We start from the raw sequence: 144,179 nt of genomic DNA, 5'->3' as shown, positions 1-144,179 counted from the left end.
TGGGATATTCAGATCTTGGAGGCCAGGTGAGGCTTCTGGTGTCAAGACAGTAGAAATGCAACTCATTCTAGGGAACACTGGATTCCAGACACTTATCTGCACTTGAAGCATGGATTAAGTGAAATATATATGTATATATATATATAAAAACTAGGGGGAATAGTCTGCTAGACCTATTACTTGTGAACAAACTGCCTGGGGATATGAAGGTTGAGGGCAGCTTTAGATGTGATGACCACAAGATAGTATGGATTAAAATTATGAAAGAAGTGAGGAAAGCAAATGGCAAAGTTTGAAACCTGGAATTCTGGAGAACGAATTTCAGCTTGTTCAGGGATCTGCTTGTCAGGATCCCATGGGAAACTGCCCTGGAAATCAAAGAGTCCTGGTACAAGCAATTGATCTTCAAGAACAGCCTCCTCAGAACACAGAAGTGAACCATTCCAAATCACCGAAAGTTAAAGAAATGTGGTACAAGAGCTGTATGGATGGATGAAGAGGATGTTCTTGACTGACCTCAAACACAAAGGAGAAGCATATAAAAGGTAGAAACAGTACCAGGACTACCTGGATGGAATATATAGACATTGCCCAAGTCTGCAGGGAGGGAATTAGGGAATTAGCCAAAGCTCAGCTGGTGTTGCAATAGCACAGGATGTGAAGGGCAACAAAAAGGGCTTCAGTAAGTGTGTTGGCAGCAAAAAGGAAGCCTAAGGGAAATGTGGACCAAATATTCTATGTGTCAGGGAACACAGAGACAAAAGGTATAGAGATGGATGACTTATTCAGTGCCTTTTCTGCCTTTTGTTTCATTTTGTTTTGTTTTACTGGTAAGACAACTTCAATCCTGAGGCTAATAGCAAAATCTGTGGGAGTGAAGCCATAGCCACAGCAGAGAATGAATGAGCACTTAAGCTAACTGGACATACACAAGTCCATGGGAACAGATGGGATGCATCCAAGGGTGCTAAGGCAGCTAGCCATGCCACTGTGAGTCTGCTGACCATCCACTTTGACATATTTTGGTGATAGAGATGGTCCCTGATGGATAGAAGAAAATGGCAAATGTCACACTCGTCTTCAAGATGGTTGAGAGAGATGGTCCAGGGAACTACAGGCCAAACAGTCTAACCTCAGTTTCCTGGAAGATTTCCTCCTGGAAACCATTTCTGAGCTCATGAAGAGCAAGAAGGTGATCAGATGGAGGCAGCATGAATTTGTGAAAAAGGAAACTGTCCCTGATCAACCTGATTGACTTCCAAGGTAAGGTGACTGGCTCTGTGTACAAGGGAAGAGTAGTGAATATTGTTTATCTTCACTTTAGCAAAGCTTTTCCCAAGGTCTTTGATATTTTCCTAACAACTAAAATGGTGAGATATGGACAGGATAAGCAAATGATAAGGTGGATGGAAAATTGGCTGAACTGCCAGGCTAAACGAGTTGTGATCGGCAGTACAAAGTCCAACAGGTAGCTGGTTGCTAGTGGCAGTCCCCCTCAGGGACTGATTCTGGAGCTAATGCTGTTTGATGTCTTCATTGTTAATGATCTGGACCATGGGAGAGAGTGCACTCTCAGCAAATTTATGGAAGCTACCTGCCTGCAGGGGAACAGTTGATATGCCAGAGGGCTGTTATTCACAGGGGCCAGGACAAGTTAGAGGAATGGGATGCCAGGAGCCTCACCAAGCTCAGCAATGGCAAATGTGAAGTCCTTTGCTGGGCATGGAAGAACCCCTTGCAACTGCACAAGCTGGAGGTCAACTGACTAAAGAGCAGCTTTGTAGAAAGGGATCTGGGGTCCTTGTGGACCCAGTAGGCATGAGCCAGCAGCTGGGGCAAACATGGCCAACCACATCCTGGATTATGGTATCAAGATATATAACCAGCAGGTCCACAAAAGTAACAATTCCCCTCTATTTGGCACTTGTGAGACTGCTTCTGGAATACTGTTTTTTGGAAAGACATCAACATGCTGGTGTGGATGCAGCAAGGTGTCACCAAGATCACACAGGCTGGAGCACAACTCTATGGGAAGGGTGTGGTAGGGAGGAATATAGAGAAGAGATCCAGGCTTTTCTAGGAAGTATATAGTGATAAGAGAAGAGCCAAGTGTGAGAGCACAAGGTGTAACACTGGAAATTCTGCAGGAAAATATTTTCACCATGAGGGCAGTCAAATACTGGAACAGGTTTTTGGTAGATTTGGAGCCTACATCCTTTGAGATATACAAAACCTGACTGAGCAACCTGCTTTAGTTAGAAGTACTAGGAATGTGAAGTTGGACTGGGTGGCCTCCTGAGATCATTTCCAACTTGTCCATCGGAGGGATGAGAGAGAGAACAGCTGATGGCAACAGCTTGCCACTGCAGATCTGCTAGAACCCTGTGCCCTCAACGAGCTCAAGAGTCAAAGGTGAGGCATCTCCACATTTCATTGTCAAAAGATGAGAGCTGAGTTTAGAGTTTGAAGACAGCATCTTTCAGCGTAGAACCCTGAAATCTGGCTGAATCTCTTTTTGAGTCTGGCTCTTAATACTGAACTATGAAAAGCATGACTCTATATTCAAAGAGTTCATGCTTCTCTACTGAAGAAAAGACCTAAGAGGATGATTAATCAGGGTTAGGGTTAGTTTGAGAGACATTCTCCTTTCTGTTGTCCTCAGATGAGACCGGAGATAGTAGAAAGTGGCAGATGGGTTGGAGTAGCCCTGTTGTTTTCAGGACTGTAAACTGCTGTTTTCCTTTGTGGGTTTCTTATCTGCTTAATAGTTAATGCATACTTGTCTGTTGATAGCTAGTGTGCACGACTGCAGGTGGCACCTATTTGGAGTTAGATCATAGTTGCCCTCTAACTGGTGTTAATTCATATGTTCCAAACACTCTGCTTAACTTCAGCATTAGCAAAACTATATGAGAATGTGGTGTTGCTGCACTCACAATGCTCTGCAGGGCTGTATATGGAGCTGTGCATTACAAGAATAGTATAAAATGAAATGCTGACTTTTATCAGTCAGCTTGTTATTATCTTGCTGTTAAAAAGTATGCACATTCTAAGCAGTGCTCGGAAAAAATGTCAGCTACCTCCTTACGATTGTGATCAAATTCCATTAATTTTATAAGAAACAGTATGAACCTATTTCATGTCCCATAAAAAATTTAATGTACATGATACATATTTTAGTGGAATATATGACTTTTCTTTCTCCTGGTGTAATCATTGACAATTTTGCAAAGTAGATATGGATCTCTGATTTGGCAGCAGCTTCCACAGGTATAGGTAACAGGACAAATATAAGGGAGTAGATAATTACAACCCTTATCTTAAAGAAAAATGTCCAGCATATTTTTAACCTTTGATATCTAGAAAACATTACTTGGATTTTGCCTTAAATCTAGCATTCCATCATTAGTTTGATAAAAAATAGGCTCTGTTTATGTGACAAAATAGTTAGAATATGAACCATTTTTTCCTTTCCTCAGTAGTGTTAACAAATCCACACACAGACTTATATTTGATTAGAAATATTGGGAAGGGGAAAATGGGATTTGCCAAATGGGAAAAGAAGAAAATATTTGTCAGCTTTCAACACTTAGATTAAATTATATCATGCTCTGTAAGAAAAAAAAATATGTGGCTGCTCAGTTTTGTTTTAGAAGAGGGTCTATGATCCGAAAAAAGCATAACAGTTTCAGCATATCTATTAAAAGCGTCACTCATGCTGGTTACAAGAACGTTTGTACAAAAGAAGCTGTAACTAATGAGTCTTTTTTCCCTTAGTTAAGAAAATATTTTCTTTTAAAATATCTTAGAAAATTCAAGATCTGCACGTTTTATAAAGCTGTAGTTTAACACCTATGGTACAATCTGAAAACTGACAAACACATATTCTTCCTAATATGCCAGGACTTTGATTACATAGAAATTGGTTCATGGTGAATATACATAAATATTATGAATGATATATATGCATATATATGGTATGTGTATGCATGGTATAAAACATTAAATTATAACATTATTGGAAAAATATAGCACTATACTGGAGATTTTTAATAATAGTAATAATAATAATTCCTTCCTACCTTTTCTTTCTTTCTTTTTTTTTGGGGGGTACATTGTCTCAGTATAATTTCTGCCATTGTGATGTTTCTGTAGGATCATCAATAGTTCCTCTAAAATGAGAACTGGAAGATAGTCTATATTAGCTACTGGTTTACTTGATCATGTCCAGGAATATCCCTAGCCTTCAGTCAAACTCATTGAATTTCTCTCCTGTTTTAGACTGTGTAGAGGCAGCTGATAGGCCTGGAGTCATAGTCAATGGGGATCTAGTCAAGACAGTCAATATTGTCCAGAAAGTGTCAACTCATTTTAAAGCAAGCATCTACTTTTAGTCAGATGAATCACTCTGTAGACTCCACGGATGTAGATATATCAAGCTGGATGAGATGGATCCCACCCTTACATTCCCTAGATGTTTCTGCTCATTTGTTTCACAGTGAACTGAAACACTTAACAAAGAAGTTGGCATTGCAGTTTGCATTGCAGTTGCAATTGTGCCTACTACGGGCTCAGCCTTACTGAGATAGCTGTAAGTCACCAACTGAGCACTGCCAGCTGCATACGTGAGCTCTCCTGTATACAACTCTTCATGTTCCATACACGAGCCTTTTGTGCTTTCAGCATTTAAATGAAACACATTCCTTTGGTATTTTTACTAAAAAGTGACTTTAATAAAAGGCATATTTACACTTCAGAAAGCTTGCTTTTTTAACTAGCTCCAGAACTTTTAAATGAAATTGGCCAACTGGTTATAAAACAAAGAAATAAACAAAAAGCAACCAGACTAGATAGATGTCCAGTTACTTAGGAAACATTTAGGTCTGAGCGACTCATCCAGCTATGCCATATTGGTTCCATAGGGTTTTGGTGCTTCCTGACACCTTCCAGAAGGCATTGCTTCCAAATGTTGTAAGAAGCCTACCACATATATATCATATACAAATTCTGATTCAACGTCATTATATAATGCATGCTAAATTCTGTCTACGATGTGAATTTGCTTACTGTCTTGTGAGAGGAGAAACAGCCTAATCTTATTGTTCTGGGCCTCCTACCACTATGCCCCTTCTAAAGAAGAGAGAAAAACATTGAACAATTGGGTTGATGCTATGAATATGCTTTAGATAAGACAGAGGAAATATAAGTCTGATGGATCAATGATCTTAGAAAAGGGTGAAGCAACACTGAACACACAGATGGGGTAGCCCTTAAAGGCTTTACCTTGCACATTGGAGAAGTGCCATGAGCATGCAGAGGCAGTATGAGCAGGTAACCTCTACTGACTATTGTTTGCTTTGCATGAATAGAGGAAGAAATCAGCAACAAGATGAAATTTAAGGAATTGGTATTCCGTAGTTCTTTGTTATTTATGTTTGAAGTAGCATGACGTGGATGGGAACTTTTCATTCCTCCTGAGATCTTGCAAGTGTCAGGTCATGGTAGGAATGCTTCCACCCCCACTTACTCCAAGAGTGAAGTCCTCGAGACTAGTTATTTCTTCCTCTGATCCATATCCCTCTGCATACTTCTGGATGTCCCGTGCCTGAAGGAAGTCACAGCCCCACGTGAAGTGCCGAGGCTTCCTCAGCAGTGTGGGAGGCAGGAGTGGGAGTGCATTTCATGGAAACCTCTGATCATGAAGCTGCCTGAGCAAGCTAGTGGGGAATGGCTGCATTCCAGGGGAGTTTCCTAATTGCTGTGCCACTGGGGCATGCGGGGGAGCATATCCCAGCTAGTGCCAAAACCTCTTGACTCTATCTGCCTTTGCCAAAGCACTGGGTGAGTGGTTGTGCTTGAGGAATGATTCGTCCCCGCAGGTGAGGCAGGGAGGGAACTTCCTGTTGTGGGGATCTCATTTAGGCTTAAGGGGTGAGCTATAACGTTTCAAGCTATGTCAAATAATAAGGCTAGCATTCCTTGCCTTATGGCAAAATTTCAGGCTCACCAAGACATAAGTAATCTAGTGCCAATAGGTCTCTCGACTGGTGAACCTCTGCAGTGCCTTTTAAAATGCAAGAACTGGTGCCAAATAACAAATATGTGTGGTATCTCAGCATTGTGCCCAGAATAACAGGCAGTTTTTATGCTTGCAGGGATATTTTTTTCCACTGTGTGAATTCAATAATCTGGTTTTGCACCTGTGACAAGCTGATGTGCTGCTTGCCTCTTCCCTGTCCATTAGCTAATTACAATTTGAAAAATGTTGTTGTACAGTGTCCTTAACTTGGGTTTTATAATAAGTAAACATTGCATCCTGTTTACACTATGACATTCACTAAAACACAAATATTGATGATTTGTCCCACATTTTGTTGGGTTGTATTACAGACACACAATATATTTGAAGATAATTTCATTAAAACAATTTGTTACCATGATTTAAGCAAGGCTGCAGAGGTTCTTTGTCCACAATTTTGTCTACTTTAGGAATTTGTCCCATCCCCAGAAATAGATTTGAAAGCTAGAAAAAATGACATGGAAGTTGAGTTGCATCTTCTTTGCTGACTATCTGTCTACATCCTTAAGGAATTAATTTTATGAAGACAGCAGCTTGCTTACACCAAGTAAATAATTTTATGGGGAAAACTCTCATATACATAGGAAAAAAAGGCATGCCAAGTGCCAGTGTTTAAAAAGTAAAGTCAAATTCCAGTAGCAGAAGAGTGATCAATTTTAAATTGTGACTACCAGTAATATATCCATCTTCAAATCGGGATGTCAGACAAAATTTATCACAGGTATTACTGAAAGAGATCCTATGGTATTTGTTGGCTGTGAGACCAAAATAGATAACCTAGCAGTTTCTTCTATCTCTAAAAACTTTGACTGCACATCCAACAAAGAGCTACTAAAAGGAGAAAATTCTCACAGCAAACTAGGTTTTCTTTGCTGTGCAGTATGTGGCTACAGTCTGCTAGCTGGACCTGATGGAATAACTAACAACAGTAGGCTACTATCAAAACATTATAAGCTTCAGTTTTGGTGAGACATGCATTTTCTGAGAGCTGATAAATCTTGGGGTTGAGATGCCTTTTCTACCCTTCTCCACCAGCTGTATATTCATCTGCCTCGTCCTTCTCAACTTTTGCCAGTCTGCTCTAATCCCTGTCTGTGGATCCTATTCCAGTTCTCCTCAAGTAGTCAATCCCAATTTAATTTTTCAGGTTATTCATTTGGGCCCTAATTTCTCTCACCTTTTTTTTTTTTTTTGGTAAATCCTTGCCTAGGAGCTGAGGAATCTTCTTTACAATCACTTCCATTTCCTCCAGTAACATTCCAGTCCTTATCTCTATTCTTACCTTGCCAAACCAAGCTGATTTCCTCTTTGCTCCTTATCCTATCTCCTTCTTCCTGCTCCAACCTCCAGCCTGTCTTAGCAGCCTTGTTCAGGTCTTACCGCAGCTGACTTGTCAGGTCAGTCACTATTTGCTCCATAGAGCATCTCTTCATGATATTTTATGCCATTTTGTCTCCTTTCCTATATCCGTCACTCTTTTCCTCTGTCCTTCACTGATCACATTACGTACTGTTACTTTTAGTATCTAATTCAGCTATGAAAGAAGGAAGGAGAGGCCATACCAAGTACCCAGTGTTGGATAATTGATAGTAGGAGTAGCCTCCAAAGTTTCTGTATAATGGCTAGAAAAAATGTAAATTCCTTCAAAGAGGTGACTCAAACAAGAAAGACAGCTGCTTGAAGTAGACAGTGTGAGCGCCCCTTAATATTAAAGTTTTCAGAGTAACTATAAGCAAATATGGCACTTCCTCAGTAGACAGAGGCAGCTTCTTAAGGGTAGTTAAGAAGTTTTGTGGTATTATTTCTGAGATCTTCAGTATTCAGCTTAATCTGAAATACCAGGCAAATGCATCTACAAATAGTGATTGTATAAAATGTTGTCTGCTAGAGAATTTTTTCAATTTTATGCAAATCTAAATACCAGTACCCTCTTATTTATTTATGACTGAAATCTTAGAGTCACGATTATAACTCTTCGCAGTGGAATTGATATCGTCATTGGTGACACAAGCAGTAGTCCTCTAGGAATGAATAAATAGACTGGCCTTGTGTCTCGCATAATGAATATGCTAAGTAATTCTTGAGTGACTCCACCTAAGTATGATGGAATTTAGTTCTCGAATCACTGTAAGAACTAAATAAATGTCAGTGTGTGGAATGTCGGGATCCAGCTCTCAAAACCATGTTTTCTCCTGGGAAAAGAGTAGAGTAGTTAAATAAAGGAGTACAGAAAAGAAGAAAGGGAGTAGACATGTTTTCACTTGCATGTCTCATTTAAAGCTTTAATATGTTTTAATTAAGTGGGAGATCTAAAATCAATATAGCAAGGTAGTATGTAATACGGTGTTGTTTGCATAGCTCACAACTAGTGAGGAAACTATTTATCCTGGTCTCTTAAAGAAGTAAGGCTTGTGAAATCATGCTGTTCACCCATCTGTATTAGCCCACTCCCCCCAAAAAACATTTGGGCAGTTTCAAACATGCATCACAAGTAGAGGTCTCATGTATACTAAGTTTCTAGAGGTTGTGTAGAACAGCCAGGGAGGTGGGCTTATGCTGGGAGCTTTTTTATCAGAGAACAGAATAGACTGTAAAATCACAGCCTAGCCCTGAATCTGCTGTTAAAAAACTGTACCAGCTCTGCTTGGCCCAGTCAGTGTCTCCTCCTGCTTCTTCCTACCCATCTACTCCAGCTGTCACTTGGAGGCTCTTACCTGGGAAACTTCCCTGCTCTTGTTTTCATGTGTTTGTGTATATGCTTTTCTAGTCAGATAAATCCCACCAAGGGAATGGCTTCATATGAGTTTCTCTGTTACTGGACACCATAAAATCCATGTGAATACTATGACCAAAAAGAACCTGAATCAGAGTTTGTGCCTTCCAAGATGTTCAGTCAACCAGGCTTAAGACACAAATCCAAAGGAAAACAAGTTTCTTTAGATTGATTTTCACTGAACTGTGTTTTAATTAATCTAACTTGCAACTTTTGTTTCCAGCAGGACAATTACTATGCACTAGAATGACAGCTTTGGTATCCTTCCCCTGGGAGATGATCAGCTTCATTATTTAAACAATCAGATGAAATCTGGGGCTAGCAAATCTTAATTTTATACTGAATTAGAATACCATGTTCAGTTTTAGACACCACACTAAGAAAGAAGTGAACCAGCTGGAGACAGACCAGAGGACAGTGACAAGAAAGATCAGATGTGTAGAAATTATAACCTAAAAGAAAAAAATGAATAAATTAGGTTAGTTTAGTCTGACACAGAAAAGAGAAAGTGAAGATATTATAACACAAGAGGTTGCTCCAAGGAGGAAGAGAACAATCTATTTCCCTTGCCTATGTTTTATAGAACAAGAAGTAATAGGCTGAAATTACAGCAAGAAAGATTTATTTTAGAAATTACAGAAAACTTTAATGGTGAAGATAGGGAATAGATTGCTTGGCAAGCTTTTGGAGTTTCCATCTCCATTGGAGATCTGTAAGATCAGAGTACTTGAATAACCACTTCCTGCAGGAAAGAGGATGGATTAGGTGTCTTGTAGAGGTCCCTCCTAGCTCTACTGTGTATTTTACTCTAGTAGTAAACTGTAGTTTACAAGATAGGCTTCCTGTATTCCTCTTATGCTGTCTCATCATTGTCTTCAAGCAGTGATAAAATCCTTCTGTAGAAAAGAGAGTAAACAATGCTATTACTCCTGTGATCTTGTAATGAAAAATGGAAATACGTCTTGGAATAAAGTACTTTTTGATATACCTTCATTTAGATAATTGCGCAGAAATACTTGGAAAGTTGGCTGTAATAGAGGAAAAACATATAATGTGATAAAATTCATTTGTTTAAAATTACTTTTTCAGCACCTGTTACTGTTGTACTGAATGATATCACTGTAGATCACTCATGTGGGAACCTCAGAAATCAATTGAATGAAATTGCCCTAATTGCATTCGGAATACTAAATATAGTTTTAGATTTTTATATTATCATTCCTTCTGTTTCAAAGATTTCATTTAACTGGAAATATTAGAAGTAGCACTTTACTTCTCAAAAATTATATGTATCACATGAAATCCATAAAAAAAAAAAAAAAAAAAAAAAGAACGTGTACACATTTCAGAGAGAACTTTAAAAATCCATATTACAGTCTTTTTGCCTGAATCCTCCAGAATCAAATGGTTGTGCTGTGGAGGCTGACTCCACACTTATAAATCAGTGTTCTCAAACACATGCTCCTGACACTGGGCTTTGAATCTGTTTAATTCTGGACAATTTTTTTTTTTTCCAGTTTGCATTATAACTTGAATTCAGTTTGTTTGCGTTTCTCTCACATCACTGGGGCATAGCACTTTTCCTGCAGGATGTCACAGAAATTTGACTCAACTCTTCTATTTTTTGAATATTAGAATTTAAATAGGTTAGTCCATTCAGCTGTGGAAAGTCTTCTTTGGGCAAAACCAGGAACAAACAAACTGGTTTAAATTCAGCACAGCAATATCCACCTCAAGGCACCTTTGCCAGCTGCCTGCATCCTCTTTCCCTGTTAGCTGCTGAGGCCTCAGGAGGGCTTGCTCCCCAAGGATGGCACCGTCAGCAGCCCCAGTTGAGCACTGAGCTGCACCTGGTGCCGCAGAGCCATGCTGGGCCGGGCCCTGGGGCCCAGGCTCCTAGGAAGCACTGTCCTTCCCCTGGTTTCTCTGATGGAGACCCTGGGAGACCACTGGCCCTACAGGCTCCAGATTTATGGCATGTGGCCTGAAGGTGCCTGCCGGGATGCCTCACTAAACACAAGGCTTACTTCAAACCTCCGTTCTCCCTTTCACTTCCTCATCGGTGTATGGGCATGCAATGGGACCAGATATGTAGCATGGATATATGTATATGATGTGTAATCCTCTTCCGCTGTTAAAGTAGCTGTGGGGCCTTCTCAGTAGGTAAGGCTTAGAAACATTGCCTGGAGCATAGGAAGGGACAGATGGGAGACTTTGGTTCAATGCTACCCCAAATCAAGGAAAGATGCAGTTAGAGAACAGGTATCTTACCCGACATGTCCTGCTTGTTGGGAAAGGTGGTTCAGCTGGGGCTAAAGGCAAACTAAACAGGGGACAGAAACATTGTTTGAAAGTACCACATGTCTAAACACTGGACTTGAAATCCTATGCTCTTGTGGGCATACAGGTCCCATAGATGTCAGCACATTAAAAGGTTATCTGAAGTTAACTGTAAATAAGACTGGTCAGCTATTGCAAGCAGTCTGGCCTCCGTAATAAGAAGCTCTGTCCACTAAATTTGTTAGCAAAATGCTCCAGCCTCTCAAACCCATGTCACTTCTACTGCCTGAGGTTGATTACTTAAAGCAAGCTCACTAGCACCTTGCCACTGGTATTTCTCAAACCACAACCTGCAGCAAGTTCTCTATAACATGTTAAAACACTAAGAATTTAACAAGACAGGAGTTCCTGCATGTCCATAAAATAGCGTGAACAGCGGCTCTGCATACTGGGAATCCGCGCCATTTAGCAGCTTGTTGACGGACTTAAATTCCATGTGGATCTAGCTCTTAAGAAAGTATGTTCACATGAAAGACACATGAAAATGACAACAAGGTTAATAAACAGTCGAGTGTTTAACTGAGAAGCTCAAAATGAAATAGTTGTAAGAAGGAAGAGTCCTGACATTTCTGTGGCATTTTTAAAACCAGCACCTCTGTTCTGAGCATTCATATTCTCTAACGGAGATCAGGCACATATTCAAAATGGTTTTACAGGTACATTTCCTTACATTGAATAGACACAATGGATTTTAAACAGTTTCATAGCAACGGATGGTTCATGATGGCCATTAACCTAGATAAGTGAGTATCAGTTTGGTGCATCCTTAATGGTCCATAATGGTCTGTGGGTAAAAAACTCTTTCTCTTCATCTGTTCCTAAGAGTGTGTTGTTTTTTTTTTTCAAGATTTTGTTTTGCAAAGCAGGTTCATGTGAATTTTTGCATTCAGGGGAAAAAAAAAAAAAAAAGTGAAAAACAAGGGCTTTATGGTAAAAGCGTTTACCACAAAAGAGATTTATGTTTCTCTGGAACATAGCACCCATAAGCATATTCTCTCAGGTAATCAAAACTTTTTTTTTAAAAAAAGTTGAATGTATACCTTGATGCCAGCTAAAAACGCGTCCTTAAATAATGAAGATTTTTATCAGACTCTTCCTATACCTGTTGAAACCGATTAGCCGGATTTCAGAGGGACAGCCTGATGTTTGGTTTCTCGTACACAGTTCCTTCGTGCTGCTGGGACATACTGTATCACTTCTGCAAGGAGAGCTCCCTGCCCATGAAGTACTGCTACTGCCAGGGCAGAGGAGGAGAGCACTGCGGCACCCAATGGATGGAGCAGGTGCCAAGCCCCGGGAAGGGCAGGGCCCAAGCACTCAGGGAAGCTGGGATGGAAGGATTAGTGCCGGGGTGCTGTTGCCTCAGCCGCGGGCCGTGCGGCGCCAGAACGGCTGTGCCGGCAGAGACTCCTAGCGGAGGTGCGGCACTAGCTGCTGGAGGAAAACAATAAATCTTGGACGGAGTTACACCACTTCTCCTAGTGACACAAGTTTGGCAAAAGTACCTCACCCACCCAGCTCACGGAGACAAAAGCAGCAGAGTGGTTGTGTCAGCACAGTATGGGTGCTGGGGCTCGACATTTTCCCTGCCACACACGTGTGCCTCACACGACACAGGCGTGTAGGAAGAGCCTTGCGGCGCATGCGTGGGCTTAAGTCCATCCCCCAGGCCCTCCTGGGGTTTACTAAGCAGTAGCATAACCCTGTGTTTTGAAAATACCGCTTTACTACACTGCGGAGTGCTGCACGGTATCTTGGTCTGTTTGCATGTGGGGCATATTGGCACGAACATTAATGAGACTGACAAAAATATGAGGCAAGTTTCTAAGAAAATTGGAACAAATGGCTTAATTCTCCACACTTAAAGACTTTAAATTTTAATCAAGTCTTGAGTCTGAGACAAATAACTTTGAGTGGACGTTTAAAATGACTAAAATTTAAAGCTAAACTCATATATCTAATGTGCGTTATCACTGATGTATTTGCATAGCAGCAATTCCTGGAAGTACGTACATTAAAATGACAGATTTCAAAAGCCAGCACAGGCCTTGCCCAAAGCTCAGGATCAGGGTTCGCTGTGTGTTTTGGCCCAGCTGTGCCTGGGCTGATAATCCTGCACTGGTGGAAACCCAAAGACCTGTGTGCAAACTGCTGTATAGCACCCCTGACGAACGGCAGTGTTTGCTATGTTTACAATGATGGGGCACTGCAATGCCAGTTCCAGCTTTACTAAATGCACAGGACAGGAAAAAGGCTATTCTATTTTCTGTTAGGTACTTGACATACGATCTTTACAGAAAAAAAAAATGGAAGAGGTGGTTTGAACTCCAGTCTGTTAGTCCTCTTGTCTGCTGACGCAAGGCCTCCTGACCTCAGGAGTTATTCGTGACTTCGAAAATACTGTAAAGTCTGTGGATTTCAAAATTTTCTTCCTTTGGGGTTTCTTTTCCACACAGCTCCTATAAGTGTGAGGGACTTTGCATTAGCCTAAATAGATCACTTCTGGGCAGTGGAACTGATGAACCCTGGATCCTTTCAGATAGCTCGCACCACACATAAGCTCCTTCTCACACAGGGTTGTTCTCACCAGTATTTCACATATCTTCTCACATACACGTTTATCTGCTTGCCTGGGAAAGAAACGGGTTTGGAGCTACATGTATGTCATCTGTGGGGACAAGTTTCGGGTGCCGACTGTCCAGCTGCCGCCAAAAGGAGTGAAAGGTTGAATCATAGGTAATTCACTGTGTGTGCAGCAGTATTTGGCCAGGGTAATTCTTTCTTTTCTCTCTACTACTTACCAGTCACTACTGATCCCTGCTAACCACACACCAGGTGCTGGTAACAGCCATCATGTACGTGAGAGTGAGTGGGGCTGTTGGGAAGCTGCCTGCACCAGACATTTTGTTGGCTGTTGTTAGATAACGAGGGGCTGTCTTGGCCCAGCAAAAGGTATTTGCATTTGTTAATTGGAGAAATGGCAATAAAACCTTGTAAACATTAATTTCTTGGATTTGCATATCTACAGAGGATCAGGAGAATGCTTCCTTGATAAACAATAAGAAACTTCTAATAATACATTTTTGAATTTATGCAGTTTTGACTACCATCTTAATAACCTTAGTGAAGTCATCATAATTCTAAAAAGGATATTATAGCATATTTGCAAGTTTACTGTGACCTTCAGACATGACTAATATAGAACTATAAGTTAAACCGTTTGAGTTTTGGTGTGCTTAAGAAATAATTCTTCAGACCTTTTCTCAACATTTGCTTCCTGTGGGTCCACTTGTCCTGCAAGGGGAAAGATTCTGTGTCTGTAACAGAGATAAGAAACCTCTAGCAATGTCTTGCTTTGGGTGATATTTTTGGTATGACCAGTCAACTGTGAGACTAGCGAAGGTAGCAAGTGTCCATCAAACTTCATCCAATCTCAGCTGATGCTGGTGGTCAAAAGTCTTTAGTATCTCCAACAGCTTCACTGTTTCTCTAGATTTGGTTGAAATTGTCCAACAGGTTGAAAAATTGCCAGGAAAAGCGGAGTAATAGTTGAGTGAATTGATAGTGAGACGGCATAAGCCTCATTTCCTTAGGACATTATACAACAAAATGAAGAGCCTGCTGGATGTGGGCATCTTCAGTAGTTAGCAGTATAGCTGTTTTGTTTCAGTTGTTAATGTTACTGCCAGTTTGTGGAGAAAATTTTCAGTTTGCTTAACAGAAAAATACTAATCAGTCTTCATCAAGTGTGGCTTTTTGTTTAGTAAACATATAAAAGTTAAGCCAAATATATTCTACCTCATGTTGGCTGCAGTTAGCATTTCTGATCAGAACATCCAGTTCTTTCTTCTCTCTTTCCTTTTAAAATTATGTTTTTATTTCAACGGTACTTTCTACCAGCAGGCAAAGCTGCTGTTACACTCTACCCAGCTGTGAAATCAATATGATTTTCATTACAAAGATAACAGAAACTCTCTTAGAAAGACTGTGAATTGCCAAAGGTCAAATAACAGTCAGTGGCAGAGCTTAGAATTTAGATGTCCTAATTAAAAAATCTCGTGGTATAAATATATTAATGAAATGCACCCTGAGAAATGTTTGCATTTAAGATGGCAACACTTTTACACTATTACATTGTTTCTTTAATTACTGTAATGCATGTAAGTCACATCAAAATGTTGTAATTCTTTCTCCCCTATATGACCATTTCTTATAAAATAGGTGCTCAGTTCCTGATTCTTTTTTTTTTTTTTTTTTAATTCACAATTATTTCAGCATGATCGGGTTAGAAAGTGTAACAGTCACAGAACAGAGAACGTATCTAGTAAGATTTCTGTCATATCGGACTCTAAAAATTACGCATAAACCGAATGAATGAGTACATCAGTTATTTCTGATATATAACTTCATTAAAAACAAGAGGAAGTGCACAGTCAAACTGAAAGCAGCACTTGAATCTTTCAGCCAGAGCTGCCACTCCTACTTAAATTAAAATCAGCCCTTTAAAACAAACGTTATTACTCTTCTGAAGATTGTCTGTGATCTTTTTCTTATTAAACCTTAATTTTTCCAGCAGTATGTTACCTCTCCATTATGATCAATGAAAATGCCAAGAAATCAATTATTTTGCTACTTGTATTTGTTTGGTACCTTCTTGTCTCTTTTCTCTCTCTCTCTCCCTCTTTCTCTCTCTCAATTCTGTCTTTTCCACTCCATATGTTAAAACAGTAAAATCAGATTGCCAAATACCATGGATTTTAATAGAAAAAGTTCTCCACCTTACAGCTGAAGGGTTTTTATGTTATTGTGCTCCCTCTGCTGGATAGTACCTATTAATTTTTTATTCCCTGAGCTGTACTAATATCTGTGTTGTATAAACAAAGCAATCATGCTGTCTTAATGAAAGAGGTATAAAAAGCGGGAATGCCTCACTTTGGTCTCGGATGACATGGAAGGTGACAGTTGTAGGCTAGGAAAAATCCAGCTATCTGGCAGCTAAGAGCAATTGAAACGCCTCCGTGGATATTTGAAGAACAGTTATTTACTATCTCTTGAACAAAAACAGATGGACACTAAATAACCTTCTTTCATTTGTATAACTTAGAGAGGATGATGTTGATTCTCATGCTCTGGTAAGTACAACAGTGTCCTCAGATGTCCGCGTGATGTTATTAGAGTCTCAGTAGTGTGGTTCTCATAACTCGTTTCATCCTTTGCTGAACCTCACAAAGTCACTGCTGGGCCGCATTTGCTCAGTGAATAAGCAAGCATACTTACACTCTCAATGCAAGGCAGGCAACAGCTTGCTCCTTTCCCTTGCTGCTGCAGTGACCCAAAGAGGAGGAAGAGCAATGCTCCAGATTTGTTTCTAGAAGTGATTTTGGTGTTTGCTGCCTTTGACCTTACACAGTTTTTTGGGCTTATTCTCCTGCTCATCTCCCTCCCACTGCTTTCACATGGTGTGCCTGGCTTCCTTCTGCTCTCCTGCCCACCTGGGGGACCTGCCTGGTCCTCCCCATGGCCTGGAGCTGCCTGGCCCTGTGCAGCCCCTCGGCTCCCCTCCCACGGGACACTGCTGCCTGGTCCTGCAGCCTCCCTGCTCCTCTCTGCCATTGTATGAGAAGGGGATGGAAACCAAACATCCACTTCAGAGCTGCCTCTCTGAGCTGCTCCAGAGCTTGTGCCTCAGTTTTGCCAGGAAAGTTGGATACTGTTTGGTACCTTGGTAGTTTCCTTGCAATTTAATTCAATATTATAAATGTCTTGCATACTACTGACATTGAACTGGGAGTGATTTTCATCTTAGCTTGGCTGCACTTACAGATCTATGCGCCAGTTGTTCAATATAGATCAGAGTGATAACGTATTCCGGAAAACAAATAGAAAATTATGAATTGTTGGGGGGAATTTTTTAGTTTATAAAAATGGTAAGCATTTGACTACTGGTTTAACCAGGAGACTCATTTTTGGAAAAACATTATAGAAAAAAATCTAGTTAAGATTTTTTTTTCTACACTCAGTTTTATATTTTGATTTCTAGATTTATAAAATAAAATTCAAAGTCTTTCATGGTCCCAAGCAATCCTACAGTGAAATAATCTGCATAGTTATCTTCTCTATGGATATCTTTAATAAATAAAAACTACTTTTATGTGCATGTACACTTTCTTTTCCAAAGAAGTTGTTTTAAACCCCTTCTTAAACAAACAAAAAAACAAACTAAACCAAACCAAACTAAACCAAACCAACAACGACAAGAAAAAAAATGTCATAAGAATAAATATCCAGTTCCTAAAACCTTCAGTTCCTCTTGTTTGGATGAAAAGCCAATGTTTAACACATTTTGATTTTGCTAAAAACAATAAAAGCATGTGCTGTTGCCCAAGTGCTCTACTTTAATTTAGAGGGGCCTAAATGAAGTGTAGTCACCCTTTGCAGGGCAGTTGGCCAGGGATGCTCCCTCCCCGTCGAGGTGAGCCAGGGCACTGGCAGCGTTGCCGATGGAGTGGCTGGGAAGGACTTCCACAGAAGGGGCCCTCTGTCGAGGGGCTTTGAGATTCAGACTGAAAACCAATCAGCTTGGATGCCGGGTCTGTTGAGTTATAGCCACTGAAATGCTCACCAGTGCCTGTCTCAGCAGCAGTGCACACCATATGCTTCGGGAACGTTCCCCAGCAGAATATTATCCTCACAGCACTCCAGCAAGCTCGTTAGTGCTCCCGTTACTCTGTTCAGTGGGACCAACCTGAAGGCCCCTGTTGTTGGTGAAGTTGTCTTTAGGATGTTTTGAACCACACCTTGGATTGCGTGATTTAAGTTACACCAGTGGAATTATTTTCTCAAGCCATAAATGTTAGTTTATTTGCTGGTTTCATTATTCCCAGCTACCCATTTTCCTTCATCTTATGAAGAGTAGTGATGTGGAATGGAAAAAGGAATAGAAGGGTTTGAAATGCTGCTATTTTTCTCAATTTTTTTCCAGATCAGGACAGGACTAAACTTGTGTAGGCATTCTGTATAATGCTAGTTCAAAAGCAACACTAGTATGTGTTGATCACGTATTTTCTCCAAGTGTGTGATCAGTTCATGGGAAAGACTGTGGAGATTTTAAAGCTGATGTGGATAAAGAAAGCACCAGATTTAGCTATAGTATTTTACAGTTTATTGCAGTCATTCTTTATTTCTTTCTGGTCACAGAACAAATTTAATAGAAAAAAAATAGTCACTTGCAAAAAACTTATTATATTTAAGAGAAGAAGAATTGGGCTTTGCCATAAAGAAACCCTCCTCAGATCCCAGTGTTTTACCAGACAGTATTTCTTTATATGCTGGAAATTTCTCTTTTCACTCCCATTCATTCTAACAGCAGATTTTAATTTTTCTTTTGGAAAAAAATAAAAAAGAATGGGATGTGTGGGGAGCGAGGAAGAATGAAACTACAAACTAAACAGACAAAAGATACTTTTTCAAATGAGCGTATTTCTTGTAGTGGGAGGGAAACTTAGACCAAACAAGAAGAAACGGCTGGAGAGGATCTGCTCTGGATTCCACTGATGTGGTAACAGCTGTTATTACAGTATCTGGCTTTTTGAATTAAATATTGATAGAAATAAATGAATAAAAGATTGGGTAAACTGCAATGTGTGTTCTGCCTTCCTAAGGCTTTCCTTCAGCATCTAGAGTCCCAGAATCAACACCCTTTTATACAATTAATAGTATTAAATACTGACATCAGCTGACAGGAAATAAGAAAGTTCCTATGGCAACTAAAAATAGGCACAGGAGGAAAAATGTATCAAATGCTGTCAGCAGACAGCATGAAAGGCGAATGTATGTAGATAACAGAACAAAAGGATACGCAGAAATCTGACTTGTAAACACATGCATCTTGATAGCTGTTGCTGCTAGTATTTTGGTTGTTGTCTCTTTCCCCTCAAGCAGGAATGTTCTACCTGGGTTAGGGCATCTGCTTATCAGTACCTCAAACTATCATGCAGAGAAAAGCTCCTGATTTATGGCCTGTGAAACACCGGGGCAAGAACCCCATCTCCAGGAGTGCCAGAGTGTCCCCGCATGCTCTTCAGAAAACCTTCGAGTGCTTCAAGTCTCCTGGACATCTGCCACTTTCTCTCAAGGCTACTCTTTGGTCAAGATGTTTGAGAAAAGTGTTTTTATTATTATTATTATTATTATTATTATTATTATTTATTTAATAGAAGCAGAAGTACAAAATGTCTGGAAGAAATGAAGTGCAATTTCTGGAAGAAGCAGAGCTGTACACATCATGTAGACATAGCTGCACATGGAACTGTATCCTTTTAAAGTTATGCTGAGTGTGAGGAGGTGCAGCTGATAAAATCCCTGGTGGAGAGGGAACATGAGTGCACAGCTGCATGGCCGAGGCTACAGCTGGGCCACGTGTGAGCTCCTCCTTTCATCTCCATGGGAGAACAAACTTTGGAGACAATTTAACTCTTGAACTTCCTGGATTATCTGCTCTTCCTATCTACCTGATTTACCTCTGCCTTTACGCCTCTCATAAAAACCAAAACCAAGAGGTCCCCAGAGCTGTGCAGGGCAGAGGGAGCTGCAACGTTTCCCCTTTGCTCTCTGTGCCCTCGAGTGTTGTTTGCCCCTGCAGGCCCTTCCAGGCTCTCTGCTCTGATACATCTGGGCCATAAGGTACCTCAACTGACACAAAATAATTTATCTGGGAGAAGACATTGCTATTTTCATGGTAAACTTCTTTTACTGAGCAACGCCACATCTCCATGTGGGGCCAGACCCCCCAGTGTGAGGATGAACCTGCTCTCCATGCCTCTGCCAGCTCAGGAAACGCGGCTCTGAGCAGGAGAACATCCAGCCCTGCAAACAGCGAAGGCAGGACATCTCTCCCCTGTCAACTCTGTCCTGGTAAGTGGTAAAAGACATTTATTAATGTCAAGTATGACATTATGAGGTGATGTGGGACAACATCGAAGCAGGACCAAAAGCAAGGGCTGGGAGAAATGTGGTCAGACTGCCCTGGTGCCAGTAGAGACCTTTATCTTTACTAGGACTTTTATGTTTTCTGATTTTTCGTGTGTCAGTGCTGAGTACTGTGCTGAGTCAGTACCCAGCTGGAATTCACTGCTCCGGTTGTAAAAGAGCGCTCCTTTGTTCCAAGGACGACTTTGTTTTCAGCCATAGGTCTGTGCGACCGAGAGGAGCTCCCAGGGCCAGAGCCCACTCCTCAGCTGCAGTGGGCAACTGCATCGTATAATCACTTCCATGCATTCATTTGGAGGTGTATCTGTATTTTCACCCTTCCCACCGCTGTTGTGCCATGCTCATATGATACGGTGTCGCGGATGTAACCCATCATTACGTGACTCATGCCGCAAGTCAATGCATGCAACCACAGGCACGCAGAGGGTGAGGAGATATCAGGCACTGATACTGCTATAGCTTACTCTGCAGCTTGGCTACATACTGGCTGTTGTGAACAATAAATACCCTGCCCACTGTGGAATATACCTGCACTGCTTGCAAGTAGCCACACGCGCAACTCCAAATAAATTTAGGGACTGATCATGAGGTAGTCCACAGCAAAGCATCATAAACTGGGTGATGCTCTCAGGCAAAGGGAACCACTTGCTCAAACTGGCTGACGGGAACAAGCACAAACATGTTATGTTTTGGTCTGATAATCAGAAGTTAGCTGTCTTCCAACTGAGTAAAGGTGTGTATACACATAGGTGCTCCAGCAATCAGCGTTGTTCTGAAATCACCTAAACCAGGATGCCACTGCAAAGTGAAATGGCACATGATGTTCCACAGAGGTTCAGGGGATGGCAGCTGGCCCTGTCCTCCCCTCCCTTCATGAGCTGAAGGAACGTATTGACCACTTCCCCAGCGCTGCTGTGGGGCTGGGTAATCGCAGTGGTTACGATGATTGGATTGCAGTGCGGTTTTTCCTACTCTGCTCGTGAAATGGTGCAGCTCGATCCACCTTTTATCCCTGGCAGATGGTAGATTTGCAGCCTGTATGAATGGGTGCAGAAGGATAAATACACTTTTTTTTTTTTTTTCTCCACAGCTAGGATATATTCTTCACTTTGTGTGAACTAGCAGGGCAGTAAACTAGGCAGCGGGTCTGATGTGATCAGCTAATTTGTACAAGCCAGACTTACCATTTAATTTATCCTCTCATATTCAATAACCTCCTTTGATAACCGAGTTGAAAAAAACAACAATCAATGACAAGCAAACAGAGCATCACTGACCTTGTAATTTTTGTTCCTATGGTGAACAGATATTTTTGATTTGCTATGAATCTTAAGACAAATATAAAGAAAAAAACAGAATGAACTAAATAAATGCTTTGAATGTTTGTACTAAACAAACTTTAAAAAAGATGCTGAGATAAAAAAGTTTAAGATTTTTTAAAATAACATTTAAAAGTAGAAAATGTTGATATATCTCTTAAAAATGAGTTTACTTATAACACAGAATGAACTAAGGCACTGTACATAACACATGCAAGACCTGTACCAATGCCTGCTTTCAGTGGCTCAGGCCATGACTGCTGAAAAGCTGACTGTTCAAAATGTCAGGTTTTAAGGAAAATTTGAAAATATATATATCTACAAAGCACAAAAAGCAGTTTTCATTTGAAAATGTGCTTCAACCAATGCATACGCTTAAAAGAATTTCAAAAGTCTTGCTTGCAGAAGGGATAAACAAAACATCATTCTTTTCTCCTTTGTCACCTTTTGCTCTAATAAAGTCCAGCTCCGTTGAAGCTGGTAGACTTTTTGACAAAACTATTTTGTTTACCTGCTCTGATGCAAAAATTCTCTCTCTACATCAGCACTGACTGTTGCAGCATGTGCAGCTCACTCGAGTTAGCCAATCCAGCGTATCCTACTAAGAACTTTGTTATAACAGGTTTCCTTTTTAGTGCATCACTTCAGGATTATGATCAACAATTCTGCCTCGTTAATAAATATTTCAATGAATGTGTACAGAATAAGGTTACATTAGTTGTTTGTGGGTAGTATCCTTAGAATAAAGTACTTCACAGCGATTTTGTAAGCACTCAGAACACTTCTGGAAGTGTTCTTAAGAAACACTTATTAAAAACTTAAGAAGCAAAACAAAATTGGACAGTGTACAACATGTCAGTCTCTTTCTGAATGGGAAGTTTCTCAGAAATGGAAAGAAATTCTGAAATCAGTGGGTCAAATGTTCTGCTGGCATAGCTGTACTCTTCTGTTGGAAATAACTTTTCTCATTAGAACCAAATGCAAAATTTCACATGAAGCTGTTTCTCAGCTAATTTAGAGCAGATTCTTTCATGTGCTTCTTCCTAAGGGATGCAAAACATTCTCGTCTTCTACTGAAATGAAAGATGAAGTTGTTTTGTACCTTGCAGGATTGGCCCACCAGTACTTCAAGGCTGATTACACATTCCTGGGACCTGAGGCAGAGCACCAGTGCAGTCTACTCAATGACTAGCTAAATAAATAAGGATTAAATAATCTTAATAAATATAGCAGTCTCCTTGGAAGCCCATTGCACATGACTGACCTGAAAATTATAAGAAATATTTATAGTATTTGTAAATTAAAAATATCAGTTCATTGCAACTTCAAAATTGAGAGCACATTTCTTTTCACTCTGAGTACATATTTTTGTTCCTTGTTCAGTACATTTCTATTTCTTCAGTAAGTGTAATTTGAAAGAGGAAGTGAAATATATGACTGATGCATTAAGATCAATCATGATAGCAAATTTAATATCCAAAAGGTTCTTCAGATATTCTGTGAAAAAAATTTCTAAGTGATATAAAAATGTAGAATGATGGTTAGTACTCATTTGCTATATTACAGTCAGGAATACACAGCATTTTCATTTTCCTCAAGATTATAAATGGCTTTTAACTTTACTGGCAAGTCCAAATTATACCACAGCTTTTGTGATAACCAGGTTATCCTGCACATGAAGCCTCAGACACATGTGGCAGGGGGGTGTATGACATACATAAGTCACTGTCCAGAGCCCAGTGCAGTGCATAAATATCACCTGCACAGCACAGAGCATATTTTTAATTTTATGCTAATGTATAATATGGAAATTTTTTTAAAAACAGTGACCAGGACTGTTTGAAATCTTCTTATTGTAAGTCACAGGATTAATTTGTTAAGTGTGGGTTCCAAATCCCCATTCCAAGCTGAGGCTCTTCAAGCACAGGCATGCAGGGGTGCTTCGTGCCTGGGAACCTCCTAATTACAAAGGCCACAAGACAGAGGTGAAGCTGCCAGAAGCCTCCTTTTTGTTGAGGGCCATGTTGGTGAGGTGGATGAAATCCTTCTGCACTTTGAGCTTAAGGGTGCTGGTTTGCTGAGTGAGAGGCACGAAGTGGAGGAGAGGAGCGAGGAAGCCTTCAGCAGGGCAGGCTGGTTGGTCTCTCAGATGGGACGGGTGCCTTGGGCCACCCTGCACTGCTCCACAAAAACAGACCCAGGGGCTGCCCATGTCCTCTTGGCCCTGTCTCTCTTCTTGGTGCCCCTGATCTCCAGCCTGTTACCCTGACCCTCCGATTTACCAGGCTGGAGAATACAAGGTGACTGCCTAGAGTAAAGGTTTAGCCTGACTTTTTCTTTTTCTTTTTCTTATTTCATTTTTTTTTTTGTTTTTGTTTTTTGTTTTCCAATTGTCAGCCTGTGTTCATGGAACACATGCTGTGAGAGAGGGCTGCTTTGAGAAGTTGTATCAAAGAGGGATTTTTACCGTTTGTCATTGGATTCAATTTCAGTGCTAAATCACATCAGCTGCAGAAAGATGTCAGGAAAAAAATGGAAAATGTGTCACTGCTGTCATCCCAAGTTTTGTTTACATTTCTTTACATTAAAGCTCTCATTTCTGTAGGAGTTCTGAGGTTGATCTTGTTCTTGTCTCTTCTAGGTTTCAGGGATATATTGTTAGGTACTAAATCAAGTCTTGGTGTTGCCAATATTACATTTACATGCTGCAAAATCATATGGTCTGAATGATGCTCCCAGGAAAGCATATCAACATTTAAAGCTGTAAGTTTATAATTTTTAGTTTAGCCATCCTGCATTTTTTTGTTATTATTATTTGCATGTGTTAACATCATGTATTAAAAGAAACATTAAGAAGACGCAAAGCTTTGGAAGTCAAACAGTAAAACATAATTCTGGTGTTTTCTGGCTTTAATCTGTGAGATTTTAACTTGCTTCCTTTGGGTTTGTGCTTTATAATCAGTCTTTAATTAAGAGAACACATACTATGTTTTTGTCCTTGCTGATGGACCTCTTCTGCTGAAACTCTTTTAAGTAAGACACCTGGCATGAAAACATGCTTCATGTAGATGGCCCATTAATGAGCTCAGTATTTGATTTTATCCTTGTGTTCATTGAGTGTCCAATGCCTTATTAATTTCACATTGTGCAAACTTGCTCCAATGCAGTATTATTTGTTTCCTTATGACCATCTCTTTTATGGTCATCATTAGAGTATCCAGCTGTTTCACAAGCAGTAATGAACTTACTGTCAAACTACTTTGCCTCAATGAAGAGTATTATTAGTATGATTTTGCAGATAATAAGCTGAAGTAGAGGACTATAAATAATGACTTTAACTACAAAAATTGGACACTGAGTAAGAAAACAAGAGACAACTATTCACCAGACTCTGGGGTACTTTGTTTTTCTGTGCAGCGCAACCCTCACTGATGTCAGGTGTGAGGATGAAGTGCTCCTGCAGGACAAATGCAGGGTCTTGATTCAAGAACCCAGAAAATGAAGAAAGCATAAGTGATGCTAATCCGTGAAGCTTTAAGTGCCTTGCCCCACGCAGCCTCACGCAACAGCTCTGTGAGTTAGTGGCAGATTTCAGGTCTCCAGGGCAGCATTCGGCTGTCTTAACTATGAAATCAATTTTTATTTCCCTGCAGTTCGTTTTCTCGAGCATTATGTGCATTCCACCTAGAGTTAGGTAGGAAATTGCTTTCCAGTTCCTGAACATTTTCAGGATTTTGGTACCAGCCCAGCCCCACAATGGGACACTTGCTGAAACCCTTAAAGGATGTTCTGGGAGAACCAGGGCTGCTCAGCAGAGCTTGGGGAGGAGGCACAGGGTTGTTGGGCTTCTGGAGCTCAACTTCTCATCTACCGCTGTCTTTGACAACCTGCTTTCACTCTGTCTGGCCTGCTGGAGCATCTCTGTTTTGTGTGAATAAGACATTAAGGCATTCCCTGTGTTCAGGTCTGTCTTGTGCCCCTGCCATTGGGCAATGAGAAATGCTCATCAAAGTGGTGCTGCCATGTGGTTTCCTCCTGTAAAGGAGACTGATGCCTCCCTCCCCGCTTTTCTGCCATGGGGAGGGGGCAGATCCACGCAGCCTCAGCCTCAGTTTTATGTCCAGCTCCAGAGCCAGAGCATCTGGGACCAGTAGTTCTAGGGAAAGTCTTGTTTTATCCTCCTTTATCCTGGGGTCAGGAATAAAATCAGCTTAGCATGGACAGAATCCTTGGAAATGCTGTTTATCAGCTGCTGTTAAGCATATGCAATCAGATTTTTTTTTTCAATTATTTGTAACTTGGCTACATTTGAGCATTATACCCCACCACAGACATAGATGCACAACAAAAGGCTTATCCATCACACACAGATTATTCAGTGCCAAATTTCACTTCCTTGCCTCAAGTCAACATAGTGCCAGAAATTATTGACAAAACTGTTGTAGTAATCACTGGTAAATAGTATGATTGGCAAATAATATATTTTCTGCTGACTTTATTATTGGAAACAAGTGGACAATTTATGCTGACACTCTTTTGGAAACCAGACATGAAAAATTTCAGCCCCAACAGTTAAATTTTGGAAGAGTTATGAACGATTGAAATGAAGGGTTTGTAAAGGGAAGAGTTTGGCAGCATTCATGGAAAAGAGCCTTGGCCATTTGATTCATAATTGCTTTTCTCAAATTGTTAGCTGCAAATCACCTCTTCCTCTCAGTCTCTTGCAAGAATCACCATTCTTGGTGTAACACCCATTTTTTGAAAAGAAACACGGGGGTAAAAAGTTTGAGTAGCTCTAGTCTATGGTACTGGTATGAAGACAACACTGCTAAAAACACATACCGAAGCACGTGATGAAAAAATAAAAATAAATTTATTTTGTAAGCTTGTTATTCTGATAGGATTTTCAAAAAAAAAGTCAAAGAGCCTAGTGTTTGGAAGTGTTTCTTCATCTTCAGGAAAAGAATACTTGGTAGAATTGCAGGAACTCTTTTACCAGCATGGGGTTAAAATGTACGTATTTTTACATCTTTGGGGATTGTCAGTCATTTTGTACCTGTTTATTTCACAGTCAGATTCCAATTACAACCTGCTGCTAGGAAACCTGGCAACAGAAGTTGGAAAATACAGCACGGAAGGCATTATTACATACCAGGGTATCATCAGAAGAGTTGGCGAGTCTTTGGGAGGGGGCAGGGGAGAGCAGCACAAACAGGACATTTTTCATTTCGCTTTCTAGGCATGACCCAGTGAACTTCTCGTGACTGCAAAGATTACGCCTGTGCATTGCAGAAAGCAGATTTGCACTCTGAGCACATTCATGCCTGGACTGTGGGTGTCACGGTGAAATAATAATAAAAAAAAAGGCAGATTGTTATGATAATAAAAAATTGATTGGACGTGACCAAACTAGAAGGGCCAGCACCCTGAGGCAAGTTTTACCGAGTTGCAACCCCCAAATTAGATAATAACAAGGTTCTTGTGATAGGATAACAACAAAGTAACTTGCATATTAAAATAAAATCTCATTATTCCCCTTTCTCTTTCTTTGTTTTTAAGCCTTTTAGAGGTCTTTGCACTGTATTTCAGTCATCTTTAGGAATTCAAACAGCTTTTTTAGCCCAAAGGAACAACTTTTAAGATATCTATTTTTCGTAGCAAGACCACATCCACTCTGCACAGAAACGTATTACCTGGGATTTATAATGTGATACTGTTTCTCTGAGTCATCATAACGAACCCACATTAGTTTAGTATCACTTATGCCCCAAAACATTATCTAAATGATGTTTGGTAGCTTGTCTGTCTGAACGCTGAAATCTTATAAACGCTAGCTGCTGCTCCAATTTAGAATTGTCATGTCCTTTATTGCTTAAGGTAATAATAGTGGCTGTTAGAGGACTGTTGCTATTGTGGCTATATCTGTAAGTACATTATTGGGGTCTGCTGTGTAATGTCATATACTCAGGACAACATGTATATACTGGATATACTACAGATTTGTGGATATTATCACACGTGGTTAAAAGATTTTTCCATGCTTGAGGTACGACACAGAAACATCAGATTTAGTGTTTATGTTTACCAACAAAAAAAGAGCCATTCTTTTTGCTTTAAATTTGAAGTTTTAGTTTAAAATTAATACATTTGTCTTTGAAAATACTATTTAAATTCATGGCAATAACAGCCTGTTCTAAGGCCTAAATTTTCTCTGATTATGTAAGTAAATAAAAATGTGCCACAAAAATGAACTTTCCTCAGATGTTAGTGAATTCAGAAGTGCTTTTTTATTCAATATGAAACGTATCTCCTGCATCACTATGATCAACCTGAGTTAAATCATTTTGCTCTAATATTATGTATTATGTTGTGTAAATCCTTACAATGGAGAACAATTCTTCTTTTGTTTATTATTATCATTACATAGATTTTTTGGTTCCTGCTATATGAAAGAAGTTTTCCTGAATTACTTTCAGTTGAGTTTTTAGCTGTGGGATGCAAACAGAATATTTTCTTCATTTGCATTACTTTATCTGAAAAAAAGTTGAAAATGTTTCTGTCTTCTGGCTTACAAACACACCTCCAAATGGACAAGAAAAACTGCATCTGATTCTGAAAAGTTAATGAATATCTGGATGTGTTTACAAAGACCTTCTTGCACATATAGATGTAGATAAGTGCTTTTCAGAAGTGCCTCAGCATCCTACTCACACTGATTTCAGTGGAGGCAAAACAGCCAGCCTGCTGCACCCTTTCCGAAACCCCAGAAGGTAATGAACTGTTTTGTTAGGCACCAAACACCTTTGGAAATCAAGCCCATGAAGACCAGAAACAATCTGTCAGTTCACTAACTAGAATCGATATGTCTTTTGTATAATAAATTAATTTTAAATTCAAAGCATAATTTAAAAACTCATGGGTTTGTGTGTGTGTAAATAGCAGATAAAAGGTCACTGATGTTACCTGCAGAAACTATTTTAACAAGTTCTTTTTGTGCATTCTTAAAATTTTAGTCCTAACTTTCACCTGAGCTCTGCTTGTAAAAAATTAAAGACAACAATTATCACAAAAAATATGCCTGTCACTATTATGCACCATAAATATACACATGAATACACAGCCAGCCCAGAGGAGGCTGCAGTGGGGAAGGGTTTCTCCAGACCTGCACAGCATCCCCCTTTGTCTGGGTGAGGTTTGGGAAGGTATACTGGGGGTAACGCTGGGATCTGCTGGCAGTGGAAGCACCACCAACATGCTGATGGTGATCTGCAGTGATACTTGTCACTTATCTTACCCGCAAAGAGCCTAAAAGGCTGGAGAAGGGTGGCAGGCCTTGAGAGAAGGGCAGAGCTTATGGCACATGCTACGATGCGATCTTTGGGACCACCAGGTATTTTGTAACCAAGTCTGCTCTTTTAGCACGTCCCGTAAACACCCAAGGAACCTGGCTGGTGTGGGACTGGAGAGGCTGGGATGTGCTGGGGGCCCAGGCCCAGGTCCTGCAGGGTGGGAGGAAAACCAGCAGTGGGAGTGGTGAGAAGCCTTGTGGGGACCTTGTGCGACCTGGGAAGAGAGGGAGCTGATTGCACAACACAGGAACTGCACCGAGCGCTGCAGGACTGACAGACACTGGAGACACTGACCTCAAGAGCCTTTTGGTTCCCCAAATGTATCTCTAATTTCATCTTTTATCCTGCACCATTTTTTTAAATGACCACAGTGGAAGGGACTCTGCATTCTGCATGAAAACCCGAAATACTGTGAAGAATTGACCTCTGCACCAGGCCATGCCCTGCTTTCACTCAGTGACTTTTAACCAGCCTTTCCCACACTTCTTTATCAACTCTGCTACATTTTGGAGAATAAAAAGATGACTTGCTTCCCTGGCATAGCAGAGACTGTTTTCCCCATACACAAAAATATTTCCATGAATGTATCATGATTTGTACACACACAGTCTGTAGTATATACAAGCATGTTGAATATCAGGCCAAATTTCAATTTTTAGCTTTAAGAGGGACTTTTTGGGTGTGTGTGGGAGAATCACATGGGATTTTTTTTAGTAATTTATTCCTAATGACATCTTTTGGGGGGCACAGAAAGGCAAGTCAGTTTGGTAAAAATCAAGAGATGTTTACTATTTATACAAACACTCCCCGCTTATTGCTCATAAGGAGCAATTTCAGAAGACAAATCACCATTCTATAAGTCAGTTACAGACAGACAACTCACTGGACTCCTTCCAAGATACACTGAGACATGCACCAAAATATCAGAGCGTAATTACTTTCATTATGTATTCCAATTAATCTGAAAACAACTGAGAGAGTAAAGATCTCATCCTGCTAATTTTTACTGACATAAAACCCAATATTATTTTTAGAATTGGTTGTCCTCTGTTTACCTGATTAAGCTATGGGCTAATCAGACACTGCTTTTCTGGAAATAGATCTGGAATATGGTAATTTGCCATCTTCCATAATTTGCTTTATTTACTCCAAATACAAGTGCATATTTTAATTCATGGCAATATTTTAAGCTTATGTCTGTTTTAGAAAGAATGACCTAACTAAAAAAAAATCCTCAACCAGAAGACCACTTTTTTATTGTCTATCCAAAAGGCACAGTCTCTTGTGTGAACCCCAAGTATCTGCCCACCTCAGGGGTTCCTGCCCCGAGGCCTGCCTGGGGCAAGCGAGATGCCCTGTGGGACCAGGACTCTTTGCCCTCCAGGCAGCTCAGTGGATGCAGGCTTCCATGGAGGTTGGGCACAGGGCACAGGCTCCTGGCAGCCCTGAGCTTGTTGCTTGGTTCCTCCCGGACAAGAAATGCCTGCACAGAAAAGACCCCTGGAGGCAAGGAAGTTTTGCTGTGGTGGGCAGCTTGCAGCAGACCCCAGGCCTCTCCTGTGAAGAGAGAAAGGATGTTGCTTGTGCCTACTCCTAATCCCGCTGCTCCCCAAACAATTAATTATGTTTGTAATCCTCTCTTCTCTACCAGTCTAAGTTTTCACCTCCTTCCTCCCTCCTGCCCGTCTCTCTTTGGCACCGTGCTCTGTTCAGGGTGTAATTACTCAGCTGCACTTTGTGTTCCCTAGTTTGAAGCCACTAGTTTTTGTTTTGTCATTTTCTGGTAATGCGAATAATCCTCTTCTTTTGGAGGTATTTATGTTCTGTGATCTTGTCTCCCCTGAGCCTTCTCTTTGGCAGACTGTAGGAACTGAGTTTGTTCTGTCTAACCTAACTCACTGGATACCTTTTAGTATTGTTTTCTCTGTGCATGGTTTCTGTTCCTTCACCACTCTTCCAAGCTGCGGCGAGCAAAGTGGATCCAAACGGAGGTCCCTGTGTGCTTACCCATATAGCACACCCTATCGCCCATGTCACCTTTACAAAACAACAGCACACAATCAGTCCTTCCTCCTGAAGTTTTTCTCCAACTCTTAACATGAAGAAAAGTATCAAGAAAATAGGATATCCATTAACCTATCAGCAATCTGTCAATCTAAAATCTGTGCTCCATCTAAAGCCAATAAGGCTATGATTCATCATGCAATGCCACACTGAGACCTGATTACAGAGCTGAGTTTGGGCTCAGCCTTATCTAAACTGTGCTGGCTGAAGACATTGATTTTAATCGAGTTATTCATGGCTTACATTGACTAATTTAAAGCCTTTGTCTTTCATACGTAAATGTATTCTTGCAAATCTAAGGTAGATGGGAAGTCTCGTGATTAGCTGCTGGTTACAGGAGGAAACACCCAGAAGTGTTTCAGCTCCCTCATGGGCTGGATCCTTCCCATCAAGGGACTGTGTAATACTTTGCAGGACGACTTAATTGAAGAAGGTGAGTGGTGATCAGAAAATTTACAGCAGTTTCTGATGTACTGTCAACCAGCATTAATGCCTCAGCTGTTTTTTCCTCTAGCATTTTGCCTATGATATTTATTTTTAGACCCTGATGGCTTAATCCGTGCTGGGTGGGCTGAGGACTCCGTGTACCTGGAGCTCATGTCGGGCTACACCTGCAGGCTGTGAGAGCCCGGTGGCACTGAAAGCCACTCTGCCCCGTGCATTAGCTGCTTTTACTGCAAGTTATCCATTAAAGGCAGATATCTCGAATCATTCAACATTTTAAATCCATCCCTCTTGGTCTGACACATCTAATATTTGCTGATCATATCTCCAAAATAAATACATAATGAATAGATACCATGCAGAAAAAACAAAACAAACAAACAAAAAAACCCACCTCACATTGTTTAGTGAGTATCTATTTCTGGAAAAATAAAAGAAAATTTAAAGCAATTCATTTCTCTAGAATCATTGTTTGTCTCAGGATATTTTCAGTGCAACACCTTCTCATTTTGCTTTAATACAGCAAGTCATAATTGCACCCCTTGGGTACATCTTGGCTGTTACCTAAAATGCATCTAAAGCTGTTTTCATATTATTATGAAAAACTGTTTGAAATGAGAGGATACAAGCACTCTAATACCAGGAGCACACAATAAGCCATCAGCAAACCTCCTCTATCATTTAAAAAAAGCTACTTGGTGCTGAGATTATTAAATACCGAATACAATTGGATTGGTGTCCAAAATACCGTAGCTCCATTTTACTGCTTTGAAAACAAAGGAGAAAATAACAAGTTTCATGCATTCAGAAATCTCATGCAGCACAGATCATAACTCTGGTCTTGACTTGGCAGTACGCAGAAGGCCTACCCTGTGCCACAGAAAAGAAATCCTTAAGGAGTTTTCCAGAAAGTTGCTGGCACTAATAATGCTTTATGGCTTCAGTGGAAGTTCTCCCTAAGAAAGTTACTTTCTCCTGACATCAAGGAAGACCAAAGCTAATAATAAAGTTAAAATTGTGTTTTGCTTTCTAGCACAAATGACTCTACTTTCGGTAAACTTCTCCACACAAGGCAAGCAGCATGGATCTTGCCTAGTACTTGGATGAGAGACATGCCAGGAATCCCACAGGGCAGAGTAGGTGTAGTACAAGAGGTTGTGGCTACACTTGGCAAGCAGGAAGCCACGGGATACAAATAAACTGGAAAACGCCATTTGGCTGTAACACAGGACCTCGGGGGACAGGTGGGGAAAAGGAGAAGGGCGCACACCAGGTAAATTCATGTTTCTAAAGCGATCATCCTCCGAGTCTGGATCTCATTTGAGAAACCCACACCGCAGTTCAGGCTGTCCACCAGCACCCCGTGGGCTCTGCACAGTCACAGTTCTGCACAGGGATGTGTTCAGCATGAGGAAGATGCTTTAATGTGTAGTCAGCAATAATCCTTTTCAGTCTCTCTCTTCTGAAATTATAGATATTTTTAACTGAACAGAGGTGCAATATTCTTTATATGCTAGCCTAAATAAATTCAGACTTACTATGGAGAAATGTACGGTAGCTTTTCCTTATGTAGAAGACCTCCATGGATTCCAAGACAATGGCATTAATTTCCACAGCAGTGATCTTTTAATTTTAAGACAACATTAATTTATTTAAACATCTTGCAATAATCTCCCTTCCTGTCCTCCTTCGGGCCCAAGTTTGCAGTTAAATGTATGTGTCGACGTGACATTTGTTAATGATTTTTCCATGATCCTTCACTTTGAATAGAGCTTACTGTTAAGATCTCTGCACTGCCTGGCTGTACCTCTTAATCCTTGGCTTTCTGGTGTCCAGGAGACCCATTTCCCACCTGGCACCTTGGAGAAGTGCAGAACCATGAGGTTCATGAGGCTGTTGGGCTGCAGTGGAGGGGAGGATGGTGCTCATAGCTCTGCAGACCACATCTCCATGCTGTCTTGAGACAGAATAAGTTTGTGCTGTGCATGGAAGAGGGGGACAGGGATCCTTGAGCTTTGGCTTTGCCTGGGCAGACGTCCATGCAGAAGGTGGCAGGGCAGAGATGTTGCTTGAGATGTGGAAGACATAGGCTGCATTTTCCCTATAGAAATGAGCCTGGGGCTTGCACGCTGCCAGGCAGCTGGGTGCAGGGCCTGCAGGGAGAAAGCAGCTCAGCTTCTTACAGCCAGCTTGTGCTGCTCCTATGCAAGAAAATGGAAACTTGCATGTAGCTGAGGTCAGCCTTTAACAGGTTGCTCAGTGCAACAGGAAAACATCATTAGCAGTGTCCCCAGTCACAAATCTCAAGAATTTGAAAACAAAGCTAGCATCCCGCATCCATGATGCAACAACCCATTATCTGCCTGCCCAACAATTACATGTTTTAGAAACTAATCCCACGCACACAGCTCTAAGAGTGTGAAAGAAATGAACCAGGTACAGTATGAAATGTGTGCTACACAGCCTTCTGAGATATGGAGAAATGCAAAGGGACAATACATTTTTGTATTCTTTGAATTCCAGTTCTTAAAAGCTGTCTGAGCAAAATACCTACTGTTAGCTGCCCTATAAAGAAGAATGGGAAATGGGCAGCTGAAACAAATGAAAGGATCAATAGTCAGAAAGCTAATTGCTCTTATTTCTATAGAATTCAAAAAAGATAAAATTGCCTGAGCAATATGACAGAAGAAGCAATTAACTCTGTGAATAACATAAGGCTTACATGTTTCCCTGCTTGAGAAAAACTTGTGTAGGGAAGTTGACACAGTAAGCTCATGTACGTGTTTCTTTCCAGGCTGAGGTCTGAAAGATGGTATGCAGCTCTTGAGCCTGAGCAGAGACAGGACTCACCCAGACAAGCATCCTTCCCCTGCTGTCCCTAAAAGCCTCCTGGAAAGGGACTTTAAGGTGCACAGTGCCTGACTGTATGTTGTAACTCTCCCCACAGGACTGGAGAAGCCAAGGAGTGTGAATGGGGTGTCTGAGAGGTAGAAGGCTCGTGATGCTGAGTGCTGGCCCTGCAGCCTGAATTGCTGTGTCTCTGCCCTGTCTTACAAAAGCAGAGGACAGTGCCTCCTCCTGCCTTGGCAGCAGCCTCTGGTAACAGGGGACACTGCTGTAACTGGAGGAGCAGGGGAACTTGATATTGGCAGTGCTGCATAGTAGGGCTTCAAGTTTAATGGCTCAGAAGTTAGGACAGTTAGAGTAATCATCATTCAGACAAAAGCATGCAGCAAAATGTATTGCCTTGAGAAACTAAAGTAATTAATCCAAAATCACCAGGATAGAAGAAGTAATGAAATCTGAAGGAAAAGAAGTTGTGGCACCTTTATCACAGCATCATACGCTCATGATGATTTAATTATTATGAGTTAAATCATAATAGTTTATGATTTGGGCTGGAAGGGACCTCAGGGTTTGAGTATAAGGAAGAAGACCACTTAAAGATGCTCTTGTCTGGAACACCATCTGGTACCTTAGGACACAGCTTCAGCAGTCATTGATTTGGGGCTGGCAGGGCTGCAAACTGCACCTAAATCGTAGTGCTGAATGGTCCTGGTAATCTCATCCTTTCCGAACCCTTTTATTTTCCTTTAGAGTTCATTTATAACTTTGGTAATGATAAAGTACACAAATAAAATGTGCTATGTGGGAAAAAAACTTCTTTTTTTTTTTTGTTTGTTTGTTTTAAACGTAGAGTCTAGGCTGTCCCCTTGCTCCTGTGCAACTGGACACAAGGGAAACAACGCACAGTGATTCCCCATTCACCCTCTTTCCAGCATTTGCAGACCTCACAGGCCTCCATCAAAGCAGCTGTCAAGCATTTTCTTTCCTGGTGAACTTCCATTGTGATATGTTTCATGTGTCCATCTGTCTCTTATCCCCTCCCCATGTGTCTCTCCCACAAACACCAGTTTGGAAGTGTTTACAAAACAGTCCACAGATCTCCTGGCAGACTCTTAAGCAAAACACAGTCCCTAGCCAAAGTCTGTGTTTTGGAAACTGAGCTTCTTTGGTAAGTATAGCTTCATTTTTATTTGATTATCTCCAGTTGCTAAATGTGGTTAGCCAGCATTTTACAACAGCTATATTTCATCAGATGGAAAGAAAGGAGGGATTCTGATGCGGTGTTTGGAAATGGGAGTGGGAGAAATGTCAGGAATGGCCTTCACCACGAACTTTTAAGTTTTATGATTTTATGAATGCAAAAGGCTCCCCGCATCTCATGTCAAGGCGAATGCCCTGTGGAGGTTGTCCCTGTCACTGGAGAACTCAGGCAGGAGGCTTGGGAGGAGGAATTGGAGATTGTGAGCGAGAGGCAGGATGAGGATGCTGGAGTGAAGCATGCCGTGCACCCAACTCCTCTCACAACTCTGCTCTGACATGTGAGGCTTTGTGATTTAATAAGTGGCACAGCACCTCCTTCCCATTTTTTTTTCCTTATGGAGCTAGTCAGGCTGCAGTTTACCCTTTTGTTAGTCAACCAGGTCCACTAATAATTTCAATCCTCATGGGACATCTTACTTTGGGAATACCTTTTCTGGTCATTCAGTTAAGAGTCATGCCTGTTGTCCTTCTGAAACAAACTCCTTCCCCTACCTCTCTCCCTCCCTCCCATAAGCACAAAACACACCAACCAAAGACACTATTCTAAATATAGCTGGGATGGAAAAATGTCTTTTATTTTCTTTGTAATGGCCAACAGTGGTGATCAAGATTAAAAGAGAAAACAAAACAAGGCTATTGATTTTTTTCCTTGGTGAAGCTTGGTTTTAGTTTAGGCTTTGGAAGATCTAGAGAAGTTTCTTCATGTTTATCATATTTGATCTCTAATTACCTTTCTTCTCATTTTTGAATGTCAGAAGTCTTGGCTGCCAGACATGCATTTGTACTTTGTAGAGAGAAGGAACCAACAGAGAACTTACAACTTCTGAATTTCCAGTTAAAAAAAAAAAATCATGTATTGTTTAACCTTTCTTTTAAGAAATTTAGTAAAGTAAATCAACACTCATGCCTCATGCTTTTGCTTCCATGAGTAAAACATTTTATTTTCTACCAGCTCAGCTGCTACAGCACACCGTGCAGTTGGACAGTTCTTTTTCTAACTATTTTCACATCACAGTAACAGGAGTAGCCCAGAGGTAATTATTGAAGTTGATGGGCATTTCCTCTGGCAGTAGTGTTCATATTCTGAAGACTGTTCACTTTAGTTTAAGTATTTAGCACACTTGTTTTAGTTTTGTTTAGTATCATTATGCAGTGCTAGGCCTTTTCTTCTTATCTGCACAGAGTTCTTTGCTAATAGCTGCAAACCTTAATCGTATAAAGTTAAAAGGAGAAAAACGTAAAGCATTAGTTTTGCCAGAGCAGATAACGTACAGGAGATAATAACAGCATTTACCTATGACTTTCTACAGCATAATCTCTTACAGAGCATACTGAAAATATGCAGACATGCAATCTGTGCAAGGTTTGTGTGGGTGCTCTGGACAATATTTCTGACTCCATCCTCAGCTGATTTAAGTTGGCATTAGTGCATAGGCTACACTTTTAAATAGTCTCAGTTCTGTGCACTGGACTTGTGTTTATCTCAAATTTAAACAAAGATGGCCAAAGATCACAAGCTCTCCTAACCAAGAGTCCATTTATTCCTATGTGAGTGATAGAAATGTGAAAGCTGGTTAAAACAGTTATGCAGCCAGATGTTTTTCACTGGGCAAGCTGAAAATCCTGGCTCAGAAAGGCTTCCAGAATATGTTAGGTCTTTTTGATACTCCATAAAAAGAGTTAAGATGGTATAGAAAAGATCCAGAATTTTCCAGGACAAAAATATTTTTCCCTATTTATTCCAGGGAGCTCTATGGAAAAAAAATAGATATAAAACATTTTATTTTTGAAACATTTTATTTTTGAAACACTAAATTACAAACTTAGCAGTGAAATACATTTTAGAGAAGTATTTAAAATGTGCTTTCCATAGACAGTATTTCAGATGATGATACTTTATTTCAGAACTTATCAGTATGGAGTTACAACTCCTATGTATCATCAGCAAGATGTACTCTTACTCCTTAATATGATTCTATTTTAATACAATTTTAATATTAAAATATTCTATTTTAATATAACGAACGCTTGTAGGAATACCATGTGTATTTTTTTTTAAATGTCTTTATAGTGTCTTTTTCCCATATTTTATAAAATTAGGTCTTCAGTTAAATTCTGTTTCAGAACCCTACAGATACCCTTTTTTTTTTTTTCTCATTTATGATTAAAAAATCGATGGTTTCTGTTTTCAAAATTTTTATTTTAGAGATAAATTGAATTTGCATATCTCAGCTTATAATACATCTTCATCTCTAACTTTATAAATCATTAATTAGAAGTAAATAATGTACACATTTCTTTTATACATTATTTAATTCCACTTCCTTTATACTATCCAAATCACACAAACTAAGTTGTTGGTTTTTTGTTTTTGTTTTGTTTTTTTTTCAAGATATACATACCATTTTTTTTCATCATTTTGTTTAGTTTCAGTCAGCAAGTAACTATTACAGATTTTATTGCTTTACCCCCGTGCTTTTTTGTGAGTGTATTTTCCTGTCAGAAACACACAGATATTTTTCCATGTGCAGCTGTCGATGGACCTCTACCTCTGGAGAAATCAGAAAAGTCGTGATGTTCTCCTTCATCGTCTATCTTGGTGGGCATACTTTATTTTTATAGGACTGGCAGGAAATGTGGGCATAATTTAATAGGAAACATTCAGTTTAGGACTTAGACTTTCAGTTGGACCTTGGAAAGAGTTTGAGGAAACTACAGTACTTCATCAAAGTGCTTGAAGATCTTATTTCCTAAAGCATGAGGAAAAAAAAAATCAATGTTTTATTAAATAAGCTGTTAATCACAAAGGTTTAGATCATCCAGCATGAGTTTTTCAACAAGAGAGAGCAAACAAGAAGTTGCAGAGGCCTTGTGCTGTGCATCCCGAGGAGGGTCTGGGCAGGCTCCCACCAGCATGACTCAGGTTTTGGTGCCAGCAGTGGCACGGTGGGATCCAGGGGGGCGTGGGGCTGTCCCACCACTGCTGCCCCTGCCCTGAGCACAAGCACTGCTGCATGGGAGAGGCCTGTAAGGAAAATTGAGTTTGTGCCTCTTTCCAACAAAAAGTTGACCTCTGCGTTTCTCCAGACTCTGTAAAGCTTGCGGTTTAAATGCTCTGTTTAACTCCAAATCAGTGCAAGCCTGTTGATTATTGAATTGGCTCTTATTTTATTTTATTTTATATTTTATTTTATATTTTATTTTATTTTATTTTATTTATTTATTTATTTTCAGGCAGGACAGAAGATAATTTCATACATTTCTAAGGGGTTGCAACTCCTGGAAACAGATCTACTCTCCTTCCTGCATGGATCTGTTGTATACCCACTGTGAAGGACATGGATGAAGATTTCTATTTCTTTTTTCATTTGTCTTCTGTTATTTTTCATAGTCTTATCTCTAGGTTTGGAAGTTGTCCAAGACTGAAACTGCTAATTCACAATTTTTGTTGCACGTTATTGGATTTGCAGTTTTGGCAGTTCTTAAGAATCAATCTTCAATCAGCAGCTTAGATGTTTTTCCAAATGCCTATATGCAGACTTTTTAAAATATTATATATTTATATAACGTGTGTTATGTATCAAATATAAAGACATACAGATCAGTTTTTGCAGGATTTTTCTGAGGTACCTTGCTGAGGTCCCTGACCAATCTGACAGATCCACCTGATCTTCAGTGTGTCCTACCCTCTGCCACTTTCTCTGTTTCATTGTGCCTTATTGGGACCCTGTTAAACTTTGTCCATTAAATGGAAACTTGGCAGATCACCCACCAGCCTTGTGCTAGACAGAGGCAGCTCTGAATAATCTACCTAAAGCAAGGGAACGTCTTCCCTGTGATTCACAGATGACAACATAGCAAATATGCCATCTTGCTACTTAGACAATATGCTGCTAGAGGATTAAGAAAGGTTTAAGTAACCACACATTTATTTGACTTATCTTCCATTATTCAGAGGGGTTCTACTAGCTTTATGTGTCTCTGAATCCCTTACTCTCCACAGCCTCTCTTGGCAGTCCCCTGCCTCCCCAGCTGCTTGTAGCATGGCGTGTGCCGACACTTCTTTTTGCAGTTTGTTTGTTCTTTCATCTATACCTTCCCCTAAAGGGCTACCCTTGCAGATCTTCCTTCTACTGTTCCCGTCCCACACGGCCCCTGGGAGCTGACGGTAGCACGGTACAGCACAGCATCTCCCTCCTTTCTCTGCCTTAAGTTCAGACTGATGCTCTTGTCAACATGCCTGTGACAACAAGCCAGTTCTGAGACTTTTTCTTCCTTCCATTTATATCAGTAGAATTACAACAAAGAGTGAGTAAGCATGCCCTGTTGCTTGTCTCCACACCACCCATGATTTTACTGACCCTGGATGTCTCTTTCCCACACAAGGAGCCCTGCTGGTTTAACTTTTCCCCATTCAGAAGGTATTCCAACCTTTGGACCATTCCTCTTGCCTTTCTCCTCCACCTGTACCATTTCTACCACAGTTTTTGAAATGATGGGACCCAAACTGTCCCCAGTGAGACATGGTATATACACACCATCTACACAGAGCCACCATTTAATTTCTGGTTTGTTTTTACTCCTTTTCTAGTACCTTGACAATGCCATGTGTCTTTCTGACCATCGTTAACAGTGAACTGAGAGAGCTTTCCATGTAGACCTATCAACAGTGACTCCTAACTCTCTTTTCTAAACGGTAATAGCCAATTTAAAATCCATTAAATTATATATGTCTAGTTAAGGTTGTTTCCCTCCATGTTCTTTGCTTTATATTTATTGACATTGAATTTTGCCTGCTATTTTACTGCCTACATACTCAGAGTGGGTTCATCAGGCTAAATGGAGATGAATGGCATCTGAGCCAGTAACTTCGTGCTCTCTTTATAGTCAGTGAGAGACAGAGACATTCCTAAGGTTGTGATTCCTCAAATTCTAATATATATATATGTATCTAACAGATCAGAGGAGTCAAGCCTTAAAAGTGCCTGTTTCTCTCCACTGAGTTTGAAAGGAGCCTCAGGTGACTCTCAGCTTCTCTAACAGCTATGTTGTAGATGTCCATGGTTAGGTAAGATCAATCCTCTGTGTTATATTGCAAGCTGTTTCTGCGACACTCAGCAGTCAGCTTTAGTTTATATTGGCCTAAACTATTTTGTATCATCAACAAACTCTGCTTTGCTGCTATTCACTTTTCTCAGGTGATTTATTGGTAAATGGAGCACACAGCTTTGTAGATGCTGGTGGGACTCCCCTGGAAATCTCCCTGTATTTTCTCTTTTTATGACCCTTTATTTCTACCCTTTCTTTTTGACTCACTATGAGATCTTTATTTATTCATCGTCTTGGGATGGGCCTTGTCAAAACCTTTTTGGAAACACAAGTATGCTGTATCGCCAGCACCACCACAACCTGTGCTCTCACTGACTCCTTCAAAGGAGCTCAATGGATTTATGAGGTAAGATTTTCTCCCCACAGAAGCCACAGTATTTTTTTCTTTAGTTCTGTAATTTTTTTTTCTTTTACTGTCTTTTAGTTCTATTCTTCATCATAAATTTCCCAGGCTAGTGTTCCCAAGTTGCAGTTACAGGTCTGTAGATTTCTGGACCTTTTCTGATTTTCCTCTCCAAAGCAGGGATCACTTTTGCCTCCTTTTAATCCCTCTTAAGTGGTAGCTTGTGCACTGCAGTTAGCAGGTCTTTTACAACCCTGGGGAAATACAGTATGGTCCTGCTGATTCATTACTACTTATTTTACTGGTCTGTCCTAAGTCTTCCTCTACTAAATTTGAGTCACTCCTATTTCTTTTTTCACCAGGAAAGCCCACGCTATGGGAATCTCCCCGAGATGCTCTTTAGTGGTTAGAGTCCACTTAGCTTTTCTCTTTCTGAAAACCCCACGGGCCTTATTGATTAGCCAGCAGGCAGCTGGCTTCCAGTGGCTTTGGGAAAGGTTTGACGGCTTCTTTTGATTCCTTCAGCCAGCTGCCTCTCAAAACATTTTTCTGACCTGTCTCCTCACGGTTTTACTTTTTTCTTACCAGAACTTACTCTCTGCAGGTCTCCCAGCGATTTATCCTGTATGTTGTTTATATCGATCAAATATTTATCTTTCTTTTTGTGTCATAAAAGAACAATATTCTGTTCACAGTGGATTAGAGTAAGTGAACCCATGACCTAGGTTCAGCACACAGAAAGAGAATAATTTCCATGAGTCGGAAATAGTTGAATATAGGCAGTAGTACAGGTATTTGTGCTCTGGCAGCCTTGCTTTCTATGTCATTTTTAGACTGTTCTCTGCTCTGTTACAAAAATAAAAAATAAAAAAATAAAAAAAACACCTTCCATTTTTAAATTAATTGAGTTAATACTGTTCTCTCAAGAGAGGAACTTCCTCAGAAGAAGGTCAATAACATAATTAGCAAAACATAATTAAGAAAGTGCTGCTGAAGAATCAAGTTACTGGCCAGATGCTTCCCTCAGTACCACTGGTGGGACTGGGGGGCTATGGGTGAGGTGGGTGCGCTGTTAACCCCAAAAGCCAAAATCTGCCCCTAGTGGGCACAATGCTGGGGGGTGAGAGGAAGGGTTTGTCCATCCATTTGGTATGTGGAAAAGAGAGAATTTGGCCAAAAAAAAGCTCTCAGGGTTGAATTACTCACATTTGAAATTCAACACATCCTACATTTGTTTTTTTAAGCATTTGATCTTTTGCAACTTTGTGTGACAAGTGTGCACAAAAGGCATAATTTATGTTCTTTCCTTCAAAAGTTAATTTTTCATTATATATTCATTTGTAATATTCAATGTTTTCAATTTGTACTTTGATATTTATTGGCAGATATGAGCCTGTCTGAAGCCTGAAATAACATATAGCCTACTAATTCAGTGTACACTCTCAATTATTATTATTATTATTATTATTATTTAATCTTAATGAAGGCTCTTATCTCTGGGAGGTTTTTATAGAGGGAATCACAGCTAATTTGGAATAATAGCCATTTTTGAAAGTTTAGATCTCTGTCTGTGACAGTTCGTAAGGAGAAAAATCAACAGTTATCAAGTGAATTATTGGTGAAGATTTGTTGTCTTTGCTCTATTAAGTACCACAGGAGCAAAAGAATTGCCATATTTTATCAGACCACTAGACTAATGAGTCCATTACCATTTCATGCACAGTGGCTGGTACACCATATGTTTCAAAGAAAGGTTCTACAAAACCTGTGAAAAATATTATGTAGTAACCCACCCACAGGAGCAGTTCTTAACTTCAGGCAGCTGATGCCTGATTTATACCCTCAATCACAGCACCGAAAACCCCAAGTGGTTTCACGTCTTCTCCAAGAATGACCTTTGAGTACCTAACAGACTGCAGACCAGCATCTGGGTTCCACCTGCACATTGTATTTTTAGTTTTGGTCTTGTTTTTTAAAGAAGAGCTAATGGCATTTCAGGTATTTACTTGGTAGCTTAGAAAAAAGACATTTGTATTTATCTCTGTAACAAGTACTGGAAAGGCAGTGAAAAGGGAATTTCCCCACACTGTTCTGTAGGGGCAGTTTAGCTGTGGCATTAACAGAGGGAATGAAGTCCATTTTACCTCTTCATTTTGGCTTCTCAGATTTCAGCCCTTATTCCATGAGCACAATAGTGTTTAATAACACAACTACCTTCTTGCTGTTACTAACTAGATTAAGACCAACAAGTAATTTTACAGACAGGAATGTCATCTGCTATTGCTAAGTGCTATTATCTTTCAGCCACTACCATCAAAATTGTTTCCATTAACAAGTTAAAGTCTTCAGGGATTTTTAATTGCCTGTGACCCTTTTTCCTCACATGGTTCAGTTTTCACTTGGGTATTTAATACCAGTATGACTGTAAACTCTAATAATTTGGTCTTGCAGAACACATCTTTAAGTGTTTGAAAGCTCTAAGCAAGGTTTTCCTGATGTTCACTAACATGTGATTCCAGATTTTATTTAGTGGCCCATGGTTATTTCTGTAAATACATTTTTGGGCATGGATTAAATTCATTTGGCAACACTACTTAAGCATGTATGACTGATGGACCATTACAAGTCTTTGGCTATGGAGAAGGTTAATCAGACAAATGTTCTCATTAACCTGAATCTGATTCTTCTCTGCATTATTGAAAGCCAGATCATTTTCACTATGAAATTAAGGAATAATTATCCTATTACGAAAAATGTTTATATATATGTTAAGTATGTGTGTGGAGTTTCTATGAGAGCTTTACAAAATAAATAATCTATTGCGCAAAAGCATTTTATATTGCTCTGCAAACAGAAAAATACACTACATGTAAATGAACAGAATACTGTTCATTTCCAGTGCACAAATACATGAAAATGCTTTTCAGAAGCTTCTTTTTAGTTGATGGCCTTGATGGCTCTTCTCATTTTCTATAATTTTTCTGTTTTCCAAGTTCTTGTATTGTTTATCTTTTCCCCTTTTTATTTTTTTTTCCTGTCCATTTTAAAAAATTCAATGTTTTATGTTGATGTTTCATTTTCCTTGGGCAGTTTCCTTGTTTAAAATAAATGATTTTCCATTCCTTTGGGTGGTGGTGTTCATATTTTCTCTTGCCTCTACCCAGTCTTTCACCAAACCGTAATCTTATAGGTGGTACCCTCTTGTCTCCTAATAATCTGTTTATGTTTTTAGAACAGATCTGCTCATTGTAGGCTATGTCTCTCAAATCACCAGGTAAAATACTATTCATTTATTTTATTTGGCAAACACATTATGCCAATATTCCATAGTGAGTACTATGTAGATAGCAGGCCAACTCATTTCTTAAGTCACTCAAAAATGACACAGTTATTCATATAATTTTGAATTATTCATTACAGCGGACTACATGCATGCCTCCATTGACATGTATGGGAGAGATCAAGACTAAATGAGTCCAGGGTATTCTCTTTATTTGCAATCACTGGACTTTCCAGTAAGATTCATGTTGTAGAGAGAGATGGAAAAAGTAGTAACAAATTATCTGGAGAAACTGTGAGAGCACCACCCAGTTATAGTCTGTTGGCCACAACAAGATCTAAGTTAAACCTGCCTTGAGAGGGGAAGACAGTGGAGACAAGGCTCTCACAGACCCAGATGATGCCCTCATGGCTCCTGAGAAGGAAGGAAAGCAAGAAGGTAGAATCAGCAACCTCCTGGGGCTGGGAAGAGGCTTTCATCCCCAGCCCCTCAGTGCCAGCTAGGTGAGAGGGTTCCCCATTCCTTCCGGTGGCTTTCCTACATCCCATCCAGAGGCATGTGGGTGTATCCATGTATTCAACGGGAAGCCCAGATACATACCCAGGTCTGGGTATTTCAGCAGGCGCCAAGATCTTGGGTTCATCCTGTGTAACAGTCAGCCAGAAACTGTTCTCTGGAGTTCTCCACTGACTTCAGAGGAGCATAGCAAGATTACATTCCTGGCTCAGGTTCTTAAAGTTAGTGGGATGGAGCTGGCTACAAGTGCTAAAAGTTCAGAATTGCAACACTCAGTGTTGCAACATCTAAAGCCTTTTGTGGCCTGATCTGCTGGGGAAATCCTGGTTAGGTAAACGCAGTGGTGTTTTACAATTGACTCTAATGGCCCTGGAAGTCATTTAAAGAATTCTGTACAAAAGCAAATGCTGCTACTCTAGAAGCAGGTATTAACTGGCTTTGCTCGGATAATATTGAGAGATCAAAGCCATTCCTCCTAGGTCTTGTTGTAATGAAAGATAGGTTTTAACCATTCTTTAAAAGCAGTGAATCTTTTCAATTCTCTTTCTCCTAAAAGCTCTTTCTATCAGATGTATTTCGACAGAGTTAAAACCATGTCCCTGTTTTCTTACTAAATGCTCCTATTTATATGTTAAAAAACCTGGCAGGTTTGCAGGTACTGAAAAAAAAATCTCAAGGGGACAGCATTATTGAAATGGAATGGGATTTAAAGTGAGAATTCACGAATATCCCTTTCGCTGGACATGACTGCAAACCTTGCAGAGATCTGTGGCATGCTCCTATTCATCCCAGTCCAGCTGGGGACGCGCAGGTTGTGTCTGCACAGCGCTTTGCTCTCTGCTGCACTGGAGAAGGAGGGCAGAACTCAAAGCAGTGGCCATGAGCCCAGCCCAGCTCGATGGCGGGGAAGGTGAGGCTGCTCCAGCATGAACAATGCAGGTAGAGGGGGCCAGGGAAGACTGTGACTGTGACTGGAGAGCAGGATGTCTGCAGGGGTTCCTAAAACCTGGCCCTGTTCCATGAAACTGGACGACTCTCAGCCTTTTGGCTTGGTTCTTGATGAAGAAACTCAAGATAGTGGAAACCTCTCTGAGCTCAGCACTAACACACATATCACTAGCCATCTGCTTTGCCTTTTGCTGGTTACTTCGCTATTAATGTTGACTCTGCAGGTGTCTTCAGAATGCAAATCACTCCATTGCACCATGTAACCCTAACACAAAAGCAGTTACAGCCACTGCCAAGTTGAAAGCATCTGCCTGAGGGAAGACCTTGCAGGCCCAGGGTATGAAAGTATAGGTGTGAGATAGACCAGCAAGGAGTTATTCCAACACACCCTGGCTACATAGCTTGGTTCAGTTCACTTCACCTGATTGTGCCTCCATCCTACTCTGTTTGCACAGTGCCCTTAAACTGGTGGATGAAAGGGGTCCCTGGAGCTGAGCAGAAGTGGGAAGAGCCACTGTCAGCTGTCCTGGGTTCAGATTGAGCACAGCAAGGACTATGGGGTGGTAGGAAGGATGGCACCACCCAAGATACTGGTCTAAATTTGTCTCTCTGGTTGAAAGTCACTAGGGCCCAAGAACATACACAAAGATAACTCGTTGTTATACTTAATGGGAGGTTGGCTGTATTGCACTGGGGTTCCTTTATATTACTGAGTAGCTGGACAAAGCAGAGCCTTGCCACACCAAGGTACGTCAGCTAAAAGCCTGGAAATACTTCTGTTAGAGATGGAGGGACCACAGCTGCTTGATTCAGAAAGCAGATGAAAAAGTAAACGCATGAATAGAGTCTATATGGGGTGGAAGAGGCACAAAATAATAAATGTTACAGAAAATCAAGGTCTCTTATTTATTCTTCCACATAATGCCAAAGCGAGACAATATTAAATGGAAGTGAAAAGCAGCACATCCTGAGTAGTGCATTATTAATTTATGGTATTGATTAATGCATCAAAATGAAGGATTAAGTAAAAGTAAAAGCAAGGAAATGTGTTTGTATGGAGAATGAGAAGATCTAAACTGTTTTAGACAACACTGTGTGACACAAGCCATGGGAATAAAAGGCATGCCCCTAATTAATTTGTAGTAGGTTTCTTGTCCCTTCATTTTGGCAGTGATCTGAACAAGAGCATGAGATGGCCGGATCATTTCTCTGGTCAGGCGTTGCAATTCTGTAAGGACAGGTTTAGGCATGATTTTGCTAAAATGCTCGGTCCAGCTCATGTGTATCCACATTTCCAGCTAAAATATATTTGACAAAACTTCAGCTGCATGCAGTATGGACAACCTGTTGTCAGTAACTATTGTTTTTCACAGCCTGAGCAATACTAAGGAAACTGAACTTGGCTGGAAACTGAACTGAAGAGGAGTACATTCATTCCTGAGGTGACTCCACTGACCTCACTAGAGCTGCTCCAGAGTTCAGCCTAGCCTTGACCTGTTTTTCTGCAGTTCGCAAGTTGTGCGGCTGGAGAACTGCTTCTGCTGTTCCATCCATCTTTGTTCAAAGTAATAACATGAGAATTAAAACGGGTTCAGGGAAGGGTGACAAACATGACTGGAGCAGAGGAAAGCTCTCATATCAAGGAAGATTGATAAGGTTGGAGTTGTTTCCCTTAGGAATGAGACAAATAAAAATGAGACATAGAAAAAGAGACAAAATAATAAATAGTCTAGAAGGACTCATCCACACACCCCTCGTGATCTGCTAAAGGACCTTTGGAGGTCCATGGCAATCTAATCAAATTAAGGCCCTGCTACCTGCCTCTCCCCTCTGTCTGGCTGCACAGTTGGGCTCTCTGCCTTGCGTCTCTTTTACCTGTTGGGGTACAAAAACTGGAAAGCAGGATTAAAAGGAAGGTAGCGCAGCAGCAGCTGTTGTCCACATTTCCTACCTAGGAAGACAGGGATAGTCACATCAAGTGGAGAATCACATATTCCAAGCCAGAGGAAAGGGAGATGCTTAATGCAGGGGAGCTTATTATGTCTAATGGGTTGGGATGGACAGCGTGGGATGCACTGGTACTTGCCCTGGGCTCTGTTGAACTGAGGTGCAGTCAAAAACCTAACATGATGATCCTGAACATCTTTTCCAACCTAGATGGTTCTATGATAAAGACAAACAAAGAAACAAACAAAAAAACAGGAACAGCCATCTGCTAGGATGGTGACCTGAACTGTCTGACTGCAGCTGGAACAAATGATGCTTGGGTGCTACTTTTAGATGCTTTTTCCTTTCCTTCTTTTCTTTTCTTTTCTTTTCTTTTCTTTTCTTTTCTTTTCTTTTCTTTTCTTTTCTTTTCTTTTCTTTTCTTTTCTTTTCTTTTCTTTTCTTTTCTTTTCTTCTTTTCTTTTTTCTTTTCTTTTCTTTTCTTTTCTTTTCTTTTCTTTTCTTTTCTTTTCTTTTCTTTTCTTTTCTTTTCTTTTCTTTTCTTTTCTTCTTTTCTTTTCTTTTCTTTTCTTTTCTTTTCCTCTTTTCTTTTCTTTTCTTTTCCTTTCTTTTTCTCTTTTCTTCTTTTCTTCTCTTTTCTTTTCTTTTCTTTTCTTTTCTTTTCTTTTCTTTTCTTTTCTTTTCTTTTCTTTTCTTTTCTTTTCTTTTCTTTTCTTTTCTTTTCTTTTTTCTTTTCTTTTCTTTTCTTTTCTTTTCTTTTCTTTTCTTTTCTTTTCTTTTCTTTTCTTTTCTTTTCTTTTCTTTTTTCTTTTCCTTTCCTTTCCTTTCCTTTCCTTTCCTTTCCTTTCCTTTCCTTTCCTTTCCTTTCCTTTCCTTTCCTTTCCTTTCCTTTCCTTTCCTTTCCTTTCCTTTCCTTTCCTTTCTTTTCCTTTCTTTTCCTTTCTTTTCCTTTCTTTTTCTCTTTTCTTCTTTTCTTTTCTTTTCTTTTCTTTTCTTTTCTTTTCTTTTCTTTTCTTTTCTTTTCTTTTCTCTTCTCTTCTCTTCTCTTCTCTTCTCTTCTCTTCTCTTCTCTTCTCTTCTCTTCCTTTTCTTCTCTTTTCCTTTTCTTCTCTTTTCCTTTCTTTCCCTTTCTTTCCCTTTCTTTCCCTTTCTTTTCTTATCCTTTCTTTTCTTATCCCTTCTTTTCCTTTCCTTTCTTTTCTTTTTTCTTCCTGAAGGGTTCACTTCCCTTCATTGCTTCTTACTTACCAGGAGTGTGTGCAGCAACATGCCGGAGGTTGGGGTGCCACATGGGAACTGCCTTGCTACTCCTGTGGGACAGGCTGTGCTGTGGGCAGGAAGGGGAAAGCACAAGGAGAAAGGGCTAATGTGCACCCCTGGGAAAGGCCAGGCTTGAGTATCCAGGCTTCAGCCACACCAGGGAGTCAGTTGTGTGAGTCGAGCCCTTATCGTGCACGATCGAGCCACGATAATCAGCCCAGCACGCGTACGCGCCCAGTGGTCACCATGAAAAACAATACCTTGCGAGGTGGTGAAAGTGGGTCAGAGTGAACATGTGTTATAACACATTTGCAGAGGACTAGCAACACACCTGCATTATCTGTGACCGTAGTTCAGTCAGTATTTGATAACTTTGTGGGTGATGATGAGATATCATGAGACTGCATCCTAAAAGCATGCCACCTCCTGCCCCTGTGTTTCATAGGAAACAACCATCTGAACACTCTCTGAGGACTCACTCAAACAAGCTACCTGACTGGTAGATTGCAGTGCCATACTTTTTCAGTAAATTCAATTTCATGTCAGTGTACTCCATTCTATGAATTTTTCATTTTTTGCCGCTCAGTTTCAGCAGCAGGAGGGAAGGAGAGTGCCATGTCCTCGTCTTTCACTTCGCTGTTTGCTCACAGTGCATGGGGATCTGCAGCCTGGAAAAGCTCAGAAAGTGGCAAAAATGCTGCTCTTGGTGCCCAACAATCCCCCACAGGGATGCAAGGAGATACAGGGGCATTTGGGACATGAGAAGGGCCCAAAACAGGTGCTGGGCATTGGGACCCACTGGCAGGGGCTGAGCCCTGGAGATGGGCACTTGTGCTGGGGGTCTGCATACGTGGGGCTTTTCTTTTTAACTTCTCGTTCTTCCTCGAAGCCTTGAATTTCAGAAGTTTGTTCTTGCCTTAGTATGAAGGGATTTGCCCTGATAATCCCTGCTAACAGCTGCTAATGGGAATTTTATTCTTAAATCTCCCGTGTTTTGAAGTACCATTTAGTTTTCAAAGAAAACTCAAACTTGTAAGCATTGACAGGAAGAAAAAACCACCAGACTAGCTTCCACACTGCCTAGCTGATGTTATACAGCCTTCCCTGATTAGCTTTTAAAAATTATTTTTAGCTTAAGTGTGTAGCTGTGGAGCCCTAGCCACAGAGCTTTATGATGCTTATCACTTCAAACAAGACATCAACAACCTGCCCCAAAATAGAACAGACTGTAGGTGTGTGAGGGACTCCCTCTTTTCCTCCTGCAGAGAGTCTTTACTCTTCATATCAAAAAGCTCAGCTGCAGCCATTCCCCGCCTGCTTCCTCCTGAATCCAGCAATGGCAGAGGCTCTGCAAAAACTGGGGCACCCCCAAGTTCAAAGGGAAGCAGCTGGAGCTGGATGGGACGCGCTCTGCAAACACGATTCCTTTCGTTAGTTCTTAAATTCCCTTTGCTGTACTTGTTGCTGTATTATTTTAATCCTACTTTTCTTCTCATTTTTCTCACCCAATTAACGTCGTTTCACTTGAAATGTTTTGTACAGCTGTTAGAGGAGATCTGGGGAGAGAGCTACCCGCTGTAAAGTAGGTGTTGGGATGGTTTTATCTGATAGCCCCCTGTGACTGCTCCTCTTTGTCTTCTCAGAGGCCTTTGCATGTGCTAACCTGACTCAGTTGAGTTCATCTAAGGAATTTAGACAGTCATATATATCTCAGCTTATGGGGGGTTGGGTGCATTTCGGGATGCTTATGTGAAGATTGAGTACGTAAGCAGACAAAAATAATAGTAGAATAGGAGACCGTGTAAAGGAATCACCTTTCTAACTTCCAGACAAAAATAGCAGGTTTGTGTATCCTAGAGCACATAGAGTGAGCTCTCTGGTGAATGACTGTAGGAATGCTTATTTAGGCCCCAAATATCAGGTTGCCAGCTTTTTTAATTTCAATATACATGTGGAAGTGAAAGATCATTTGCACAGTCAAGTGCAAAAGTAATAATGTCATGTAAGAGCTGTAAGATTTTTTCAGGTGAACTACTGAAATTTAGTGTTTATATCTATATATATAGTACTAAAATATTAAAAATATGTATTATATTTAGAAAATTGTGTACTCTGTGTTCCCTTTACGTTTTCCATCCTAACTTCCGTTTCACATCTATTGAGCTGATGACTTCCATGTTTTTATTTTCCAGAAAAAAAGTAACCTGCTTTCAGACTGAGCAAAATTGTCTTGAGTGGGCTTGAATAGGAAAAAGACAGAACCCACAGCATAATCATTTTTGTATCTTGTGAGATTTCCCCAGCTGAAAGACTCCTAAACTGCTCTTCAGCATATGGATGCAATGGTTAATCTACAACGGTATCTGGCAAACTATTTTTATAATACCATTAGAAAACTGCCCTGCCTTGCTGAAACTGCAGAGGGACAGCTATGCTATCCTCCTGTGACACCAGCCAATCTCTAGAAATGTGTCTGGCCCAAACAAAAGAAAAAAAGATTAGTGTAACAATATGCATTTATATTTTATTAACATTCAAAGTGGTTTGCATTTTCATGTTAATAAGGCTTTAATGATTTTGCATGGGAGAATGTCCTGTTTAAAGGCAGAGGGAACAGATGATAAGTTAAAATATAGGCAAAATAATTAAATGTAACTTGTGTAGCCTGGTACTGAAATTTATAACATAACTTGTGCTGTCTCAGCTGTGAAACGTTCTCCTGCTTATAGCATTCTGTACAGTTTAGCACTCAGCTGAAAGACGCTGCTAATAACTGTTTCCCTTCAACATGCTTGCTAACAGCATTATTTTGCAGCCCGTTTTCAGCACGCAGCGCAATTCAGAAATGGACCCTGCATTAGATTACATCACAGCTGCGAGTATCCCAGGGGGCAGGAACGAGTTGCTTAAATAACCTCGCTATTGCCTCGGTGAGCACCTGTCCGTGCAGCTCCAGCACTGCCTTCTCCCAGGTTTGGGGCCTCTGCTGCCCGCAGCTTCCCTCGCTGCCCCGTGCAGGTGCCAGCAGGATCCGTGCTGCTGCTGCCAGCGCTGCATCGTTCGGGCAGGCGCTGGTGGCTGCCAGCTGGTTTGCCTCTGCAGTTCTGAACTTTATTAAGGCTGGCTTTCACCGAAGCTGCAGGGACAAGGAAATGGGAGAAGTGCGCGTGTGTGCATGCACGCTAACTTCCCCATAGCACCAGCAAAAACAAAGCACCAAGAAGCAGGAGTGCAACAGATAACTAAACGAATACAGAAAAACAAAACAAAGCAAAGCAATTCAGTTCCTGCCTTGTTCCCGTTCACCCCACCCTTTGAAAATGCAGTGAAACTCTATATTGCACCTTTAAGGGAAGAGCAGAGGTATGGGACTTATGGACTTCACTTTATGCCCGGAGCAATTGCTCTCCTGATCCATCAGACAGGTAAATTGTATTGCATTTAACCAGCACAAGCTGGATATTGGAGGAAACAGCCCATTAAATTACCATTTGCTGGTCTAAGAGAGACATTCCCAGAGAAATAGATCACAAAAGTGTGAAGAAAAAGGCAAGGCAAGCCTTTTATCAACTCCCGATTTTCAGTTTGTAAGGAAGACAAAAGCGCCCGACTCCAGGTGAGTCACGAAGCTTAGAAAAGTCTCTTTAAAATCTTCTCATTCATTGCTACACAGGTGTGATGCACATGTGCCATATGCTGCATACCAGTGGTATTGTGGATGCTGTAGGAGGCTTTCTCTCAGCTGAACCTCAAAAATGTATCCTGGTAGGTGGAGTTAGACCCAAGGACATAGAATTAGACAGTTGTCCACCCCTTTATACCGGCCCTGGACATAAAGCAGTGTTGTCCATCCTTTATTTCCACAGATTTCCTTTATTTCCTAGCAGAGGCTTGGTGAGTCAGTGGGGCCACTTCAAAGCTCAGTGAAGACCTCGGGCCAGGTGTGGTGTTGGGGCTGGAGCCAGGCTGGCAGCTTCGAGCTTCCTTTGCAGGGAAAGGCAACCCCAGCCCTGCTGCTGCCGGCTCTGCAAGGGTCCTTTGCAGTGTTTGTGACCTCCTCATATTCCCAAATGGCCTTTGCAGAGAGAGTTTGCAGACTGGTGGCATCAGTTTTATGAGGACAGCCGCAATGGTATGATTTTGTAGCACCAAAATATGTTCGAAAGCTATTAGTGAAAACGAGCTCTTGGAAACGGCTAGTTTTCCCCAGGATAGTTACTTCCAATACATCAATGCAAGAGAAACTGTGGAACGAGGACAAATCTCACAGCACTGCAGTGCTCTTTCACCACCGGAATCCATGCATGTCTGGGGAAACAGCAGCACTGAGATCAGTGGTGCGGCTGGCCATTGTAGCAGCATCGCCTTCTTCTCTGGCTGTAGGAAAAAAAGAGCTCATTTGGATTCTGTGCGGTGTGGGAACGCAACCCCAGGCTGAGTCTCCTGGATGAGCTGCACAGCTGTGGAGGCGAAGGTTATTGCAGGTGAGGGTGCTGCTCCCAGGGTCCAGGGCTCTCAGTCTCCCTGGACTTTGGCAGAAATTCCATCTTCTCAGGAGAAAAGAAGGCGGTGTTTTTGTTGTTGTTTTTATTTTTTTTCCATTTCTCCCATTCTGCTTTCAACAGAGTTCTACTCAAAGTTCCCCTTTCGACGAACCGGCATTTTTTTCTGAAGAAAAATACGCGTTGTTGAAAAATTCCCAGTCGGCTGGAAATTCCCAGTACCCAGGATGATTTAAAAACTTCCCAAAGAGACGGTTGTGGTAGCGGCACAGTGTGGGGTTAGAAAACCAGCCTGCAGTGGTGTCCCTCCAGGACTGGAAGATGCCTTTGGAAGCAGCGCGGTGTGGGCGCTGCAGCGCTGGAGGGCTCCCACTGCGCCGGGAGTGGGCAGCTCAGAGCTTTTCCCTGCAGCAGGAGCACACTTCTCCCTGGGGCTTGTGGAGGCACTGCGAGCACTTGTGCTCGAGCAATTAAAACCAGTCTGGTTTTACAATGAGGAAAGGAGCTTTGAGAATAAATGCAAAGCAGTGCAAGATAGTGCTTCACCTCATATTGCATACCTTGTAAGCGAAGTAAGTATCTGAAGTAAGTATCCGAGTTGTTTGTTTGTTTGTTTGCTTTTTAAGGCAATATTCTTTTTGTACTGTGCTTGTGTTTATTTTTAATTTACAATCTTGAAGATTTGTTCAAATACATTTGGTATTTTTTTTTTGATCCAGATCCAAACGCACTCAGTTGTTTTAACTAAAAATCCTTCGAAACACTTAAGTTTATAAGCATGAGTCTCAAAAAACACCTAGTATCTATGGGACCTAGTATCTATGTAGCTCTTTTACTGGTTGGTACAAAAGTGATGGATATTTTTCCACCCTTTTATGAGTTACAAAAAAAAAGTATAAAGCACGGATCAGGTTTTCCTCAAACCTCCCAGCAAAAAAATAAAAACCAAAGACACATTCTTGACAGATACAGAGCACCAAAAATCAGCCTAAAAGGGAAATGAAAACAATCTTAAAATCAACTCTCTTTGACAATTAAAATTTTCAGTCCCAGACAGTACCATCTTTAGACTCAACTCACCTTGGTCTCAAATCATATGATAATGTCACTAATGGGAAAGAGTCCCATAACATCTGTATTTTTACCACTTTACCTTTTTCTTTCAGTCAAATTGCATGACAAAGCTGTTAAAAGCCAGGATTCTGGTGTTACCTGCTGTGTGTTATGAACTTAGATGTACTTTAGCTGCAGTATTTCAGTACTAGGGTTTTGTAGAATTATGTTAATTTTCATACTGTGAAAATCCGTAGACCAATATGAACATATACATATATTTGTTCACACATTTCTATGGGAGAGAATATCTTACCTATTCAGACTCTTTTCATTCTTATTTTTCATAAACTGAGTAATTTAAATTGAATCTGTTCATGTAAAATATATATATTGGTATTTCCATGCACAAATCCTCTCAGAAAGTTTCTTGGCTAAAGTACAGAATTTCTGGTCCAACCTGGGAGGAAAGATGAAGAGGAGGAGGAAAAAAAGGAGCAAGGAGGAACATCCCTCCTCTTCCTCCTGTAGCGGGTGAACATCCACTACCCATCTTGAGATGATGACTATCTTGACTCAAACCAGACATTCCTGTCATCAAACTTGTCAGGAGTGCACCCAAATACTAGATATTAGCTGGGAAGGACTATGAATTTCTTCTAATGATATTATCCTATACTGTCATTTGAGAGAATTATGCATTGGCATTGGGACCTCACTCTGCTTTCCCTGAGTCCCAGGTGAAAATGCTTTCCTTCAGCTTTTTCCAGGCTTTTAAATCTGTTCATGGGAACATTCCCAAGGTGTTGTGTTTGTCTGATTGTAGAATATAAAACATTTTGGACTCTTAAAAACTCTCTGGGGAGGCAAAATATTTCCCATCCAGACCTAACACTTATTTATTTATTTACTTTTACTTTTGTTTTAAAGGTAGCTAAGAGATTGATTACTCAGTCCTGAAAGTTGTATTTTCATGCAGTAATTGACGTACAAATGTTAGCAGATTAAACAAACTAGTCTTGTTATATTGGAAAGTGCCACAGATAGCAGGCCTGTAAATAGACTGGAAAGGAAAAAAGATGATGGGAAATACCTGCCATGAAATTAAATGTGTTTAAGTGCTTAAATAGGAGGAACTGATTTATGTAAAACCAAGAATGCTTTTTAGTCTTCCAGAGTAGTTTGGAGATTCAGTCCTCAAGTGGAAGAAGTCCTAGAGGGCAGCTCTAATGTGTCAGTAAGCAAAGCATAAGGACCAGTGATTAAGAAGGTAATGTCTGTTTTACAAATATATAGAGACAGCTTTATGTCTGTAATGTGTTCATCATGCAGCAGTACAGCACTCATACAGCAGCACTTTGGCCCCCTGTCATGAAGAATATTCAAGCTTTTACTGTTATTGCTGTACATTGTGTGTCCTGCTTTGTGTTACTGCACACTCAAAATATCTTCTGGACTTGTAATTGGTATGTGCTGTGGTATTTCTTTACACTTAAATAAGCACAGGCCAGATTTTCAAGGGGTGTCAATACATCTGGTTGGCTGCATACAAGTCGATGGGACCAAACTACTTTATACCAGCTAAGGATCTGGTCTTGCGTGTTTAAAAATAGATTAATGAGGAAAGGACCCATCTACGTATTGAGAGGTTTCTTGACTTACTTCTGCAGATCTCCTCCGTGTTCAGGAAGGCTCTGCTGGGCTTCTGCTTCTTAATCTCCTTGGTCTCCCCCAAGTTGTTCACAAAAGCAAAATCCACCAGAGAGAGAGACAGCTGTTTCTGCATATATTAATAATATGCAGCTGTATAAATGATTAATAAAATATACCACCGCCTTTGAGTTATGGTGTAGTAATTCACACTTAGCTGTTTAGTTGGCTCTCAGCCTTCATCCTGGCGTTGCATTATGCACCCAGGATGAATGATTACACTGGAATTCAGATTGTTGTTTCTAGTTCCTTAATTTTAGCACCGCACATATTGGACTGGATCACAGAGCTGATTATGGCATGCCAGAGACTTTGCACACTGCATGGATGGACAAAATCAAAATGATTGATTTTTCAAATTGGTCAATGTGACACTGCTCTGGAAATGCTGTTGGCCATGCACTTGCAGTAAAAGAGCTTAGTCTTTTGGCATGCTAGCCATCTAGAGCTGGTCCAAAGAGGTGTTTAAACATATTAAAAAACACCTGTGGACATTTTGGAGGACCCTATGAAGTGCCTAGTGCAGAGTGAGATCCTGATGCTCCTCCTGGGACAGATGCAGCCACGTTATCTTTTTCCAGATGTTTGCTTCATCGGGGAGTCACGTCACTTTCTGCTGTGCCTCTCATTTGTTTTGGTGACATTGTGTTTGTGTGAGCTCTAGCCATGAGAAGGACAGAGCTTAAGAATCATCTAATTCCAACCCCCCCTGCCATGGGCAGGGACACCTCCCACCAGACCAGGTTGCCCAAAGCCCCATCCAGCCTGGCCTTGAGCACCTCCAGGGATGGGGCATCCACAGCTTCTCTGGGCAACCTGTGCCAGTGCCTCACCACTCTCTGAGTAAAGAATTTCTTCCAAATATCTAATCTAAATCTAGCCTCTTTTAATTTGAAGCCATTACTGCTTGTCTTATCTCTACACTTCCTGATAAAAAGTCCCTCCCCACCTTTCCCGTAGGCCCCCTTTAGGTATCAGAAGGCTGCTATAAGGTCTCCCTGGAGCTCTCTCTTTTCCAGGCTGAACAAATCCAACTCCCTCAGCCTGTCTTTGCAGGAGAGGTGCTCCATCTCCTTGATAATCTTTATGGCCCTCCTCTGGACTTGTTTTAATACTTCCATGTCCTTCTTGTGCTGGGGGCCCCAAAACTGAACACGCTACTTCAGGTTCTATCCAGTGCTATCATGTAAGATGAGATTTTGTTAAAGAAGGAAAGGAAAGGAAAGGAAAGGAAAGGAAAGGAAAGGAAAGGAAAGGAAAGGAAAGGAAAGGAAAGGAAAGGAAAGGAAAGGAAAGGAAAGGAAAGGAAAGGAAAGGAAAGGAAAGGAAAGGAAAGGAAAGGAAAGGAAAGGAAAGGAAAGGAAAGGAAAGGAAAGGAAAGGAAAAAGGAAAGGAAGGAAGAAAGGAAGGAAGGAAGGAAGGAAGGAAGGAAGGAAGGAAGAAAAAGAAGGAAAAAAGAGTAAGAAAGAAAAAGGAAGGAAGGAAGGAAGGAAGGAAGGAAGGAAGGAAGGAAAGAAGGAAGGAAGGAAAAAAAAAGTGGGAAAAAAAAAAAAAAAGAGAGAGAAGCTGGCCACTCAGTAAATTAAATTGCTTGTGTGATTGACAGAACTGAAGCAGAAATACAACCTTGCATGGTCACCTACAGACAACAGAGCCTGTGCCTGTTTACCTCCAGGTGATTCACCACATACTGATGTCAATCAAAACGGATCAGATGGATCACACCTGAAAAGTGCCCATTCGTCTCTGTTAATTACACAGGAATCCCAGGGTAGCTTTCTCAGATATTGATGTCCATGCTCCAGACCTCTAAAACATGGGCAGATGAGGCATAGCCTTTCAGACCCTGATTTTCCTGCTCTCTAACACATGGTGTTGAGGGGACAGTACACGGGATACGTTTTATGTACTCTGTCTTTCAGGTAAGTGAAAGGCCGGAGTCATCACTAACTTCTCGTTCATCAACAAATATGCAGTGTTAAATGCTGTCGTTAAAAAGTGACTCTGCCGTGTTGATGTGCAGCTCGCAGGTGAGTAAAACCCCTACAGAAACCTTGTCCCCGATTCAAATGCGAGGTGGAGAGTCTGGTTGGGCTGGCTCTGATGGAAGGGTACACTCCCTGGTATTCAGGTCTGCGATTGCTGCGAGAAGCCAGGCCTTGCTCTTCTTCGGAGGAGAAAATGGGGCCTCAGGAAAGGGTTTGGTGACTGTGCTGGTTTCTGAAAGCCGGAGTGAAACAAACCTTTCAGGGGAAACAATGCTAATAGAGTCATCGCTTTGGCACATGAGCTCTGCTGGAAAGAAAGTCTGCTAATCCCCTCTATAGTCTCTCTATTTATACCCTTAGGCAGCACATAAACTGGCCAAGTACAAGAACAAAAGCTGACTAGAAATATCTCCTGACTGTTGTTCTCCTGAGCTATTATCCCCTTTATTAAGGATCAGGCTAAGAACAACCTCTGTTAAGGACAATGTTCTGCAAAGCAATGTGATTATCATGCTGATTTAGGTGAAACTTGGCCCTGTGGCTTGCCTCTCCTCCTGCCCTCGCTAGGCCCCGGGCCCAGCCATCTGGGCTTGCTCAGGGGCCAGCGTGGCTCCTGCTTACGGGGTGGTGAACTTCAGCCTGGAAGTCATCTTGGCCATTATTTTAAGACATTCAGAAGCATACATTTTACAATAAAAAGGAAAAAAAAAATCTTAGACTACGTATTTAAGTGTCACCTTAGAGACAAGGCCATGTAGAGAAGGGCAAGGCCGAAGACTGTTCTTCAGATCGCTGGTGTCCTGTGGTGTTTCTTATTTATGAGCATTTGAAAAATAAATATAATTGATATTTCATTTTTATATTTAATATATCTTCAAATCATTAATAGTTGTGATGATCTTCCCTATTTGGAAGGTTTGAGTGCAGTTTTTATGTCATGAAAATAAAAATCCACTCCAATGTCCTGCTTCACCGTGGCTGAATAGAGAGGTGTGCCTTCCTGACCCAGAACAGCCCTGGTTCCTTTGTGTCAATCAAATCCAAAAAGGAAAAGAAACCAAAGGTGGCCTTTCTGATCTTTCAGAACAAAACCAAACCAACCAACCAACCAAAATATTTCCAGAGCCTTTTTGGAGAATTTCTGTGCATCTTGGAAGTGCCCCATCAGTTAGGAAGATGCTTTGGAAATGTAGAGTGCAAACAACTCCAGTGGTTTAATTGAAGCAAAAGGGGTGTGGGGGGTGGTTCATCATACTTGGTTGTGCAGAGCATGAGAATTCCTCTTTGGAAAGCTGCATCGAGAATAGATGGGATGTACTTTAGGCTCCTGCAGTTAGAATTGTTGAAAAGATTTGATTAGATTTATCTTACCTGGAACAGTTTTACAAACTGATCAAATGTAATGTTTTCATTTACGTATTAGAAGTGTTACAGGGGATAAGTAATGAGGTAACCTGGATTTAAGGTTTCTGTCAGCTGAATGATGGAGATTCTTGGGAAATGCTTTTTCAGACTACATGGTTGCAACTTTCTAATCCTTCCAATAATGTACAATCAAAAAGTTTATCTGTATGATACCATGACCTTTCAAGTTGCAATCCCACTGATGTGGTGGTGCAGTATTCCTACAAGTTTGCTGCTGTTGTGGGATGTCAGGCTTGAGAGATGCCACCAGAGTGGGGCAGTGAAGAACTTCCGTGATGTTATTGTGAGCATCAGCTACAAAGTACAAGTACAGTCAGTCCTCTTTGCAAGACCAAGTGAAAACCAGAAGCAATAGAGAAAGCAGAGGTTTTAGTGTTTTTTCCAAATTGTCTCATTCAGGGATTTAGAAGTGGGTGAAGCAGGTGGTTCATGAGGTGTGCTCATGTGCACAAATCATGCAATCCTGAGGCTGGAGGAGGAAAAAGCAATCCACCTCAAAGCTGAGGCACACTTGTATCTCCTTTCTGGACGAAGAAGTTGGAAGTTGGAAAGCCTGTTGTACCTCATGTTGAATTTTGTCTCTTTGGGTCTGCCTGTCTGATACACAACTTGTCTGTTGCTCATTAGAAGAAGAATGATCTCCTAGGAGAGCATTGTGTAGAGCATCTAACACCTGTGTACGAGCTACAGTAGCAAACAGGGAAAGAAAAACACTATTTAGTAATTTTTTTTTACCCTAAGAATTCAGCTTTCATCAAAGTGGGATATCTGGACAATGGAAGTGGTCTTCCTGAGTCAGCTGTTTGCCAGTGTTGTTAGCATTTCTGCGTAAAGCCATTTCTGAGAACACGCCTCGCTCCTTAGCAAGGCCTCCAGTATCTTTCTGGAGCTTCCTCAGGGGGTTTGAATTCGGCCCCCTTCCACTTTCCTTCGGACTCTGGCTCTGCATTTTGAAGATGCATACTCACAAGATAAGACATCACATATTGCTCACTCCTTCTCTAGCAAAGGCAGGATTTAATATTAATCTTTGTTTGCTCAACAGTAAGAGTTGTATTTAATCCAAGATCTTTTAAATTTAACACTGATAAATCGAGCGCTTCCTTAATGTATGTTCACATTCTGTCTCAGTCTGTTATATATGTGTTGTACAAATGTGATGCATTGGCTTTGTAAACACACAAATAAACAAAAGGAATTAACTTCTTCCCTCTAGAGAAAAAAAAAAAAAAAGCATGTGCAAACCGGGTTACTTCTCTGTGAAGTAATGGAGCTGTGAGAGCTGCAGTTCATCCTGTGCCAGACTCGGGGAGGCTCAGATGATCTGACTCTGCTTTACCCCTGAAAGGGAAGGTCTGATCCCCAGCTTCTGGCTGCATGCTCTCTCACACCGGCACTGATGCTATATTGCTGGCTGATTCTATAATAAGCCAGTTTGACTCACTGATCCAGAATTAGGCTGAATAGGTGAAAAATTAGGCAGTTTTCTGCCGGGTTCATGCATTGCAACATCTTCAGAACAGGCTTGAAAAAGCCATATGTATACAGTGGACCTAATTCTGATACCTGGTTTGCAAAACTCTCCTGTTACCCACAGGATGCTGAGAGGAGCCTGCAAGAAAGAGACACTACCTAAAGAACAAAGGTACATTAATTATTTTAATAAGATCTTACACAGTCATGAAAAACAAAAACCCAAATCACCATCTTAGTTCAGTCCTCAAAAATGTCTGTAGCTGGCCCAATTAATTTGGTGAGGTACAAAAATTAGCAAATAACTTACAAACTCGTTTAAGGCTAAAACAAGTTGTAGGAAACCATACATCATGTGCAGTTGTGAGGAAAAGTTTCATCGCTGCTCTCATGTGTGCTGTAGCTCATACTTTAACTGCCTGCTACTCTGGGCATCCTTCTTGCAGCAAGGTCCCCGTACTTGATTGAATTTGTAGTGTGGGTGATACCCCGGTGAGCTATACACACCTCCTGTGTGTCTGGGAGCGCTAAAGGCCACTGGAGAACTAGAGCAGTCATTGTCTTTGATTTAGTAGCAAAACCTGTTTTCATTACTTTGTCTCAAGTCCTGAGGACAGCCCAAATCCTCCAGCACTGAAGCTTTCAATAAGACATTGTTTGCTCTGCTGTGCTGTCAATAAGATGTCATTACTTTGGCTGCAAGATAAGAAAAGATTTGTTAATGGCGCCTCTTGGGGATGGTAACATGTTTTCCCCCCCTTATAGATCATTGGGGAAAAAATATGGGAGCAGAGTGACAAGGAAAGGAAACATTATTTTTTACATATATGCCTTCCAGTTAAAGCCTGAAGCTATGAAAAGCACAAATGCAGCCTTTTTTTCTTTATTATTAATTTGTAGTAGGGTGTGAAAACAGTGATATCATACACAACGTGCTTTAGCATGTGTACTTCTTAAAGAGAAGAAAATGGAGTCTCTCTGCAGGTAAACGCTGAGTTGCAACAGGTCTCTCTGTCGCTAATCCGGAGGCACCACACTCCAAGAGAGACAGGCCAGTGTTTGCCTTTCCCAGATCTAAATGAGCAGTTACTAATTAACAACAGATATGGAAAGAATTTCTCAGCTGTTGCTCCGGAGCCTCTGTCAGCACCGAAATGGGGGCTCCCTGGCCCTCACCCTGTGGCCTCAGCCTCACCCAAACCTCCTGCAGGTCTCCCGTCTGACATTCGTGCCCCCAGCTGCACGGCAGGCTTCTGCCGTCCCCACACGTCCTGGTCTCCCTGCTGTTTTCAGATGCAAGGTCACAGTTTGTGTTGGCAAGCCAAGAAACAACAGTGACGTATTCTGTTCAAGACCATACTTAGGACAATAGTGAAGGGCCCGATTCTGCCAATTTTTAGCTGCCAGTATAACGTACTATGCAGTTAAAGTTAAGAACAACCAGAGGGCATGTCTGAACTTGAAAACTCCTTTGGATTAAGGTGAAACACAAATTCAAAGCACAATGGCTCTCCCTGAATAGCGATATTCAGAAGACCAAGCCCAGGTGCCAAGACCAGCCCTGTGTGTTTGCAGTCGTGCAGAGGACTCTTAAAGGCACAGCATGGCCCGTTCTCCCCATTTTTTTTTTTTTACAGGAAAAGTCATTACAATAATTAAGGGATAAGGAGCAGACTTATCACAGGACAAATAACCTTAAACCCTGGCTCACCTCTTGGTGAGCTTTCAGCTCCGTAAAACCCAAGAACCTGACAAACCTCCAAAGCCAGGCACCCGTGGTGGAGTGGATGGACTTCGGGGCTTGAGCAGTGAGACGGAGAGATTGGTCACCACTTCCCACTCCAGCAGGGAGCAGACCAAAGCAAAGATCCTGCAGTGCCCTGGTCACAGAGGCTTAAGTGTAATTGTGCTTGACCAGAGCAGCCAGACTGGTTTAGAAAATGACTGCATGAATGAGCACAATGTGGCTGTAAGAGGAGACTCCTTACTCGGGTCCAAAGAGGATCTCAGAAGAATGGGGAGGTAAGACAATAGCTGGCAGGTGCCTGTGGCTGGGAGTGCAGCTTATTTATCTGCTCACTGTGTGACCTCCACCCGGGAGCAGAGAAATGATGCGAGAGGGTTACATGGACACTAAATGAGTACCTAAAAAACATAAAATCCCTGATAGTGTGTTGTTAATGCTATCAGAGGTGGCTGTAACTTCCTTCGTCTTGCGCAATTTAAGGATTTCAGTTTTTTTTTTTTTTTTTTTTTTTCCCTGTAAACTCTCTCTTCATATGTTAGAAGTGGATTTTTGGTGTCCTGGCTTGTGCTTGCTGAAAGAAGGAACTCGGTGAGATTTTCTGCGTGGTCTGCGTTGCATGCTTTTTATTCCTCTTCAGCATTTAGGGGATTACTTTATCTTACATATTTACAGAGAATGGTATATCTTGATACAACTGGATGGAAGACTTTTTCATTACTGGAAAAGAGCATCTTGCATTATGTGCCAGGTCATGAGTTGTGGTCTTCATAGCTGGCAGAGCAGCCGTCAGTGTGTGCACGTATGTGTGTTCTGCAAAGAGGACAGAGGGTACTTGTTCACACATGCACTTCTGTAACCCTATAGTGCTAGGGCTGCTGGAAATAATTAGAGAATTGATTACTATGTTCTAAAAGCAAGAGAAGTGATTTAATTTCTTTGCATTATTGCTAACTGACAAAATAGCTTTAATCCCAGTGATTAGCATTGCTTTTTACAGGATAACTGTATCAGAGAATGTAATAGGCATGGCAGAGAAAAAAGAAACCCACAACTTTTAAAAGCTCTTCTTTTGATGCACTTCCAGGCTGTAAATAAAAGACACTTTTGTCAACTTTCCTGGAAAGTTCGTTACTGTTATAAGGCTATTAAGATACATTATTTTCTTATGACCAAAATACTGCTCCAAGCCATGTGGAGGTTGTTTAGGACTAACTACATACACATCTTTTCAAACAGGGAGACCGAGTGAGAAATGGAGAGCGATCTGAAGCTTGCACTCTGCTGTTCTTCTCTATTTGAGTCAAAATGAAGCTGCTGCCTCTCCTGTACCCACCGCCTGCTGCTTGGGCTGCATGAGCCTTAAGGAGGAACACAAAAGCTGGACTGCCTGGAGGTGGGAGCACCTTCCAGACTTGATTCAGATTAAGAAATAAATGATGACTTGGAAACAAAACATGGGGCTTATCATGACAGGAGTGAAAAGGTATAAAGACCTAAACTGTGTATTTGTAGGAGAACATAATGGTCCTTGTCATCGACGTGATGTTGAAAGGAATGACTTCCATCTAGAGGATGCAGGAAAAACAGGAGATAAATTTCAGTAGCAGTAACAGCTTAATGGCAAAAGATTGAAAAAGAGGAGGAATATGGAAATTAGACAGCGATGATGTTCTAAGAATTTAAATGTGGCATTTGGCAGCAGCAGCATTGTTCATGTAAAAACAAACAAGGCTAATCAACAACAAATGTATTATCCTTTAAAAATAGACTTTATTTAATAACAATAAATATAAAGAAATATTAATGTTCAGAAACTAATAGCAAACATTCTTAGAAAAAATACAAAAAATACATTCTTACATTTTGAATTTTTTCAACATACAAAGAATTTAAAACAGTGGCGATGGTCTGCAATTTGTGGTGCTCACGTCTTACTTTAAGGCAATGAAATGTTCACTGACACGGATTCATCTGTACAAGGTAAGAATCTGGCCTACATACAAAGTGTAAAAAGAGCAAAATTGATTCATAGGTTAACAGTAATGTTAATTTTCCCTTCAAACAGATCTTTAAACATTATTAAAGTGACCCAGTCTTGAAAAAAAAGTTACAAATAGTATTATGTTGGCAGCTGCCCCCACCCCCTGAAGCACTTCATTCCTATGCCTCGGCAGAGCTCGCTGTGTATGGGCAGTGCACGTTTCAGCAGATGGAGGTAGAGGCTACCTACGTTGCATAGCTTTAGAGGTTTGGGCACTCTGTGCTGGGAGTAACACTGCACATGGCAAAACAAAGTGAATTCCTGATATAATGCTTTCTGAAAGTGAATGTTATGGCTATGTTAGCAAGTAGCATGGCACTTGGGAAGCAAAACCCAGATGCTGACATCAGTTGAAGCTGATGCCCACCTAGTACTCTGGGCTCTCTTCAGGCTAGCTCTGGTTTTAGAGCTGTGAACTAAAATGCCTGCCAGAGACTGTGATATGCATATCTAAGACCTGTCTTCTGGATTGGTTTAAGACAAAAGGAATCCAGTTCGTGAGCTCCAAGACCAGATGTGAACCACCACTCAGAAAGTGGGGGCAAGTGGAAGACGAGTTTCAAAGCATACTCCTGAGCTGAACAAAATGGTAATGTAGAAACCCACCCAAGGCTCCCCAGGTCACGGCACTGAGCCTGCTGGAGTGAAAGAAGTGTTTGGACTATGCTGTCAGAAATATGGTCTGATTTTTGATTGTGGCCAGGAGTTGGATTTGATGATCCTTGAGGGTCTCTTCCAGCCCAGGGTATTCCATGATTCTATGATTCTAGGTGGTTACAATTTTATTACAAGAGGAGCCCAAGTGATAGGTACACATACTTTGCTGGTGTAGCATGCTTTTTTTTTTTTTTTTTTTTTTAATAATCATTATTTTAAAGGCTGGAATATAAACTCTCAGTGATGTTGAGGACCAACTCCTCCTTCAGGAAATGCGTGATGTAAGAAGCCGCAATTGAGAGAGGCCACAAGGACAGGAAAAGGACCAGAAAACCAGGCACTCCTGAAAATCAGTCTTAAACTCTGCCACTGTTCAGTGTGACCCCAGGCAAGGCACTTAAATTCTTTTGTCTCCCTGTCTCTTTAGCTGTCAAAGCAGGCAATCAAAGTTTCCTTAAGATCAAACAATTATCTGAAATGGCCCATTTCATGACATTTTATTTTTATTTTTTTCCCATTATCACGTGATACCTCCTTGTTTGCCCTTGTCCTCCAACACTGCACCTGAGAGGGTGTTTAAGGCACTTTGAAACTGCGTTCCCCGATGGGGAGATGAAAATGGCATCTCTCAGCTGAACACTACTGTTGACAGGGAAATGCCAGCCCAAAGCCAAAATCAGAAGCGCCAAGCTTGCACAGAGCTGACTGGCCTTTCTAACAAAACTCATATAACACAGGAAAACCCTGAGTACTTCATTATACTGCCCAGTGACAGGACAAGAGGCAAGAGGCACATGCTGAAACACAAGAAATGCAATCTGAACGTAAGAAAAAACTGTTTTACTGTGAGGGTGCCTGAGCCCTGGCACTGGCTGCCCAGAGAGGCTGTGGGGTCTCCTCCTGGGGGATCCTCCAAAGTCACCTGGAAGTGGTCCTGGGCAGCCTGGTCTGGGTGTCCCTGCTTGGGCAGGGGCTGGGGCAGGTGGGCTTCTGAGGGTTCTGGGATTCTGGGAAAAGGTCAAATCAGTATTGGGGTGATACATTTTGATAATAAATTCTGTCTTGTTTAGAAGCTCCTGAGTATATGCCTATCCATCTGCCAAATTTATATTTGATTCCTTGTAAAGGAATCTTGTAAAGGTCTTTAAAGACTTTTTATGATTCTGACTGGAAACAAAAAGAAATGGCAAGAGTAGAATTTCCTGTGAAAAAAAGCACCGGTTCTATCAATGCTCTGGTACACAGTCACTTATAATTATGGTCTGTCTTATTGTTGTATCCTGTGTCATTTTCATCTTCAGGTGATGTATACAACAAGTTTTCTGGGCATTATAGTCAGCAAGCTCCAGTTCTTCAATGCCAGAAATGTGTCCTCTGGAACCTCCGTGTTTCTGCCTTCCATCTTTCAACCTTATCCCAATTTTGAACCAAGCTTTCCTCTCATGTTCCTCTCTCCTATGCAATCATTCTGCATAGTCAAGCTGAGCGAAAGCTTGTGTATCACAACTGCTGAAAGAACTCCCCTCATGTGCTGCCTCTTCTAGTTTAAATGTTGCCATTTCAAAGGATAGGCTTGAGGTACACGGAGTAGTATTTGGAAGTTTTTCTACAAAATTCAAATGTTTGATTCCTTCTGATTATTAACAGGGTAAAATATATCTTATCAGTGCTACTTAGTTTCTGCAAACAAACTTCTTTATATTGAGAAATCCATACAAATAATCTTCCTAAGAATTGTACATATGAATTACATTTAAGAGTATAAAATTACAAACCCAACAGTAATCACCTGGTTTAGGGAGTGCAGACATACTTTTGCCTTTTTAAGAAGATTTTGGTTTTCAGATTTCATAGGAATTGGTCCACTAGAACCATTAAAAGAGAAAGCAAGTTAATAAACTGGAACATCACTGCTGCAGACACAAAGTGGAGCCCTACATACATTCTTACCCTGTAATTCCGTAACTCCCAGGTTATAACTGGAGCCAAAATTGCCAAGCAGATCTGCAGCCTAATTTGAAGACGACTGATAGCTCCAACAAATTCATCCACACTTGTAACATCTTCCTAGTTGTTTAAGGTTTCATAACACGGTTAAGGCATATTAAATTGTTTATTCCCATCTCCAGTTTCAATAGATTCATGGTCTAGTCCAAATTCAATTTATCATGCAGTATTGTACCACAACAGGTCCAGCTGCACATTCTTCCTATGTCGAAATCTATCAGGGAAAAGAATGGTGCCTCTGGTGTGGGAGAAATGCAAAATACAGCCCTCAGCAAATATTGATTTAGTACGTGAAAAGAATTTTAACACTCATTACTGTTACAGGTGGGAGACCTTCAAGGCTGTGTTCATTCAGAACAGAACAGCCAAGTGAGCTAATGAAAGTACATTGACCAGAGAAAGATAAAATGTCTGAGTTTTCCTCTCGCTCTGAGTGCTGTAAAGTCAGTTTGTATGCATTGATTGCAAAGGCAGTTCTCCTGTTTACACAGAGATTGATGAACAGGATGGGCTTACAGTCCTGCTGCTCCTTGTGATCCAAGCCCATGATTAATTGAAATATCTTGTTATCCATTTAAATCTCAGTATGTACATCTAATTCAGTGTAGCACACACCAGTGCTTAGTACGTCAACTGCAACAGCTTAACAACATGATTTTGTGTTGTCTTTTCCTTCTCTTGCCTTCATGTTTTGGCTTTTCCATTTCATTTTATAGTTGGGGTTTGCATTGTCAAGTAATCAAAACTCCTTCAGAGGATGTGGTGGTGTTCTTACAACAAATTATTCTTGTTCATAAGGTTTTATCCAAGTTGAACAACAGATTTAATAGCCTACACCTAAATAAAGTGGAAAGCACTGTATGTATTTGAGAATTAATCTGCATTGTCTTAAGATGATAAATATTTTTTTACCTTCACATGTTAAAAAATACACCTTACTAAAGCTGTTTTAAAAAATTGCTAGCTGTAAACCAAGTCTCAATAGTTGCCTTTGCCAAAGGGAAACAGATAAGGAGCAGGTGACAGTTGCAAGAAACAACGTTTAGTAAAGGGAATTAATCCAAAGTGTTTGATTAACTATTGGTAATATCTGGACAGGTGTTAGCTGGCTAAATACTGTTACTCCATATAAAAAAGTACTTATTCAGAGTTAGGTCGGAAAGTGCTGTCTACTCCTTTGATAATTTTGTCAGCAATTTTCCCCATGTTTTTTTTCACAACTTTGAGATCGTTCTCATGCAAGAGTTTCTGTGTTAGGTATTTCTCTCGCTTGACCTTGCTCTTGGTCTTCTGTGATACATCCGGGATTATGTATGAAATAATAAACTTCACAAAGTATATGACATGCTAGGGAAGGTGAAGATGAAAAAAAAAAGTCAGTTGGGTCAAACAGGATATTATTATTATTATTATTATTATTATTATTATTGAAATGTCCCAATATCTCTTACAGATTTGAACAGGCTTTGTACCAGTATCTGCCACAGTGGAACAGTATCTTAAAAGATTAATTGTCCAATGAAGAATTTCTGATTTCCTAATCCTGATGTTACTAATGACTTCTCTGCTTGCTTTCAGGGAACTCTGGTGCCCAGTCCCTCCCCTTGCCTCCCCTGACTGTGAAAATATTGGTTACAGATTCTTCTGAAATTGTTTCAGGTTTGTCCAAATGCCTCTGGGGCTATCGTCATTCCTCTGCTATGGGATCTCTGCTCTAGCAAGTTGAATGTTTCTGGTGACTTCAGTAGTCCCTGGATCAGGCCTTAAGTACATTTTATAATGAAAGAATACCTGGTATTCCTCTCCCTTGATCTTGAACGGACTTCTCTCTTTCCTAAGCCCAGAGAGTTGCTGCACAGAGGGGAGTGATTGCTTTTTTACTGAAGGGGCTCATCTAAAAACTCACCTCTCACGTGACTGTCTTTACACAGGTTAGTGTGTGTTAGTGCACGTGTACTATGGGCGAGTATTCATGAGGCTGTGCACAGACCTCCTCTATGAACATGTAAAACTATTTTGGTGCAACTGTCCCTTCTATTTCTGATACTAGAAATCACTTTACAGTTCTTGAGAAAAGAAACTGCGGACACGTGGTACAATCCTCAGCAGATGTCATGACTTCAGAGACTTCTTTTTCTAATGGTGCTACACCTGATTTACATCTCCAAAGCTCTTGCCCATGCCAGCACATGTTGCACACCAAAAGCTCTGGTAGCTGTGCCGGGACAGAATGACTTTGAAGGATTTTCTGCATGGAGGGAAGATGATGCTCACAATAACTGATGCTCAAAACCCCACACGCTTACCTCCATGACAATGATGAAAGCCAGCTTGGCTGCGATGACGTGCCAGTAGTATATGTTATGCTCATACTGATGCTGGTGACCAGGAGGGTAGCGGAAATCACGGTATCTGAAGGCAATGAAGGAAAGTCAAGGACTAGTCTCGGGAATCTCTGCAGTAAGGCACTGTGGCCAGAGGATGGAGCAAGACATGTCCCTGCTTAGTGCATCCCGGAACAGTCTGCTGAATGGAGCTACAGCAATGGGTAAACTTTGTGTCTGCAGAATAAGCTATTTGGCTGAAATGTCCTTTTTTTTTTTTTTTTTTTTTTAATTTTTTGCCACTGTATTGAGAATTTCTTAAATTGCTTTTAAAGCCTTTTTTTTTGAGACTGTTTCAGTTATGAGGAAAACAAAAATGAAAGAAGTATTTTCTGAGTTTCTGAGTAGGACAGACATATAGGCGAATAATTCCACTCAGTTCTGCCATTCAAAGTATGCTGACTTTCACTGTGTTTTAACATTTCTTCCTGGATATTTTAAACTGAGTTATATTAGTTAGATATTGAAAAAAAAAAGATATTTACCCTTGTCATTTGAAAAGAAAAAAAGGTTATTTGACACTTGCCTGCATGTCGTTTGGTTCCCAAACCAAGGGGAAGATGGCTTGCTTGCATTCCTGAAGTCTGATATATTGAAGACAGAGAGTGTGTTGTTTATATACCCTTTCATAGTGTGACTGCTGTGACTCCCATAAGGAGGGACTGAGAAGGACCAGTAATAAACCAGACGAGGAATCATGTCAGATGTGAAAGCAATTATCATGGCCTGCATTGCAGAAAGAGGAGACAAAAAAGCAGAGTGACATATAAGTAATAAGCCATAATATATGGCAAAACCCAAATACGCTTTGCCATATACTGAGTATCTAAAAATTTACATTACAAGATAAAAAAAAAAAAAAAAGAAAATATGTGCATTTCCAGTCAGTGGTTCCCTCTGTAAGGGAGCATGTAGACACTCACAGGCATAAAACAATCTCCTTCTGCAGTGTGCACTCTGTATAGTTTTTAAATTACGCTGGCTCTGCTGGATGCCTCAGAAAAGTTGTACTGTGATACATGTTTATCCTCATCAGCATGCGGGGGAGGTCAGCAACCAAACTCACCTTACACTGCTCTAAGGTAACCTCCAGCAAAAGTGCTTGCTGCCAGAGCTGCTTGTGAGATGCTTCAAGAAATCCTGCCTGGTGAAACTTATGTAAACCGCAGCGGAGTCCTTCAGCACTACAAAATTAAATTTCCCCAGAAAGCCTGAGGACTGACTAAAAGAATGAACTCAATTGCGTATATAGCTGATCCATCTCTGACCCTAGAAACATCCCGCACTTTTCGAGGTGACAGCCAGTCCAAATTTGTCTTGGCAGTTGTTGCCTCATAAGTTTCAGTGTCAGTACATGTGGAAACTGCTCTCGGTGCCAAGATCATTTTTTTAGTAGCAGCTGCACAGTGCTGTTTTACATATGACGTGACCATTTGTTTTTATCTTGCTCCCAAGAGAGTCCGTGTCCTACTCAGTCTCCTAGGCACAAAATGGTTAGGAAATGGGATCTGTGGGTTTGTTGTGGGAAGTCTTTTCTAAACTCACGAAGTTCCCAAAACATCCTATTCTGGAGGGCAGGTTAACTATCTTTAATCCAACATCCTCCTCCGCTATTGCAAGTTGAAAAGGCTTCCCTGTGAGGAAGACTTTCCACTGGCAAGACCAGCAGCTGAGCATGAGGCTGCCCAGCCAAGTCAGCATGAGAGGTGCCTGCTGTGCCCAGCGCTGAGAGCTAGTGATGTTTGCATGCTGTGGCTGGGGGAACAGTCTTCAGTCCTACGGCAGGGGCAAAAATACCTGACAATGGGAATGGCGAGAATCAGTGCGGGGTGGGGAGAGGGTAAAGGGTGAAAATACCTGCAGACAGCTCTCCCACCATTCCTCAGAGAGTGTTCTGGTGGCAGTGCTAGCCAGAGCTGCTGCCACCCCTCCTGCCTCTGCCCCTAGCAGGTCGCTCACACCCCATGTTTGGGCTGCTGTGAAGTGTGGCTCAGGCTGGCTGGGGATCCTGGCTGGATCCATCCCCCAATCTGCTTCACCATGAGTTTGTGCCAGCACCAGGAGACAGCAGCAAGGGGAAAAGAAGAGGTAGGGCAAGGAGTTGGACAGGGTGTGGGACCTGCCTCACCTCCCACAGCCCCACAGCCAAATGCTCAGGGCTGTCCTACTGCCTTACCTTGCCAGCTGGCCTACTGTGAGGCACCTGCCAAGCAAAACTGCAGTTAAGGCAAAAGTTGCGGAAACAAGGCTTAAGCATGAGACTGTGGTCCAAAATCTCCCTTTTCATCTCTAGAATATTGTTGTAATTTAGTTCAGTTGAGAGAAAGTTAATTTGGCTGATGAGGAAGAAAAGAGTTTAATTTCTCAAGGATCAGTACTTTAAAAAGATTTTTTGTACCGTGTTCTAACTTGAATCAAATGTAGGTGGCATACACTTTTAAAAACTGTTTTTAAGCAATACATGGCAGCGTGCAATGAAGTGAAAATTATGTGTTGTTTATATTTACATGCAGTGTAGGTGGTTTTGGCTGACAAGAAATATATATTACTGTGTCTTGCAGTTTCAGGAAGAAGACCTCACACCTAAATTACATTGTTTTTAGCTGTATAAGCACAGAAAGTTTTAGTTAAATATAATTTCTTATTGTTCATTATCCTGTAAGATTTACATCCAGTCATACCATAAAAGAACTAAAAGCGACTGAACAATAAGGCAAAACCCATCCTTTTCTGTTTGTACTGAATGGGTTTGATGCTGCTTCTATGTATCATTCAACAAGATTCCGGAACACAGTATTTATATAACTTAATGTTTGTTCTTACTGATTTTTTTTTTCAAGGCCCCAGGTCTCTCATCACCATAAATCTGAGCCCTGTCTCATTCTCCTCCCTCTCCCAGAATGATCTCCAGATGTGTTGCAGAGTGCTACATGGACAGAAATACGAAAGCTAATCCTACGGCATCCTCTGAAAGGAAAAGCTTTTTTCCTCCTGAATTATGGGCTGCATTGTAGAGCATTGTACTGGAGAACTACAAACAAATAGCACATTCTCTACTTCCCAAGCTATATCATGCACAGTTTTCCATTTATACCATAGCTAATTAAAATCAGTCTACAAATCAAGAACAGATGCTTTGATATCATGCAATAGCAAGTCCAGTGCCTGAGTGGCAAGTCTCAAAACAGACAGTTTTGTGCAAAACTTTCTTGCAGGCTACTCACAGGTGTTACAAAGGCAATGCGTGAAGGAGACGATGATACAATACCCAAGTCTAATAATCTGTAACAGTCACATAGAAAAGAAACAGTACTAAGAAAAAATGGGGATGGCAAAGAGATGGCACAGGCAAGACTGATGGCCTACACTACATCCCGGATGTCAAACAAGAAAAAAACATACTTAAAGGAAGAAAACTGCTTCTAGTATTTGGCTGTATAGCCCACACTTCGCTCGAAAGAAATACTGATCTCTTTGAGCTCCTTACAGTGCCTGTAACAGGGACTTCTGAGCATGCCACCTCTGGATGCTACCAACCTGCCTGATGTCAGTGGCCAAGGCACTATACTCCTACTAAGATTAACTGCATCTGACACATGAGATCTCCAAACAGGGTTACGAAAAGAAGCATGCATACTGTTAGCTGCCACATACACGTTGGGATTGAGTGCCAGGCAAGGAGGACAGAGAGCAAAACCGAACTGTAAATGCACTTCTGCTCATCGAGGACTTTGAGTTTTCAGATATGTCTCTTGAGGGGTGTAGCACATAAGGGGGAATTTGGAGTGAAAAAGTTGTAAAGCTCCAATTAGGCTCAGACGGGCTGTGAATGGGTAGTGACAGACACCTAGAACTATTGTCGGGCCACTTTTCTGCAGAAGCTGCAGCAGGGGCATGTGTACGTTCCTAACAGAAGCCTACACACGTGAGCCACTATGAGGTCACCAAGGCAACTTTAACTCTACCCTGAATATCATAAGGACTATGACTAAGGTACACATTACAATATTTTAGAATAATTTTAAGTTGTATACCCAACTTTTTATTTCATAGTGGTATTACAAGCCCCAGGTGGATTGATGCGGAAAAGACAGTTGGCTTATCCAATAGCATAGCATAGTTGTTTTTCTTCTAGGGCACCAGAGACTTCTTTCGTCTTTTATTTTACAAGTTTTGTAGCAGCATAGTTCAAAAGAGGACATTAATGCACCAGTAATTTTGCCTCTACATTGCTACAACTATGCTTCTGGGAATTTACACAATCTCCCTAATTTGCCAGGAAAGCTGTCATTTACATTTTTTTTTTTCACACAAGCACTAACACAAAAGAGCCCCAAAGTATCTCTGGTATAACCTGACATTTCTATCAATCTGAACATGTGTCACCAAAGTTGCACCGTTTTTATTTTAGATTTTAACATCAAATTTACTGGTTGGCCTTGGGTATTTCACATGCCTACACAACAGCTGGATTCATGTTTGATTTGCCTCAGTAGATCTGTGTGAAACCAATGGAGCATATACTCTGGTTTGTTGTCGGTCTCCCAGATTCTCTTGTAAATTTTCCATCCTCATGTAAATCCTCCATTTTCCCTTCCTTTCTTTTTTACTTCCAATACTTCTCCATGTTTATTTCTCTGCTTCTATGTTGTTCTGAGTCTCCACTCTACATCCTATTTATGTTTACAATACCTACTAAATTTCTGTAGTGTGAGATAAAATTCTAGAAAGGAATTATAGCCATTTTGGGAAGTCTTCAAATACTGAATACCTGCTCTTTTACGTGAAATGAATCACCTAACTATCTATGGTAGAGTGTTCATTTCCATCTCCTTCCTCTTACCCAAATTCCACCATCCTCAAAACAGGCAGAGATGCCTGTGGCAGCTTAGGCAGAGGCGAACTCCATCTTCAGACTCTACTGGTTTCTCCAGAAACTCCTAGTGAGCGCAATAAGGTGCTGTTATTGCAAGGAGAAGGTCCTGGGGGAAGTGGCCATCTCTAGGTGTGTCAGAATGAATCCCTAATCTCAGTGGCAAGAGTAGAAAATGGTGGCCTTGTTGGAAAAGGCTGCTAACTACAGACAATTACTGGCAGAGGAAAAGAGTGGCCACTGCTCTTTTGAGGGTAACAGCGGAAATTTAGAAACACAGTACATATTAGCTACTCCTTAATAATAAATAATTCAACAACTCCGAGTGGAAAAATCCAATGGGTTATTTGGATTGTTTTCTTCCCATAATGCAGCCTCCTGTAGAAGATCTTTGTGAATTAGCAATGTGGGAACTTTAAAATGTCTGAATTTCATTGTTAATAGCATATTCATGAAGAAATAAAGTTTTCTAAATATTTTAAAGAAATCCTTATCTAAATTAATTTTAACTGCAAATAAAAAATGGATTCATTTGCAAATTCTCAGAAAATTCATTCCCATCTCAAAAAGTAAGTGCTGCAATTTTGAGCATACATCATATTATTAAATACATCAAGAAGAAGCTGAATTGCTGCTTTCTGTGCAAAATTTCTCAAAGCCAGACTCAACTACAAAGGCATGACCATAAGAATTGTAATAGTTGGAAACAACAATCAGTCATAACTTAGCTAAACTCCAACATTTTGTTTTTCAAAATTAATACATTTAGTTGTAGACTCTCCAAAAGTACCTATTATGTGCTATAATTTTAGGAAAGATGTGCATCTTCATATGTAATATTTTTTTAAGAATGTTTTAGCTACTCTAAATATTTCTCTTATTTAGGCCTAATATTTTATACAGTAGCTATATTTCCAAAACATCCGAAAAATAACTAAAAGCCTAATTCACAGGAGCTAAACTCTGAAGCTTGTAATTCATTTGGGATCATTTATGTGCTTCACCTGTAGCCAGTTTGGCATGACACACATGGATACACGTGGCATTCCCACATCTGGATGTAACACTTGCAGTGAAGGCATTTTACCTTTGGTAACTGCTGGCACCGTACTTACGTTGGTCACCACGGCCAGAATGGCTATGCCTTGCATGATGGGCTGCCATGCGCCGATGTCTTGTGCCTTCTGTGGCACCATGCGTCTGAACTGGGTCGTCAGCTTCCACGCATCCAGCCGGATTTCCAGCATGTTGTTAAAAAGAGCCAGAAGAGGAGCCAGGGGAAATGATGCCACAAACAGGGTGACAAAGCCAAACTGTATGACTGTCAAAGGGAGAGGTCACAAACACGGATGCTTTCATTTACAGGAGATAAACATATATGAGCATATATACTTCATTTACTCAAACTGTGAGAAAGAGTAGCAGAGTTCCTAGCGAATCTTATGTTCAGCCAACGTGTGCATGAGAATATAGGAGCACAACAGTACTGGAAAACCTGCTAGGTGGAGAGGACAGGAAAATGTTAAAACTCACAACACATCAAGAGGAACTATCAGGGGAATTTAAACAGCCATTACTTTCCCATGTCTTCATCGTGTAGACTTGGAAATCGAATGACTAGGTGTCTCAGTGCTGTGTTGCACAGCCTGTGCTAACAAATGATGTTATGGGTGTCTGGGTGCTGTGACAAGTGTGCTGCAATTCTGTTGCAGGACAGATGGTGGCAAACAAACCGGAGTACTGCCAGCAACCAAGAAACCGGCAACATGTAAGTGACTGAAAACCCAGCAGGCCGATAAAGGAATCTGCTGCTATGTTGTTAGAATGCAGCAGTGTTCTGGCTTCTGGACATGCTTCTTGGAGAATGGGGCAAAGGAGCAGCAGTACACCTCTTTATACAATCACTTGCTCTGTTTCTTAGCTATAAGTTGAATTGAGCCATAGCTGCTTAAGAAAAACTTGCAAACTACAATGACAAATCAAAACTTGCTCTCTAAAAACTTCATATCTTCTGTGTCTTTAAATGTATTAAGCATTGCTTGTATGAAAATTTTCTTCAGAGCATATTTGTATCCAGCACAGATAAGAAAATTGGAACTAAGTGAGTACTTACCCATTTCGAGATACTCATAAAACAATCCAAGTTTTCCAATGGGCTGCAGGTGGTAGTCGTGTTCCCAGCGTGGAACAATCTTTTCTGATCTAGCATCTGCACAGTATCTTCCAATTAGATTCTTAACCCAACTGTCAGTCAGGGGAAAAAAGACCACTAAAATTGGTAAAATAGCCTACAAAGTTCAGTAAATGCAAAAAAAGAGAAAAAAGGAAAAAAAGGATTTTGTGCTGTTATAGCTTTGAACAGTGATTTTCAGTTATTCTTTCTTGAATTACTGAAAACTTCCTTCAAACATGAGTATAATTTTCTGTTGTCTTATCCTGAATGTAGTTATATGTAACCACAATGTAAAAGGGTAACAAATCAGAATTGTAGTGGTTTATACTTATGTTGTACAAGTGAATGACCACATAAAATTCAGGGTAGCAGAAAATGAAGTTAAATGTAGACCTCTAGTTAGACGTGATCCACCTCACTGTCTGTTCATCCCATACATCAACAGTTTGTCTGTGAGGATCTTACAGGTGACAGTGTCAAAGGCTACTCCCGATGACTTTCTTGTGCCTGGATTAGCTGCTCTGTCACTTTCTCTGGGATTGATATTTGTGTCTGAAAGGCTTACATGCAAATTTAAGAAAACTGGTGAACTGGATGTAGGCATTTTCAGTAGTCAATAGACTACAATCAAAAAAATATAAGCATATACAGAGCATTTGTGTATGGAGGAACCATAACTCAGCAAAGCGCCCTAGTCTCAACCCTACACAGTATTTATGATATGCTTTGAAGTCCCTTTGCTGTGCAGCAAAAGGGCTTGGAAGAACTGCAACCAGAGGGAATATGATGTTGTGGTCTGGTGTTTATGGCATTCAGGAGGGCATAAGCAAACTGGGATTTCCCTACTCCAAATGATATAAATAATCACTGATCAGCATAAAATAAACAGCAAGTCCTGGGAGCTGGAACAGAGCCCTGGATAGTATCTTCATCTAGAGAAGATCTTTGCATCTTTGCTTCTTGTTTACATTAAACATGACCTTCCAAAGATCTGCAACTCTAAAAGAGAATATTTATGGACTATGAAATTCAAACCTAACCATAAAACTAAATGAGTTAAATTAGTAAAGTATGCATAATTTTTAAATGTATAACCAGTCATTCCATTCAATATTAAGCAACCGTACTTAGTTCAATATTTTCAGCACTTCTGTTGCCTCATTTTTAAGTATCCAGCCTGAAACACATTAAATCTGATCTGCAGAGGAGGGAAGCACTTCTGATTAGAACTAAAATCAGTCAAAATGACAGAGACAGGAGCCCAAAACTACCAGAGCGAAAATATCCAAACTGTCTAAAAAGGCCCCAAAAGACTAGTCTTGTTCTTTCAGAATACAATATGCTCACTTCAAATTTAATGGCCAAATGCCCAAGCACATCAAGTAAAAGCAGCATCTTTCAAATATGAAAGAGCAGATTCCTTAATAGTTTGAACTTACGGAAGAAGCACTTCTTGAATGTTGTTCCAGATTGCTTTACCTCCTACTATGATGGCAAGCTGAGTTGTGAGTTCAAGGAGACATCCACCTGGATCACACTAAAGGTTGGGAGAGACATGAAAAAAAAAAGAAGTTGGGAAACTTTTCAGGCATACATGAAGCATTTAAAATAATGAATTCCTGGTTTATTGTGATAACATTTCTTTAAGCTATACAGGAAGACTATTTAGGCAAACCTTTCCAGCAAGAGCCAATTCCAGGCCAAATATGATCACATGTGATAGGTTGACAGGACACTACTAAAAGCATGAAATACCAGGTGAAGCCATGCAGCTTTGTACTGCACTGTCATCAGGTGAGGATCAGAACAGGAGTGCATCTACTGATGTTCCTGCATGTACTCCTGTTCCCCTGTGTGCTGATTTACAGATAGTTGGACCAGAGGAAAATGAGCTTCTCTGGGTACAAATAATACGTTTCTAAGCCCAGCTGGTCTTGCATCATTTTCATTTATACTAAGGAGGCAAGTGGCTTGGGAGGCAGTCACTTTTTGAACCCTCATGTTAAATACATACTACCACATTATACAACCCAAAGTGCAGAAGAATACCTGGACTAATGGCTCTTGTTTTTAAAAGCAAGCACTAGGATATATTCTTACCTCTTCATTGCGATACTTTCCTAGCCAATAGACAGGATTTCCAGGGTGACCTACGAATTTACCCTTAAAGAAGGCTATGTAGAAGCACGAAGAATAGTAGTTGACAAACTGGAACAAGAACATCTTTGTGGTCAGACTGTTTTCATAATCGGTCTGTGTCCTTGGAAGCTCTGCAATTAAAAAAACCAAATAATTAAAAAAAAAAAAAAAGGCCAACCTACAAGTTACCTACAAGCTGCTTTGGAGCCTCAGCTGGAAAAGTATGTGTGTGCCTTGTATTCCTTAATATAACTGAGAGCATTATGAATTAGATTGTATATAATCCCTATGTATACCGTACCTATTATGCTAATTCTAAAACTATATGGGTTGTAAAAAGGAAAGAATTTGTTCTCTGATGATAAAGAAAAAGAGCAAGCGAAAATACTAATAACTCAGGAAAAGACTCTTCCAAATCCAGCACACTTGGGAGAGATGCAAGTGTAACACTTTGAACTGATGAAACAGTATTAAATGAAACTATATTAAAACACCACACTTCTTCACACATCTGAAGTAAATAGCTACTTTAATGCTGATGGCCTGGATATAAAGAATAATAATATTTGTTACTGTTTATCTATTTAATAACAAGGGAATACTATCTAGCTTTGGAACAGTGACCCTATTTCATTTATTTACAAGAAAATAGCTATTCTCCTCATAAACAAAAGCTAATGTAATCGAATGTGTTATGCGTTACTGATCTGTTTTCATAAAGCTTGGTTATTATAGTAATTTTCTTTGCTTTGTCTGTTTTACAAGCATCTTTCATCTTCCATGCTGGCTATACAAGGAGTTTTCAGGCAAAGAGCAGAATATCATATTCCTTTGATACTGAGAAAAATCTGTATTTGAAAAATTCTGCATGGCATTGTATAATTTGGTGGGAAAATTCTGAAATACATGGTAGAGGTATTCATTCACTGGCATTCTTCCTTTAGATATAAATGTTCTTTTTGCTTGTTATTTAAGCCACAATTTCAATCTGAGGCATAGAAGAGACATACCGAAGTCAGTAATCAGGATTGCTACTTTTTCATAGATGATGTTGAGAACCATAATGACTACAAAGCTGATGAGTGAAGCAGTTACTGAGGTGGCTGTCTGTGGAGTCAGGTACTTGCGGATCGCTTGTGTGCCATTAATGTGCCGTGACAACGTGGCAGAAAACACCAGGAAAACGGAGAGCCTGTAGACAATGATTCCAATAACTGAAGCAATAATCAAAAGAATCTGCCAAGAGAATGTAAGAAATATGTTAATGTTGAACCACTGGCTTTGGGGAAAAGTTAGTTTGAAATGCATTTTACAATAGGCAAAAGAAAGTGATTGTGTGCCTTTTATTCCATCACACAAGATGAGTGCAAGAGGAGTCTCAAATAAAATAGAAGGCAATAAATCTAGAATCCATAAAAGAAGCATTTTTCATGTATCACAGTCAATCTGCAGTAACAAAAAGAGATGGTCTGTTTTATGACTAATAACAAGCCTTGTTACCATGCGAGCTAAGATAATGAGATGCATAATCAAATCTAATGCCTCGAGGCATGCGATGGCTCCAGGAGTTAGGAAGAAATCTCCCTTTCTTGACACCAGGCAATTGTCAGGACGGCAAATGTGCTAGCAGGTCTGCCCTGACCATGGAGGGGGCTGTAGATGCTCTTACACCTGATAATATTGCAGACTACAGACCCGTTGAAGAAACAGACACATTTTAAGCCAAGTGATGTGATATGCAAGAGTTATAATCCAGGCACCCCACATTACTTGCCATCTCTTCTCTTTCTGCTTCTCTTTCTTGCTAGTTCTCTGGCCGTCATTCAGATTAAGATCCTAGGAGCCGGGAATCTTTTACTTACTATCCTTGCTGCAAAATGCCGTAAATTTGCCTACTTCCACACTCCCAGCACATAATAAGAGAGTACAGTAACACAATGACAAAACTAGATCAAATCTCTTCCTTTCAGTCTGAAGTCCTGAAGTTTATTTAAACCCAACAGCAAGCCAGTCTTCTCTTTGTGTTTCAGCTGTGTTAACTGAGGCTCCCCCAGGCTGCCAGCCACCACTGCCTTGGTGCTGCCCTGTCTCGTGTTATCTAGGACGAGTTCTTTCCCAGCTGCTGCTTGTGCTACAGGCGAGGAGAACATGCGGCATGCTAAAACACTGAGCTTTTCAAGGCAACAACTTCTCTGGACATGCTCACCATGTTATCTATTGTTTCATGGGTGACTGGATTTCTTTCAAGTTTTAGTTTTAATTAAAGCAGCAGCTCTGGAAGATTAAAGAGCTCCCAGCTTTGCTTTTCTAAGTGAAACAAAAAACCTGAAAGAGGTTCAGTGCTGTGAGACACAATACTGAACCAAACGGCTGGAGCAAGTAGGACGGACACCGGCAGGGAGGACAGCATATAAAAAAAAAACCCTTGCCACTACTTCCCCCACAAAAGTAAAGACATTTATCTTAAAGTAATGAGGGAAAAAACAATGGACCACATTCACAAGCTACAGCTGTGCGATATTTTGATACATAATTTCTATTGACTGTATGCTAATGGTGACTAAAACTACCTTGTCCATGTGGGTCCATACTTTATGGTCTTGTCTTATGCATCAGATGGAAATCCAACTGATCCTATTCTTTTGATACCTTTTGTTCAGGTTAAGAGAATCCTTTTTTTTTTTTTTTTTTTTAAGACATTTACTGAAGAAGTGAATTCATGAGGTGAAAGAATAAAAGGAGAACTTTACCCAGAAGAAGACTGCACTTGCACAGAAAGTCATACGTATGCACTTCCCACAGGCAGTGTATGGCACATGTTCTTCTTGCTGTAAAAGATTCAGAAACAGATCAAGGATGCACCTGATCTTTCACCCGATCTTTTCTTCGTATCTTCTTTTTTACTCTAATTAGCCCTTTGTGATACTGAGGGTAGAAAAAAAGAAGAGAAAAGAAATCCCTGCCTTTTTTTCCTTTCCTGCTTTGTTATCCATGGAACCCACATTTATTCATGATTTCAAAAGTCTTATCTGATTACAGGTGTCTCTTTTAACTGTCCATTCTAAGATAAAAATGACTTCCACAGAGGCTGTGTGTGCTCAGCTCGTACTGACTTCAGCTATGCCTGGCTGCATAGTCCTTTTGAATGGACCCATCCTTCTTGGCTGGCCATGGTATCCACACCCTTGGCTTTCAAACTTCATGGGCTGAAATTAGCATGCACTAAAATTTTGGTTCTCGATCTTTATATTTCTCAAAGGGAAAATGTCTACTTCAATGTGGTGGTGTGAAAAATCACTGAGTCTCCATAGGATCTCTGAAGAGCAAAACCATTATCTTTTAGCATATTCATCACTCTTCGAACTGTCTGAAAGGAGCTTTCTAGCTAAGACTTTATATATTAAAAGTGGCATAGGTTTATACGCTTTTAAATAGAATCTTTTTTTTTTTTTGTAGTACAAGATATAAAAAGAAGAGCTATATTGGATAGTTTCAACTATGCCAGTTAATTTTGAAACTTTTCAAGTGCCGTCTAATAAACATTAGTGTAATATGGATGGAATGTGAAAGCAATGCAAATGATCTGATAAATACCAGAGTAATATATTGACAGAGAACAATAAAAAGTGAAGCTGAGCTGGAGTGAGCTACAGAAGTTGAAGCTACTCAAAATGTATAATAAATAGAGATTTAAACTAAGATCCTCATAGATATGAATCCTACTTCATTGAATTGAGGATTACCCTTGTCCTCGTGAGTTTGCTGTTATTAATTGTAATTGCATCCACATGCACTTGGCAACAATACCTATTTATACAGGTTTCAAACAGAAATATTTTTGGTTAAAAAAAGAAAGTCTTATCATAGTGTAACATCCTTTGCTCCATTTCACCCTTTTTTCCTATGTATTCTTAGTTAAAGATAGCAAGTGCTCTGTGATCTTGGTCTCTTGCAGCAGCACAGAATCTTTGATTTGGGCATTTAATAAGGTAGACTTAGTCTCCTAAGCTAGGTACAACGCCTACTTCTGTTCATTAATGACACAGGAGCCTCAGTAGCTCCTCCAACAAGCACCTACAAGGTGCCTAGAGTTAGGTACTAATTCTTTTCCACACATCTGGAATTTATAAGCTCACTATTCTCAGGCCAGCTTATCAGCTATCCCTGAATCACCTTATACAGCTCCAGTCCAGATTCATCATTTTCATAGCACACTCTCAAAACATGCCTATTGCAGTAGCTGTGACCGGTTACCAAATTATTCCTTACCTGTGTGATTTCATTCATTACCACATGAGTACATTGTGCTTCATATTCGGGGCGAACTTGTTCTTCTTGCTCTAAATACTCAACCGTGTCCCATTCATACTCCAGTTCAGCCTGCCTTCGCTTCCAAAACTCCAAAAACAAAGTAACTGTCCAGGAGACAAACAAAGAGAGCAATATCATGTGGTTGCTGGACACTGAACCTCTGGGCTATAACATGTGGCTCAGTTTTCCATACAATTTTCCACACAATTTTCCACAGACATGGAGTAAAACCCTTATTGACTGGCGTGATGGTGCCAAGTACCTGTGGGGGAGAAAATAACTGGACCTGCTTCTTTATGGAATTACTGCTTTGGATATCTAGGTACTCTAATAAGAGAAACCTGGGATAAGTGCTGTTGCAAGCACATGCTAAAGAACTTACATACATTTATTTTCTTTCTGCCTAAAGCTAAAATATAAACACTTTGGATTTCATATTACTGACTATTTTTGAAAAAGTTTATCATAGGATACATAAGAAAGCAAGCTGTTTGGATAGATGAAGACAAAATGATGGAGAGTGCTGGATTTCTCAAAAAGAAAACCTCAGTATGCCAAAAATTGCCACAGGTAAAAGCTTGTATTTGTTCAATCTGCAATTTTTGTGTGGACAAATGATCAGCTCACAGAGTATGTGAACCAATGATGCTAGCTCAGGCAAAACTGCTTAAACACAACTTTCTTCCTCTGCTAGCATGAATCTGAGGCAGCTGCAGATCTTTTTGCATGGCATGGAGCTTTGAAACCCTCTGGGCTGGGGCTGGAGTTTCCCTGGACTGTGCTCCTGGGGCTGGAAGCACCAAGGGGATTGGATACACAGATGGGGCTGCAAGCACTAGGGGGATCAGGTACACAGATGCCTAAGTGGTGCTCAAAAGACATCAGTCCAGCCAAACTCATTATCTCAGCCTGAGATGTGATGCAGACAGGTCTGGCATCAGTGGCAATGACAGACCCGGCTGAGAAGGCTGGAGGCTCTGGACATGGGTGTCAGGGCAATGCTCCCCAGAGCAAGGGGATGCTTTACTACTGACAACAGCACATCCTCAGATTTAATGGCTCTGCAGCACTGCCTCAGGAGGAGTGAGCATCCCTTCACCACTTCTCTCATTCCTCCCATTATCTGGGAATAATTAACCCCTAATTTTTTTTTATTGTTGTTTCTTTTTCTATAAGTTTGGCTCCTCATCCTGAATGATGAAACATCAATGGCATGCAGTTACATGTCTGAACATTAAAGGTCAATTCGAAAATCAGGTGTGGTCAATAAATCCCAGACTGAAGCATTTAAAAATCAGTAACCTCCACGGGCTGAGCTGCAAGATGACCTTGCCATCTGCATATAGGCCAAACCTCAGGAAATCCTCCCACCCTGATTACTCAGGAGCCTCTTTCACAAGGATTTCTCTGCTACCTCATGCTTACAAGCACAAAGACTGCTCCAAGCAGTCGTCCAGAGGATCACATCTGCCTCTGCCTGCAGAGCAAGCAGAACTTCTTATAGGAACTTATGAGTGCCAGCTGGGGCCCCAGCCCACTCACAGGAAACTTCGTGCTGCCCTGATTTGCTCCAGCTGTAAATCCAGCTGTTGCTGGGGAGGGCAGGGGTGCAGGGCCCCCACCTGTGGTAACAGCAAAAGGAGGGCTCATAACACAGCAGCAGCTCCCACAGCCCCAGTACAAAAACACCTTCTACTAGCCAAAGTACCCCAGTAGCCAAGTTGCATCTTTCTAAACAGGGAAGGAGCTGCTGCTGTATTTGATGCTTTTTCTTTTATTTTGAATCGCTGTTTTGGAGAACACATGTTTGTGTAACTGATCTCACTCAGGAAGGGTCTCCAGTGATGGCAGCAAGTGAAGTGGAAGCTTCTCCTTGTTCAGGAGCTTTGCCAACCTGCTCGAGCTATCATGGGAGAGCTGTCAGAAGTGCTTATCCAGAGTTTTAATGTACAGGGGGTTAATTCCTGAGGCCAAATTCCCTGATGTTTTATGGTGTTTTAACATCTTTGAAGGGATTATACCAAAAAAAAAATCAACTTCTTAAAAAGTGTATTGGTGTTAATGATGTAATAATGTATCTCAAAATCTAATAGTCTTTTAATTATTTTGGACCAGGAGGTCTACAAATGTATTAGAGCAATGGAAATTACAGCTGGAATTGCACCAGGACCCTGGGTCATTTGGATTCAGTACAATTTTGACCAAATTACTGTAATACAATTCACCTCTTTATACAGTGGATTTAGGATGAGAATACTAATAGACCTTGCAGCCATCACTATAACCAAGCAGCTTAGCTTTGCAATTATTACTCTTGGAGCTATTCAAACACAATTTTTAATTAAAAAGCAAATTACAAATAAATTAACTACTCAGATAACAGAAGAAGATCACAATAGACAGAAGATTACATTCTAGTTTTTTTTTTTTTAATTTAGGTGAAAGTTGATTTTTACATGTATTTTGAAAGAAATCTTCTTGAAGTGATACCTTTCATTTTAAAATTATTTAAAGATGTAGCTATTTTAAAGAATGTTAGGTCATCATAGGAAAATAAAGATATAATGTGTTTTAAAAAGAAAACACACACCTAACATATACACACCTAACATTAACTTACTTTGGCAATTTCTGGATAAGACAGTGCAATAAAAGGCAGTTAACAAAGTTGCTGCTATGAACAAACAAAACCCAGTATATGAAAATAAACCTTGCCTAATCCTTTAAATGCAGTACTAAGTGGTTTCACTCGCAGGAAATATCCTGGTTTCAGATACATTTTCTCAGATAAAAGGTATCTCTAGTGCTTGCAACTACTACATTTTTACAAAATCAGTTTCTTAAATGAAGACAGGAGGAAAATGTCTGGGAAATACAATAAAAGACTATTTTTCAGAGCAGTTTAATAGGCATAGGCAGCTCCAAGTCTCTTTGGAGAAAAACAGCTCCTTTGCCAGATGTACTTAAGCATGTGGCTCTTGCTGGATGAACATCTAATCACTTCTCTCAGACTGTTTTCCAAGTCAAACCAAACAAAACAGACTCAGAAGACCAATATTTAAGTTCTACAATTTGTTGTTTTCTTGTGATGCTAAAAAGAGGTATTGTGAACATATATATCTTCTGCTGAACTACTTACTGGTGAATTGCTGAGTGTTAGAAAATGAAGTAGTTGTAAATTTATCTACATTTTCTTGGCTGATGCTGTAGGCTTGGCCAAAATTAGATGACAAACCACTGTTGTTGAAATTGACTTACCCCATATTCCCATAAATACTGCAAACACCAGGGTTCCAAAGCTATCAAATATACAGAGTTTCTGGAAAAAAAAAAAAAAGAACAGAAAAAAAAAGGCTTGAAATATAGTTGACTAGTATTTTCTTCTACACTGACCCAGAACTGAAGCTGCTTACTGAACAAGTTGATTTTTAGCTTTTGTGTAGTTTAATAAACAATCTTTATTGATAGTGTTTCCTCAATTTCTTTCAATGTACTCTCCAGTAAAGTAAGGAAATTAAATACAAAGCCTGGAATTAAAAGTATAAGCCAAATATACAGCAAGAGGATAGTAAAATAGTGTACTATCAAACTTCCTTCCATCTGTTGCATAGGAAGAGGGAAACAGTGCTTCTGGTTTGGGAGATCAGTACACAGCTATGTATTTTTAATACAGACACAAAAAGGCAATGGACACATCTGCTTTGCATGAGTGAGATGACAACAAATCAAGCTTGTTAGTAAAAACACATTCTGATGAGATACCTCAGTGGTGACAATTTGCCTTTTATTTCCATCGTATCTTTTTCCAATTTTCTTTCTTTTGTCCTTTGAGTGCACTCAAGCAATGCTATTCACTATACCTGGGCAAAATATTTTTAATGAACAGCTGAAAAATTGCCACTTTGGAGTGACAGAATCTATGGAAGGAATGACAAAAGGCTAACACTGGCCTTGTGACACAACTTGATGGGGAAAGAAAGGCAAGTCCCCAGACAGAAATTTAGAGGAAAATCCTGGCCATGTCATGGCTAACAGGACACGACGAAGTCACAACTCCTGTCATGGCTAACATCAGCCTCTCCAGGTATTGATATCCTCCTTGACAACTCAGGTCAAATTCAAGGCACAGCTTCAGCTAACTTCTTTGGGGAGGGAGGAAGGAGTATTTAGAAATGTCAAAACATGCTTTAAACATTTCCTAAGCAAAATAAACTCAGTTACTGAATCAAGACTTTAGTGACTGAATGTTTGTTTTGTTCTGTTTCGCTTTGCAAAAAGGAAAAAAAAAAACTCAAAATGAAGCGACGGTATTCCACTTTCAATTAAAAAATATTTTAGACCCATATCAAATATTTGGGGGCTATGTGACATAAAAAAAGGAACAACTTTTTTTCATTTTAGATCGAAGTGGACCTTTCTTTTTAATTGTTGTTTTAACTTTTTTTCAGTTCAGTTGCTGTATCAAAAGGCACAAATATTTGCACAGCTCTAGTAGTTATGCAGGGGATTAGTGGAGAACAACATTGTTTTAGATGTAGTACTAGGGAAAGTGCAACTAAAGTTCAATAGCATGCCTATAAGCTGCAAATGTAGTTACCTTGGATGATTCACAAGTGCTGGTGAGGTTCCAGTAGGTACATACTTTATCACACTGAGGGCACATTATGATATTACCTCCTATGTTGGGATCACATACTTCTTGGCTAAAAACAAAACTAGTCAGTCACTCTAAATTCTTTAGTCCTTATGTGCACATAAGGACAGCGCAATAACGTCAGGGAAGTGAGAAATAAGTAACCAGGGATCTGCTCTCAAGAATTCCCCTCCGTCCCACTCCCACAAATGTATCCCAGTTTCCATTTTTAGCCCTCATCTCAAAAGTGGATGACCTGGAGGGAAAATAACTTCCATCCCTTATACATGGTAGTATTTCTCAGGACTTTTCACACTAAAAATAAAACAACTCTTCAAAGATCTCATGCTCTTCAGTAGGAAACCCACAGCTGCACACTCAGGTGGGCTATCATGGCAAGCCCGAGAGGAGAAGGAAAAGGAAGGCTGCCTTCTGGAGCAAGGAGTAGCTGCAGAACCGAAATGGCTATCTAGTCCCTGTGGTCCTGTAAAGAGGCTCAAATTGGAAAATGGGCATGGTAGATCTGTCTCCTAAGAGGTGGCAAAAGAGTTTGGCTTCTTTAATGCAGTATGGTGGAAGCTAAAAGGTGATGTAATTACTTTCTGTAAATACATCAGCAACACAAACACCAGGGAGGGAGATTAACCATTTAACTAAATGATAATAAGGCTAAATTGGTATAAAGTGGCCACTGGAATGGAGCTCTGGAAGAGCTTTTCTGAATGATTTATAAAAGTAAACTCCATTCCTGAGTGGGGCTGTACAGTGTGATGTCCTATATGTGATTTGGCACAATGACCCAAGTGTTTTTTCCTTGGTCATTGTGCTGTGACTCAATCTCACCATATTCTGATGAGGAAATCTGTGTCAAGACTATGATTCTGTTCCCAATGTATCCTGGGCAGCTGAAGCCCCCTGTGCTGTTGCTCTTCCTGTTTTCTTCTCTCAGAACAGAGCAAAGAAAGGTCAGGGGTTTTATCATGGTCTTTGGATACATTCTTTAAGGATTCCCACATTGAAAATGATGTTACAGAAATTTGTATTGGCTTCTGATGATCGTTCTTTTCTTTTTATTTCTACACTAGGTGTGGTAACCTAGTGCAAAATATAAAGAAAATCCTGAAATAACAAACTCAGATGTCTAGCACTCTAATGGTTCATGGACATCTATTACTCTTCTATCTCATATTTTATACCTTGACTTGCAAATCCATAACCATTGTTGTTCTCAGGCTCTTTTATTTTGTCTCTTTTATTATGTCATGTCTTGCAAACTTTGTACAGTAGGGGATGGATCAAAACTGTGTGTAATATTAAAATAGCCCTGATCAAATACCTCCATGTGCAGTTGTCTTTTGTCAGGCATCCATACAGAAAGCAGCCAACTCCTACAACTGCAGCTACTATCAGCATGTTAGTGTAAAAGCCCAGCCAAGCAAAATAGATTCCAATTTTCTCTCCGTAGTATTTCCTGTGGAGGAGAAAGGTTTAAGGTTTTGTTTATTTGTTCGTTTTTAAATGAAATGCAAGTAAATTTCAAATGACTCTTCATTTCATGCATTTTGTGCCAACTCTTATTGTCACATTCCTCTGGTCAGAACATTGGTATTGCAGAAGTATTACAGCTGGGTGTTTCTACCACCACTTTTATGCTTGTATAAGAGGGTAAGAAGGGAAAGAAAAGGAAAAAGAGAGAAAGATCATACCTTGCAGTGAAAAAATTTAAATGGATGACTTTTCATGAATTGGAAACCAATTATCATGAAACTAAGTTCAAAGAATGCTTCCATGCATGAGCTGATACAGGTATATGTACCTGCCTGTGTCTTTCTGACACCCAAAACCCAGACCTGTCATGTAAATTCCTAGCTCCCTCTGCATTAGTCAAGCCGTAGTCACACCACAGGGTCACTGAATCACAGAATATCCTGAGCTGGAAGGTACCCACGAGGATCATCGAGTCCAGCTTGTGGCTCTGCACAGGATCATGCAAAAATCAGACTGTATGTCTGAGAGTGTTGTACAAATGTTTCTTGAACTCCAGCAGGCTCAGTGCTGTGATCACTGACCTGGGCAGCCTGTCCCAGTGCCCGACCACCCTCTGGGGGCAGAACCTTTCCCTAACACCCAGCCTGACCCTCCCCTGTCCCAGCTCCATGCCGTTCCCTCATGTCCACTAACCTGATAAAATCCAGGGGTTGCAGCTTGAAAATGTTTTTAGGGTGAGCCCATTCTCTGTAGAGGAGGTATCGTTCACTTGGGCAGGCAGGATCTGTTGACGGGTGCCGAAAACTAGACTGCAAAACAGAAAGACCGTGGGAAGAAGACACCATTAATCTAAACAGCATGGATCAGTTCTCATCTCCTCAGACCCAGTGCCACGAACCCAAAGCCTGGAATAGCCTTTTTGTCACTGCAAGCCAGGAAAAGGATCAGTAAGTTTCTATAAGAATGCATCAGGATTCAGGATGAAAGGTTGTCAGAAAGACACTGAATACTAAAGCAAGAGCTTTACATATGTGGGTTGAAAGTAACAGACACTCTCCATGAACTTAAATCTAAGTCCATGTCAGTGTCTTGGCACTCAGCAATAGAAAACAGAAAAGGATCCAGTCTAATTAGAAAACAGAACTTCATTAAAATGGATTTTAAGTAGCTCTAACATGTTAATGTAATTTGCTTTAAAACAATATTGTTCTGGAATGAAGGCTGGAAAGTCCAAGGGATACATACAGGGAGTCTAGTCTCTGTTTTATATTTATATTTAAAAGAGAGTTGACACAGAGGTAATCTTTGTGTTTTTTTACCAGGTTATTGGAAAATCTATTTCAATAAAGGCTGTTTTATTTGGTGGAATTTTCCATTCTGTATCTCTGATGTGGCAAGAAAAGTCACTTTTCTAGAAATATATAAGTTACTTTTGATTTTCAGAGTAGCTGTGATATATAATTTTAATTGTATAAAAAGACAGTCATTAATTATAAGGCATATTGAGTCCAAATTCCCCACGCCATGATAGAAATAGCTTGCAAGGCAGGTTTTAAATCTTTAAAAGACAACCTTAAAAATGGATAGTCACGAATGCTATTAATTCTGTCCTGTAAAGCTTTGGGTTACTTCCAAGAAACATGATTTGTCTTGATTCTGACTTAAAGATTTTCTTGAAATCCTTTAAGGCCTCCTAAATATTTTAAGTAGAGTCGAAACATCTCGAGTAGTTCCCATTCCTGACCTCCCACTTTCTCAATTCCTTCTCAAGAGAACACACCTCAGACACAGAAGAGTGGTTCCGATGGGGGAGGAGGTGTAGATACAATGCACAAAATCAGATCTGTCTTTGCTCACTGTATCCTATTTGCAACCTCACACTGAGTTTTTGTTGTCAAATACCCTGAAGTCTGATTTTTTTTTCTCCTTCATTTTCTTTTTCTGTGGTATTGCTAGTCTTCATATGCAAAACAATTTTCAGTACAATTTTCTTACGTGTGCTTAAATGATATACTTTAGAAATAAAAAAGCTTTAGAAGTGTAGCTACAAAAGTCAGAATTCATATTATTGCAAGGTGAAATTCAATCCAGTTAAGCATTTGACTCTGACATCATTTACTGAGGTGTTGTACTGGGATTCTTGCAAAAATGTGGGTTTCACAGCAGTGATTGTGATGTTTGGGAACTGTGGAAATGTTTCTCACTGTGTAAGACTGTCATACGTCCTAAAATGAGACTAGCATTCTACATCTTTATTAAAATGTTATTTGATAGGGATTTTAATGCTGAAAAACAGAATACCAATAAAATTGCTAAAACTGATTTAGAAGTGATGACACAGTGCATCATGGAAAAGCATCACTTGAGTGCTCCCAGGTTCCTCTTTTGGCCAGACACTTTACTGACCTACATCTTCCAGAGAATACAAGATCAACATCTCCTAAATAAAATATATCATGTTTCAGTTATGGAGCTATATTTTTAACCAGCAGTGTTTTGGAGAAAAAGCTCTTAAGCCAAACTATGTCATATTCTACTATGTGGAGAGAAAAAACAGTCAAGCAGTAAGACAGTCAATCATGCTTGTATTTTTTGCTATGAAGAACACATATAAACTCTCGAGCTGCAGACTTCTATTTCTAAATACATCATTGTGACAAAACTGGACTTACGTCATGAAGGGGAAATGCTGCTTTGTAGATTCCAGAGTCCAGTAATTTGTTAATGCCAAACTTCTTCACATTGTTTTTGGTTGCGTATTCCACACGGGACAGGATGAAATGAACCTGAAATTTACAAAATACTTTTTGTCTCTTGCAATGTGAAAGTAATCATGCACAACAATACCTGTTTCAAAATGTAAATGAGTGATGAAAAGGTAAGCAGTGTAGACACATTTGATTGCACTGGCTAGACGAACCATTCAAATTTCTCCATTTAAATTCTGGTGGAACAGATGTACAGGCTGTTTCATAAATAACACAGGACCGTAATGTCCCAAATATTTCCAATTTTTCAGGAAGTTTTCATGAAGGTAATTGCACCAATTTGATTAAAATATTTTTTACCTTTAAAAGATTAAAAGCTAAAAATATTTGTAGACTTACAATTCGGCTTCTAGTTGCAGGATTGAAAAATGTGTCTTTGTCTTGAATATAAAAGTTGGACAAATGTTCCTTTTCAAAGGGGGCAGTGAAAAACTCTTGCTCAGGCTTGATGATATTTTCATCCACTCTGAAGAGACTAGTAAACCAGTTGAATGCTGACTCTTGGGTTTTCAGGTCATCGGGCTGCAGAGGCAATTTGATGTGCATAACCTCTGCATATGTGCATAGCACTTCCCAAGGTGCATGCACTTTCACAAAAACAAGTTTTTCATCCAAAACCTAAATGCAAGAATATTAAAAATATATGTATAAGAAAATGAAAGCATTTTTCATAACACTTCTTAAACTATCCAGACCTTTCTTTCTCTTGACCTAATAGCTAGCTCATAGCTAGCTAGCAATGGCTCACAGATGATCTATTTGAAGTTGCATTTACTGTCCATCTTAGCAAACATACCATTAGCTTACGAAAAGACACTCATATGAGGTGGAAGCATGCCAGAGAGAATGGCCATGCAGCTATGGATGCTGATGGGCAATATGAACCACCAGTTTTGTAGGGAGAATGGGTGGAGAGAGAAGGGAGTCAGACCAGACTGCTGAATTACGGAAGTACAAAAGTTAGTACAGCAACAGAGCCATGTCAGGCTGTCAGGAAATGGTTTACTTCCTCATGAATGTGAACAGCCAGACTGGTTCCTTGTACGTGCAGCAAGAGCTCTCACGGCATAAATCAAACAAACACAGTGACGTCATGGACTCTTGGGTCCAACTTGGGAGGAAGGGGCGAAAGGACCTTTTCAGGTGCCCACTTGATTACCAAGCACCAGTAAATGAACACTGGAAGTGACTGTCTTGCTCGTCTCCTGACAGACCCAGGCCTAAAGCTATGGCCCTGCAGGAGAGGAAGGAAAGGTGGCTTCGTGACATTTTTATTCTGCCTGGATTCTGCACTGCCCTAGGGGCTGAGCAGCCCTCACAGTGCAGACAGCAGCTCTGACAGCTGCCATACATCGTCGCATTCTCCTGAGCTGCCCACAGACAGTGGTGTAGCCCAAAATACACAGACTGTGGCAGTTACAACTACTCTTACTGTGCCATGGCTCACGAGGAGCTGGGTCACTTACAGGAGCCCTGCACTGTCTTTCTGGAAGCGGAGCCCCTCCTTGGAGCATGGCCAGCCCTATTTATCTTCTGAGTCACAAGCAAACACCAACATCCCCACATCCCCACTTCCCAGCTTTTATTTTGTAGAGGGAGAAACAGATGCAAAGTTTACATGACTTTGCATCAGGTCAGAGAGATGACTACTGACAGAAAACAAAACAAAACAAAAAAACACTAATTTTTTTTTATTCCTTAGAGTAGAAAACTGTTAAGTTCAATTTATCTATCCAATTCCTTATCCATATAGAGGAAGCTTCTGCTCTCAGGCACAGACAAAGGAGTGCAGACAAAGAAAAGAGCACTCACCGATCTTGTTGCTTCGAGTTGCAAGCCGTTGTTTATCAGGTTTGATTCATATACTTGTCTCTTCCTCTGTTAAAAGGTATTGAAAATTGTAAAGCATCTGTTCTGAATACATATGCACAGAAGAATAGAATTGCCAGAAGGAGATAACATTAACAAACTGGGACTCATTTATTTATTCATGAATAAAAGCTAGGCATGCAGCGCAGTTCTAAAAATGACTTGGCGATACTACTTTTTTATTCCCTGACTGTTTTTATGCCATTCGGACATTGTTTTTTGTGTTTATATATTCTGTGCTTAAGGGATTCTGTGCCTCCTGTACAGCAACTTTGAGTTTTTAAGAGGGAACAGTCCAATGGTTTCTGTAGCCTGGTTCTCTTCAGCCAGGATAACTGTCTTAAGATCAGTGCTTAAGATCCAGTCTTCTTGTTACTGTGAAGGATCACAGTCAATGAATGATCCATTAGATGAAGTCTTAGAAACTTTGAAAGGTACATGGAAACTGGTCTTCAGGACCAAATTCAAGACCCACCCACTCTAGGAGGCAAAAAGAGCAAAAGTCTTCAGGGGTTCTCTAGCAATTCTTGGAATTAATAATTTCTATCTTGTTAGTTCTTAACAGCACCATCTGCATGTAGCAATGGTCATGATGGACTCATTTCATATTTTGTAAAAAGATATTTCTTTGATCTCTTCTAAATTTTTCTGCCTTTTTGTTCCACTTAATATCATCTTCTTCTTGGGTTAGGGACAGGGAGATCCAAATATTTCAATCTGTATTCTTCTTTCATCAATACCTACCACATTTCTGCTTATTTGTCTCCTTTCTCAGGATAAAAACACAATCCCAAACTTTCAAAGCACTCTTCACAGAGATACCTCTCCATGTCCTACTAATTTATTTGTTTATTGGTGACCTCATAATGTTCTTCATGTTTTGTTTTTTTTTCTATGTATACATAAAATTGCACCTATACAATGCATATTTATAATATATATAATATGTTGTTACCTAGTGTCAAGGTAACTGTACCTTGATGAGGACACTTAGCATAGCTGTTTCCCATGAAATCTAAGTCTTCTCCTTATACTGAGAGTACTGACTTAGAATCCCAAATGAGAATGAGGTTTTTCCTCACAGCAATGTATTTCTTTGCATTTGTTAACATTTCATGTGTAATAGCATTCTCCATTCTCCTTCAAAGCTAAATGTTCATGTTGTCTTGGCTTCCGAGTAAACTACATAACTATTTCCTCTGTGATTTTTGCTATATCATAACTCAATCCCCTTACCAGATCATTAAAAAATGTAGTACACAGGAGTTGTTTGTTATTCCACTATTAATTCTTCCACCATGATGAAAATTATTAATTTCATCCTACCTCTTTGCATTTTCCCTATACATGTGGTTTTTTGTAAGGTGAATAATAATGAATTATGAAAACGTTTCAACATGAGCTCTGCTTTGTTTCAATTAATAAAAAAGGCACAGGTCTAAATATCTGTTTCATTTCTTACAAAATACACAGGGACGGATGCTGGGCAATTCTCATTTGTATAAGTCTAATGCTTTTTTTTTTTTTTTTTTTTAATCTTACTGTTCAGATTGCTTTAATAATTTCTTATGGCAAGGAGTTCCCCAAATTAATTATGCCCTCAAAATCTTAGAGGAATGTTGACAATATTAAGGTTTCTAACAATGCATTAATGCAAGTAGTGAGAAACAAAGCCCCTGGGAACCTTTGCTAATTAGGGGCTTTGCTATTTTATATAAATGATTGAATTATGTGTATGATAGTCTATGGAGAAGCTAGTCTTTTACCCAAAGGAGTCTACAGTGGTTTTGCATTGAGTGGGGAATACAGTGTAAAGATGTGATGGCTTATTTGGCTGGATTGTGGGACTGTTCCACGTTTATTTTAGTATACAGCATTTTGCTCAGCCACCTGCAAGGTTAAGTTGTAATAATAACATAACCATGGTAATGTTGCTGATCTAAAACTGACATTGATTTTGATAATTGAATAGCTAGTGAATAGACTGAGACACTATGACATATAATCATACACAGTCTTATGAAAAGGAAAGCTTAATGTAAATAAATACCAAGTGTTACAGGCATACAGAAGGGTTAGTTCTTGGGAGCTCCTTTTTCACCACAGTGCTTTCAATGTTTCACCATTGTCTTGTCAGAGTCTGGAAATTGGTAGTAGATCACTAGCAGTTTTTTCTCTGTGTTTCATAAATGGTAGGGAGCACTTGCTTTGATTACAGCAATAGAAGAATGCCAACTCATATTTTTGTCTAGTTTCTTTTGAGCAAAGAGAAAAGTTCCCTGTATCAGTATCAGTGTGGCTTCAGGGGAACAATCCTAACAAGAAAGGAATGTTTGAATAGCCACCTGTGCCTTACATGGCAGGCAACAGATTAAAGAGTTAGCAAGAGAAAGAACGCTGGGCCCACAGACTCCCCCATGGAAATCAGCTAAAGGGAGTAGAGAGGATCACTGTGTCAATATTAGATGCTAACTTTCAGAGTTTATTTAATGATATTTGGAGGCTTTTCTGCCAGTCCCAACTGCCAGCATCAGGAAATTGATTGAGAAGCTCTACTTCTCTTGTGTTTTTAAAGTCAGCTTCTTTCCCTTGTATTTGAGGGTAATCATAAAAATGTGAAGCAGAATATGCTATAAAGGCTCTGATGCAGAAGAGTAAACCCAGAGAACTCCAAATGCGTATTTTCTGAGATACCCTATGATTTTAAGCCAGCCTCACAATTGTTTGAAACCTGGCTCATGGCCACACAGAACTGTCAATATTCCAGCCTATACCTACTCTCAACAGTGTGTCCTAGCCACCCTGTTTGGAAAGACTTATTTCTGGTCCCATGAATGTATGCAGTAACTTCAGAGTAATTCCCTCCTTCCATTTGTCCTTCCATCCACCAAGCAGTTTTGGTCTGGGGTTAACTCAGGAATAGATATTTTATTTTGGTGAGTTCCTGCTTCAAATCCTATCCAACCAGCAGAGATCAGAGCAGGTGTGGTTGACGTCCTTCAGTTTCAAAGGTCTCTTTCATCTTTGTTATCAAACTTCCTGGGTAGGTTGGCTGGGAACACCACAGGCGTATAGAGCCTGCCATCCTCTACTGTGTCAAATTACAGCATGAAATGGCACTGAGCTATTGCTTGTTCTGTAACCCCAAATATTGTTCTTTCTCCATGGGTGTGTCACATGTGAGACAACACGAGATGTGCAATTGATTCGTTGAGCTATGCAAGCTTTTTGTTTTTGGCTATCTAATCTAAACAAGTCTAGAGGCAGGAACTGTTTGCTTATGAAGGCAAACTTCTCCAGCTTTCTGAAGTTCCCTGTACAACTGTACATTAAATAAAAATAAAAATAAAAATAAAAAATACAAGTATATAATACTGTCTGTGAATCACAGGTTTTCATTTAATTTGCAAAGAAAATTTGGCTATTTCTACAAAGCACAGATTACTTCATGGCTGGAAATGAAGGTTTTGCCCACATTCCTTCTTAAGTTAGACAGCCTTTCAGTTTATTTCTGCTGGGGAGAAGCAGATGGACTAGAATGACACTCCACATTGATTTATTTTGAATATGTCTGACTGGCATTGACCCTTTAACTTTCAACAATGAGCTACTTGAGGATTCTGAAAGATAAAATTGGCATTTTGGAGCATTCTGAGAAAGGATGGTGATATTTAATTTCTATTCTGATGGCATCCTATCCAGACAGATAGTGTACATAAATTGTTAAGTTTAAAAAACATGCTTTGGGCAGGGATTTCAATTACAAGGCAGAGTTTCTGAAATCTGCTCCTGACAGTCTGATTTTTGCTTGTGCTTGCAAAAGTAATTGTATACCAACTTAGAAAGGTTTGGAGTTCAAATCGAGTTACATACATGAACTTTATCTGGTAACTTTTGTATCTGTAAATTATGTTAGAAACTCCCATGAAGATGTGATTTTGGTAGTTTGGTTTTGTCTCCTTTAAACCAGATTTCAGAAGCACATGAGAATGAGGGAAGCACAACACCACTAAACATCTCTGAGTGCTTCAGAACACCACATTTTTGTTCCTTCTATTCAAACTAGCCTTGTGTTTTTAGATATTTTTTTCTTTGTCTCCTCTGAACCATTTTCCAAAGAATGTTATTAATTAATATAAATTAACACTGGGCCATTTTCTCAATTACACTTATGCACTTCTTTTTAAAAAGGACAGAAAGCCATTTAATATAATGATGGTCTTAGGATCTGATTCTCCTCTTGCTACTGAGGAATACACGGATCTGTATCCCATTTCTGTGAACCCAGTAAGATGGATACCTAGGTTGAGGTCACATTTTCAAATCTTTCCCCTAACTTCAGTAGGCATCCGGGGACTCCTCTACTCTTACTATTAACAAAACAGCCAAGGGCAACTCCCCAAATTTTTCATTTCAGAAAAGGGAATCTACAGATGTCCTCTCGCAATTTCAGTTCTGCCCTGACATCTCCATCATGCAGTCAGGTGGGGTGTAGTGCGAGTCAGACAGAATTCATCCCAGTGACTACATTTCCTGGTCCCTACCTTGCACAGACCTGTAATGGCGTGCTTGGCAATGAAGACTTTGATGGCAGCCTGTGAGGTGAGGATTTCACCCTGTGAGAACAGACTTCACTGGATCTGCTATTCCTTAATAAGTTGGAGTTTCAAAAGTCTGTGAACAGTAAACCCCACATAAATCCATCAGGGGAGTCAAAGAAAGAGTAGTATGAGCAAGGGACCTATTCAGGCCTAAAGCACCTTGAATTACAAGAGATACTGTTCATAAAATTTGTCATTTTTAGTTTGTCATTGATCAGAGACAGTGACATATGCAGTAGTTAAAGATGATTGCAAATGACAACACTCCTCAATTTGGTACCTCGCATTTCATCACAGGGGCAGAACTTATTTGCCCCTCCTAAATATATAACCAAATAAACAACATTGTCATTGAAGACAAGTTATCAATTAGGTTTTATGCTTACAGTAATGATATCTGTATATATCTTGGGCAGCAGCATCTCCAAATCTTTCTGGGAATTGTGGTAGACCAAAATGTTAATTCTGTCATAGGAATACAGCTTCCTCTGCTTGCATAGCAAATGACCTCAAGAGAGAGTGTGCAACTCTCTATTTCTGAGGTGACTGAAGTGCTTTCATGCTTGGAGCTGACCTGCACCGATCCCATGCTAAAAAGTTAGAAAATCTGAGTCTATTTAAATTTTAAAAGATTGTTCCCTCAACAGTAGATAAGGGAAATGTATTTCTAAACTAATGATGCCTGTATGTGAAGCACTGGGAGGAGGGAGTCAGTAGTTCTGAGCTGTGTCACAAGAGCTTGGTTATGACCAGGTGACTCATTTCAGCTTACATTACAGACTCATTGAACATAATCCTTTCTTCATTCCCTCTTCTCCTTCCTTTACCTTTCGATGTCCTCTGGTACCTTACCCTTTGTTCGTGTAATATTTTGTCTGTTTCATGATCAGCTTTGGATTTGGTCATTAGTTCTCCAGCTCAGTGTCATCATACTTGTATCCATTGTTCTTGTCCTTGAAAATCCTCTTCATCCTAGTCTCCTACTCTGCTTTCTTCTGCCCTTTCAGCACTGTATATGTTCCCAATATCAAAATTCTTGCCCATGCCTTCCTCAGTACTCCTATTGCTTCAGATTCTTCCTGTCCTTGGAAATCCCAGCTGTGACAATTGCTGGCACCTCTGTCAATCATCTTCCTGCTGACACACCTTCACCATCCCTTGCAATCTCAGAGAATGGTAATGGCAGAGTTGTTAGGTAATTGAAAGCAGGGTCACCTCTGAGGTCAGACCATGTTGGTCAGGGAGCATTTGTTCAGGTCTTGAAAAGTCAAAGGATGGAGACTGCACAGCTTCGCTGTGGCAACCTGCTGCACCATCTTCAAAGTTTATCCTTATCCAGTCTGAACCTCTTGTTTCAGTTTGTGCCTGTTGTTTTCTGTTGTTCTTCCATGCTGTACTGTGAAGAACCTGGCATTGTCTTCCTGGTTACCTCCTTGTAGCTACTCAGGAGCTGCTGTTAGATCATCCCAAAACCTTCTATTCTCCAGGCTGAACAAGGATAACTCTCTCAGCCTTTCCTCACAGGGCTAGTACTCCAGCTCCTGACCATCATGGTTTCCCACCACTGAACTTGCCCTAGACCTTTGAAAGCAAACTCTAAGTGCATTACCCATGATTTTCTGGTCTAATTATTCATGGTTTGATTCTGACTAATGTCCTAAAATTAATGTTGCACTAAAAATACTATTCCATTGCTCATGTTTAATTTCCACGACTATTTGGAAAAGACACTTGTTGTATTTTTATGTACATCTGGGCAATGGCCAAATATTCCAAACATAAATATAAAATGCTAATTGATATATATATATATATATAAAGTTTCTAAAGGAGCAGCTTCTTGTTTCTAATTACCTCTTTCAATTTATTTTTATCGCTGATCCTGTGGTCATGTGTAATGCAACATCCACCCACTGCAGGACTCTCTTAAACCCTACTAACCACATTCCTTATAGCTGCCCTGATAATGCCAATGACAACACTGTGAAATCAATATCAACCAGCTAGCTACAGGCCTTTTTACTCCTACTCTCCTCTTTCCAAACGGCAAATCATTGTTTGTATATGAGCTGCTTTCAGTGGTGTCTTTGTCCTTGCCTATCTCTACCAGAGACTGCTGGAACATGGGGAATTGCTAAATCAGAGGAGGAAGTGGTGGGAGGGAGAGCACAGATTACAAGGGGACTACAGTCCAGTGGATGCACATTTCTCAGGCAGTTCACAATTTAAAAAGTTCAGTGGCATGACTGAGCTTGTTTTTGTGGCTTCAGATGCCATAAGGAATAAAGTCCACTGATAGACTTACCAAAATAATTAAAAAATAATTTTAAAAAAATAATGCATGCTTGTTGTTCACAGCTGCTAAGAAGCATCAAGCAGTCACTGGCCTGAGTCAAATTTTTTTTTTTTGCAAGGTCCTTAGGTAGGGCCAAGCTGTTAAAGTGTCAAGGGAAAGAGTGATACCTGGAGAAATCATGGTAGCAAAGTAACATACAGGTGTTTCCCATAAAAGACTTAGGTACTTTACTGGGCAGAATGTCAGCACCTATATACATGACTCTCATCTAGATCACCTGGTCAGCTGCCTCCTTCCAAGGTTTCCCCTGAATACCCTGATTTTAATACCAAAGTCCCTAGGGGCCTAATTCAAGCACTGTAAATATAGAAAATCGTCCTAGTCTGAAGATCTTGTTGTCTAATTCTAACTGGGATCCTGACACCAGCATTTTTCTGCTCACATCTCCTGAAGGGTTCCGTCCCAGGAGCATGCCCTGAGGTCACCCAGCACGAACTGGCAGACACAATATGCACTATTCTGCCCATTCACACAAGTCTATTGGCTTGAACTCCCCTCTCTTCACTGCTCAGTCCAATGGGCTTAAGAGCACTCCTAAGGCAGGGCAATGCCATTGCCACTCTGGGTGAGGGCACTATCTTTTCTGCACACTGCTCTAACACCCAACAAATGACCCAGATTTATAGTAAAAATAACTTACCTTTTGCTTTTTACGATCAATCCTCTTATGAGTCATTTTTTTGGTTTCATCTTCGTACACCAAAACAAAGTCGATTCTTCGCTGCCCATCACTGAAGAACAAGGAGTCAGGCTTATTGTCAAAATCGGCCTGTAAGACAGGTAGGATAGGTTAACATGAAGGATTTTATTCACTGCTTCCTTACTTGCTTCATGTTACACAGAACATCAGTGAAAAGAGAAATTCAGCACATATTAGACATATAACAAGGAGTTAATAGTGACATGAAAATTAGCATGGAGTAAGCTACAGAAAAAATCTGTCCAGAGGAGTTTGGCAGGTCTCTGCATGACATAAGGACAGCAGTACTTTGACCTAATTTTCTTCTTTAAAAATTGTGCATTAGCTTTTGGCGATGGGAGGAGCATTGGGATGTAGCACCATTTCTAAATAATGCATCTGTCAAGTAATTTACATCCTGTCATGATACAATATTCTGTCTACAAGATATGTCGTCTCCTGATGGGAATCTCAGAATTAAAGCATACCCATCTGTCTTCTTACCTGCCAGAAGCTTCAGCATCTCTGCAATTAAAAAAAAAAAAAAAAAAAAAAAGCAGCAGTTTCATGCACGTTGATTCAGAACAATCATTGCCCAGAGAATAAAGAACATGGCCAGGCTGCAGATGAGTTCTCAGAATGGACACATTCTACACAGATTTATTTATTTCTCTTTTTATTAGCAAAATCTCAGCAAGCAGAAAACGTTGTATGCTGCACATCCATCATGTTAAAATATATGCCAAAATAAAAAGGATTAATATATCCATAAGCTATTATCTAGTCCCCAGAGGAAAGTAGAAAAGATTGTCATGCCCACTAATAATATCTTAATGTGTTATTTCATGTGTGTAACAACACAGACACATTGATGATGGGGTAGCCTGAATTTTCAAGTAACGTTTTCGTAGATTATTAGAATACTCTGTGGGCACTATCACAAGTAACAACACCCCTCTCAGTTAATATATAATTGTAATGCTATCAGAAATGTCATGTTATGTAATGAGTACCAAACTCTTAAGTTATTTGGCTGGATCCTTACATGGGATTAATAAGGGTAGTGCCACTGAGTTTAGAGGATATCAAGAGGACTCAGTGTTGCGTTACAGATGGTAAGATCTCAAAAACTAGCAAGATTCCCATACAGAACTGCAGAGGAGCTTTGGCTTCCAGACATTTGGGCATGCAGGGTGGCCTAGGACAGACTCAGGCCAGGCAAAATGACCCAGAGTAATCTCTAGAACATGCTGTGCCTTTGGGTTCATGGAAAAGATTCTCAGATGTCATCTCCCTGAAATCTCCCTGTCAGTGCAGACCAAGCCTCATGACGGACGCCAGGCATTCCAGCCACACAGGGGTAGAGTTTTGGGAATGCCTGGTCCACAGGAGGGTTCAGAGAAATGTGGCTTTGGTGTCAGAGACTCCCTGCCTGCAGCCTGCAGAGGTTATTCTTCAACTGTAATAAAACTGGCAAGAATGGCTGCTGTCAGTTCAGGAGCATCCTGGTTCCAGGGGACAGGCAACATTTTAGGAATAACACATCAGTGTTTCCAAAACAAAGTTTCCCTATGAGTTTTATTCTAAACCTCTCCCTGTAGACTATTTTGTTACTGCTTATTGGCTGGGTCAAAACAAGGGTTGACCGAGAAGTGTCTCCCCATAATTAAGACAAAAATTCCATAATTTAAATAAACTGAGGGGAGTTTAAACTCAATACTTTTTATGTTGTATGTACAAAGGCTAGAAACTGTTGCAAAGGAGGTTCTGTTAACATACTTGCTTCAACAGTTTAAACAGATTCTTGGTTAGAACAGTTCTCTTTGAATCCCACATGTGCTGAGAGATTTGTGACAACCTTGACAGCAAGCAGCTGCTGACATACATACATATATATATATATATATATGGTGACATACGGCTGCTATACAGATATGTCATATGTTAGTTCACAGCCTGGCCTAGGACTCGGGAAACACCTAAGCAGTCACCAAATCAACAGACAGCTGTACACAGTAATGTTTTAGGAAAAATGGTTTAAGCTTTCAGATGGCATCACCAGACTACAATGGCAGTGAGCATCTCCATCACGCAAAACAAGTCACAGACCCAAATTTCTAAATTCATGAGAACTAGAGCTGGAGAAGTCCCAACAAGCAACCAGACTTGACCCTTATGAGATTTCTTCCTACTGAGGACTAGCCATAGACATAGACGCTTGTGTATGGTCTCCATCCATGAGCTGCCTGCCATTAGGTGTTGTCTGAATGTGAGCACCACATGCTGTGCTTAGCAGAGATGCAGTCATGAAAAGTGTGATGTCCTGAAGCCCTGCTACACACAGAGCTGCTAACCCTTGGCTGCACAGCTGATGCCTCTCCCTAGCTCCAGGGCTGCAGACGGGACTGGTCAATGATGAGGCTGAGAAAACCTGTGCAGACACCAGGCACCACTGAAGCAGAAGGTGGTATGAACCAAGTTGAAAAGTCACCATCGTCCTCTTCTCACTTTTCACTAGCAGCTACAGTCCCTGCTGGGAGCCTGCCTGGGAGGTGCTGGCGCAGCAGCGCAAGGGTGCAAGGAGAACAGAGGGCAGCCAGACCCTGAGCATGAGCACAGCCCCTGCAGCCTCCGTGCTCCTCTGGGGCCCCAGCAATCTCTGTTCCTGGCTAAAATTGCCCTGTGTTGCAATGCTGGAAACACAGAACCCAGCCTTGTGATAATGAGTAACAAGGGGAAGTGTTACCAGTGCCTAGAATGGAAGGATTTTCAATTGCGCCTCTTCTTCTTTTGAATCTTAGAAACAGCAGCCTAATGATTTTGTCTAAAGAGAAAGAGTTTTGCTGTGAAATTTAAGCACTTGAAAGCGTAAAAGTAGTAAGAGCTTTCAAGTGTTTTTTCCTACAGCTTTTAGTTACTTTCCCTATATGACCTATGCACAGGATAGAAAAGAAAGAAATAGCAAACGGCAAATGTAAGATCAAGCTTTTCCTAATTTGTGATTGCATAACTTCACTAAGTATTTTTTTCCTTTGAACCTTGTCTCCTTTAAGCATATAAAACTTATGTGTAACTTAGTGGTAACTGGCTTAAATGGATAGACAATAACCAGATGCTGATGTTGCCTATTAATCAGCATCCTGACTCATGAATTTACTTATGTATGTGTTTTTGTACACATTAATATATGCATGTTACCATATACATGCACCTTTTTATACATATCAGACTATGAATATATATAATTGAATACAGTCAAAAGATTAATCAGAATTGGACTGCCTGAATCCAGATACACAGAATTTCATACTTCTGAAGCTAACTTCTTAGATGTAATCTCCATTGTTTTTAATTACTAGGGCAATGTCCTCTTGACCTATCAATAGACACTTTATATATCAATAAAGTAATAAAGAGTTGGCTCATTAAGCCTGAATACTTAAGAGATCAAGATTAAGACCCACACAAATCAATTGTAACATAAAATTTAATGTTGCTTAATTAAAAGTAAGAAGTAAAATGCAAAAGGGAACGTAATAGTTAAAGTTCTGACAGTGACATTAGCTTAGATGTGTGATGTGTCTTATAATCCCCACTGGATAGTTTGTAATGAAAAATCATATATTATTCAATGTAATTACCAGAGGAAAAACAGGACTGGAAACAAAAAATCTGTGCTGTACACTGAAGTTAATAATTCCTTGGAGACAATGTTTGCTTTGTTAATATGCAATATTATTTGACAATATTACAAATGTTATTATCAGGCAAATGAATACAAGCTTGTGTGCGTACACACACACACACATACACACGTACATTAATAGGGCTGAAATTCCAATACATAATTTTGCTTAAGTATCAGTAGCACATTATAACCAAAAATAATGAACAGGCCCATTGATATCTCTTTGTTATGGAAGAAACAAACATGGGGTCTATTTATGGCACTTTCTAATTTTCTTAGCCTCAGCATAATCACATTTTAAGTACTAAGGGAGACAATCATTTTTGCACTTTAATGTTATAATAATACCTGAGTGGATAGCAGGTTAATATTGATTAACATCATTAATGAATAAAAAAATACATTTAGCTGTAAAATACTAATGATATTTAGCACATACTCTGCAGTGCTGTACAATCTCCAAGTGCTGTACATCAATTGCTTGCCTTCCACAGTGAGACAGGGAGCCATTAGCTGTATTATTAGCAGGAGGAACCTGCAGTTGTTTGGATCACTTCGGGTACCTCTACCTGAGCTAGCCCAGAGGCAGGGCATCCACCTTCGTGTGGGTGCACCCCTGTGTTTCAGGCCACATCAGGGAGCAGATCAGTGGATATTAGCTCCGGGGGATGAGACCAGTGGTGGTCTTTGTTAACAAAAAGCCCAGAAACGTGTATAATCCATCCTCAGCATCAAAAGTGCTGTTCTATAGACCTGGAGCTCTGGTCCTTGCAAGCAGCTGCTGTGCACGTAGGGGGAAGCGAGGCTGGGAAACCCTGCACTGCTGCTGATGCACATGTCCACAGGAGGTGCCTGCAATAAGCACTCCCTGACCCTGGTCCCCAGAGGTCTGGCATCCAAAACTAAGTGACCAAAAACCAGTGGTGGAGCTGACCCTCAGACCCTCAGAGCTTCTCAGGAGGGCGGCTGCTGCCTGCCCTTCTCCACGTGTAACCAGGCTTGCTGGTATCGAAGGGGAATTGCCGTGTCTGACTCTGGAGACTGCGCCCGTAGCCATGGCTACACGCGTTCGCTGCGGCAGAAGATGAAAGTAGACCTGAAGTTACCCTCAGCAGCAGCGATGCTGCATTCCAGGGGAGGAGAAGCAGTGGCTTTACACAGCCTTCACTTCTCCAGGTTCCTCGGGGCATTACATTGTTAAACAAACGGTGGGAATAATGGTGGGAAGGGCAGCACAGAGGCAAGAATGAAAAAAATATATGTGAATGGGATTTGCAGTTATTTATTACTTACTACATCCTGAATGAGCATGGTATTGTAAATTGATTTTTTAAATAACAAGAGATTCTACAGGAATCTCTTCTGCCGGGAGGATAAAAGACGTGCTTTATTTTGTCTGCATGAGCCTTTGGTGTGACTGTCAATAGCAGCAAATGTAATCATTACTGGAGGGATAAACTACTTGTCTACAAGCTCACATAGTTTTCAGATAGCCTCAAAACAGGTTCCCGCAGCGTAGCAGGAGGTAAATCAGCGTTGGGAAAGGAGAGCTGAGTACAGCCTGTGTAACATCACCTCTGCTGACGGCACCTGCGGAGAGTCCTCATGCTCGAGCATGGAGCCCACCTGGCGAAGCACCCACGGGTTACCTGTCAGCTGCAGGTTTTACCTCCATGAAAATGTCACTATGCCTGTTTAGGGACATGTTTATTTCTTTCTACAGGCCTCAGGAACCTTCTCCTCCAACCAAGTAATTAAAAAGGAAACACATGATATTACCAGGATATCACGAAACATCATTGTTCGTAAAGCGCGTTGAGCTTATCTGGTGGGAATGTTACAGAAATGTAAAGTTCTTCTTATTACAGCGGCTATTTCACAAGATCTGTAATTACTTTACATTCTGAGTGACCAAGAGAGACAACTGCTCTGACACCAAGACCAACAAAGTATTTGCTTCCTCAGGATATAAATTTATTTGCATACCACATGAAACTAACGTTGGTGTGTCTCCATAGGGCAATAAAACTGTAGTGCATTTAACATTTTTCCTTGTGACTCACATTTGCTAATAAAAACAGAGGGCTGTGTCAGTTCTGTTTTTAGCAACAATGAGATTATTAGCAAGATCACAATCAGATGTGTTTTTTCTGTACCCCAACATGCAAAGACGTTTTTGGCATGTAGTAAATCGAAGCAAACCGAGACTGAAGATTTTGTGCAAAGTGGAAATACACGGGGTGTCATTGCGGTCATATATTTCTGTCAGCAGAAAGCAGTTGGGAACTGGCCAGGCATTGGGAAGCCTCATCCCCGGAGCTAACTTTAGATGAGACACCCACTGGACTTCCTGCCTGAGCCTGCGTGCAACTGCTGGCTGCAAGAGGAATTCCAGCTACTCTTGATTACAGACAGACCAAACGTCCTAAATTTTGAACAAAGGTAAAGACAGTACTCCCCTGAAAACCCTCTTTTCAGCACCTCTCACCCTTTTCTGGATGCAGAAGCTGGGAAATTCACTCTTTCAGAATCCTCTGAAGCCTTCCCACTACAGAAATTGCACTTGAGGGGCAGCACTAACTCAGTGACTGCATGAGGCACCTAAGGATTTATGCCAGAAATGGCTGCCTGTCTCCAAGATCTGGAGTTCCAGCTTGAGAAACTGGGACATCAAGTTTTTCTAGAGGGCTTGGCAAGTCCTTTTCTTCAGAGAGCAATGCCTTCAGGCCCATATGTGACTACTTTGTGCTAATGCAAACAGGTTACAGACACCCCCCTTTGACACTGGGCAAATAAAAAAAGGTTGGATGCATGTAAACTTGTTAGCCTTGCACAGAAGCCCTATACTACAGTCAGGGGTAAAATCCAATTATCTAGGACCACATTAAGTTTCTCTAGTCATAAGACCTCTAATTCTTTTCCTGCATTTTCCTGCCACATTTACACCTTGCTGAAGTACTACAGACAACATCCTTCCTCACAGAATCTGGACTTTGTGGAGATTAATGTCCTACTCATGCTGAATGGGGCAGGGATCCCGTGACAAAGTTAGCATGTGATCCTGTAATTTGAGACAGCATCATAATAAGAACACGACAATTGTTATTAGTCGACAGCTTATTCAGTTTTGCCTTCTCCAAGATGAACTGCAAGATCAAATTCACAAAATACTTTCAGCTGGAAAACATAATCTAAGTTTAGAGAACTGGCACAGCACTTCCTTCAAATCTACAAACTATTCAGTTTTAGGTTAGACTTCCTATTCATAGAATCATAGAATATCCCGAGTTGGAAGGGACCCACAAGGATCATCGAGTCCAACTCCTGGCACCGCACAGGTCTGCCCAAAAGTTTAGACCATGTGACTCAGTGCACAGTCCAATTGCTTCTTAAATTCAGACAGGCTTGGTGCAGTGACTACTTCACTGGGGAGCCTGTTCCAGTGTGCAACCACCCTCTTGGCGAAGAACCTCTTCCTGATGTCCAGCCTAAACTTCCCCTGCCTCAGCTTAACACCGTTCCCGCGGGTCCTATCACTGGTGATTATGGAGAATAGGTCCCCTGCCCCTCCACTCCCCCTTGCGAGGAAGTTGTAGACTGCGATGAGGTCCCCCCTCAGCCTCCTCTTCTCCAGGCTGAACAGGCCCAGTGACTTCAGCCGCTCCTCGTATGTCTTCCCCTCTAGGCCCTTCACCATCTTCGTCGCCCTCCTCTGGACACTCTCTAACAGTTTAATGTCCTTTTTGCACTGTGGTGCTCAGAACTGCACACAGTACTTGAGGTGAGGCTGCACCATCGCAGAGTAGAGCTGGAGTGCAGAGTAGAGCGGGAAGCGCAGTTTCTATTTCTAGCTACACCTGAGTGAATTAGCACACATCTATCTCATGGGCAGGCTTGGTAGAACCGAATTTTATTCAAGCTTTCTGGCCACTGAAAGTGACCGGTGGCAGACAAGGAGGCTGTGACGTGGAAGGAGCAGTGTGGAAAAGATGCTGCTAAAACTGAGCAGAAATTACAACTGCTGGTAAACACGAGTAACCAAAAATAAAAATTGATTTTGACAGTTGATTTTTAGTAGAAATAAAAATAAATTCTACCATGACTGCTTACAGGAGACTGCTCTAACCACAAGGTATACGACACTCTGTTTGTTCTGATGCTACCTCATTTCATATAAATACATAAAAAATAAAATTCATCGAACCACAAAAAGAGTCTAAGGAGGATTTTTATAACATGTTAGTCAGGGCCCTCAGTAGGGATATGTAAGGTCTTGGTTCCACTGCATGCTCCAGAAAATGATTAAATATTTTTTCCAGAGACCAAAGCAGCATCAAATGAAGAAAACTCTGTCACAATTCTCAGAGGCAGGGTCAGGTGGGTATTCAGATCCCAGAAGGAAACTCAGTTTCTGGTAGATTTAGCATTTGTTTCCTACAGCAGAGGCAGGAACAAAACCACCACAACCCTTCACTATGACAAGTACTTTTCCAGCTAAGGTCTGAAGCAGCTCCCCTACAGCTCTGGTGCACCTTGGTGTACTTTGGGCTAAATCTATCCCTTCATTTACACTGCTTTCCAAACTCTATCACTATGGAAACTGTTTCTTTCTTCTATGATTCTGTTTCCAATTTCAGTTTGATATGAAGCAAAAGAGCTTTCTCTTTGGTGGCCAGGATGAAAAATAAATTATCTAAACAGCTCCATTCATAGTATCTACATATAAGACAAGGCAGGCTTAATCCAAATGCCTGAATATGAATGTTTGATTTCCATCTCACAACTTTTTAGCTCATTTTTTCTTGTATGGTATGCTCTTCTGGATGTATGAAGAAAACAGCATACTTCCTCATACACAAATAAATCAGCAGGATCTGTATCTCCACATACATAATACAGTTCTCCTCTGTGCAAACTGAAAGGGTAGCTAATATCATCAGCAGCAGGCTGTCATTCCTTGAATAGTATTTAGTAGACAGCAGTGAGAGAAATGCACAAGCCATCTCAGTTACTTGTAAATAGTCAGTTTACAGGTCAATGTTTTGGACAGGGCTGTCTGGGAACCAGCTCCAGCTCTCATTACTTGGTGGCACCATTGCAGCAGTTTCTTGAATGGATTCCTGTATGCAAAAACCATCACCAGCTCAGGTGCTCAAAATTAATTGTCCCAGCAAGTAACTCTTGACACTGTTTAACCTGTTCCTTTAATCTTTGTCCTCCCATGACACTGACCCACTTGTAGATATAGCCTGAATAGGCAATACACACCTAAAGCCAATGACGCTGACCTCTGTCATTAGAGAAATGAAGTACAGAGATGTCTTTTTTGATTTCTGTGGGGCTTTTCCAATAGCTTTAGGATAAGTATATGATTTTATACCTTTTTGAATCCAGGCTTATAGCTCCCTGTGCAACTGCAGGCTGCACTTCTGTTGCACTAGGGGAAAAAATGAAGTTGGATTCATCAGCATGCCATTTGGGCATCAGGTTGGCAAAGCATGTGCCACGGCACACCCAGTGGCGGGTTTGCTGGAGTCAACTAGCTAGTCCTTAGAGAAAATGAGATCTGAGACAGGAGATCTTCATCTAGAGCCTGTTAGCTGCAGAAAACATTAGGTGAGCTGGGGAACTTTAAATTTGGCTAAGGGAATGGAGACCTCCAGGTCTTCTTCCTTTTTTGCCACCTAAGTCTCTGACTGGAGCAAGGCATTTCTTTTCCTCCAGGCCTTCTTTGAAGAAAGAGTCCTGAACTCACTTGTTGGCCAACGAATACCTGGGAGTGTTTGAATTTATAAAGTATATGTGTTTATATGTAGGGTGTGTTCTTATATTAATAGATATATTCATAGATATAGGAACACACAGAGAAATCCTATACATGCATACACAAAATTTTATATGTAGAAAGGAGGTGTATGTGTGTATATCAGTTTATAGTGAATACGTATTTGTAACTAATCTAGTGACCTGTCACTTTTAGTTGAGTTTGGTGACCGTGTCAACCTGTACTCTCACACCTGAGCCAATGACTTCAGGTATCTTTAGGGAAGTAGAGATACAGCAACTCAGATTCAGTCACGCAGATGAACTGTGTGTACTGCAAATGCAACAGAATGATATTCTGTTAGAACAGCTCTACCTGCTGTATACAAGAAATATTATCACTACTCATAGTTAAAACAAAGAAGTACCCACCCATTCTGGAGTATGAAGGTTTTGCTGCTCTGGCACAGTTCCGTAAGTGGGAATAATCACCTGGTTCAATTCCAAGACTAAAAATAAACAAACAAACAAAAAAAAGTCATTTTTTTTTTTTAATTAATGGTTTACAGAGAAGCCACTTTATTACACTTATTGTCTCAGAAGAATATTTGTCCCTCAGACTTCAGTAGTAACCAACAGGTAGCAAGAGAGCAAAACAGATTTCACCATGATGACAAGTTAATGTTTGGTGATCCTGCCAACCAACCTAGTGATGCCATGCACCTCTTTGCTAACGTGTTATTTAGTGTTTCAAAAAACTCTGTCTATAGACTAGCTGTAGTGAGTAGTATCGTTCCATGAATAAGAGGACCAGAACTGGCTCCACCCGAACAAATAACCCTAGCTCATGCTGACTGTACGTAGGCAACATTAATTAACAGTACCAGGGAATTTTTCAGAAGTCCAGCAATGAGTGTGACACAGCTAGTGATGCTTAAAAAAGTCACTACATAACAGGAATACCTTTCACATAACATAACGTCACAACTACAGGTTCAATGTGTATTGGTGCCCCAGTGGCTTTTTACCCGTTTCCCTAGTAATACCTGTTAGGAAACAAAACAAAACAAAACAAAACAAAGAAAAAAAAACAGAAAAACAAGAAACACCTGCAAACTAACTTGTTTTCCTGAAAATAAAGCACAAATTAGAAATGATCTTGTGAAGTATGCTACTTTGTGATACCATTGTCAATTATGCTGGAAAAACTGACTACATTATGCTGGGAAAACTGACTACCAGATGCAGCACTGGATGGATACCATACAAATTCATCCTAATAAAGCTCCTGGAAATAAATTACTAGAAGGTCTACAATTTCTGCAACATTTTGGCTTTAGTTTCTTAACAATTTGGGGGTGGGGAGGGGTCTTAAGTAGAGGTTAGGTAACATCCTGAAGCTGAAGATAACATCAAGTGGCTGAGGGGAAGACTGCTTTTTGCCTATGCTTAGTGGGTAAATGGGCCTCATGCTATTTTTAGATGCTTAAAATACAGCATCTGAAGTGTTTTAGCCAAGTCTGTCCTGCACTGAGGGAAAGGTCATGGATGTAAATGATACCCAGTGTTGTCTGGAAAGGATAGCCTCCAATTAAAAAAAACACTCCAATACTTCAAAACATAAATAAATAAAAAGTACTCGAAAATAATCTAATCTATACTACACTTAGAAGGATAATTAAATGCACATTAGTTACAATGCTAGAAACAACAGCATTTATATGCCTGAACTTTTTTTTGGCTTAAAAACTTCATTGATATGTAGCCAAATACATATAGAATACGCAATACTCAAGAATTTAAAAAATATATATTTTTTCCCTGATGATGTTCGCTTATACCAGCTGAAGATATGTCAAAACACTTAGAAATAGAGCACAACAAGATTGTGTTTGTTCAGCTCTACAAGTCAACAGAACTCCCTCATGGTTTCTAAGTGGCTAAATTCTCTGGTTTAAGTACAATTTCTTACAGTTTGGTAAGGACTTTGTTCCAGATGTTGAACTGTCCGTTTCCAGATCTCTACTGTGGTGATAGTGCATAATACGGGGAGGAGAACAAAGGAGCTCCGTGATTTTTTCCATCAACATAGCTTCAGAAACATCTGAGTCATAACCTCAAGGGTGGCCCAGTTGAATAACCAAAGTCTGTGACCTCCCAAAAGCATTAGAATCTTTAGAAACATTTGCCAGCATTTAAAAAGAAAGCAGTAAAATGTGGACTCGAGTAGCACACAAACATCGCATGCTGAGACCATAACGTGAGAACTAAGAAAACATGGGCACATCTCAGCTGTAAGATTGCTGTATCCGCACACCATTACATCTTAATGTGTTCAACTCAATCTAATGTGAGAAGGGAAAATACATACTCCCGATGTCAGTGTAATGGGCATCACCCTACTTTCCTTTGGCATCCTTTATTCTCTGTCTGGACACAAAGACATCCAAATACAAAGTGCTTCTGAAAACCCACAGAAGAGGGAATATTTCTGCTCACACATAATGGGTAGGGTGAAGGAGAAATATATAAGCATGTTGCTTTGAAACCTAAGCAACTGTTCTGAAACTCTGCATGTCATTACACAAGGCAAACAGATGTGGACAGCAACATCTCCAGACATGAAGACTTATGTCAGCCACTGAACTACAGTGACAAGAATCGTGCTTTGAAATGGCCTGTTCGTGAAGTCCCTGTGGTGTGCAAACACACCCTCCTCAGTGCTGTCTAGAAATTCCTTCAGCCAGAACTGAAAGGAAGGGGGAAACATGGCATTCACAGCAGGAAGGATAACTCCAGATCTCCCAAATCCTGATGTATCTGGGACTGGCAAGGAATATCCTCTGGAGAAATTTATACGTGAGTAAAATTTGCTTCTGCCTCAGTGTCTATGGCCACCATATCTTCCTCATAATATGGTAAATGTCAAGCATGCTTTATCATTTTATCAATATTTATAATTTTAACACATTTTTCACATGAAATACAGCCCAATACAATCCCTGGGCCATTGGTATAATGAAAGGACTCAAGCAAAAGGGGTTTGCTGTTCTCAGTTCTTCTAAGATATTAGCCCAGGACTTCTCTCAAATTCAGTGCAGCACTCCTTTGCCCTTCAGGACTGCCTCCCAAGGGACTCTGCCAACCAGCCTTCTAAACAGGCCAAAGTCTGCCCTCTGGAAATCCAGGGTGGCAGTTCTGCTAAACCCCCTCCTTACTTTTCCAAGAATCAAAACCTCTATTAATTCATGATTGCTATGCCCAAGACAGCCTCCAGTCTTCACATCACCCACAAGTCCTTCTCTACTTACAAGCAAAAATGTCTGTGTGGAACCAAAAATAAAGTGCCTTGACACTGCCTGAATGTGTGTTTAGGTCAGATGTATTCTGACAGTGGTTTGTTAGGACAGCTATTCCAATCTGAGCATTTGTGGTTTTGGCTGGAAGAGGTGATTCCAGTCTCTCAGAGAGATAGAAATGGTACCTGCAAAAACTCAGCTTTGCCAGAAAAGACTGCATCCACACAAAGTGCTTTTCCCTACCTCCAAACTCACTCCATTTATTTCTCCCACCTCCCTTCTAGCATTATAATAAGACCAGTTTGAAGAAGAGAGGACATGAAAGAAAACTGCACCAAGAAAGTCTGGGGATGGACATTATGAAATACTTTCTAACAGTGAAAACAGTAGAACAGACTGCCTAAAGAGGCAGGTGGGGTCATGTGACATCTTCAACATCAGAGATTCTTCAGCACAGATTAGTTAAATGTGCTGGAAAATTCCGAGCCAAGTTGAACATGGCTTGTACCTTAGGAGGATGGCCTGCATTAGCTTTTGAGCTCCTTTGCAGACCTCATAGTGTTCTCATAGTTGTGGCCAAAAAGATATTTTATATTAAAAAGCATTTCTGCTGATATATTTCGTCTTCGGAAGCATTATCACTCCTGTTAATATTTGGGTCAGAGCTCATCAAGTGCAGATGCTTATAACATTCTACCACTTAGCCAGTAAATCAAAGGAAGTGTAAGGGAGCAAAGAAATCTACCAGATTTGTGCTGGCATACTCTGACTTTAACTGACTGATACATCATTTTCTACCTTCAAGCAATTATAGGAACATATGCTTTTGTCAGAACATTTTATCTAATTTCTTTTAATTGTAATAATAGATTTTGAGTTCCTGCTTAGTGACAATAGTCGGTCTTTGTTCTTACACAGGATGCTGATTGTTGTAAAAATTTGAAGTACTAAATCTGTGCATGCTACTTTACAAGAACATCAATAGAACTAGGGGTAATGGTTTTAAAAGAAAGGAGGGTAGATTTAGATTAGACATTAGGAAGAAGTTCTTTACTATAAGGGTGGTGAGACACTGAAAAAGGTTGCCCAGAGAAGCTGCGAATGCCCCATCCCTGGAGGTGTTCAAGGCCAGGCTGGATGGGGCTCTGGGCAACCTGGTCTAGTGGAAGGTGTCCCTGCCCATGGCAGGGGGGTGGAATCAGATGATCTTTAAGGTCCTTTCCTATCCAAACCATTCTGTGATTCTATGATCTCAGTAGTATCTGAAACCCACTACAAGCTGGAATTACAGTCTGGAAAATTGAAACTAAGCCCAGATTTTTTACTCCATCTTCTGAAAGATAAAATTGGGAGGGCATCGTACAGAGCAGTTGGGGCCAGTAATTAATTTTATGGAGTTCCTGCGTTTTGCAGAATCTCAGGTGTTGAAAAAAAAAAAAAAACATAATAAAACTACACAGCCCTAGGAACTGCTTTCATTTAGAGCCTGCTTTATAACAATTCATGTGAAGATAAGGAACAAATTCAAGAGATAGCAGCCAAACACTACACTGTGACCTCACATACAAGAGGCTGTCTGATAAGGCACAACCTTTTCCCAGCTGCCCACAGACTAGTCCGCAATCCGGGATACTGAACGGCACTGCCAACATTTCACACCTCACCTCAAATGTGCCCATACAGAAGTACTAACAAGTCTGTGTTAATCTCATGTTCTCCTTTACAGCCTGTGTCCATTCCACACTTTGGGGCAGGCCAAGGGATGAATCCTTCTGTTGAATCTATGAGTGGTTTGATTTATGAGCTTTACGGGCTTTGCTTTCTCACAGGTTCGCCAACATTTCTGACTAGATTGAATAAAGACCCTAAAATTTCTTAAGAGGCAGAGTAAAATGTCTAGTCTTCGCCTTAGTAATTTGATTTTGACTGTGAATTGTTCTGGAAGTTCAGCAATCTACCAATTGAATAATTCAATTTCAAAGGCTTTCACAAATAATACTACTAGCAATTTCTACCTGTTACTATGGCAGAGGTGAGAGACGATCACACACTGATAGACATGGAAGCTGCTCTCCCTTTTGAATAAATATAAAGAAGAATTAAACCTTTCCTTGGAGTCTGAATAGTGAAATAATAAGAGCCACTCAAGACACAAGTAATGGGGGTAAAAGTTTTTTGAGAGTGCAAATTAAGAGGCCTGAGAACAGGGAAAAAGCAATACTCAGAAGGGAAAAGAAAGATGTTGTCCAAAAAATACTAATGACAAGAAAACCGCAAAGATATTGAATAGGCTGATGTTTGAAAAGACCGCTGGGCTTGGTTCTATAAGCAAAGACATTGCCAAACATGCCTGAGGCTGCCAAACTTTTTGTGCCGAAGAAATTCTTGGCTATCATTGATTTCTTCTCTAATGGAAATAATCAAAGGTGAAAAGGGGCAGCAGCAGTCTCTAAGCTTGAAAATCACCTACATAAGCCAATCTAATAGACAGAGAATTGTTCTGAGAAGCAAGAATGGTTTTACAACACCAAACTCATAGCACCTGTTGCTTCACTTCCCTCAACAAACCTGTGAGACATTGCAAAGGACAAGATTTTAGCCCTGGCACTGAATATGGTACCTCTTAAGCAACCATGCCTGCAAAGCCAGGAAGCAATGTCTAGAGTCCTGCCAGAGCTACACCATACAGCTTCTTAAGAACTGGACAAATCCTGGTAGGGTCTCCTTACCTCAGCACTCTGCAGCTGTGTTAGCTGAAGACCGGTTTTGTGATACCATCACTCATAGGAACCTGAGAGGCAAGCAAGCAAGAAGCCCCACCTCACAGGTCCTGCATCAGAAGCCACAGGAAAGCATGAAGGAAAATCCTGGATATGAACTGAGTCCTGCAGTGAATGAAAATTGCTTTGAATCCCACTTTCTAATCAAATCAACTTGCTTTCACCTTATTTCTCAAAAAAGAACAAACTCCTGCTGTCTTACATAAAACTAATGTTTCAGAGAGAATCATCTTCTCAAAAGGACGGCTATAGACATATCCAAGACAGAGTACCACATGAGGAAATGGCAGCCACTGTCTGTATCAAAACTGTGGAAATAATAATGAGCGGAGAGCATCATTAGCAGGTAAATGAGGCTAAAGAGCTGGAGTAGTCTCTGACTCCCAGAAGGGAACTGAAGTGAAGCCACCATCCCAAAAGGGACTTAATGTAGATGTCAGCTTTCTTAAGAAGAACATCCAGCTCTCTGTCCCTTGGTCCAACTGTAGTAAAATAATGATATTGAAGTAGAAGATTCTGTCCTGGCTTTTGAGGAGAGAAGGGGGAAGAAAGGGTACAGACAAATTTATGCCATGTTGTTTTAAATGCTCTGGAAGATCAAAGAGGAGAACAGGAGTTGCCTGGCTGAAGAAGGATTTTGCTTTTCTGATTCTTAACACTTACCCAGAAAATGAAGATATTCTAAACTTGAATATGAGCTCCCAGGCTATGAACAAAGAAAGGTTTGATTATGTGGTATTTAAACTAGACAAAAAACTGTGTTCCTTCCTGTTAATTTATATCAGATTTTATATCTTTCCCCATATACATTAATCTAATAGCTATTAATTAAAAAGCCTCCCAGAACTGATCACAATTTGTTTTCAGGGCTGATCTTTGCATAAATTATTTTTGCAGTTCAAGTAAAACCATTGCAAAAGTGGAATTTTTCTGGAAACTGAAACTGTTGGACTGATATGCTGTTTTTTGACAGCCAAAATCTTTTTTCCTAGTGCAGAGTACTTCTTTATTGTATTTTATTTTTAATGTTCAGTTCAATCTATAGGAGTTCTTTCAGATCTAAGAAACTGTAGGTATTGAAAAAGCAGGAACATGTATTTTCCTTTTAAAATCTCATGAATCAAAGAAAGTGAGAGACAATGAGATCTAGAGTTCTAAAACAGAATTAATCAAGGCACCCAACTTCTCTGAACTACTTCCCTTGTTTAAAAATTGGTCCTAAACATAAACTATTCCTGATGGTCTTGATTCTTATATACCAACCCACATATAAGATAGTATAATTTAATCACCTGACAATTTAAAAAACAATGATCAGAGCTCTGTCTGTGTTGAAGTGACTGTTGCAGACTAGGTGTTCTCTGGGATAAAGGCTTTCCACCACTCACATGTGAGGGCAGCCACTAGGATCATAGGTTATGAATGGTTTCACTTCAGTCCACCAAAAGACCATTGTCTTGCACTTAGTTGGATCCATTCTTTTAAATTCAGTTATTTCACTGGAATATTTTTTATTTTGATTTCATATTTATGGACCTTATTTGAAGAATATATGCTACTAAAATTTCTTAATTTTTCTAAAAAAAAAAGTATATATTTAAAGTAAAATTGAATTATTTTCATAACAAACTATACATTATAACCTGTTGTTTAGAGTTAATAAGAGATCTATACAGCTGCTGTCGGTGTGGAAGTCCTATGGTTGCCTATGGATTTACAGTACATGAGAAAACTGATGATAATTAGTAATGCCAAAATGAATTTCCAAGCTGTCAAAAAATTATGTTTTGTGCAGTCACACAGAGCAGATATAGTATTGTCAAACCGAAACCTAAACTATGCCACATAATAAGAAAAACATTGATTTCAATTTCTGATGTACAAGTATGTCCAATACAAAGTTATACATATACTGTTGTACTACAAAGAAAGTAAAGTGGCTGTCTTGGAAGATGATTCTTGTTTGAAAGCCTATTCTTTCCATTCAGTTATCTTTTCTTACAGCTGTGCAAACAAAGTTTTGGGAACATGTGGTATGACTTTCAAAAATAAATACCATTCCATGACTAACCCTAAACAGAAATCATGTTCACTTGGTAATATAATAGAAAGAGCACTGCTAATCTAACACTCTGCTTCCTGAGGCAGCCAGCCCAGAGTCGAAGTAGCTCACCAAAAAACCTATGTAATTAGCAGACACTTACAGAACAACAAATTAGACTTTGTGGAAATTTTTTTGTTGATAGCAGTGCCTAAACATTCAAGAGGAATCGAGTTGGAAGATTTACGGGCTCAGTAACCAAATTTTCAATCAGTTCTTATGTATCCAGAGCTCAAATGGACAAAAAGATCACTTTCTACTGAAAATGGGACTCTTGTCCAAAACCTGTGGCAGAAATCCCACATTTCTGTGAGACCTGGATTAGCCCCAGCTTCACTTTGGAAAACAAACATTGGGCTAATGTCTTTTTAGTTACAATTCTGTGAATCCAGAGTAATCCACTGAAATGCAAATGCTGGCTCCTGGTTCTCACTGCTGCAGAGCACACCAGAGCCCAACAGTCCATGTACATTCCTCAGTTGCAAGTACAACGAACAACAGCTGACTGTAAATCAGTGCAGAAATGTTGCTAATTAGACTTAATTAGACTTTTTTTTTTTTTAATGAAACTAAACAATTTCAGTTTATCCACCACCATCTGAAATGGCTGTTGATAAGAATTATTTTGGCTTTCATCTATCAATAGGCACTATATAGATAAAGAAATAATTTTTCGTTTTAGAATGTTTTTAGAATTACAGCTAACTATAATTTTAAATGAGATTCGGTATACTTTTTCTCCATGTACTGGCTGTAGACATGTCAAATAGCAAGCTAGCTTTGTCAGAATATAAAGTAATGGAATAAACTGCCTAAGCCAGAATGCTTCAGAGTGATAATCTTTCCATGCATTATTTTCAGGTTGGAATATGGGCTTGAATCCTTCTCTTTCTTCCACTTACCGCCTTCCACCTTTTAATAACCTGTTAAATGACTTAACTATACTAAAATTATGCAACATATGATTCTTCCTATTTTTTTTTTCAGTTAGGAGCTTTTTGTTTTAATTGTATAGGGAGTCAGGTAGGAAACTGCAGTAATGTTGGCTGTTAAATGAGCCTATTTTATGCTGGACTCCAACTATGTCACATTGTCGTATACTGAAACATCCATATGCACATACTTTATTTCCTTCATTTTTAACAATAGTGCAAATGTTATTATTCCTGCTGCCCAAACTGCAAATTCTTCTAGTCTCTAGGGTTAAGAAAAATAACTACCTCAATCCCATTAAGTACATAACACGTAAAGGATCACCTGGGTCACTGAGTGAAGCAGCAACACCTTAAAGGCAACTCTAATTTTTAGTTGCGTTCATAAATTCTGAGAGAAATTCTTCTCTACTTGGAATAATCTGTTTAAGGCTAAAAAAGTGATCAAGAGGAATGGGATTTTTTTTTCTTTCTTTCCTTTTTTTTTTTTTTCCTCTTGCAGTGAATGAAATCCAGGTGGCAGAGAATGATATCCACTAAGTCTAAAAATGCAAAGGGCATATGGACAGATTTGCAGAAGGTGTTGGGCATGTAAAGTTACAGATAAATTCCTGCTGAGATATTTACTCAAGAGTGTCCAAGCACACCGACAGTTTTATGCCTAATTATATCAAACACATACAAGACACAGCATGTGGCCCTCAGTGACCAGAATCAATACTTCAACTTCATTAACTAATCCTTCAATTTCATTAACTACAGTTAATATTTCCCTTGCTTAATTAATTTAAATGCAAAATGTTTTACAAATGTACTTTCTTCTTATGTACACAGCATATCTAATATAACTAATAAACACGTTTAAATGTTGTTTTGCACCATGGTTTATTAACTCTACTTACCAACAAAATGTATCTTAATACAAATTCTGAGTAAACAGTAGTTATCTATTAGATAAGAAAGAAATCATTTAACAGCAAATTAAAACTCAAAATGTGCATTGAGCTATATACCTGCTGAAACGAGCATACGTCTTTGGAATTAAATAAAGGATATAGGGACCTCAAACAGGATTTGGGAGTAACCAAAACAGTCAGGACTAGAACTATGAACCGCAGCTGCAGGCTAAGAGAAGCCTTCCTACGTGACTGTAATGCACTGCAGGCATTTCCCCGCTGGGTCACCAGGGACCGGACTGGGTGTAGCCCCAGTTGTGCCCTCTCAGTTCACAACATTGTTATTAAGCAGAATGCAACTGTTTTTACTGTCTGAGCTACTCTACTGATCCACAAAAACAAAACAAAACAAAAAACACCAAAGCTCTTTCTCTTAGGAAGATTTTTAAATATAAATTGAAAACATGATTAAAAACTGTACACAGGTTACCTACTTATTACAACCTAAAAGTCTAAACTAAAGTAAATTAAGTCACTCAGTTTAATCATTCTGTTTTGGCTAATACTACATGACATGGCAGAATCCAGTTTTCAGTTTTTCAAAAAAAATAAAAATAAGTAGAAATTTAAAGCTTAATATGTCAAGTTAGAAGATTAACAGCTCCAAACTCAAACTCACAAACACTGAAGGTGTTCAAGACTTGTTCAAGACTGTCATCAGCGATGCCTATATTAAGGAAGACGCAGGAAGGAACTAGATCCTTGTCTTCCCAGTTCAAACATGTTTCTTCCTACGTAAAAGGTAAAAGGTGCGCCATACCACTTGATCCATGATAGGAGATGGATTTTAAAATTTAAATTTTAAAGCACAGGAAATATTTTTTTTGTTATAAAACCCAAGTTGCTATACTTTCTTCTTCAGGACCATATCTCACTTTTTATACCAGATGGGGTTGCAGTGAGGGCGAGTCCAGGTTTGGTCAAGGATGAGGAATTGTCTGTTTAGAGATTTGTTTTTGCATAAGTTGGGTGGGATATAGAGACTGCAGGAAGACGGAAAGGCAGAAGGATTATCAGACTGTCAGAGCACGCAGCCTTGGAGAAATGGCCTATGTCCCAGCTTCAGCATCTGGTATACATGATGCTGACCAAGCTGCTTGAGCAATGTTTTGCCTCGCTTTCCCCAGCAGAATTATTGAGCTAACTGGCCAGGGTGCTACAACCAGCAAGCTCAGCACTGTTGCAGCAGAGCTGAGCATTTGTCACTAAGTCAGTTGCAGAAGTACGGAGCAAGAGTACTTGGAATAGCAAGACTTGGAAATGAAATTTTATAAAAATCACCACAAAGCACTTGTGATTGGTCAGCATTTAGCAACTTCGTATGAAGGTTTGTCAGCCATAAACACAGAATGGTGATGCTACTAGGTTGTATAGAAGTGCTTGAAAATGATTTATTTTCATGTGGACCTGCATGGATGTGTCACAGGGAGGCTTGCTGGTGGCATGTGGGTCTTAGTCTAGTGCCCCATTGCAGATCTCATTCATGTGAATGCTTCACATTCCTCACTTCTTATCACTTAAGCACCCTGCATTCCTATCACCAGTCTGGATTGCTGAAACTCCAGCCCTCCCTAAATGGGAAGTTAGGCAACCTGACACATCTCTTTTGGATACAATGCTCAGATACACTAAAAGCATCCTAGAAACACAGAGGAAGAGACGAATAAAAATACACTTGCTGTGCAAGGCTTGGATAATCTGAGTTAAACATGAGTTAAACATTGGAGCCATGCTCTTAATGAGAAAGATAAAAAGAAATCTTCACTTACTACCAGTTTACTGAATGAAGCAGGGGACTTAAGAAGAATAAAAGAACAGCATGATTGTGTAATTAAAAAGTGTAACATGCATACAAACAAATGGCAGGAAAATTGAAGTTGCCTCGGCAACGTTAATTCTGACATTGCCCAACTTATAAGTGCTTGACTTTGCAACCTTAATGTTAACATTTTTTAGACATAATATATAACTAGCCACAGCCAATTAGGGATGCTATGGCTCCTGTTGGTAACCCATAATATTTACATTTAAATTTGGAGAAAGATTACTGCTGGCTATACTGTATTATTTAATTATACAGTCAGTTTAGAAATTAAATTATATCTGAAGCATTTGAGAGATTCCCTTGAGCAGAAGTGATGGAACAATTATTACTGCAATTTGGCATGAGGAAACTGCTGTAAGTCTGGAATTTCACCTAATCAGACAATTTGATTAGTGGTCCTTGTGTAGGAGCACTCTGCAGTACTGATGAGTAATTTCAAAAGTGTACTGTAAGAAAAGTAATCATAATAACTATGCAGACTTTTCCTTAGCAACCTGTGTATCAAATTTATTAAGTTTTAAAAATCAGTTCAGAATAATGTAATTAGCGTAAATTCAGTACCATGATGGAAAAACAAAACAGTATATTTTAGCTTATGGCAGTCACTATCAATACGAAGCTCTGGATTCTGCTGACAATTCAGTTCATGATACTCAACAACTACAGCTAGGCGATGTCTGACAGCTATGTGCTAAACAGCTGTGACTTTGAAGATACAGAGGTTTCTAAATTAATTTCTGAGAAAAGAGGCATTAACGGGAAGGATGCCTGATGGTGGCATTATCTTGAAAAGCTTGTAACATTATCAGCCCTTATTGGGACTACTGATCTGTGACCTGTCTTGTGAGCCTGATTTGTGATTTGTCCTGTCTATCCACCATAAGAAGAAAACTCACTGCTTGCCTGTGGTAATTCAGCTACAGATCTTAGCCCTAGTTCCTGTTTTTGTTGTTGTTGTTGTTGTTTTTTGGGGGGAGGGGGGTGTCTTTGACAGAGCCTACGCCCCCATTTCTCAACTTTATTTTACAATGGAGTCTTTGGCCAGCAGCTTGCAGTCTGTCCATGTTCTTGCCTTGTCTTGCCTTTTGACTATAAGGCTGTCCACTAGTTTTGTACAAGATCAGTGTTTTTTAAGAAACACAGTGTTTGTGAAGCCAAAGAATAACAGGAACAGGAAAGAACACTAGACTGTACTTATAGATCATCTTAAAGGTCTACTTAGCCCAGTTTCCAGTCCCCAAGAGTGGCCAGTGATACTCTGGGTCAAAACAGTCATTCCATGTCCCAAAGTGTAAGATGAGGGCACTGACTTAGTCAAACTCTCAAAGTACATGATCACAAAGAAACAATACCTTTTTGTTTTAAATGATCTATTTTAATTCATGTATTTCTCTCTATGTCTTTTGAACCTGCAACTATTTCTTACACCTCTTGGCAGTTTGAAGAGTGAGGACCCATAAGTTTTGATTCCCCTCCACTCTATGAGGTGCCTCAGTAGAAATCTGAGATGTATTACCTGTTGCTACACACTCTGAGGCAGACACCATAGATACCTGCGAAAAAAGATCAACAGTGCTTCCTAGGGGATAGCAAGCACTTTTTGAGTGAGTGCTTGATGTGCAATGACGTTAATCATATATTAGGTATCTACTTATTATCTTACCTTAAGATTTATGCTTATTTATAAGCAACACATATAGTAGGATAACTCCCTGGGTAATGTCATACTTCAGATCTCAGTGTGGGCACCTAAAATCATTGCGAATGTTTCAGAGCTAACAGTGGAGGCAGCTTTAGGCCCACCAAAGTAAACACATGATAGTCTGGTGTAAAGTGCCCTTTGTAGTTTTTCTTTAATACTTGTTGCACCTTCCCAGAATATTGGCCATCATAGAGTGATTAAATTCAATCTTAGAACACATCAGGAAAGAAGGCAAGTGCATTTAAAAGTGCAAGCCTCCTTTTGATTTGCTGGTAGGATAAAAACATGGAAAATATGTATTTTGCTAGCTTATCTCAGGAGGAAGCAAAAAGAAATAAGGACTACACACTAAATATGCTGATGAAAAATAAGTGGCTTTGAATCTTGGGTACTATTCAGTTATAACAAAACCAAGCAGCAAGAATAAAAAGAAGTAAAAAGCCAAACAGAAATTCTTTTGTTTTCCTACTCTTTCATGTACACCACAGTGTAATCCCACAAAATCTTGAAGAGAAGAGAAGAGAAGAGAAGAGAAGAGAAGAGAAGAGAAGAGAAGAGAAGAGAAGAGAAGAGAAGAGAAGAGAAGAGAAGAGAAGAGAAGAGAAGAGAAGAGAAGAGAAGAGAAGAGAAGAGAAGAGAAGAGAAGAGAAGAGAAGAGAAGAGAAGAGAAGAGAAGAGAAGAGAAAGGGGTGTGGGCGGGAACACAGGGGGAACCCTTTGGAATGTATGGAAAGACAATTTACTTTGGTGTCTAAAGAGTCCTGCTAAACTGTTTTATTATGGTATGAATATATCAGATGGCAGTAACCTAGGTAAGAGCCATAGGGATTGCTCTTTTTGTATAGCATTACAGATTTTTATGAACTTACAACCAGTACTGAGAGATCCAGCCATACTTTTCTTAGCAAACTAATTTCTACTGAGACATTAATCTAATTATTTAGAACCATGAAAGAGGATGAAAGGAAAAAAAAACATTTTTCAGGTGAGGAACATAAAGCAGCCTCTACGGTTACCTTTCATTTAAGCTTAGGTAAGACTGCTTACATACCTTATTGTAACAGTAGGCCAAAAGTGAGCATGCTGGGCTGTTAAGAGGCTAGGCATAATCCCTTGATAGTGACCATGCTAAATTTTGTTTTATTTTTAAGAAGAGATCACAGTGACTTTACTGCATGGTCTACTTTTTGTGTGGAAGGGGAATAAAAATGACCTTTCGAAATGTATGAATCCAGCTCATAGGCTGTAAGGCAAGAAGGTAGCAGTGAGGCCATCTGATCCCTGTAACACAAACCAGAGCAGTTCACCTCCCATCTCTTGTGTCAACTCCAACTTCTGGCTGAAGAAGAACAAACTTCTCCATTCCAAAGATTTTTAGTGAATTGCAAACTGGTAGAAAGATATCAAGAAGGAGATCTCTAGAAACTGACAGCAAATTAGGATCCAGTAAATTAACACAAAAAATCTTCTATTTACACTTCATTCTAGTTATGTAATTCACAAAAAAAAAAAAAAAAAAAAGTTCTAGAACATAAAATCACGGGATGACTCTCCTCTCTCTCTTTGCTGCAGGCTGGCACTTTGCCTGTGCAGGCTGGACACTTAGGGCATCTCATACCATTTCTGACCTATGTCTGAGGGACATTTGTCTTTGGTGTTCATGTGGAGTTGAGCTTGGCACTCCAAAGGCCAAGAGAGAATCGCTGACACTAAGGTGCCAGAACAGAAAGGTGTGAAGAACAGTGAAGGAGATGAAAAGGAACTGAAGGACTCCTCCTGAAAAGAAAGAGGATTTCTCTGGAGTTTATTTCTGCATGCAAGATGTTCCTCAGGAAAATCCTGATGAGTAGAAGGGTCACTGGGTTTGTTCCGTGAACCATACCCAGTGACAGACATGGAAATGCCTTGATGGACACCTTCAGTCTTGTCTTAGAGTACAGGGTAAACATCTATACCCCAAAACATTTAATTAAACTCCCCTCCATTCAGAGGAAAGGAACAAAAAGAAAGAACAGGTTACACCAACCACAACTGTAATATGGAGTACTGTTGTTTCAACAGATATTTATACTTCCATCATGAATAGCTTTGGAAAAACTGGAAGAAAAAAAAAAAACAAACACCAAAAACCCACTGAAATAAAAACCAACACTGAATAATAATATACAGTCTCTGGGGGCTGAGACTGCAGCATTTACACACTTAAATAACTTTATGGATGTTGACAGTTCCACTTAACTCAAAAGTGTTCTCATGTTTGTGTAACAGGCTTGTCATATGTCCCTACACAGGCTGGTGCACAGGGATGAACAGCAGCCTGCTGCTCCAGAAGCTTATGCTGTTGTGTGAGCAAACTGCAGGGAAACCTGTAAAAAATCAGGATTCCTACCATGGGCTGAGTAAAGGAAATTTTGGCAATGTAACACCTACCAGTAGCACTACATGACTTGGGTCCAAACATCATCAAATGTAACTGGTTATGTGTGTTTTCTTTGCCCAAGACATTTCAGATGAGCAGTTAGTGAAATATAATTTAACTCAGCTCTGTTAAACCAAAATATTGGTTTCTATAACAGACATCTGTACAGGTTTAAACAGGTATATTTAAAATATAGTTATTGTAAGAGGTACAAAGGATAAAAACAAGAAGCGGTGTAAGCTGTTGTAAGCAGGTAAGACTTCCCTGTCTAGACCATGTGTGCCCAGGACCTGGCCTAACAAACATGTATTTCTGAACACTGATTTGCTGAAGGACTGTAACTAGCGGGGATCGTATAACTAACCCTCTGGTCAACAGTATGATAAGTTATTTTTTCACCTGCTCCAGAGCTGAAGTACATTATTCCACAACTGCACCTGCATTTCTGCCAGTCTCAGACTGCCTTCTATAGCCTGAAGACCTTTTCTTCATTTCTTAATGTTTTATTTTTTTTATTTTTATTTTTTAAATTCCAGAGCAACCAAACCAAACCAGCTGTCCTTAGGCAGGAAGCTTATAAGAACAAATAAGCCACTTTTGCTTTTGCCATGCAACAGACTTGCCAAGATCAACCCCAAGAATACTGTCAAATGACCGTCCAACTACATGGAAAACTAGTGTACCTTGCCTTTAGTGTGTTTTACAGGAGGGTGGCCCATGCACAGGAGTTGTCCCAAGCTACAAAGACAGCTTTTTTAGCAGCAGAGAAGATCCCATGGTGTTTGTCACCAATGCCAAGCCTCCAGGCAGCTGTGGGACTTTCTCATTGGGAAGTGAAATGATTAACCAAATCGTAATTGCAAATGGCTGTTTGGTTAGACTTAAGTGCCTGTGGATCAATGAATTGCCTAACATGGAATTTGAAGTATATTTATAAAATCATATCCCTTGCTTTCAAATTTACATGTCTCAGAAGAGATATATTTGAATTTCTGTAACGAGTTTCTCAGTGTTTGCTTTGAAGTATTTCTTATACTCAGCTGTTATACACTGTACATACAGGGGGGTCCCAAAAAGATACTTTTAGTTAATTTGACCATGAAAATATTACATTTAAAGGCTGAACCTATGAGAAATTTTGAGCATTGCATGTGTAGTTGCACAGGCTCATGTCTGTAAGCATTCCCAGTATTGGAGATGGAGTTTAGAAAGACACTGCATACTTTGGTTTTCCTAATCAGAAAATAAAAAAGATATAAAATAAAAAAATAAAGAAAATACAGAAAAATAAAGAAAATAAAAAAGATATATAAAAAAAAGTGTAGACTTACCAGTTGAGGGACTCAGATTTTTTTTCTAACCAACTGCATCATGCTTAATAACCAACTTCCACTTAAAACCTTCTGCGAAGGAGAGGTCTAAAGGAGAACTTGCTTTTGTTGCAAACACCAATAACCTTACTAAAACACCTGGAGTTCCATTTGGCTGAACAGCATTGCCACTGAAGCTTTCTCTCTTGTAAATTTTTTTTAGCAGTAATGAATATATTAAAAACAAAGAGAAAATACCAACAACCCAAATGTAAAATTAGGCATTGACTCATTTATTCTTCAGGTCATATTGATTTCTTCACTTTTTTTTTTTTTTTAAATACACCACTTGTTTTAGTTTTACCAAATATTATAGGAGTTTTTGCTGGGCTCTTTGTCTTAAGCACAGCCATCAGTTTATAGATTAAGCTGTCCTTTTGTGCAAATTCCAACTTGTCTTTTATAGGCAGTAGAATAATTAAATGAATTTAATTATTTTCCCTAGAATGGGTCAGTAGGTACTGAAATGATGAAAGATTTAATAAAGATATTTCCTTCATTAGGGACTAGTTCTGCATTCCCTGCTAAGAACAGCATTTACAAAAATAATGCTATTCCCACTGTAGTCAATGGGACAGCTCACAAGGGTAAACTGTGCATTGTTTGACCCGATCCTTGCTCATTAATGTCTATAAAAACTCCATTAGACAACATAAGAAAACATATAGAGAGATCAAATAATTTTAGTAATATTACATGCAAACTAATAAAACTCTCTGGCAACACTAGAGCCCTCTGGATCATCATCTCAGTCTTGTTTTCTTAAATGTTATTATCTCTAACTACAGTGCTAAGCCTACAGCAGTGGATTATCTTTTTTTTTTTTTTTTTGGTAAATAATTAATGGTATAAACATAGGATTTTCTCTGCTGGATAAATTACCTACAGACACATTGTGATTTTTACTATATATTAAAAATATGCTTGAAAATGCCACAGATGAATTAGTTCAATTCACTACACACAAAAGTACATTACCTTAGCCCCATGCTATAGTTTATTTTCCTGATGAACTGACTTGGAAAAATCTTTATGCCATTGCTCATGAGTTCCTTACCAGATAAGTAGGTGAATAGTTGTATTGGTGGGTTTTACTCTTAAGAATACCCAGTTCTTCTTCTTTCCCTTTTACTTTTTTTTTTTTTTTTCTCTTCAGTCTATACCTCGGTCTCAGTGGATGTTTTGCCTTTACTTCCATCTCTTTACTCAGAACTACCTCCTCCCATCTCTTCAACACTCCTTATTTTACTGCACTCTTCAGCCAAGACCCTGGTCTGTGCTCCAGGATTCTTTCCATTGATATAAATTCTGGTATTTGGTGTTTGTCTGAGGCTCCCTCTATTGACAGCAACCCACCCCAGCTCCTCTGTAGTCAGGACGTGGCTCTTCTACTCCTCTACTGTGCCAGACCACAGAAGTGTGTCCTTTCACTCCTAGAACCAGTTCCTAGCATCCTTAGCAGGGCTGCTACACTGACAACATTTTATAATTATCTCTTGTATCTTCCACTGTGATTTATAATTCATATGAAAGGTTCTCAGTTAAACATCCTGCCCACAGAGGAAGGAAAGAACCCTCAGCGTTGCACCCACTGAAGTCATTAATCTCATCCGCTTCCCCTGATCAAAATTCATACTCTCTAGCCCCACCACAGCATAGGAGACTGAGTGAGTAGTAACACAAGTGCTCCTTATTCCCCCTCTTTCTATTTCTCCTATTCCTCACCCAGAGAAGATTGATCCCCTGCAGTTTCATGGGTCATATATCTCTGCTGCAGCAGTAGGACAAAACCCAAGGTCTCCCCGTAGACACCGAATGTCTAATGCCTTCGCAAAAGATCCACCCAAGCTACAAGCCTACAGGATGGGAACACTCTGAACACTTCAGGTGTCAGACATTAAACCTGCTGCAGCAGCTGCCCCCAACCAACACTTGAACAGAAAAGAGGTGGCTGCTTTATGTAGAAGTGCACTGGCACAGTGCTTGTTTCTGATGGCTTTACTATACGCAGACTCCTATGCAAATATTTAATGTCCCATGATAAATCACATCTAAAAAATGCCGAAGAACCTGACTAACTAGATTAATGGGGCTCAGGGGAAATACATCAACAACAGCAAAAAAAAAAAAAAGAAAAGTAAGGGAAGCTATAAAAGAAAAGCAAAGCCATGTCTAAAGAATATTGATGATTAGTGGTTTAGTTGGAAGTTATTTAATGTAAACACCAAAGTGAACTGTTCAGTCTTATTTAGTCTTTACACGATACTTTGAAACTAAGCTGCAGTTTCTACCACATGAGGCATAAAATCAATTAAAGAAGAATGTTTATGCTCCAGCAGACTTGTAACTGCACTGCTTAAAGTTCAGTCGGTTTGTGTTTTAAAATATTTTTGTTAATTTTCCAGTCTGAATCTGGTATTAATTAAAGATGTTTAAATGTGGTCTCCTTCCAAAACCATATGATCTTCTTGTTTCTTCCTGTTCACAGCGTCCATGCTGGTCTGAATCTTACCCTTTTTCAAACATAACATACATATTTTATTAATATGCCTATTTTCATTGACAAAAGTAACAAGGCTCTGCCTATTTGTATTCAGTAATATTATGACCTTCACAAGATCAATCACCGCACAGAAAATGGGCCATCTGTATTGATAAGGCTTGGAACTGAAAGGCTTGTGAAGAGGAAGCTGCTCTGACAGGTTTGCAGGCTATGAATGGGAAAAAGGGATCATTCTCCCATTTGATTGTATCATGCAGTTAAAGAATATGTGCCAGGTTGCCTGATGCTAACAAAAACATAAGTTTTTTTTTTTTAATCTCATCCCCTTATGAAGCCTTCAGATAGATGTGGGATGCCTGAGTAAAGTGTTATTTGAAGGGTGGAGAAGACAAAGGATTATACATTCAGAGGTCTGCTTTCTTAGATTTATTATCAAACGAAAATTCATTGTTTGATGGCAATTAGCATGACTGCGAGTTTTCATTTCTCACAGAAGATCATGGCAATAAGACACTAAAGGGTACTGTGTACTTGTCTCCAGGTTAGTATTGCCACCATGCTGCCAATAATACACCCAGTGAATTAGAAGGCCAAAAAGCCATGAACACTTAAGACAGCACTGTCGGGTGGTTTAGAGGGGAATACTTCTTTTGGTAGCCAATCCAATTTATGCTGGCTTGACTTGTTTATGGCTTTACAGACTAAGGCTTCCATTTCAACTTTCAGATTAATCAAACCTGAATTCTAACACAAAATGTTAACAGTGTCCTTATGGGCTTGCATCTCAGCTGGTTCAGCAGATGAACACATGCTCTGTCCAGTGGGAAAACTGCTCTACCTACATTCACAGTGAGGCCTGAATTTGAACCAAAAGTCCAATAAAAAGTTACAAGTGATATTAGGCCCATGATTTTTGTTGTTGTTGTTGTTGTTTGCTTTTAGATTAAAAATATAAATCAAATATTAGTTAAATAGCATATCTATTCCATAGGGAAATACTTCACACATTGTTATGTAGGAGCAATGCCAGGGACAAGCACTAAAAGCAATAACGACAGCCCAGTAGAAGAATACATGATTTTTTCTATTCATTAGGATACAGAGCTCAGCACTTGTGCATGATTTCTGTCCCTCATTTGTTTTCTGAGTATAAGAGCTATAAACAACCCAAAACCACAGCACCATTCTTCCATGTCTCTCCACCTTGACATTCATGTCCTATTAATTGTATTATCTTGTTACACACCTGCAAGGGCTCTACAAGCTTCAAGGTTTCAAGCTTTTCTTTTTCAAAGTTCTTCTCATGTAGGAAGAGGATAGGCATAGGATATTCAGTTGTATTGCCTTGTACCTAACTTAAAAAAATAAGCAACCCTTTTCCCTGACCTTCCCTAGTTAATCCCAAGTCTAATGCTTTTTTAAAAATTTGACTTCTTTAGTTGGGTACAAGAATATGCCATCTCAAACTAAAAACAAACAAACAGAAAAAAAATATTTCTTTTCAAGGGATGAACTGGAAGGCATTACAAAGACTATTTAATTTACTACATGTAATTTTTATCATACAAAATCATCTTTTTTTTTTCTTTTTTTTCTTTTTTTTTTTCTCTACCATGACAGAGAGCTTTAATATCAGTTCCCCTTGGTGTTCACCACACAGTCTAGTGGCAAAGCAGACCTTAATTCCACAGCATGCAACCCAGGGTTTCTTAGGAAATGACAGGTACCAAGAAATACTAAGATGAGGTGATTTAAATGATAACAACTGCATTGAAATCTGGGGTGCAAAATTTGATATACTGCATAAGTTGCAAATCATGTGATATTAGTACATTATTTTGCGAATTTTTGAGTACATTACTTCCAATAACTGTAACACTATGGAATTGCTGGTCAAGAGTCCTGCACCATGTAACACAAGCCTTACATATCAATTAAATAAGTTTTAATGAGTTTTTACTTTGAAAAGAATTCATGGTCTGCTGTGTAAATAAAGGTAAAACTTTGTTTTTGATCTAGCTGGTGGCATCCATGCCACGGCAGGGGGGTTGGAACTGCATGATCTTTAAGGTCTCTTCCAACCCAAACTGTTCTATGATTCTATGAAAACTTTAAGGAATTGCCTGTGATATATATCTTAATGTCTTAATAAATAGAAAGAGTTAAAAAACAAACAAACATAAATAAAAAACACCATCAAACCTTACAAACCCTACTACTTTTAAAGTTGTGCAAATAGCACAAGTTGGTTCAGTGGCAGATAACAAATCTGTCCTACAGACTACAGAGTTATCTGTAAGCTGCACTCATATGTTCAGCAGAAATCTGAAATACAGGATCTCGCAAAAATACTCTCAATGTACAGGAAGTTTCTAATGGACAACTGGCAAATCTGTTATGGTAGAAAAACTCAAAAAAGAGCAATATCTGGTGAGTGTGAATTTTATCTGACCCCCTAATTTCCTGTTTCTTGAAATATTTTGATCTCCTTCAGAGTTTATGAATTATAAATAGCTACAAAACAGTAATTATATTGTGGTTAAACATTTATGTGTTTTTTTTTCAGGAGTTTTGTAGAAAAATCATTACATCAAAATTTAAAAGTGAGTGGTTCCCACAGTGTATGGCTCAAATACAGCCATACTCTGTGACCCAGCTGTGCTCCAGTGTAGCTGGGATTCAGCAAAATGAAGTGGGTGGAAAGTCAGAAAATGAAATGACTGAAGTATGAAGAGAGGATGAAATGTATGTAAACCATTAGGGCAACAGAAAGATGAGGTAGGACAGGGAGGCGTGAAAAGTAATTTAAATTTTGACCAGTATTATAGGCTAGCATTTCCATGATTTCTACGTGGTGTAGTGTAATGATGTGTCAGTTCACGATGAAGATTCTCTTACTGCCTCAATAGCAAGTGACAGCAAATGGTAGACCGAGTGTTGATGTGCCTACACCTATGGAGATGATGTTCCTACTTATTCATGGTCTTCGTCTCCTAGATGCACAAGTACAAGATGTTCTGCTTTGCAGCAGTACAAAACAAAACAAAACAAAAGACTGAAATCAAACTTGTGCATACGGAGTTGCCTGCCATCACATTTCTACCTTCTTCTGTGTTGTAAACAGAGCACTGAATTGGGGAGCAGAAATTCCTGATTTTCAGCTCATGAGACATATCCAACCCACAGTCTTCTTTAGGATGGTGGAAGACTGAAAGTGCCCCGGTAACTTTTAGTTTGATTATAAAACAGAGACGAAAAAGAGAAGAAAACCAGGTATGAAAGAGTGGACTGGGGCAGTCCTTCTTGATACATTAGGTAGATTAAAAGGGGAGGTACTTTCCCTTCAGAAACAGAAATATCATTTCAAAAAATCCGCTTACAATCCTTGCATGCTACAAAATTATCAGATCTACCCCCTGCACCAATTTTTGATTTCCCACTGTGCGAGGGTTGCAGTTAATAAGTTGGAGGACAATGCCACATTTTTCAGTTGAGTAATCCAACTATTCAGACTTTCTGTTGCCTTTCGGACACTTCTATATATAATTGACCATTTTTCCGAATCATGACGGAAAATATTGGACTTATTTGTAGAACACTGTCAGTGTATTCATTTTGGAGTATATATCAATAATGTTTGCAGGGTGGAAATGAGATGCAGGTCAAGTTAATGAAGCTATTGAATAGGAAAAATTAGAAGCTCTAACAGGCAAAATAATAAAATACAGTATATGCCATGAGGAACCAAGCAGAGAACAGAAGAGTGAGCAAAAGTAATGAGGTGAAGAATAGCTGTGCCTGCTCTTCACCATCTGTGTTACAACATCAGCCCCTAGGACAGGGTTCCCATTGTACAGAAGGCTGCACGAAACTGGAAGAAAAGAAGCTGGAGAAGAATGCCTCCTCACAGATGATCTGAGGCTGTAATTCCACAAATGCTGCTGCTTGGATAAGCCACTACTGTTGTACATTTTCACTGGAGTTGGTAAAAAAAAATGCGTGCTGGAAAACAGCATGCAATACTTTACAGAAAGAAGAGCTGGAATCCTCATCAACACATCATCTAGGCGGTGTGATGAGGAAAAGGTTAACATGAACATCCATTTCTTGGCCAGCTATACAACGTGTCTTGGTTACTGCAGCAGTTTCAAAAGGCAGGAAAAGATACTGTACATGAGAGGTTAAGGAACAGCTACAAGTTATATATGAGAAAAAAAAAAGGCAAAAAAGTGTGAGCAAGATGCTAATGTATCCCAATAAACAGAAAAGCATTTTGTGCACCATGGTTAGTCAGAGCAAATGCCCCTGGATATTGTCCTCCTAAGTCAGTTTTTCTGGAAAGCACACTCAGATACTCTGTAAATCCCCAAACACAAGCAAACTAATTTAGATGTAGTATGAGGTTTGGCACCAGGGAAAGAAAAACGTTACAGTTTATGGAACTGTCTGACAGTTTCTAGGCAGAAAATAATGGGTTTGGAGAATTTTAATTCTGCGGCAACCACAACTCAATGTGCTTCCCACCATCCCTGCCCAGTAACAAGATATCTCAGAAACAAATTGGTGTCACTAATGTAACACTCCCCTTGAAAACAGTCTGACTCCAAAATAAAAGTTTAAGTGCCAGAAAAAAAAAAAAAGGTTTTCAACTTCTCAAAAAAGCCTAATTTTGGGACAAAACTTCCTTCCTTATACAAAAGTCTGCCTAGACAATCGCTTTCAAAGCTATGTGTGGCAGGCAGCATGGTTATGATGCTCTGCAGTAGCTTTGGACTCTTGAGTCCAGTTCTTCATCTGGACTCCTGCCTAAGTCTGCTTCTGGCACGAGTGGTTTGCAGGAGAACCAAACCCAGCTGTGTGCCAGCACAAGCCAGAGCACTCCCTTTGTGTGCCATGACTACAAACTTGGATATGCCATGGTAATGCTTTCCTTATGAGCTGTGCACGCTTTGGGCTGATCTTGAGTAGAACTGGAAAGAGCTCAGAAGTCCTGCTTACTTACTAAAGCAGGGATGACTTTCTTGGTAAAAATGCGGATGCAAGTGGTACCATAAAACTGGAGGCAAATGAGTGATCGACAAGCTTCTCAGACTAATAAACTATCTCTCCTCTAATTATACCTGATGTAAAAACCTCGAGCCTGTTACTCATACATTTTACAAGGCAGAATAACAAATGAACTGTGCACTGAAATTCCTTTGCATAGCAACTTACGAAATCATCAATTTTTATTTAATTTTACCACATTTTATGTTCTTCCAAAGTGCTGCATCCTGCAAGCAGAACATGCAGCTCATGACGTGCTGGCTGTAGGAGCTGAACTAACCCCAAATTTGAGTCATGAGTAGGAAACAATTTAGTTGTTCTCTGGGGTGAAGAATAGAAAGGAAAAGGCATGTGTTGATTAATTCATTGCAGCGCTGATCCACCCTTTCTTTAATTAGGGGTGTGGAGTCAAACAATTCCTCTGCCTCACTTCATATGGAAAACTGAATTTGACTTTGGACTGTTACTATAAAGCCATGGATACTCCCACAGCATCTGAAACAAAGGCTATTGATGCTGGAGAAAAACCATTCCCTGGTTTCCACAGGCACTGGGTGAGGTTCAAACTTTGTACACTTTTGGACTAAACTAACTGAATAACTGAGGCAAGCTGTGCTGGCCATCGCTGAGGATCATTATTTGAAGGCAGCACGAGTACCAGAGAGTTCATGTCACCAGAACTTTTGACAAATGCAGAAATTCAGCCCCCCTATTCAAAACTTACCAAAATTCTGCACATTTTGAACCATAATGGGCAGGAGCCCTTTCTATCCGATAACATTCATATGTACAAACCTGTATTCTACATGCTTTTCTAGCTGACATTTGCCTGCATTCCTTGTTTGTTAGACCTAACAAGCAGAAATAAAAGACTTCCTGGGTCTTGCAGCTGAAAACAGCTTTTGAACTGAAGTGAATCAGGGTGCCTTTACTGGAATGAATAGACCCTTCAGTTTGAACCAGCCGAGCACCAGCCCCTTTGGGGCTGTTTTTCTGGAAATACTTTACCAGAATTCATTCCCCCAGCAAATACAACAGTAATTGTCCCGGGTTGCTTCTGTCGGGATAAGACCAACAGACACTGTCTTTGCACGGAAAACCCTCTGGTCTTTTTATGGTCTGCATCTCTGGCAGACACAACACACACTTTTTCCAGTGAAATGACCTTCTTTCTGCGCTCTGCCAGTTTTCTCCCTTCATTATCTTTTATTTCCCGTCATTTCCCCCTCCTCCCTCGCTCGGCTCTCCAGCTAAGCCTGGCGGTGCGGGGTCGGCGAGCTGCTGGCCCGTGAGGCTGACGCCAACAACGGGATCAGGCTGGGAGGATGCTCGGAGCACGGGGGGAGCAGCACAAGAGCATTCCTCCCATTTTCCAAAGATGCCAGGCACCCAGGCTCGGGGGGAGGCTGCTCTCATCTCTCGCTGCCACTCCTCGGGTGCCCAGCTCCGGCAGCCTTCCCCCTGCCCCCCGGTGCCCTTCCCTCCCCAGGCAGGGAAACAGCAGGGCTGCCGGGTGCCGATGCTGCGAGAGGGGAGGACCGGAGCGCCTCGGCCACCCTCCCGGTGGGATCAACGCCACCCGCCCGGACAGACAGCTCGGGTCTTCGGTCCGGGACCAGCAGCCGAAGCAGAAGATGAGCTTTGGGACAAGGCAGCCCGGGGACAAGCCACCCCCACAGACCCCCGCAGCAGCACTGAACTTTCCCCCTCCGTGCCGACGTCTCCCCGGTACTCACCGGTCTCCCCATCCTCTTCTTCCTCCTCCTCCTCCTCCTCCTCCTCCTCCAGATCCAGCAGCACGTCCGCGTTCGCCGCCTGCATCTCGCCCCTGGTGCCCTCTCCCCCCAGCCCCGAGCTCCCCCGGCCCCTGCCCGTGCCCCGGGCGCCGAGCGCGGAGCCCAGGCGGAGCCCGACCGGCGGCGGCGGCGGCCCCGGGCTGCGGGGCGGGGAGGGGCGGGGGGGGGGGAGGGGGCGGCCCCGACACCTTCCCGGCAGCCGCCCCGGGGCCGGCGGCGTCCCGGGGCTGCCCCCCCTCGGCCCCCGTAGCCCCCACCCCAAGCGTCCTTTACAGAACAGGGGGCGACCCTCGGGGGGTGGAGGCGGAGGGAGCTGGAAACCTCACCTACCTCGTCAGCAGCACCCCGAGCCAGTGCAAGGGGAACGTGGGAAGAGCATCGTGTTAATCGACGTGGTTTTTAACCCCCCCGCCCTCCCCCCTTATTTTTTTTTGCATTTGGCCACATCAGACAATTCATGTTCACCAACGTGTCATAAGCGGGTCAAATGTCATCTTCAAACTAATTAGGAAACGGTTTTATTTTATTATTTTTTTTCTTTTTCCTAACAGGATCCAGAGCAAAGGTTTGCCCCAACTGCCTCTGCTTCCACCCCTATGTTTACTCTTTGAAAATTGTGCCAGGAGTTTAACCCCCTGGGTCTTAAAGAATGTCAAGAGTATGCACTCGGTCATTGAAGAAGTCAACGTTGCTCAATTCTTCATAAAACGTGAAGCATGCAATAAATAAATAAATAATAATAATCCATACGTTAGCAGGGTTATTCGGAAAAAGCTGCATAAGTTGGAGAAGGAAAGCTCAAGGACTGAACTAGACAAAATGACAATCTTTCGAGCTTTACAGATGTATTCAGCCCACCTGGCTGTTTTGCAGGAGAGCCGTTGTCCTCATCGCCATCTCAGTCTGCAGGTAGGAAATAGGAGAGTTTTGCAATACAGGGCATGCAGAACTGTCACTGTGCAGAAATGCCTCAGGGGCAGAAGTGCTCGCAAAGAGAGGATTTGAAGTGCTCAGCAATATCCCAGCCTGCTCACATGTCCTGGTTCCGGGGGAGAGCAGAGATTTGCTGAAACTGGAAGGCGTCTGGAGGAGTGCCCAGAAATGAGCAGTGGGAAGAATTGGAAACAATAAAAGTGAAGGAGCAAATGTTAGCTGAGAAAGACTGGGAAAATGGATTGAAGGAACAGGAAAGTCTGGCTTAGGAAACGGAGAAACAAGCAAGATAATCTTCTTAGTCTGCATTAAGTAACCTATAAGCAATCTGTTTGCAATCTCTACTGCTGACACCAAAAAAAAAAAAAACAAACACCACAGTACCCAGGATGTTTAAAGTGTGCAAACAAGGAGGTGGACCAAAGCCATTTGTCAGATAAACTTGTCTCTTGTCATCAACTGTTGACAAGTGGCTGTGGGTCAGAGTCACAGCAGGGCCTGACATTGCAATGAATCTAAGTGCAAGGACCTTCTGACAAAAATGAATGAGAAATTTAACTTAAGTTTTGGAGCAGCTCTGCTTAGTAAAGGCCCTACCACACTGATCCCTTTGAAAGAAAAGTTGTCTGTAAGGACATCCGTGAATTCTGCAGAACTGCGAATACCTCTCTCGAGATTCTCAATGCAAGCACCAGTGTCAGCAAAGCTGCACTGTCAGCACCACCTGGCCCTGCCTGTTTTTCCCCCTGTCGGACAGATAAAAAAAGCATCACGGACACGGACCGGGGCAAGAGGGCAGTCCTAGGAGCGGGTGATGCTGCATAGTAAGACACAAGTTTTCTTGTGTCCCAGGTTTGAAATACGGCATGGCACAACCAGTCTGCTTCTGAAAATCTTCAACATGTGCCTCACACGTCATCACAACCACTTGTCAATGTAATTAAAAGGCAAAGTGCTTAAAAATGTGCAGAGAAGAGGAGCATTTCAAAAACAGGCTGCACACAAGATTATTTTTTTAACTGGATCCTACTAAAAACACAAGTAGAGGATCTACCCTCTCAGTCCTGCTCTCACTGCAAAGTATCCCCCAGCAATTACAGACCATAACGGTTTTGCAGGTTTCATTCAGCTCTCAAAACCCGAACTCTGGGTTTCAGAGATGACTTTAAGGCAGAGTATTGCAGTTACTTGACAAGAAAAAGGGAGTACTGTGTCTAAAATTCCCATAAAACTTTATGAAAAAGCATAGCTATTGCTTCAGAAGCTTGGTTTTGATACTCCTGAAAAATAGAGATAAAAAAAAAAAAAGCAAATGAAGAGAAAAATGCAACAGCACCACCCTGCTGCCATCTCTTTGTCAAATGTATAATAGCAGAAGATCTGCTCAGAGAGATGCAGTTATGTAATTTTTAGCTAAAAAAAAAAAAATAGATTTTTTCAAAAGTTAGCTGAAATGAAAAATTTAGGGTAAAAAAAATCCTTTTTTTTTTTTTTTTCCAGTTCAAACATGGCTGTTTTCAATTTTATTGAAAAAGAAATAGGAAAACAATAAAAACATTTGAACATTCCTGGTAGTGAGAAACAGAGCAGGAGTCCATGGAGCCAGTGGAAAAATCGCCTCCATGAGCAGGGGTTTCGTGGCAACCAGCAAAACAGAGGTCAGGAAGGGACTTCAAGAGATTGTTCAGTCTGGTGGTGACAACACTTTGGCACAGGCACCAGGTCTATAACTGACATAGATTTGGGCTGGCACCAGGGCCTCTGAGTCACAGTGACAATAAGTTTGGCGCTAAGCCCCAGAAATATCCTGTCAGTCACTGGGTTAGTCCGGCCGCCAGCACTGCACCAGGTTTGGATGTATACGAGCAGTCAGTGACAAATACCTGTTGGTCATGTAAGGATCCCGTAATGCCCCAAGGTGAGCTCTTTGCAGGGTATTACTTCTGTCAATAGCCACACAAAATCATTTTCCTGCAGTTGAAGCTTTTTTCTCATCCTTCTCCGAGCATCCATTGAAAACAGCTGGTTGTTGTCCTCTTAATAATTACATATTCCAAATGGAAAACTATCACCTTAATTCCCCAGAGCTTTTCTCATCCAGACTACAAAACCCATTTCTTTCAGCCTTTCAACATATATCACTGTATGTGCCTTCCTGTTGGTAAGAAATTAGTGTACAAATCCCATGTGAGACTCTATGAAAGGAAAAGGTGACATTACTTTACAAAATCTGTAAATATATTGGTTTTACCCACTCACAGTCATTTTCTCAATGATTTCCCTCACTTACACTCCCACTCCTACACACTCACAGGAGCCAAGATGTATGTGTTTAGGTCGTCTGTCCACAGCCACTTATGTGCAACACAGGACAAGGTGGCTGTGGAGTCTCCCACCTTGGAGCCCTTCAAAAGCCACCTGAACATGGTCCTGGGCAACCTGCTCTGGGTGTCCCTGCTTGGGCAGAGGCTGGGGCAGGTGGCCTTCAGAGGTCCAGTCTCAACCATTCTGTAGAGGGATGCCAGGTGTCAAGCACTCATCACATCTCTTGGGCAATGACAAACTGATTTTTGGACAGGTCTCTCATAATTCACAAGAGCTAAAGATTAGTATGGCATGATTCTTTTGGATCAGAGTTTTGAGAGTTTTGGTTATTTCCACCTTTAGCCAAGTCTGCCTTCAGGCCATAGCCTGTATACAAAATTCCTCAATTTTACTGCTGTGGACTATGTCCTTCTTTATGAACACATATATATACATATATATTTTTTCCTTACTATCTTAATATTCCTATTACAAGCCTGTATCTCTGTATATCTTTCTTCATCACATGACCCTTTCCCAGAAGATACACTGCCCAGCAGCAATTGCAGAATTCAAGGTAAGAACTCATCCAAAAAAAATGAATACAATTTTTGTATCATTTTGAATGTGATGCTCCTTCTAATATGTCCCAGACTGACAACTGCTTTTTTTGCAGCAGTATCACCTTGTCAACTCATATTTATATTGCACTCTGCCATAAATCTTGGATTAATTTCTGCAGTTCTGTTTTCAGGCTATTTTTCATTTTTTATTTCTGTATTTGATTTGCTCCTGAGAGGGCATTTGTTGCCCTTACTTTTGTTATATTTCCTCCTTTGATCAACTCCTTCTCATTTGTCAAGGTAATATTGAATTCAAATGTCTTTCACCATTTTTGTGAACTGCTGAGGGACAAAATGCATGCTGCTTAAACCACAGTCATTGCAGAATAAAGACCAGGAGCAGCAAAAAAGCATATGGTCAGCAGATTTGCAGGTCTGGTAGGTCAAGTGTACTTAAAAAAACGTGGAGAGAAAGAGTTTTGTGGGAAAGCTCTCAATCATCGAAAGACACTGTATTAAGGCCACTATAGCAACTCATATCAGTGCAGACAAAATTTAGGAAGAATAGCGGTGGACAAGTATCATTCCATAAGGTATTCTTTAAGGGTATGAAGATCAAAGTGGTCCATCATTGTGGGATTCATTGCAGAACAGAGAACATGGTGGTCTTTCTATTTTGCATTCTTAGGTAGACTGAAAGAAGTAATTATCCCAGAGACCAAACCAAAAGTTTATTATTTCATAAGACATTACACTTCTTTAATAACTGCTGGGATATCGTACCCTATAGTGGGTGAATTTTAAAACATTACAGAAACAGTTTGAAACTCAGTAACAGAAAAGAGGGTGTTTGAAATACAATATTAGATAGCCTGCAAAGCTCCTGTTCTAATGCAGAAATAAATTCAGAGAGAAAGGATACAGAAATAATAAAAAAATAAAATGTTCATTCACCACAAGGAATTCCCATAGGTGCACCAAGCTTTTCATAAATTTGCTGCATTAGAAGTCAGTAAAAGAAGGTGTAGAAGAATGTACTTTCAGTTCCCCAAACCATGAGTGTTTCCTGGTCCTGTTAAGTTAGTGCTTGCAATCTGTTCAAGTCTAGAGAAAAAAGAAAAAAAAAGGCAAAAAAAAAAGCGTTGTGAAGAGTTTTGAGTTCATTTTGTTTCATCAAGTACTTTTCTTTATTTCAGTATGATTCACAGATAAGGAGAACAATGAAACATTAGGGGAAATTGAAATTACTCAGACCTTGTACAGCCGCAGTATTTTTCTTTCATTTTGGTCGTGTTTCCAATTGTACGTAATCCTGCCAGACTTCTTAATTCTCGCTCTTGCATGCAACCTCCAGTCTGAGATGACAACTTCAGTCTCTCTTGCCCTCTATTGAAGTGAATTGGTAATAACAATTGCCAATAAAATGTGAGTTACAATATGTAAAGGAGGATATGAATAATTGATCTCAGACCACTGGCGTGTGTAATTACTTTATGCAGAAGTCTCATAAGTGCTGCCAAATCTTCCGCTGGCTCCTACCTATGTGTTCGTTTTGCCTTCTTTCACTATCTGCCAATAGTATAGGATATACACATGACAATTTTATGGCAAACTTTCAGCCTGATATTAACATGTTTAATACAGAGCTTTTAATTCCTAGGGAAGGTCTGTACTTGGCCTGTGTATATCTTAGAATAATAGACTCAGAGTTAAAGCAGTTTTATTTTTCTAATGTAAATGCCTCAATTCAAATAGTTTAGAATATGTAAAATTCAGGGAGTTAATGGGGTTATTTCATCAGGTGAATTATGAACAACTGCATACAGTCATTTCATTTGTAGTGTACCATAATAGTTTTATGATGTTTTAACTACACTTACAAAAAGCATTTTAGTCCCCTATCTGTCTGGGTAACCTGAATTTACAGGAAATGACTGTAGCAAATCTTACTCATTCCCCAAGAGAGAGCACGTTCTCAGTTATCCAGTTCAAGCCTTCACTACACCAGAAAAATTCCTATAGGTAGGTGTTGTGGAGGGCAAAGTCACCTGCTCTGGCTCATTAGTTCACGTACAGTATGTTATTGACACAACAACTCTTTTTAAAGCTGGTGTGAGTCCCTCTGCACGGTGCTGCCCTTCACATGGGTGGACTGCTTAGAATGAGCTGAGGCATCTGGGCATCAAGCTCGACTGATGGAGGAGGTATGCCCCACGCTTGTGAGACTGCAAACAGATATTGTCCTTTTGTCCAGATTTGATAGGTGTTAAGGTCAGGAGGAGTTATGACACAGCTGGACTAACTAATACAGGCTGCATCCCTCCTGCTCATCATCACCATCTCCCCTTACTGCGGTGGCTGGTGCATACACACTGCAGCTGTTGTTCATTTTTGCTGCACTTCCAAGGGTGCAGCAAGCAAGTGCTCCCTACATGTGCTTTCAGAAGGGCTCTGTG

General features: G+C 40.3%; 1 protein-coding gene across 4 annotated transcripts; it reads right to left on the bottom strand.

The window, feature by feature from the left end:
- Positions 1-64,512: 64,512 nt before the first annotated feature.
- ANO6 (anoctamin 6) lies at positions 64,513-139,850 on the bottom strand. Of its 4 annotated transcripts, none has more exons than XM_035544111.2 (20): positions 138,782-139,850; positions 111,627-111,703; positions 101,705-101,833; positions 94,051-94,116; positions 92,578-92,856; positions 92,143-92,256; positions 90,164-90,279; positions 89,319-89,453; positions 87,947-88,052; positions 86,608-86,668; positions 83,308-83,453; positions 81,789-81,866; positions 80,049-80,274; positions 79,000-79,169; positions 78,339-78,436; positions 76,840-76,970; positions 75,842-76,047; positions 70,380-70,579; positions 69,776-69,881; positions 64,513-68,816 (listed from the first exon to the last, which is right to left on the bottom strand). In XM_035544111.2, exons 3-20 carry the CDS (start codon positions 101,738-101,740, stop codon positions 68,610-68,612), a joined length of 2,481 nt encoding a protein of 826 aa, XP_035400004.1. In that variant the 5' UTR covers positions 101,741-101,833; positions 111,627-111,703; positions 138,782-139,850; the 3' UTR covers positions 64,513-68,609. The 4 variants fall into 4 exon arrangements, with proteins under 4 accessions (XP_035400004.1, XP_035400003.1, XP_035400001.1 ...); XM_035544110.2 differs by lacking the exon at positions 138,782-139,850 and adding an exon at positions 138,254-138,288; XM_035544108.1 differs by lacking the exon at positions 138,782-139,850 and adding an exon at positions 137,864-138,051.
- Between the last annotated feature and the right edge of the window lie 4,329 nt (positions 139,851-144,179).

Source organism: Cygnus atratus, chromosome 1 (genome assembly GCF_013377495.2).
Source record: "Cygnus atratus isolate AKBS03 ecotype Queensland, Australia chromosome 1, CAtr_DNAZoo_HiC_assembly, whole genome shotgun sequence".
NCBI classification, from domain to species: Eukaryota; Metazoa; Chordata; class Aves; order Anseriformes; family Anatidae; genus Cygnus; species Cygnus atratus.
Note: the sequence above shows the minus strand (reverse complement) of the source record. Positions and strands in the feature narration are given on the sequence as shown.

Coding starts and splice junctions, on each gene's coding strand:
- ANO6 (XM_035544108.1), bottom strand. CDS start 137,948: ATGCAGGCGGCGAACGCGGACGTGCTGCTGGATCTGGAGGAGGAGGAG. Junction 90,280..92,142: donor CAGCATTTCCCCTTCATGAC/GTAAGTCCAGTT, acceptor TCTGTTTTGCAG/TCTAGTTTTCGGCACCCGTC. Junction 68,817..69,775: donor CTTTCATCATTGTCATGGAG/GTAAGCGTGTGG, acceptor CACCTTCCCTAG/CATGTCATATACTTTGTGAA.